Here is a 132,613-nt window from a genome sequence, read left to right on the forward strand (position 1 = left end):
TTGTTACAATTGCATGGAGGTTGGTGAGGGCATCTGGTTCCAGGAGGGCGATGACGCCATCAGTAACTGGAAGAAGATGATTAGACAGTGAAATTATTACTTGAGCCAGAATATTGCCCCCATCTAATTTGCAACGCGCTGGGTTGCATGTACATATTTTATTATTTTGAATAACCAACCTCTGATAAAGGCACTTCTATCCTGGGGGGTGGGGGGATCAGAGGAGCTCCCTCCAGGGATGCCCTCAGCCACAGGACGCATACTCTGTTGGCTGAGGGCCATCTCCTCAGCCTCTGTGAGGGCTGCAGGTGGTGGACCCCCTCCAGTCTTCCGGGCCTCTGCTTTTTTTCGATTTGCTAACATGGAGGAAAATGTTACCCTAATATTCAGTAAGCGCTATTTTGAAGACACATATATATGTAAACATACATACATACATACATATAATGCATTTTGCCTAGGAGTAGCCTTCTAATAGATCTAAATCCTATTAAATATTGGCAGTGTTGGGGTGGCTGAGAAATGTACTACTTACATTTACTGCTTAAATATAGACCCATCACATGTTGAATATAGCTGTTAAATTAGGTAGAGCAGGCAAAACAGCACAATTGATTTGATTTCAATTAAACATTAGTTTACCTGTTTGAACTATATTTTTGTACTTCATTTTCATTTGCTGCCAAGTCCTCTTGGGGCAACTCGGGTTGTTCCTGTGTAAATTGACACACACACACACAATTTACATATTGAATAAGTGGAAGATATTAAACTTTCCTCTTATTTTATTTTACTCACGCATTGACTTGTTCGGCTATTTCCTGCCAAGCTCTCTCTCGCGCTCTCGCTGCCGCGGCGGTATTACTTTTTTTGGTGAAAATGGGTACCTGCTCGGCATATGCGTGCATTAATATTTCCAATTCCGTGGGTGAAAAGTAACTGGATCTACGTTTTTGGTCCATGTTTGATCATGTTATCAGAGATCCATTGATGATGGCTCTTTATAGTCAACAGGCACGCCCCCAACCCAGCGTGAACACACTCAGAGTTGATTAAGCCAACGCTGATCACCGGTTCTGAAACCGAAAACCCAGAGTTGCTTTTCAACCCTGAACTCTGAGTCAACCAACTCAGAGCGCAGGATTAAACTCAGAGTATGTTAAACCAGCTACCTGAAACAGGCCTCTGGTTGAAACCCACCTCTTGCAATGGAAGGTTGCTATTGGCTGATCTGGAGGCAGGTGACGTATATGGAGTCAGCGCTCATCACCAAACAACCCCCTCCTCCTCGGCCCCCATCATAAAATTAATGTGGCACGACTCTTTAGGCGTGTATTTTGTTCTTACGCTTGATAAGAGATCAGTATATTGATCATCTCCCAGATGTTTTTTGTCCAAGTCTTCAATGTCGATGGACCAAATGATCAGGAACTTGTAGCACCAAAGCATCATGCAATCCAGAGCTGGTCCTCCCTGGCAGCAGGTGCCAATTCAAAAATTGATGTCAATGGTTAATCACAATGAATTAAGAAAACAATTTAAAAATGTTTGTTGTTGTTCGCAGAGATATCACCTAACTCTTTAATTCCCTTAAGCTTTACCTATATTGGCGCTCATTGTTTTGGTTTACTGTTTTTATTCAGTCAGTGCTCTCATAGTGTCACCTTTGGCTACAACAGGCAGCGGTTTTGCTCTAAAAACCCCATTGTACAGTACCTGCTCAGCACCAAACTGCAAAAAGCCAGTTAGCTGTAGACTAACTGGTGAACATAGTGGACATTTAGCAAGAGTAATACAGATATTTCCCTCAGGAGTAGGTGGAGACCAAAAACAGAGCTAAAAGAGATGAAAGTTTGGATTGTGATGCAACAAGTGGACAGAAAGATGACTACAAATTAATGATAATGTTGATATTGTTACGCCCCTGGTCTAGGGGAAACCAGAGACAAGCAGGCCAGTGTCGCAAGGTATTTTTTTTTAGGGGTAGCTTTTTATTTAAACTTCAGAGGTAGAGAAGGCCAACACAACAAACAAAAACAATCTATTTCCCTACCTTCCTTCTACAAACCAAAAATGTTAACAAAAAGACAAAAGCTTACCTAACTCCTAAACCAGAAACACAGGAGAAAAAAAGGTTAAAGAAAATGCATCCTCCCTCCTACAGGGCTACCACACACAGTTTTTCTATTTTCATACATACGCAACACAACACTAATTCAGCCTGACACTGGTCCCAGTTGGATCTGGGAGAATTGGTGGAGAGAGGAAGACTGCAGTCAGTTAGTGGTTCAAGTAGGCTCCTCTCTTCACTCTGGCCAATCCTGGAGCAGCAATCAGGTGGCTCACGCCAATCAGCAGGTCCAACCTGCTAGCAATCAGGCACCCACACACACACACTCACTCAAGAAGACTGCTCAAACTCTAGGAGGAGGAACAGAACAGTAACATATATACACAGCCAGGGTCGTAACAATATGTATCCACTGTATATGGAAATGTTTGCTGCGATATTTGCCATTTCAACTTAAAAGCTGATATGTCAAAGTTGTGTTAAGAGCTTGTTTCACCTGCTCCAAAATGGAGAATTGCAGGTTTAAATATATTATTAGTCAATGGTTGCCCAGATTAACTCAATCCAGATACCAGACACTGAAGTGGTGCATAAAGCACATACTTGAAATTGCCTTTGTCCAAATCAGACCTTGAATAGTTAGGTGTTCTGCCATTTTTAAATTCAGGAATTCCCTGAGTTTTTATCAAACTTAGTCCTAAAGACCGATAAAATTATTATTGTTGGTGACTTTAATATTCATGTTGATAATAATAAAGATTGCCTTAGCGTAGCATTTATTTCAATACTAGACTCTATTGGTTTCAGTCAGTGTGTGCACAAACCTACTCATTGTGGTAACCACACACTTGACCTTGTATTATCGTACGGTGTCGCAATTGAAAATTTAACAGTACTTCCGCGCAATCCAGTTCTATCAGACCATAATTTAATAACCTTTGATTTTTCAATAACTGAATATATGCCACTAATAAAAAATTCATTTTCTAGATGTCTACCTGATAGTGCTGTAGCTAAATTTAAGGAAATAATCCCAATTACATTTAAACCCGTATTAGCAGTAGATATAAACAACAAATTCTTTAAAACCCTGAGCTCCATTGAGATCGACCACCTCGTCGATAGCTCTGCAGACTCATTACGATTAACATTAGACTCAATAGCGCCTCTAAAAAAGAAAAATGTCAAACATAGTAAATTAGCTCCGTGGTATAATTCCCAGACAAATGAGTTAAAACAATTATCAAGAAAACTAGAAAGGAAGTGGCGCTCCAGCAACAATGTTGAAAACCTCATAGACTGGAAGAATAGTGTTAAAGAATATAAAAAGGCTCTCCACAAAGTAAGAGCCGCCTACTATTCAAAACTAATAGAAGAGAATAAAAATAACCCTAGGTTTCTCTTCTGCACTGTAGCCAGGCTGACAGAGAGTCACACCTCCACCGAACCCAGTATTCCTCCATCCCTAAATAGCAATATCTTTATGACCTTTTTTAATGATAAAATTCAAACTATTAGAAATAAAATCAACCATCTCCTGCCCTCAATTGGCACTAATACCCTCCCAACAACAGAGATCTCAGAAACGGCTGAGAATCCTACCCATTACTTAGACAGCTTCTCTCTGATCACCCGTGATCAGTTTACCAAATTAATCTCAGGTTCTAAACCAACAACCTGTATCTTAGATCCCATTCCTACCAACTTACTTAAAGACATTCTGCCCCTAATTGATAGTTCGTTACTTAACATTATCAATCTGTCATTATCATCAGGTTATGTACCACAGTCTTTTAAAATAGCTGTCATCAAACCCCTACTCAAAAAACCCACCCTAGACCCAGAGGTTTTAGCCAATTACAGACCAATATCTAACCTCTCCTTCATTTCTAAAATCTTAGAAAAAGTGGTAGCCAATCAGCTGTGTGAGTTTCTCCAGGAAAATAATATATATGAAGACTTTCAATCGGGGTTTAGAGCCAATCACAGTACAGAGACAGCCTTGGCAAAAGTCACTAATGACCTTTTAATAGCCTCAGATCAGGGACTTGTGTCTGTCCTCGTTCTGTTAGATCTCAGTGCAGCATTCGACACAATTGACCATCAAATTTTATTACAAAGACTAAAACAGTTAATTAACATTAATGGAACCGCCCTTAACTGGTTTAAATCGTATTTTTCTGATCGCTCCCAATTTGTGCAAATTAATGATGAGTCATCTGTGCGCACCAGAGTTAATCATGGTGTTCCACAGGGCTCTGTGCTCGGCCCAATTTTATTCTCATTATATATGCTTCCACTAGGAAACATTATCAGGACACACTCGGTAAAGTTCCACTGCTATGCGGATGACACCCAGTTATATTTGTCAATAAAACCTGAACAAAGTAATCAATTAACTAAACTTCGAACATGTCTCAAGGACATAAAAACCTGGATGACCCGCAATTTTCTCTTATTAAACTCAGACAAAACAGAGGTTATAATACTTGGCCCCAAACACCTTAGAGATGCATTATCTAATGATATAGCTGCGCTAGACGACATTGCCCTTGCTTCCAATGAAACAGTCAGGAACTTGGGAGTGATCTTCGATCCTGATTTATCCTTTAATAGTCACTTAAAACAAATTTCTAGGACCGCTTTTTTCCACTTGCGTAATATTTCAAAAATTAGACATGTCCTTTCACAAAAAGATGCAGAAAAACTAGTCCACGCCTTTGTTACATCGAGACTGGACTATTGTAATTCATTATTATCAGGCTCCAGCAGGAAGTCGTTAAAGACTCTACAGCTTGTCCAAAATGCTGCAGCACGTGTCCTGACGAGAACAAAGAGAAGAGAGCACATTTCTCCAATATTAGCATCGCTACACTGGCTTCCAGTTAAATCTAGAATAGAATTTAAAATTCTCCTCCTCACCTTCAAGGCCCTTAATAATATAGCGCCTTTATACCTTAAAGAGCTGTTAATACCTTATAAACCCACTAGAGCACTCCGCTCCCAGAATTCAAGCCTACTTGTCGTCCCTAAATTCTCTAAAAGTAGAGTAGGAGCCAGAGCTTTTAGCCATCAAGCCCCTCAGCTGTGGAATAATCTACCACTTTCAGTTCGGGAGGCAGTCACCATCTGTTCGTTTAAAAGTAGGCTCAAAACCTTCCTTTTTAATAAAGCTTATAGTTAGAGCTAATTAGTGCGCCAGAACGTTACTTGTTCTATTTTATGACACATGACACACGGAGCTTCTCTTTCCAGCTTCTCCTTCCTCTTCTCCATCCCTATCCCCCTTCCCCGGAATCCCTTTGCTTTATCACCCGCAGATCCAGGGCCTCTGTGGCCGCACCATGGATTACGGTTTGTGGATCGCGCACCGGGGGTCGCGGTGTTGGATCCAGTGTGGCGGATTCTGAGTCATGTGGGCTGATCGTGGTGCTGGTGGCGGACCCTGTGTCGCGTTGGCATTGGGCACGGGCGGTGGACCAGGACCGCAGTGGTGGCTTGTGATGGGTCCTCCTGGTGGGCGGCGATGGACGGTGACTGAGGACTGAAGTGGCGTCTGGTCTGGATGGTGGATCGTGGTCTAGATGGTTGCTGAGCATGGACTGTGCTTCATCAATGCTGCTAGAGACTTTGATTATTGATGATGTTCTCCTGCACGTGGCATCTATTGCACTTCTGTCCATCCTGGGAGAGGGATCCCTCACATGTGGCTCTCTCTGAGGTTTCTACATATTTTTACCCTGTTAAAAGGGTTTTTTGTAGTTTTTCCTTACTCTTGCTGAGGGTTAAGGACAGAGGATGTCACACCCTGTTAAAGCCCTATGAGATGAATTGTAATTTGTGAATATGGGCTATACAAATAAAATTTGATTTGATTTGATTTGATGTGTGCTGTTCACAAAGAATCACTTTTGGATGCCCTCCACCAATCCTTAAACAAGATGAGAATTATGCACTACATTACATTTCCTGATAAAAGGCAAGATTTCATATCTTGCATAATACAATATTTAAAGTACAATTTATGTGAAACTCTAGAACCTTTCACATTATTCTCAATGGATTTTTTTTGTTGTATCCTACACATACCAGAATGTCAGAAATCACATGCGGAGAGCTCTTGTATCTTTATCAGCTTCACCTAAAAAGATTACATTAATTTGCTTAGGTGGGGATGGTTTTTTGGGGCATTGCAATTGCATTAGGCCCCTCTCCAACAGGAGACTGTGGTTACTGCACCAGCAATTGCCTGGATAACGTCATCAAGACTAAAGAGTCGGGAAAGGAAAGGAAAAGAGTTGTCACGCGTTACACTCATTCAGTCCTCAAATCAATGACGAGTGAAAGATGCTATGACCCACACTTGGGTAAAGACAGTAGGGCTGGGTATGATGCAGGCGATTACTTTTAGGTCCAAAATTAATGTGAATATTGATTTGATGAGATATGGTCAAGGTGGCTAGTGATCAAATTTAATTTGGATGTAGTTCTAGATAATATACAGTCAATATAGATTATGGAAATGGTTACAACTGTTCAGTCCATCAAATTTGCCAAAAATATTCCACTCCAGTTTGTAAATTACTTCATTATTTTGCATTATTTTACGCTTTACAGCACAGGTTGAATAACTTGAATAAAAACGCAAAACATATATAGGTAGATGATAAACTGGGAGCATTTCTCAATTTTCAGTTGATTTATAGACATCTTCCACCCTGGAAAGCATTTCCTCCAGACTGTCAAGTAAAACATGAATGAAAAGTATTACAAATGACCATTATGTACATTTAGTACGAAGAGTCTCCATTAAAGCCTTTATGTTGCCGTAGAAGGGAACAATTTGTTTCGGTGACCCGTTGTTCTGTGTCCTTTTTTTTTTTGTCGTCTCTTTTCCAAGTGTTTTTTCTTTATTCACTTCCTGTCTGTGATTGTCTGCACCAGTCCTCATGTGTTCCACCTGTGTCCAATTACCCCTGCCTTCCTTGTGTGTGTATATAAGTCTCTGTGCTTCTTTGTCCTTGTTGGTTCGTTGTCTAAATGCTGTCTAAAGATTGTGATCTCCTGATCTCCAGTTCTCTGCTTCTCCTTGTTTGCTTCTAGTGTTTTCCCTGTGTGCCTTTTTTAGTTGTTTCAATCAAATTGGCCTAAGAATAATCTTCCTGATTTCACAACGTCTATATTTGTCTCAGGCGCTGACGGCCTATCGTGTCGTGGAAATGTCAAGGACAGAGTGCTACAATTATCTTCCTGTAAGATTAATTCACATCTGCACATGGGCCCTTGCTGATGAAGCCGCTCACAGACAAACGGACGTATTCAGACTTTTTTATTTTTTGTATATTCTTTATTTTTAAAACTTGTTTTCAAAAAACATACATCAGCCCAAGGGCAGTTTTCATCGGCTGTCAACCTTTTTTTAAAAATTGGGTAGCTTTGTACATTTTGGGAGAGGTAGAGTGTGTACATGTAGACAATAATCCCAGATCAATAATGAAGAAAAACAACTTAAATAAAACTTGTTAGGGGGTGACTTGGGGGAGAGGTAGATGAGGCTTGCTAAATCAAGGCAACATTACAGGGTCATTCATTAACTAACTCCACAAAGTCTGGCCTTAAGGGTTTTACATATCTCACCCATTTGTTCCATAATCGAATAAACACAGTTTTTTCAGAAGACAAAGGGAAAAAGTAATCCTTTCCATAACATGAATGTAATTTACTATATCTATCCACTCCTGAATCGTTGGGGGCTCAGGAAGCAGCCAGCGCCTTGTGAGCACTTTTTTACAAGCTGTTAGTCAATTGGCTTGAACCCAGGGTCATAACTGCACCACTGAATTATTTGTAGTTTATGATCTAATTTATATTCTCCTTTTAATTGTATTCCAGATTTTGTTACTGGAATTTGAGCCGTGGAGTTTTTCCAAATTTGTATGTGCCAATACTGCAATATATTGGGGTATCTCTCATGATGGAGAGTTCCATGTCTTTCCATCTGGAACAAAAATGTGGGGTACATATGTTAATCAGGAGTTTAGTCTGGGTAGCATAGAAATAATACTTAAAATTAGGTCAATTATTTGGCTGAGACTGAGGAAAGAAATAGAGATCCATCTTTGTATCTCCTCTTTAATTTGACCTCGGAGGTGGGCATAATTTATCACTGCCAGTGTTGATTTATTTTTCGATTGGTCTATTCCTTAATATTTCAATGAACTCTGGTCCCAGTTAAAATGAAGTTTATCTCAAATTTTTGGGTAGGCGTAGAGTTAAAAGTCAATCTGTGTTTTTTGCAGATTTAGTTTATATCCTGCATATCTACCAAATGTTTCTAGCAGGTTCATTAATTCTGAAAGCTTGAGGGGGTACTTGAATAGATCAGGATATCATCGGCGTACAATGCTACCTTGTGGTCTTCTCCATTTATGCAGATGCCTTTTCCATCTTTCTTATCCACTTCACGAGATGTTCTATATAAAGTGTGAAAAGTAATGGGGAAATTGGGCAACCCTGTAATATTCCGCGCCCTTATATGATGGTATCTGAGCGATACCCGTTTATTTTTATACAGGCTGATGGTTTAGCATATAGCGTACGAATGCCCTTGATAAAACTGTTATGCATGCCAAAGAGTCAAAGGCATCCAAACTGATTAGGTAGGCTTCAAGATTGTTCTGTTGGATATGATTTTATATGTGCAACGATCGCCTGATGTTATCATAGGTTTGTCTTTGTGAGATGAATGCAGTTTGGTCATTATGTACAAGTTGAGGAAGGATGTTTTCCAGTCTTTTAGCAAGTATGGTTGTGTATAATTTGTAGTCCACGTTCAACCCTGAGATTGGTCTGTAAGATCCACATTCCAGTTTGTCCTTTCCTTCTTTGTGGATAATGGAGATCACTGCCTCGCTCCAAGATGGAGGCATTTTGGCGTCCATTAAGGTTGTGTTGCAGGCCCTAAGAAGGCTTGGCAGTTACTCATCGAAATGTCTTATACCACTCTGAAGGAAGGCCATCTGGACCGGGTGATTTATTAGCTTTAAGCTTAGGGATAGCGCTGTTCAGTTCTCTCTTAAATACTGCTGTGGTCAATATTAGATTTTTGTTCTTCTGATGGAACAGGCAGATTGAGGAATTCACAAATGTGTTGCTTGCTCTCTAGATGTGGTTGCGTATATAGAGATTTATAGTATTTTTTTAAACATTCTGTATTTCACCTTGTTTATAGTGTATAGATTTAGTAACCGGGTTCCTTTTTATATTGTATATAGTTTTGTCTGCTGGCTGTTTTTGCAGTTTTCTTGCCAGAAATTTGCTGATTTTGGGCCTGACTCACAATATTTCTGATTCGTAAATATCTTTCCTATTAGTGTACTATATTTATTTTGTTTCTTAATTTTTTAGCAGCAAAATAGTTTTTTGCTCTCTTATGCTCTGTCTCAAGATCGTTTAATTAGGGCCCGAGTACTGACAGTGGGAGGCCCTATTGAAATTGTAATGATTATTATTAATCAGGCAAATTAATTGGCTTTTTGAGGGCTTTAACATGCTCAAATTCTTACCGAAATTAGCAGAAAGTTAGAAGTAGTGAACATTTACGTATTCTGGAGGAATTTTCAATGGGCGTCACAAAATGTTTCTGGTGCCCCCGAGACCCCCGGAACAAAAATCAATGTATCATAAGCAGACAAACATAAAAGTCTCTAGGTGCAATTGGAAATACGCAGCAGGAAGACTGTCATTTTGGCCATATTCCACATTTTTACTTTGATATACTTATACCAGGGCTTTAATCAGACCAACTTCAAATTGAGATTAGTGTCATCACAACAAGATGGAGATAAAAAGTTATTAAAAGATCGATTTTTCGTCACACGGTGTGACCGTGGCGTCAAAGTTTGATTACACGCCATTAAAACATGATATTCTGGACCATGATCTTTAGATGCTGAGCCGTAAACAAACAACTCCACTCCTGCAGTGTCAGTGTTTAAAGATCAAAGGAATCTGTATGTCTTGCAAAGGTGACGTCTCTCTCTCTCTCAGAATTGGACATTTCCTCAAACCGTGTAAACATTGAAGTCCGGCGAAGGCTCATCCTTCGCCAAAGGAGACGATGTTGTCATAAATCCTCTGTGCATTGTCCTATCACCACCAAACTCGTGTCTCATGATCAGATTTCAAGCCTGAACAACTCTGTGTCAATATTTCCTCAGTCATTTTTTTTTTTTTTTTTCAGGCAAAACGATGCAACACTTAAAAATGCATGTGCCCGGGCCCGCTCAGTGCTGCTTTGCAGTCCTAAACATGTTAGATCTTTAAGGTTTATTAATCTTAATAGTTTTTGTTTCTTTTCATGGGCACATTAAGATATAATGTCTACTCATGATGGGCTAATTTACTGCAAACTTTGGTAAGAATTTGAGCATGTCTAGGCCGTGAAAAAGACCAAAGGGAAATAAAAATCCTTCGAATTCTTACAATTTCAATAGGGCCTCCCACCGTACGGTGCTCGGGCCATAATAAATAAAAACACACATACAAAAAAAGAGAGGCTGAAGACATGTACAAGTGCACAGTCACACCTCAGGTTCCTCTGTGGGATCAACATTGATGCCCTCCTCTAGAATGGAAACCGCAGTGCTGACCTTTGGGGATGGTCTAAGTACTTTTAGGTCATGGAGCTGCTTCAGAGATTCTCTCCACTTTGCCAACTTTAAACCGTTGGCCCGCTCGCAACGGCTCATCCTACTGCGGGTGCCAACCATGTGCTTGTCCAGCCGGGACGGCAAATAGTGGCACCCACTGACCGGGCACAGGCATTTTCTGATATTTACCCGGCCTGAAGCCAGGTTCAACAGTATTTTTCTTTCGGACAAATTGTTTATCTGATGGGTTGAATGGAGCTGTTTGAAGGCCTTCTTGCAAAGTGGACAGATATGCATAACCCGACTGAGAGCGGGGGGGGGGGGCAACTCCTGCTCAGGGCTGGAAGCCAAGTCGTCGTCTGCTTCTACAGCTTCCATCACCTAAGTGAGTTAGAAAAGGGCCCATTCAACCACTGTTACAGAATCATACACAAACATGCAGACAAGCTATTTCTTCGAGAACCCCAGATAAACTAGTCTGATTTCACACACTCCCAATGCTGGAGTGGCTTTTGTCAAATGTTGATCATTTTATTTTAACACCTCGGTTATAATAAAAAAATCACTTCCTGCGTCCGTCACCTGATGTTGATTCTTGCGTTTTAATAGCTCATTACGGTAAATGCTATCAATTGCACATCACACTGAACATTTTATGACATTGTCTCCTTTGGCAAAGGATGAACCTTCGCCGTACCTCCAATGTTTACACGGTTTAAGGAAATGTCCCAATTCTGAGAGAGAGAGAAAGAGACATCAAAGATTCCTGTGATCCATGACCACTGACACTACTGGAGTGGAGTTGTTTGACGGTTCAACATCAAAGGATCATGGTCCATGTGTGTCCGAGATACAGAACATCATGCCCATTCCTTAAAACCCTCTGAATGTCTGCAGGGTCTACGCTCACTAATCATGCACTACGGTCCATCCCATCATGTTAGACCCCATAGTGAAAACTTTTATCTAAAACGAATTTAGTTGTAAAACTAGGCTTAGCTCCTTAGGCACGTGGTGCTATCGCTAAACTACACTAATAGATCTGTTCAGGTCAAAAACACGCTTTTCTCTCTTTAGATTGTATAAATCTTTCATCTTTGCATCTAAGACATCAAAGGACTATTATCATTGACACTCTGACATTAAAGCAAACAGACAACAAAGAATTATTTGATAATGAATCCTTTGAAGTGTTCAGCCAGAAGCAGTTTGATGAGACATGGTTGCAGTCACTTATGAGGAGGAATACTTCCAAGTTTAAGATGTTCCAAAAACACAGTAGGTGCTCTGGCCCTAATAATCATGTCAATTTCAGTTTCAATAGGGCTCGGGCCCTACTAAGAAAAATCCTTGCAATTTCAATTGGGCCTCCCACCGTTCGGTGCTCGGGCCCTTATAATCCTCACAATTTCAATAGGGCCTCCCACCGTTCGGTACTCAAGCCCTAATAAATTCAAAATGTATGCAAAAGAGAGAGAGACAGACCAAAAAAACCCCAGAAAAAGACATGTACAAGTGCACAGACAGAGTCTCACCTCAGGTTCCTCTGTGTGATCAACACTGATGTCCTCCTCAAGAATGGAAATCGCAGTGCTGACCTCTGGAAATGGTTTAAAACCTTGAGGTCACGCAGGAGCTTTATTGCTTCACTCCACTTAACCACCTAAACTGCTGTTCCTCTCTTTATGGCTAGTCTACAAAAAAAAAAAAAGTATTTAAGACCTTTTTTAATATCACTTTAATTTGAATTCAATACCAAACTCTTCAGGATTGGGGGAGGAGTAGGACCCAGATGCAGAGTTTGAAACAAAAGAATTTTAGTTAAACAAGTTTCTTAACAGACAAAAACAAAACAAACACTAACAGGTAAAACTGGAGAAATACTAAAAAGGGAAAACTGGAGAAACACCAAACGGAGAGACAAAAACACAAGGAAGAAAACACAGGGGGTACAGGGGTACAGAGGTGCAGAGGCTCAGGAGACACAGGATATCAGGACAGGAGCGCATGACAGGACATAAACAACATGGAACAACAAAGACAAACGATCCGACAAGGACAAAGGAAAGCACAGAGGCTTATATACACACACAGGGAAGGCAGGGAGAATTCACCGAGACGGGACTTTCACAGATTTTCCCTTTTAATTTTCTCAGTTATTCTACAGTAAAAGTACACACAAATTTGTATGAGCATATTCAGAGACACCATGAACAGGAATCCATTCGAAGCAACTTATAAACTCTCAAGGAATATTTTTAACCATCTTCCAAATATGGTAACATTATGAATACATTCATCCTTTTTTACAGATTTTCCCTTTAATTTTCTCAGTTATTCTACAGTAAAAATACACAAAAATGTATATCAGCATAGTCAGAGACACCATGAACAGCAATCCACTCGAAGTCACTTATAACTTCTCAAGGAATATTTTTAATCAGCATCTACATATGGCTACATTAGGAATACATTAGTCCTTTTTTACAGACTTGTCCTTGAATTTGAGGTAAAAATACTTAATTTACATGAACAGATATGCCATCTGTTAAAAATTAAAATAATCAAATGAGATATCAGCTCCTAAAATAGAGTTTTGTTTTCGTTCTTTTTAGTCGCTCTGACTATCTATACCGCTTTATCGTATGAGGCATTAGTAGACGCGCAACAAAAACCTGAGTGATGGCTGGCTTTCGCCATGACGGCTCACTTTACTGCAGTCTGAGGCTCTGGAGGACAGCACCGTGGCCGATCAGGGGTCGGATTTGTAACCGTTGCGTAAGCACAAAACGGGGCCTGAAACGTGCGTACGCCACTTCTCACCATAAATTGGGATTTATTAAAACGAACTTGACAGGAAAATGTGCGTATTTGCCAGGGGTCGGATTTATAAACGTTGCGTGCGCAAACGTTGGGATTTAGAAAAACAAACTTGACGGGAGAATTTGAGTATTTCCACGCAAACTCTGACCCATGCGTACAAAAGTTTTGGAGACAGGAAAGTGGCGACACAGACGAGATGGTGATCTGAGCCAGATTATCGCTCCAATTCATAATTTACTTTAAAACCAACAGGTCGGTTTTGCTCACGCGACATATCTGTTCCACACAAGCCTTTTCATAAAAAAACATATGAAACAACTGACAGCAAATTATGTTCAGATTAGATTTAACCGCAGAGGTACGGCACTGAGTAATTAACAGGTTTTAATAATATCTAGACTGTACGTGTATCAATAATTCACTGCAGTGAACGTGACTGAGCCATCAGGCACACAGAGCGACCAAGCGCACAGGAGATCACTTACAAGAAATGAAGAAACTTTCCAAATAATACCCCAGAGTGAAGGCAAGGATCCACTGATGTGAGGGAATCGGTCCGATGCTCTAAATTGATAAATACTGCCGTGACACCGGTGCGGGGTTCTGCACGATATGTGCATGCGAATGGAAGGACAAGGAGGAAGCGAGGGTTCAGCAATTTCTGATCTCACACATTTTGTTATCCACAGCAGCAGCGACAGAGTATCAGTGTATTTTCTTTTTAAGTGACATCACTGCTGTCCCATAAAGTCGTGCTCCACCTCCACCTCACTAACAAACACCTCGATGTCAGTGTCAGAAAGTGTCACTTCCTCTTCACATCGCTTGATGCCGTGCCTCCGTCAGGACTCACGGTGGAAACCCATTGGTCAGCTTCATAATTTAATATTCGTGACGTGCTTTTCATTGACCATTTATAGTTGAAATTGGGCATTTGGAGGGTGGATTTGGAGTTCAGGTTTGCGTGCGCACGGTTTTATATATCGGAATTAGTTTTGGCGTACGCCATTTCCGGCTTTTGTGCGCATGCACACTTTTAGTAAGAATCCTACGCACTCTTTTATAAATTCGACCCCAGGGACAGAGTACAGAGACGCACACCACAACGCTGGACGTGGGGCATTCAGGAACGCTGGATTGCGAACAGCGTGTCACGTCTTGTAGCCAGCAGGTGGCGCTGTAATGATGATTCAATATTGATATGGATCTGATCAGGGCAGGACTGTGTGTGTGAATGAGTTGTGAGGCTGAAAAAAAAATGCACAGGAGTAACATAAATCCCTCTTTTTTGGCGAATCACCAAAATGTCACGCCACGGTCACACCGTGTGATGAAGTCACATATACCGAGGTAATATATATCTCCATCTTGTTGAGATGACAGTCACAGAAGTTGAATTTGATCCAATGAAAGCCCTCAGGTTCCTCTGTTGGATCAACACTGATGTCCTCCTTGAGAATGGAAACAGCAGTGCTGACCTCTGGCCCTTATAATCCTTAAAATTTCAATAGGGCCTCCCGACGTTCGGTGCTCGAGCCCTAATACATTTAAAACCCCTCATACAAAAAAGAAAGAGAGACAGACAGAAAGACAAACAGGAAAAAGACATGTGCACAGACAAAGTCTCACCTCAGGTTCCTCTGTTGGATCAACACTGATGTCCTCCTCCGGAATGGAAACAGTGCTGACCTCTGGAGAAGGTTTTAGAACCTCAAGGTCACGCAGGAGCTTTATTTATATTTTACTCCACTTGACCACCTTTAAACTGCTGGCCCTCTCTTTATGGCTCATCCCATCGTGGGTGCCAACCATGTGCTTATCCAGCCGGGACATAGTGGCACCCACTGACCGGGCACGGGCATTTTCTGATATTTACCCTGCCCGAAGCCAGGTTCAGCAGTATTTTTCTTTCCGACAAATTTTGTATCTGATTGGCTGAATGGAGATGTTTTCTGAGCTGTTTGAAGGCCTTCTTGCAAAGTGGGCAGATATGGCAGCTGCCATACCAGGCGGTGATGCAGCCAGTCAGGATGCTCTCTATGGTGCACCTGTAGAAGTTGCAGAGAAACCTGAAGTCCATGTGGAGCTTCCGCAGCCTGCAGAGGAAGAAGTGCCGCTGTCTGGCCGTCTTTGTGATGGAGTCTGTGTGAATGGTCCAGGTCAGGTCATCAGAAATGTGGACCCCGAGGAACTTGAAACTGCTGACTTGCTCCACCGTGGTCCCGTTGATGGAGAGGGGGGTGTGTTCTTCTCCTCGTCTCTTCCTGTAGTCCATGATCAGCTCCTTCGTTTTGCTGATGTTGAGATGGAGGTTGTTGTCCTGGCACCAAGATGTCAGGGCTCTGACCTCCTCTCTGTAGGCCTTCTCATCGTCGCCGGTGATCAGGGCTATGACAGTGGTGTCATCAGCAAACTTTACGATGGTGTTGGAGCTGTGGGTGGCCACGCAGTCATGCGTGAACAGGGAGCACAGAAGAGGACTAAGCATGACAGTTTCATGACTGAGCATGCAGCCCTGGGGGGCACCGGTGTTGAGTCAGGGTGGAGGATGTGGTGCTGCCGATCTGCACTGCCTGTGGTCTGCCCGTCAGAAAGTCCAGTATCCACTCACGGAGGGAGATGTTGAGCCCAAGGTCTCTGAGCTTGGTGACGAGCTTCAGGGGCACGATGGTGTTGAAAGCTGAACTGTAGTCGAACAGCATTCTCACATATGTCTCCCTCTGGTCCACGTGGGAGAGGGCAGTGTGGAGGGTGAGGGAGATGGCATCTGCAGTCTACCTATTTGACCTGTAGGCAAACTGAAGAGGGTCCAGAGAGTCAGGGGGGGAGGAGGTGATGAATGGTTGGACCAGCCGCTCAAAGCTCTTCATGATGATGGAAGTGAGTGCCACTGGGCGGTAGTCGTTTAGGCAGAGGATTTTAGTTTTTTTGGGAACAGGGACAATGATGGTCTTCTTGAAGCATGCAGGGACTACAGACTGGAGCAGTGACAGATTGAAGATGTCTGTGAACACATCTGCCAGCAGATCTGCACACACCTTGAGAGCTCCAGGTGCCTTGCGTGTGTTGATCCGGTGCCTTGCGTGTGTTGATCCGGTTGAGAGATCCGGTTGAGAGATTTCACCACGTCTGCCCTGGATATGACGGGGGGCAGCGGTCCTCCTGGGCCTCTTCGATCTCTGCAGCCAGGGAGTTACTCTCAAAGCGTGCATAAAAAGTGTTCTGATCCTCTCGGAGAGATGCAGACACTACATCAGCACTGCTGGTCATGGCTTTGTAGTCTGTGATGGTTCTCAGTCCGGCCCACATGTTCCTAGTATTGGAGCCCTTGTAATGGGACTTCACTTTGTCCCAGGTAGAGCAGGTTGTCCATAGGCTATGATCAGTCTCTGTGCTGAACTGTCCTTTGAGGTTTGTGAAACAGAACACGCTACGCTCCAAGTACACTATTCTTTATGAAATGCTTGCGATGCACTGCCAAATGTCTTAGCTCAATGGGGAACAGAAATCTAGCGTCATACTGTGTGAGATCACCTTATGTTGCCTTCCACATTTACATGGGTAGTTTCATCATTAAAGAACTAAACTTGTCATACATCTTACAAAAGTTCAACTCTGGTGATCCTGGCCTTTCCCAGCACTTTACAATCAGAGTGAGTCTGTTCCTCAGTATGAATGCTGCAAGCTATGGATCAGAGAGATGGAGCAGATGAGCTCACCTGTTCTTGCCACATCACCTTAGTAAGTTACCAGCTGATGAGTGACTATAATACATGACTTGAGAAATAATCAGTGTGGCTGTGCAGTTAGGGAACTGCCCCTGCAACAGGCTTGGCTCAGGTTTAAAGGGATAGTTCACGGACTCCACTGTTAAGTGCTTTGAGTGGTCATGAGGACTAGAAACCCTCATCTACAGGATCCTTGCAAGCGAAAACGTGTTACAGTTAGGTGAGAAATAATGTTAACTCTGGCTTTACACCCAGAGCATTTTTTTACACAAAATAAATGTCACAGCTAGTTTCATTCGAAACCTACTAAGATCCTGACAGTTGGGATGCTTTCACTCTTCAGTTCAGCTCAGAACATCAGAGAAATACAAATTGAAGCTTCTGAAGTATTTTATTTGAGAAATGATCAACACACTGCTCAATATTTCCATGATTATAATGGAACATTTCAGTGAGAATGAGCTCATCACACACTGTTAGGGCCAGATTTTGATCATTTGTTTAGAGTAAATTATTTTTAAATTTCCATTTTGTTTATCATTATCTACTGTGAGTAATCAGATGATTCACCAGTTGTGGAAGGGGCAAGAATGAGTCAGTTTTTTTTATCTCAGCAACCAAGTAGGAAATGTTGAGTCTCACGTCAGACTTGTCTTAAGTATAAAGTAAAAATCAATCTGCCAAATGAAGGCAACTGAATAAATGACTGCAGAGCTGTGATTTTTACTGTAATTTGAGACAGGAAGTGGAGCCCTGGCAATGGGGCTGTTTGAAAGAAGATAAAACAGGCTTCAACAGACTAACAGGTCTCTCTGCTAAGTTAGCAGAAAGGGTTGGAGATCACTTCATACTCTGATCAAAAACGTTGTTTCATCAACAGAATTCTCACACACCATTGTGTTCATTTCACTTGTTCAGTATAACTTGTTTGTTGCAGGACTTCATTCATGGTTTTGATTTTGGCACTACAGCACCAGACCCTTTACCACAGCTGCTACCCATGGCACACAGAACCTCAACATTTAATAAAACAAGTTATATTCTAGCTTAACTATTAATGCTCTAACAGAGATTCAAATCACATTTCACCGTGCAGGCATGATTCTTACCATTACTTTTGTCCAGCGACAAATGATTCAACAATAGACTGAGACACATGCTGCTCTGAGACTTCCTTCACAAATTCACTACTCAAAAAACATACCTACAGCTCCTCTGTAGGGATGGAGGGTTTAGATGACAAGCCTGTGGAAACTCTAGAACAGTGGTTCTCAACCTTTTTTCAGTGACGTACCCCCTTCGAAGAAAAAATTCTGCCGAGTACCCCCTAACCAGCGCAAAGCATTTTTGGTTGAAAGAAAGATGTCATGTGATTTATTAAGCCTTGTAACAAGACACATTCAAATTTAAAACTCCATCAATGTCCATAACATTGCTCATTTGTAGTGGTCTCTCTTGAACTATTTCGAAATAAAAAGATATAAAAATAACTAAAGACTTTAATTATGATCTCAATATAAATAAAGATTTGTGCACCTCAAAATAATTATCAACTTAAAGTGACCTCTTTTGGGATCATAATAAAGATATGTTCTCAAACTGAACTCATGAACTTAATTATAGCTAAACACTTCTTCACAAAAAATAAAATCATTAACTTAGTTTTAAATAAAAGATTAGCTCAAAACATATTTTTTTAATATTTATCATCTTAAAATATCTTCTTTAAAGATCGAAAAGAATACTGACAGGTAGCTTGTTTCCGTTTGCTTTGGGGAGGCTTTTCGCATCGTGTCTTGAGATGACCTGAATTCAGAAAGTTTCCTCTTAAAAAACTCAGGTGGCTTACCAACATGAATTTCATGTTTTGTCTGGAGATACCGCTGAAGATGTGGTGGCTTAATGCCGCTGTTGGCTAATCTCTCCCCACAGAAAAAAACAAAGTGTAAATAACCCAATCTATGTTATTGTTAATATTATTGAAGTGTCTTTCTGTTATTTTATTGTGAAATATTTGCTCGCTTTAAGGTCATACAATTTCGTTTCCGCTTTTGTATTACATGCTTTTATTTTGAAAGGGTACCGGTAGAGATGCGGACTTCTTGTTATGAATCATTAACTTCACAACGGAAAACTTTTACGTTTTAGCGCCCCTCCGAAGAGGCACTAGCTCTCACGGTGTTGTTTAGGGAAGGCTCTCTGCTCTGGTTTCGCCTTCTTTGGTACTTGTCCCTCCGTGTTTCAGCAGCATTGCTGCTGCACTTCAACTCGACTCCATTGTTGAAGTTTTCAAGGCAGGTGATTACTGATGACAGGCGATGACAGGTGGCGTCTGCCAGGTTGGGTCAAACCATTGGTATGGGGGAGACTCTGTTTTTTTTTAGGATAATTAAAAAACAGAGTCTCAGAGCCTACTGAATATACAATTTAGTTCATGAACTTACACTTATATTTTATTGAATATTTGTTAAATAACAATTTTTCAAAGATTTTTGAATGGATGCTAATTTTAAATATATTAAAAAAAAATCTCAAGTACCCCCTGGAGTACGCGTACCCCCATTTGAGAATCACTGCTCTAGAAAACCAAGCTGCACGTCACAACTGGTCACCCACCTGCTGTCACTTCTGATTCAGGGTCTTCTGGTTTCAACACGTACCTTCAAGTTTTTCAGATGTATATAGAATTTAGGCTCAGTAATTTGGGTGATAATGATGTTATTACATAAGAGCATTGTCTTGTTAAAAATATAACAACGCTTCAAAGAAAAAGCCTCTTGACACTTCAGAAAGACAATCAGATATATTCAGAAATAGTGTGGTTAAGAGGAATTTGAACATAAAGGTAACAATTGCAGAAACACTTGCCTGTTAGTCAAGAAACATTTTATTGTAATTACAGCAGCATTTGCCTGTGACATCTGAATCTATAAATATAAATCAATATGAGCTAATATTGATACAAATGTTCTACAAAAGTAATGGTCAGTTTATAATAGTGTTAAAATGAAAACAATCACCCACCAGTGAAGACTGGGATTTAAACAGTTTTAATAGCAGCCCAAAGTCCCTGAACTTAAGTTCAGCTGCCCTGAAGCTTCTTCATAATAAAGCTGCTGGGTGGTGCATCTGTGAATATTGTCCCAACAAAAACGTGTGTCCCCCACAGAGTGTGTCTGATCATTCTGCAGCAGCCCAGGTCCTCGATTTGGAAACCCAGGTGACGGTACCGGTCATCGGTCTCAAACAGTGTGCTATTGGTGTACGAGCCAAAGAACTGGAGAAGAACACACACATTTCTCATGTAGTTATCTAATTGCAATGGTTTAAGACACAATGAAAGTTAAATCTCATCTACAGATTTATAGCATCTCACTCCACGTCATCAGCAGCTTTAAACGTTGTCAGTGTAACACAAACAATACCTGAGTGTCTGTGCTAAACTAAGCTACTGAACTAAAATAAGCTGAAATGAATTAAATGTAAGTGTCTAATCCTAGGTGACAGAAACTATTTCAGCATGAATTGAAACACAATCAAATCTGAACAGTGTGAAACTAGCAGAATGAGATTTAAATGAGGAATTTTATGTAAATGTTTTATGTAAGAAGTTTACCTGACCAGAGATTTGTTGTCAATGCAAAGAACATGACACATTTTTATATATGAAACATTTCGTCTGTACTAAGATATTATTGCCAATAATGGTAGCTATCGAAGGTTTCATGAAAGGGTCACGAACAGCTGAGGTTAAGCTGATATTTCCTGATTGATTGCTGTGGAAGCCCACACTGGCTTTACTGTACTGACACATCTATAAATAACAACAAGCCTCCACCTAGCTCAGACTAGCATTGATCATCTTGTATCTACCATCTCATTTCTGTTCTACTTGCACAAATATGATCCTGCGAGAGCAGAGCTGTAACAGGCTCAAACGCAACCTTCCCTTCCTGGTCTCAACAGCTCAACACTCATTTGCTTGATTGTATATTTGACATCCAGAATGAATATTCTACAAATATGGCGACGCCTGCGAGCTAGTTCTGGCGGGCAACTCGAGCTGCGCTGCGCCAATCATGTGACATACATCATGTGACATACCTCAATCTCCACAACCATCTATAATACACACCCACCTTATCAGGTGGTCTATTTAACCAGAGAGACATTTCCCATCAACCCCTCTTGCTCGCACTGCTGCTGCAGTATTGCTACCTGTTGCTTCAGTCCCTCCACCACCCCAGCATCCACCTGTAGGCTCCAACGGGGGGGTTACAAGTATTTGCTCATCACTCCCATCATTCCTGTGTAATCATATGCGGGAGTGATTGAGTTGGAGCCTAGACGCCAAACACTAAATCTGTTGTAATAAATATATTACATGATCGAACGTGAGTTGTCTGACAGAATTAAGAAAAGGAAAAACTCCCATTTTAAATACATACAGCGCATTTGTTACTAGTGATACATTTATGATTGTGGGTTTCTCTGTCATTATGTTAGGTCTCCACTTTGTTATATACAGCGCCTAAAGATAATGAATGTCGTGACATGGCACAAAACAAATACAATTTAATTGAATAATTATCAGACCTAAAAAATTCTAAACAATTACAAACATTAATTATGTAATATTGAATATCCTTAAATACTGTGCATCTGAAACATGATTTGTGCACCCATAGCATAGACTGTATGAGCCAGAGTAGGACTGCTGCCTCGTGCGGATGGTTTCCACTCAGATAGTTTCATGCAATTGTATGAAGTACATGTGGCTAATTAAATGCCATATGTCATCGAGTGTCGGGGCGCAGCGTTTCTGCTGACACACCAGTCAGGTCAAGGTCAGTTTCCAAATGAAACAACTGACAGTGTTTCCATTAGTCAAAATCTAAAAACAGTCTATTTATTACTGGTCCTCAACTCTGTTAACAACCTAAGTGTTATATGACATGTTTTCCTCATGTTACATGCAGCCGCGGGTCAGCTTGTGACTAACTGTTACAATGGAAACGTGGCTCTTAGCATTGTGTTAATCTGGGATGTAGGTAAGCAAAATTGCATATATTCATGTTTTTTGGTGGTTTATGTAACCTTTACATTTTATTTGAATAGGGATGTGCAATCCTTCATCACCGATTAAATATTTGGATGCGTGAAGTGGTGATTGTTGGCGTGTGGAGAGAGATAAACCCGACGAGCTGAGACTACTCCCATTACTCTCAAGCTCACATTGCATACTCGCGCATCAATTACTTTTTTTCCGTCCCATCTATATGTCAATCTATCTGAATAATAATAAGAAATCTACTCTATGGAGACTAAACTCAAGTATTCTGAACAACCCAATTATTAAAGCTAAACTGAAAAGTGAAATTGAATATTTGGAAAATAATGATAATGAGGAAGTGACCCCACCCATTCTCTGGGATGCATTAAAAGCAGTGTTGAGGGGCAAAATAATAGCCATTTCCTCATATGAGAAGAAAATTAGAGAGCAAAAATTTAAAATTAGAAGAGGACTTGAAAAGTTTACAGAAAGAACATGCAAAGTCTCTCAAAGATGACAACAAATGTAAGATTATAAAATTAAAAAAAGAAATAGATAAAATAAATACTCACGAAATTAAAAAAAAGCTCCTTTTTACAAAGCAACAATACTATGAGACAGGTGGGAAATCACTGAAGCTTTTGGTGTGCATATGACTTTACACCGAATAAAATAAATGGCAGATTTAAGACATGGATCAAAAAAGGTTTAAATTCCAATTATTCATTTGTCCACAAGGGGGTATTTCAGAATTTTGAAACCCTACAGAAGGATCACGGTCTGGGGAAAGATGATTTTTTTAGGTACCTGCAAGTGAGACATTGCTTTAACAAAAATATTAAAGAGGCGTTAGGAAAAGATGAGCCAGGGTTCATGGAGGTATTTTTAGCATTGACTATATCTAGAACATGCAATAAAATGATCTCAAAATTATATAACGCCATAAAATTATCCAAACAAGAGGAAATGGGAAAAGGACATAGGGGTAAAGATCTCACAGGAGAGCTGGGAGAAAATATGTCAACTACAATGGCTCTCGACCGGGTCAAATACATGGCGGGAATTCTGCTGGAAAAATATAAAAAGATTTTTTATCACACCCATACAAAAACGATACCAGGACAGCGGAGACGCCTGTTGGAGGCTCTGTGGATCTATTGGAGCCAACCACTTCCATATTTTCTGGCCCTGCCAAGCAATGAGGTCTTACTGGGAAGAGATCCATAAACATATTAACAATGTATTTAATGTGAACATCCCATTAAAATGTGAAACTTTGTTTTTGGGCAATATATTGTTTAGACGTGGAACATAAAAGACATAAAACTGCTCGCTATACTGTTGGCAGCTAGTAAGAAATGTGTCACGAGGAAATGGTTAAAAGTGTACCCTCCCACCATTGATGAATGGATTGAAATTGTGTATGAGATTTATGTTATGGAAAAGATCTCTTTTTCCCTCAAGGTCGAGAAAGACAGTTTTTTATAAGACCTGGACCAAATGGACTGACTATTTTAGAACCAGTTAGATCTGATTTTATTTGAATATACTTGTGTACTTGTGTCCTTTTTTTTGATGTGATGTGCGCTCCCCGGTTGTGTTCTCTTTACCTCTGTTATTGTTCCTACATGGAGTAATTTAGGTCCATAAACCAAAACCCCAGAAAACACAATCACCCAAACGTACTACATCCATCCTTTCTTATGTCCTTGACAGACTAATGTATTTAATGTACGTGATGGAAATGTGCCTTTCTAAATAAAGAGAATTAAAAAAAAAAAGGAAAAGTATGTTAATGTTGGAAAGCAGCGATAGCAGCACATGGTCTTTCATATTCACTCTTGAGCTGTTCAGACAGTTGTGGATGTGAGTGTTTCACTTGAGTGACAGTTATAATCTTACCGCCAGGCCTGAGGAAGGGTCGATAAAGTCTGCCCAGAATCCTTCTTTTAGCAGCGCACAGCAGATCTCCTGGGCTCCATCCACGAACTGCTCAGAAGATGACATTTGTTATCAATGTGCGATAAATGCATATAATAAACAAAATTATTTTTTTAGCATTTTATGCACTTCTGACATAAAGGGAACATAATTGACCCTCTGTGTTCGACTGCATACGTCTCACTACCTGACATTCCACACAAATATTATGATGTGAACTCTCTCATTACTCTAACTTAAAATTATTCTGTACTGGAAAATTAACTCACATTTATTACAGAATCAGCCTTCCTCACTGAAAAGCCCATTTCTTGCTTTCCTCAGTCTTGCCCTAAATACTATAACACAATTCACTCTGCCGATGTTTAGATTCTTTTCCATAATCAGTCATAATGGGTGGCGTCTGATTGGTCCCAGATTTATTCTGAAGCATGACATGGAGCAGTGACACATGACCAGAACCATAAAGATCTGGCCCCCCACTTCTGAGCAGGAGAATCAGAATGAATCCATAAACATTTATTTCATGGAATGGGAAAGGACTTGACATTTCTTTTACAATTACAATTTAGTTAGCAGATTGTGCAATTCATTTCAGATTGACAATTTTCAGACCTATCATGAAATCAGTTTTTCTAAAATATTGTACATGGACAGCACAAGTACATTAAAGTTCTCCTAACTAGTTTTAGTGACAATGCAGGGATTTACTGCACAGTGCGAGCAGGGTCTGGGTCTTGTTGAAATCCATCAAAACAGGAGGTCTAATTCCTTCACACAAAAAATGTATATCATTTTGTGTGTCCCACAAAATAAACAGGCAGTTTTATAATGATTCTTCTCTTAAACTTTAGCGTGTTTGTCAATGACTATATATGCAGTTCTGAGAGAGAGTGAAGAGAATGTTCCAGTCACTTTAACCATGATATCTGGGTTGTGCACTTCTTGTGTTGTTTGTGACAGCTGAAGTTTATGTGCACCAAATGTTGCACTTTTTTCTGTTTTAATCATGCCTTTGGTGATTCTGGCTTTATCAGATTACAGATAGTAATTCCTTCAGTACTGTACAGATACTCAAAACAATTGATTAGTGTTGGTGGTTATTGTTGAAGTGCAAATTACATGGTAAAAGGAAACTGAACTTTTAATGTGCATCTGCCCTGATCCTGAAACTCTGACTGTAATAATTTTGAAGTGGAGGGCCGCTGATTTAGAAAAAACGAGTTGACAGAGTTTTCTTTGCCGTGGCTGCCTTGTGTCCCTGTTTGGTTCTCTTAAACAACGCTTTAATTGATCAATTGGGCTTCCTCCTTTTTACTATGTGCCTTGCATGAAGGCAGCAGCTGATAGAGCGATTATGTTTTTTGCTTTTTAAAATGAATAGGCTGCTGCCTACCCATAGTCTCCACCAGTAAAAAAAGGCCCTTCAGATCCCCAGAAAGCAGCTCACCTTGCTAAGCATCTTCTCTCTCTCCTCCTCAACATCAGCACACCATGATGTCATATCATTCTTGGTCTTCTGGGTAACTGTCACCACCATCATACCAGAGGATGGAGCCTCAGGAAACATGGACTGGAAATCTGTTCATCACATTATTAGAAGAAACACAAATCCCACAAAGCCACTGCTTCTCATCAGCTAAAAGAGCTAAACTCTGTTGTTGCTCTGGTTGTATATGCCAGTCCAAATAAAGAAGTTAGATTTTGTGGATGATGGTTGGAGGAGTGCAGTGTCAATGTTGTACCTTTCTGTAGTAGCTCAGGACAGGACTGTATAGCACACTCCACACTGGAATTATCAAAGTACTGTTCAGCTCTACTGACACTCTGAGAAGAGGCTGGGACGTCTTTGTCCTAACACACACACAAACGTTACAAAGTGAGTACACAGTGAGTCTTCCCTTACTTCATTATTTTCTGACACTAGCTGTCACTGTCCTCAGCACTACGCACTGGAACACAGTGGTGATTTGTTGTAAATGTTTTCCTTTCAATTGTACTTTGATTTGCTGTTCAATCAGGTTCACTAGTGAGTTACATGTAACTGCCTGTGGTCAGAAAAAGTACCCATGTTCAAATTTTAACACTTACAAAGTCTACAATGACCTGGGCCAGTATGAACTCATGTCTCTCACTACTGGACAGGGATGACAGCACATCAGGGACCATCTTGTGTGACAGACTCTCCTTCTGCTTTGCTATTCCTTCCATGTGGCATTCAAAGCCTACATTACCAGGCAGCTGGAAGCGCTGGTCCTGGGGCCCAAAAGGACCCATGCTCTCATCAGGCCACACTGTCCGCAGTCCTGAACCAGTGAGGGGACAACAGGGCCAATATATGATTAAATTAAATAATCTGTGTTTTTGCTTGAAATTAATCTGAATTTATGTCTATACAGCATGATACCATGTATAATATATATATATAAAAATGTCATCTCCTTCTAATGAGTTTTGAAATATAACACAAAAACATGTAGAACTTACCCATATCAGATGGAGTGATGGCTACGTGTGGTTCATCAGAGCCTGAGGAACCCGCAGCAGAGAAGGCTCTGGCTCCTGCCACACGATGCACCAGCACGTGAAGTCCTGGGAGGTAACTGACCAGCCTGGCACTACGGCACAGCACCTGGACACAAGCACAACACATCATATTAATAGTAGATCTCTCTCTCTCTCTCTCTCTCTCTCTCTCTCTCTCTCTCTCTCTCTCTCTCTCTCTCTCTCTCTCTCTCTCTCTCTCTCTCTCTCTCTCTCTCTCTCTCTCTCTCTCTCTCTCTCTCTCTCTCTCTCTCTCTCTCTCTCTCTCTCTCTCTCTCTCTCTCTCTCTCTCTCTCTCTCTCTCTCTCTCTCTCTCTCTCTCTCTCTCTCTCTCTCTCTCTCTCTCTCTCTCTCTCTCTCTTTACACTGGCCATCCTGTTGTGTCTCTGTCCAACTGCAGGGTCCAGTTATGTTCCTGTAGGAGCGGAAAACGAACAGTCAGGAGGTTTTTCAAAGCATCGCTGAAAGTTTGTGTAACAGTGAGATCTGATTCATCTGGAATCTGAGCAGAGTCTTCAGAGCCTCCATACCGACTGAGCAAATACACGGACGTTGTGTAAGATGCATTGAATAACCGCCGACCTACAGCTCAGTGTAAAGAACATGACTTGTCTTCGTCTGACGGTCATATGTGTCACAGCAGACAGTTTGTCCTACAGAGCAGGAACCTACCGTATGGTGTGCCTCTTTCACTCGTCGTGAGACACAGCTTCAACTACAGATTAACACACTTCACACACTCAGCTGTTTGTATGAAGACAATTCACCTTGAGCCTGAGCATGCGTGTAACGATGGGGGCTCGATTCTTTCCTGGATTCATGGAGGGCAGGTGGCAAAAGGCTTCTAAACGCATTACTGCCCCTGCTGGTGCGGAGCTAATGCCTATGGTAGCTTGCATTCTTGTTGTTGCATTACTGCCATCTTGTGGTGTTAGATGACTCCTACAATGCCCAGTTTATCTTGACTTCTCCAGATGTCTCCTGCCTTCTCCTCTCTCCCCACACTTCAGTATGCACTTTAAACCTACTCCTGTTAGTCCTGCATTTTCATTCCTTTGAGGTATATCTTTCTTTCAATTCACTAGTACACGCAGAAAGGCCTTGTTGGATGTTTCCTTGTGATGTGGAGTGTCCCATTCAGGTTGCTGTGTCCTATTCTGAGTCTAGTTATTTTCTGCTATTGTCTCCTGATCCCAGTGCTGCTGCCACTCTATATTGATATCCTTACATGCAATAACCTTTGCTTCTGATTTTTATTTCTATTTTCTTTTTTAACCGTTGCTGGACTACTTTCTCCAATCTCACAATATCCATAATGCTCATCTATGCAGGAATCCAGATTAATGGGACCATAGATTGTTCAACCCACTCAAAAGCCATCTGAATGGGATACAACTCTCCATATCCTCCATATCATTACCTCCATGCCTTGACTTGCAGAATCTGAAGATCTGCCACAAGTGGTTCTAATATCCACCCAGGAGTTGCAGGCAGTATCACTGTGCAGCAGTACTCTATTCAATACACTCCCAGTTATCCTGAAGCTTCTTCAACAGTGTCCTGCTCTATATGCTGACGACTCAGTGACCAGACACTAAACATCTGACGTCATTTTCAATAATTTCAATGTGCTGAAAAACAACTGACATTCTAGTGTGTTCATTAATAGACCAGTCTGAAGGTGAACATGCTTCAGCAAGGAGCAAGAACTTGCTTATATTTTTTCCTTTATGTTTTTTTTTTTTGCATTTGTGTTGTTTATCCTATTGGTGGAATGCTTGTATGAGCATAGTTTTGAATAGAGCTATATAAGTAATTACCTGTAAACTGCCACTTGTCAGGGTAAAAATATCCTCTGGCTTTGTAGATCAAGATCGATGCATCATTCCCTGGGGAAATCAGAAAAGAAACAAATAAGAAAAAAATCTTTCTATGTTAAAGAAAGTGATTAAAAAATATTGAATCCCCTCGTTTTCCATGCCAGATTTTAATGGTTTCTTTCTTGGCACAGTAAATCTGTTATCTGATGTAAGACATGACATTTGTTGAACGTTCAAAGATTCTATTTCATTGCTACTTGTGACAGGTTGGGAACCCCAAGTTTCTGGTTATATGCGGCACCTTATTTGTTTCGAGATCTTCTTCTCCACTGCAATCCTCTGCACACACTCTAGATGGCGATCCCTCACAGTCTTTCCTCCTTGATTAAATGAAGCTGTGGCTACATTCCTAGACAGGCAGTAGAGTACAGAAATTCTATCAAGATGCACCAAATTTCACATTCTCGAACATATCATCCCTAAATATGTTTAATTTTTTTCCCCACCAAGTTTCAAGAAAATCCATTCTGTAGTTTTTGCATAATTCTGCTTGCAAAAAAACGAAACAAAGAGACAACACAGAGAAAACATAACCTCAGCGGAGGTAATACCTTTTTTTGCTGGATATGATGGGGATCAAGTTTCAATGGGTGGACAAAAAGCTAATGTTATCGATGTAAAAATCAGGCTTAATGATTACACTGCAATGTAGGCTATACATTATCCAAATACAGTATGAAGTGAGAATGTACCAACCCTGTACCACTCTTTTACACACACACACATACAGACACACACACACTGTGTGTTCCTCTTGTATTATCATGATGAATTATAATGATAATGATAATATGATGATGATAATGCAAAACATTATCATCATCATATTATCATTATAATTATAATATGTGGAGGCTTCCCAGGTCGGATTTGATATGTTAGATTAGATTAGATTAGATTTAACTTTATTGTCATTGCACAGTACAAGTACTTATACAACGAAATGCAGTTTAGCGTCTAACCAGAAGTGCAAAAAAAGGAGTTAAAGTGCAGAGTATTGTGCATATTTAAAATGGAATGTAAATAAATAAGATATGTACAGTAGCAAATATATATGGAATAGTACAATATTAACAGGTATTGTATGATATAATAACTATGAGCAGTAATAATGGAAATAGTACAGTGTCACTCCTACCAACACTGATCAGAGAGGACCATCTGTGCTTTAGTCACAATAGGGTATTCTGGGTGCACCAGAGGAGCACTTGAACCATTATCACCTTTTGGTGTAACATTCTACCATTATAGATAGATAGATAGATAGATAGATAGATAGATAGATAGATAGATAGATAGATTACTTTATTACTTTATTACTTTATTCATTACTTATAAATGCAAATGTTGGGTTAGGGTTTTGTTTACTTTATTTGTGTATACTTTTGTGCTGCAAAGCAAGTGAAGTAACACAATCATTCTTACCATCATATATATATATATATATATATATATATATATATATATATATATATATATATATAATTTCAATAATTGTATTCTCAATACAAGGTAATTAAACTGCATTTACACATGGATTAACTTACATTACGACAGAGAGGACCTCTGTAACTCTTTTTTTTTTTTTTGTGGTGGTGGAACATCTGGTTAGAGTTTGAACACAGACATGTTTGGCCATGCTCTCTACCCACAGTGACAACAATGGAGACCACAGAATTCCACTGGACCAAACAATTTAACAGTCCACCACACCCACACTGTCTCTTCAAAATTATCTCACAAATGTAGTTTATTCATTATCAATGCAGTGTCACTGTAACAGCACAATGTTGGAAGCCCATCAAAAGGTGCATGCATCATGGGAACTGGTTGATATTCTTTATTTTCGCTGTTACAGTGGCTTAGTGTGAGATGTTCTGTATTGTTAGTTGACCCACATTTCCTGCTCTCAGTGATTGCAAGTCATTTTAGAGGCTCTGAGTTCAATTAGGACGATGTCCTCTAACTCATTCAGTCAATACAACTCTTCAAGTGTACATGATGGTATATATATATATATATATATATATATATATCACTAGCGGGGATGAGTACAAGCAGCAACAACACAAAGCAGTATAAAGGAGCAGTGGGGGTGGATGGGCTGGCTGTCCCCTCAGGGCCCTTCTCACTGCTCTTTTCTCAGTACTCTGAAATGGAAGACATATCTGCTTTGGGGCTCTTAGCAATAATTCAGACCACTTTTCCAGTGAGTGCTCTCTCTTCTGTATGCTCCTGATAATTTAGCCTGTGACTTATGCTGAAGGTAGTTACATAATTATAAAAACTGACCAATATCCATGAGCATATTGGTCAAACCGATGGTTGATCTAAACAGACGGTCAGGGAGGTCACTAAAATCACTAGCAACTATATACAAGGTAAATGTTCTAACTAATCAATTCTGCTTTATCATGTTTATGTTAACACAGGGTCAATGGTAAATGAATTGTGATAGATTGAGAAAAAAGGTCAGCGCAGGAATATTAGCCCTGGTCATATAGAATGTGGGATATTAGAGCAAATATATACATAGTACAGAATGATACATACATTAAAATCCTACATATTTTGTAGTAAAAAGGAAAAGTGTATACAGTATTGCACATTGGGTAACAGCCGTGGTTCAATAGCAACACACTTGGTTGGCAGAACATAGTGCACACAAGAATGTAATTGAATATGCAACGTAGAACATTACGACATGAGAAGCCAAACCTTTACAATTAACCATATTAAAACACTGTAGTCACATGATGTCAAAGTAATAAATGGTAGAAACCTTATCATCTAAAGCTGGTGTTAATTTAAATAACTAATTAATAATTATTGGATAATAATAAGTTTAGAAACGTAGCAATCTTATGAAACGAACTGATACGTCAAACGAACTGAAAATCTAAACTTCAGAATAAATGTCTATATCCCTACATAAATCAGAAAGATGGTACTTGGTTGTTGTTGTGCGCCGTAAACAGCACAAGATGTGATTGTGATAAAAGAGTCCAATGTGATAACATGGAGTGAATCACTGGCTTGGTGCCCTCACCAATGTCAGTTTTTATTAATTTTCCTCTTTCCAACTCTTTTGCTGCTTCAGTTGTTTGACTGGCCCTGACTGCTGCAGTGGAGGAGTTACACTGGTAGCACGTACAACTACAATCATCATGATTTTGTTTGCTCTCTGATGTGGTACATTTGTTTTTTGTTTTTTTTTTATTTATAACTCTCTCTTTTTTCTCTCAGTCCAAGAATTGATTAACCCGTAGGACCCAGTATGATACCCTTGCACACGTAACAGCAGGCTCTATATAGTAGCAAGCTATGCCCCCCAGATGAATGAAATTTTATAAAAGAGTCCTGTCCAGACCTATAGAGCCAAAATACAAAAATGAATATAGAACTTAGTAAATTACTCAATGACAAATACATAAATAAATACATAAATATCTATACATAAGTAAGAAGAAAGTTGTGTTTATTGGGAGAGGTAAAAGGCTCTTTATGTATTTCTAAATGTATCAATATCCCTTCTTGAATGACAGCACCCTTACCTAAAGCTGTAACCAAAACAGCTTTTGACAGCAGAGCTGGGTAACACTGCCTACACAATTAAACTACTGACACAGAAATACTGAAATAAATCAATATAGAAATCTAGAAAAACTGAAATAAATAAATGTGGAAATGTGAAAAAGAGTAAAACATCTAGAAATAAATGTAAAAATACACAAATAGTCTACTTACATACCAAACAGTATTTTTTTCTTTATTCATGTGGTGAAGTAACAATTTCGGAACTTGGCAGTTTCGGTCCTCCTTACCACCAAACTGCACATCAGATCAGCCATTAGGGATCATCATGAGAGAATACAGGTCAACCCTCCAGCAGAGCAGTGATCGAGTGTTTCAAGGGACGCTCATGAAGCCACAGCACTTCCGCCGTTATGATGTGCTCAGCCACTATCAACCTTTAGAAACACTGCTTTAGTTGACTTAGTCCTGTGATGTTAATTGTGGTCTCCTTGTAATTCACATGGATCGAAACAACACCTTTATCTTAATCTACATCTATCCTTTCCTTTCTATGGAGGTGAGGATTCAAATTCTGCCTGGGGCCCTAAAAAGGTCCCTCCTTGCCAAGTGAGAGAATTCCCGTCATAGGATAACAATCCCTGACGGGATTCCCACGGTGGAGCCCCGCCCTCCCTAGTTGGAAAAGGATCGTGAGTGTCCCGAAACAGAGAGACACCCACACCCAGTCTCGCAGTGGACTGACTTCTTTCCTCGGACATCAACGAGACTTGTCTCTTCTCTCTGCGGTCAGGATGGACTCAGACTCCGCCGTCCAGTGTAAACTCGTGGTTGTGGGAGACAGTCAGTGCGGGAAAAGCGCGCTGTTGAGCGTGTTCGCCAAAGACAGTTTTCCTGAGGTAAGATGAGTCCTGCTCGTGTCCCCATGGTGACGAGCTGCCCCTGACTCTGGCTCTCTGTCTGTCTCTGTCCTCCGCAGTGCTACGTACCCACGGTGTTTGAAAACTACTCGGCCAGCTTTGACCTGGACCTGCAGAGAGTGGAGCTCCGGCTGTGGGACACCTCAGGTGAGCGCTCCCCGACACTGAGCAGCGGTGGACCGCCAGTGAGTCCAGTCCTAACAAGAAGCCCACGCGTAAACTCAAGATCTAGCTGGGTTCTTTAGTGTGTTAAGCTATACCCGTTATACGTTTAATTTACTAATCTACTAAGTAAATAAATACAGCTTATATTTGAATTTGCACATATATATGAATGATATCACTTATTAAGTGTGCTTTCTTCAACATTAACATTACTGTTAGAAGTAATGAAGGGGAAAAATATATTTATTTTGAATCATATGTCAAAACCACCTTGTACAGACTATTTTCTTGCTGTATTACAGTAGAATATACAGAGCGAAGGGACCCGCTGATAAAACTAGGATTAGGAGCCTGATTTTATTTACTATTAAAGCTACAATCATAACAAAGTAGGCGTTTACCGTTAGTTTAATCAATTGCTTTAGTATAAATATATTGAGTTCATTTTTATGGGAATTACTAAAGGACAAATTGACATAGGACATTTATGTTATATTTATGATATAACTTATGTTAATATTAACTGTGTAAAGCAGGCCTAAATCTCATATTGTAAATCTTCTGGTTTAGTTTCACTGTAGGGGAGAGCGGGGTAATGTTTGACATTTTTTACATTTGCTACCCTCTAGGCGGGCTAAAATGATATATCAGTAAAATTTACAAATTTCCCATTAATTCAGGATTTTTTCTAGCAATGGAAATGATCAGAATGTCTTCAGGACAAAGGGCAGTGAAAATATGATTGTTGTAAAAAAAAGCGGTCTTGTGTCCCACTTTACCCCCTTTAAAACTACCATAACAACACATGTTGTAATAGTTATAATCCCCACAGCTAGATTGACAACCACTAATATCGAACTAGTAACAGAATCATGGGGATTGGTCAATTAAGCACATTTATAATTATTATGATTCATGTGATCTCTTGCACACCCTAGCTTACCGGCACATTGTTTCTCTGTCCAATCAGCAGGGACAGGGATATTGTTTTTCTCTGCGTTTTCAAATGCCAGTTCAAGGCACTAAACTGGAGCAAGGCCATGGAACTGGTCAGCTAGCTGTTTCAAGTGTTTGGCAAGCTCCTCATCCATCTCATCTGTGAATATTCTCTTTGCCTCAGCTACTGCACCCCATTCTTATTAATATTTCTATCCCTTCCAGCTTTTCTTAAGGACCTCTATCCTTGCATGACCTCAGCGGCTGCACTCTCCATCTCTGCGAGGGGTGTTTGGCACCAGGTTGTCTTCCTGGTGTATAGTGTCTTGGCATGATGGCTTTTCTACAATGTTTATGACATTAAAAATAAAACATATATATTGTAATATAACACTAAAATATGTTTAAGACTAAACTTAACTTGTGCTTCATGGTGGGGTAAAGTGAGACAGTGTTTCACTTTACCCCACAGCGTTTGTCCCACTTTACCCCACAGCCACCAGAAAAAGAACATCTCTTGGCAATTCAGGCTGATCTTCAGCAAGCATCAATCACATGGTTTTATATGTTGGAAGTTCACCAACTTGTATGATAAGTTTTTCTACCTGATTACATTTTTTTTGACACAACAGTTGATTAAGTTCAAAGCAAGAAAATTTACTTTTACATGCAAAAAACACATTTTTGTGAAAAAACATACTTTCCACAGCCCCAGCACCAACTTCTCCTTCATGGCAAGGGGGGAATGGGAGGGGCTTGAAAACATAATGGTCAAATGACCACAAATGTGTTCCGTTGCCTAGATACACGGGGTGTCTCACATGACCCGATGTCCCACATTACCCCGCTCTCCCCTACAACAGCAGTTTTTATAACACAATCGTTGTCTTCTGATTCCATATCTTTTACTTATCTTGAATTATAGTCTTTATTTAGAGAGCACAATCTGAATACACATTGTTACCTCAACTGCAATAACGTAATAATATCTTAGGTTCTGTCTCAAGAAAAACAAGCAAACACCCAATATAATAGTTTGTTTGAGGTTAAGGTTTTGGATGCTTAACACTGGCTTATTCGAAGAGCTACTGCACACTTACATCTGTTTTTCAACTGTAAATTAATGATATGACTGTGATGAAACACATTAATAGTGGTTTCAAAATCACATTTCTTACAAAGGTTATACAAATTCAGCATTTCATGGGTTGAACATAGCTCATAACACCAGCCAGTATGTTAAACAGACTATGCTGACATAGTCAAGTGTTTGGGTATAATCAAATGTATATTAAAGTTAACGCCCTTTATGAGGTTAGGTGAATTATCTGACTGAGGAAAAAGTGGTTATAGACAAACTGTGGTCTAGTCTTATTCCAGTATCGTAGCATTACCCTTGGCACCTCCCTACAACACAAATGATCTCAGGTTGAAAGGCTGCTGCAGCACACACACCTGGGTAAATGGCATTATTGGTAGGGATGGCATGTGTGTTGCTCTTGATTTGTGTGACATTGTTTTATAATAGCTACACAAATATTCACATTCATTTGATAGCTTTAAAACAGCTAACTTTAGACTTTTAACTAAAGTTACGTTACACCACTCTGCCGCTGTCCTTTCATTAACTTGCATTGTCTGGGCTCAGAGAGCTCCAGCTTCAGGCACAAGTGAAGCTGTCCTCCACCACACTAATGCCCACTTTAGGAGGATGCTGGAGGGGAAAAGTCTGTAAAGTGAGCAACGTTTTTAACAGTTTTCAGAATGCGGTGGGTGGAGTTTGGCTCTGGAATATTCAAATATGACTTGCCCAGGAAATAGTTTTTTCCTCAGAAGCTCAGAGTTTAAAGGAGTATTTCTTTTGTTTAAACAGTGAACTAGTTTAGTATACCAAAGCATTAAAATACATTACAGTACATTAGAGGATTACATTGACATTATTTATAAGATTCAACAATACTTTCCAGACCTAAATAAAGACCTTTTTTTTAATAAAGATGTATCACAAAATGATGCCAGGGTGGCCGATTACCTATTTTAGGGCTGAACCTGGGAGTATGGTTAGGATAAGGACTAAGATTGTGACTGCTGTGGAACTAGACCTGAGTTTCAGTACCAACTGTAAAACAAGAGTTTTTTCAGTAAAACAGCACAGTTAACTCCTCTCATATTTAATCATTAATCTGCTTTATATCAGAATCATCATTCAGAGGATACAAATTAGCAAATGGTGACATGGAGGGCATAAAGAGCATAATGGACATTATACCGAAATCATATCTACATTGATGTTCAGTACTGAACACATTGTTTACTGTTTTTATAGGGACTTAAGGGTGTATGGTTCTGCCTGGTCCCCTCCCAGAAGGTCTAATAGAGGCAATTCCCCCCAGGTTGTGGACTGTTGGACTGAGTTTTCACTCCCTGAAAAGAAAACTACTCATGATAGGATCGAGTAATGTTTAGGATTCCTTGTATCAAAGATACTTTGTAGAAAAGTTCTTCATTTTAATGGCAGCAATGATTCCCTGGCACTGGATAGATGTGAGTGCATGATGAGGGAGGGGCCTGGTGGGAGCATTTAATATGTTGGCTACAGTGAAATCTGACTCTCAGCTTCAATCCAGCACTTTGCCTACATTCCAGACAGACAGCGTCATAGTCTTTCTGTGGAACTCACTTGTGTTGGATAAATTACAGCTTACACCCCTGCTTCTCAACAGGCCGTCCACCCACCCCTCAGTCTCAGATTTCAGATTGTGTTTCCCGCTCCCTGTTTGAAAAGCTGGAGATGACTGAAGGACTGAATCACACTTGTGCAGTGGTTCTCAACCATATGTTAATCGTCTATTCTGAATGTTATTCCAAATGGAATTCAAAGTGCTCTGACTAAAGTTGTCAAAACTATAAGTAATACTTTTATAGTTCGATACAATGTTTTTAAGAGTAAACAACTCTGAAAATAATAACAATAACAAATAGAGAAAATTGTTGATTATTTATAAATTATGAAAAAATAGTACTAGATAAATCAATACTTCAATAATACACATTTGTCAAATAGTAACAGATATTGTACTCCTTAATTTGTAGCTTTGGAAATCTGTATGAAGATTCAGCATCTGCTCTCTCTCAAAAGGTTCCCATGGAAAAACCTTCATACCACAGCTCCTGAAGGATGGCAGAAACATTTTGTTTGCTTAATTCTGTTTGCTTAACATAAGAAACCAGCTCTAAAAGATCTGCAAATCTTTCATAACTGAAAAAATGTGGAGGGTTACATTTCACATTGAGGTAAATTCCAAGAATAAAGAAACTGATTAACAGTCAGGGTGTCTGCAACAGTGTGGGGAAAATGTTTAAGAGAACTTAGGATATTTGTTTGTTGATGCATATCAGACACTGCTGCTCCTGAGGAGATGGCAGTTAGCCAGAGCAGAGGCCAAACAAAGGTTCACTCTGAGTTTATAACTTATACTTACTAATAACATACACACTACTTTTGCATTACTCAGGAATGCATTAACGAACATTGATTGAACAGGCATTCTGCACATATATGAACTGGTAAAAGAACCTGACACAGTGAGAAACTGGAAGACAGAAGCTGACACATGACTAGGGTTGGGTACCGAGAACCGGTTCCAATATGGCACCGGTTCCAATACAACCGGTACCAACCCGGACCGAAATGCAGCGCAGATTTCGGTGCTTCATTTCGGTGCCTGAGCCAATTGAACTGAGGTCCTCGTTCCTCTCGCCTCCTCACACTTCTACTCCTTCCTTCACGGGAAGGGGCGCCTCCCGTCGGGCCCCCGCATGAGTCGGGCGCGCTGTCGGTGGACAAACTCTAGTCTCCGCAACGCGTGCGTCAGGGCTTCCGTGCAGGTGTGGGAGGATCTTCTCGCCAGACCTCTCCCCGGCGCTGGCTGGCCCCCGCCGGGCACATTTCCTCCGTGGCGGTGCGCCGCGACCGGCTCTGGGTCGGCTTGGAAAGACTGGGGGCGGGAGGAACGAAGACCACGCCGAGAAAGGTTTCACAAAAGCGTCTGCATTTTGGGGAGACGAAGACTGGCCGATGCCTTGCCCGCGACAGCCCCAGCCGCGGAGACACGGGGGTCTCCAAGTGATGGAAAAGCCGTCCTCACTCTTCAGTAAGCTCAGGCACCGAAGTCAGAGTCACGAGTGTATTGTATATATTTTTATTTATTTAAGTAAAGTGTAAACTTTAGTTAACAGTTCATATATTATTTATAGTTTTAAGTTAAAAAGGGTTTTGTATTTATTTATATTTATAATCTACTTTAAAAAGTTCATATATTTGGGATAAGAAAAGAAAGCCATTCTTAAATGTCGTCAAGCGACATTTTTAAATATCGGTTCAGGCACCGTTTAGGCACCGGTATCGTTTTAAAAGTATCGGTTAAGCACCGGTATCGGATAAAAACCTAACGATACCCATCCCTACACATGAGCAGAGTCAATGTTCTAAACACAATGAACACAATCAGGTATCAGGTAATTATTACCCTGGGATAATGTAATTTAGCCTTAACTTTAGCTTTTAAACAGATTATCTTTGAAGATTCTCAATCATCCAGGTCATGGTATCTTCAGAAGGGGTACAAGTGTACGTAGGAGTTTAAAGTGTTTGTTACTCATTGAATTTTAAGAGAAACAACATATTCTCCATTTACACACAAAACATTGGAAACTTCACCACAGAGGTCTCATGGATAACTAGTCAACACTAGGGACAATTTAAGTAGATGGACTAATTAAACTGATTACGTACTGCTTCTTTACCTTTTAACATTATTTACAAACTACAACAATAATAAAAACAAATTCTGAGTTTGATGTTTATTTTATTATCTTACTAAACTAGAAACAGTTCTAATCTGTTAAGTTGTAATGCAGAGCTAATCACCGTCACATACTGACAACATTTTAATAACATGATATGAGACATAACAACCTAAGAAACAAATCCTGATGAATAGATTGATTATGGACTATGATGCTGGTTCTTGGTTTAATGCCCTAAAGTTGACATTTTTATTTTTGTATCTACAATGATCTCATACATGTCCTCTGTGAAATGTGACCATAATAAATGTCATGGGAGGAAGGGAGAACTCCAATCCATTGCCCCCTAGTCCTACTGATGGATCAGTTTCTTTGTAAAATGTCATCACCGTGTGTAGAAGATCCCAGCGAGCTTGCTGGGTGGATGATGAGTGTGTCTCGTAGGAGGGCAGCATGTTCAGGCAAAACTCCTTTGGCATTACCTGATGACTTGAGGGACCCCCAGTCACTCAAGAGCACCATTTTGAGAGCAAGCTCCTCTGCAGGCTACTCCTTTTTAGGGGCTCCTGTCTTCTTTAAAATGTTCCTCCTCTGGTCTGCAGCAAATTCAAGACCATTTCACAGTGTTTTTATATACTAATACCATATACTACAGCAGACTGACTGAAGCACTTAAGCCTTGTGCTTTCAGAGATGAAATTAACTTACTACTTTGAATGAGGTTTGTAGGGTCCAAGCCAAAGTGGGCTTGGGGTCATGCATGCAAAGGATACATTCCCTGAATTGAGCTGAATCTCATTATATATACTATTTTTGCTTGGAATTGTTTTTTCTTATTCACAAAACATTCTAAACCAACTTTTTTGAGATCTTCCTAGGGTTGATGTTGTTGATACTGTTCAATTTGCACAAAACTAAATGCAGAATTTATCGACTCACAAACACTATAAGTAACTAAAAATGTAGTCAAAATGGGAAATGCAGTAAACCCTGGTAACAAGATTAGTAACATGTGACTACGTTTGAATACTAATTTACTGAATACAACCTGTGAACTGAATTGAGGAAGCCTCTTGGATGTACCTATGAACAATTTATCCTTGATTGTAGGGCAGCTCTAACATTTCATATCATGACATCATGTAGTTGCCATTCACCACTAGTCCAGCGGTCGGCAACCTGCGACTCCGGAGCCGCATGCGGCTCTTCAGCACCTCTGCAGTGGCTCCCTGTGCATTGCGTGTTGCGCATATTTTTCACGAACGGTGAACTTAACGAATCAGTTCTTTCATATGATGAACGTGAGTGAATTTCACGTTCATGTTAATTTTTTAAATAATCATCGTATCAGGCCATCATGAAATACCAGGAGCGGCTGAATGTGTGTGTGTGTGTGTGTGTGTGTGCGTGTATTTGTGTGTACCCGCTCCGAGATAGCCGACAAACACACAGAGCCTGGGCTCCGCCCCCCACCCTGAGCCCCGCTCACTCGCTCAGAGAGACACATTGAGAGTGACTGACAGGCTGCTTCTAAACAGTGGAAACAGTGAAAACAACGAGTTTCTCTGGTCTCAGCTGATCAGAGATCAGCGCCTAAGTTTCTTGATCAGAGCAGAAGCTGGAGACGGTTTGTACCGATCTGCAGTTTCTGTGTCGGCCTCCAGTCTGATCTGCTCTCACGTTTTGTTTTAATATTTCAGCAACTAAAATATGCCGCTAATCTATAGTTCCGACCCCCAGCCTCGGTAAACTAATCATGGATAAATCCCAGCAAAGAAAAGTCTGGGAGGGAAATAGAGTTTAATTCTGCGTGGACAGATTACTTTGCTTTCACTGCCACCAATTCTGTCTTACATGTATGTTTGATATGTGGCGAGGAATTAGCAAACAATAAGAAATGTAATGTTGTAAGATATTTCCAGAGCTAGCACACAGCATCTGCTGAAAAGTACCAAGCTGGAGATGAGCAAAAAAAGCTGAGTTCTGTTTTTAATTTATTCCAAAGTAGGCCCACACATGTATTTTGTTCTCCAATTCATAAGAGTTTGGTGAGTTTGTAACAGGTAAAAATAGCAGTTAAATGGCAACAGTTTTTTTTTATTGTTGTTCTATTATTTAATAAATGCAACAAACTATAGTTTTTATATATATTTTATAACTATATATATAACTATATAACTTTATAACCTGTGTTATCAAATATGTTGTGCGGCTCCAGACAGATTTAATTTGGGGGAAGAGGGGGCGAAATGGCTCTTTCGATAGTAAAGGTTGCCTACCCCTGCACTAGTCAATAGAAACATAGGGCCATAAAGGAGACATGGTGCAGGGAGTGTGACGATGCACATTTGGTATTTTGGTGACGAGGTATGCCTGGTGCAGCTAAGAGGGGGAAGGTTTGAGATTAACTGGCGGTGACAATTGACTCTTTGAGTCAAGATTTACTGCAAAAGAGTACAAACTATGATTAGCATATGTTTTACCACAGATTCATGTCTCAAATTCCTGTGTGTGATGTGGCTTTTTGGCTTTCATTACACCTGTATGCAATTGTAACCAATTTTAGGAGTGTAAAAGTGAATTACAGTATAATATAAGTTGGACTAACAATAAGACCAGGACCAGAATCAGAAGAGACCAAATTTGAGAGGAGCCACGATACTGAGCAACAACAATGAGGCAGACACAAGAGTAACAATTGAGTAGCCACTCTTATATTTTACAGTGAACAAAGTAATTTGTCTGGTTCGTACAAAATGCAAAATATTATACCAAACAGTAAGAAAAATAAAAAAATAGTGTGCACACTTAAAACAAAAATGTCTGTTGGGGCCCTTAAAATAAAAGGAGTTGTTGAAAGTTCACCTGATTCCAAGGTTCCTTGTAGTGTAATGTGAGTGTATTATTTGTGTGAATGAGTGTGTACGTGAATATCTCCTCGGTGCTAATCTTCAATCAGGGTAGTTGGCTCGCCATCTTTCACAGCAGGAAGTTGTCCTGAACCTCAGACTCTCAGTCCTCTAAAAAACCTGACCTGTAGACAGGGTCACACAATACATTCAACACTATCCATTCTCAGATGCATCATTAGGGATATCAGATGTCAAAAGATGCACACAATTACATCTTATTCTGACAAATCTTCATCTCTATTCAATTCTCAAATCTCTATCTTTGTTGTACAACGTTCAATCTTTAGTGTATCATTCATGAGAACTAAATATTAAAGTGCTCACACATTTACCTGTTCATGTGAACAGTTTAAATAATACTTATGGCAAGTAACCATTAACATACAAAACCATTAATTATAACCATCTGAACCATGTGCAAATAACATAACAGTACACATTTTGAGGTAGACTCAGAGGTATTAAAGAATTGTGCTTAGTTCACTCTTACACTATAGGCCTATTCATGTCCGAGATCTGCACCAAAAACTACCCTCTAATTGCTTTAAACTCAGTTGGAATAACATAAATGTCTTCAATAAATTGCACAATACAAAATAAACTATTGTTTTATATTCATCACATTCACAACATATCAAATTACTTTTTTTTCCCAAATATCACCGCTGCTTTCTTTCAGCACACGGAAAACAACAGGAAAATAGCACCAGAGCAGCTAAAGAGCAAATTTCTCACCGTTGCTCTGTGTATCAAGTTGGAGCATACCGATGCCAAACCTCGTAGCAGCTCTCCGGAGGACAGGCAAGCAGTTAGCCTGCTAAGCACAGAGCTAGCATTAGCATGGACACCGACGGTAAGCGTCAAGCTATCTTTTCATCGGATAATTAACACGTCCTACCGACGTAACTCCTTCATTCAGCCACTTGGCTCCAGACCTCCACTGGGTAAGTGCTCCGACTCTTTTTTTCCTTTTTCACAGGTTTCACTCTGGGTTTTTTTCTGTGGTTTTCCTCTTCTCCTTAACACACAGCTGCCCTCGCTTCCCGGGCCGAGATCCGAAAAAAAACCCGGAAGAACAACGCGACTGCACTTCCTCTCCGAGCCGACAAGCTGAGCGTGGCCTGCGTAGCTTCTGATTGGCTGCTGAGAACTAGGTACCCCACGTGGGACCATGCGAGTTGAGCGGTGCATTCAAAACAAATAAGATAATCAAAGCAAACAGTCTCTCTTCTTTTACGGTATTAAATTAACAGTGTTTCTTACACCTGGTTACACCCTCCCCTCCTGAACTTATGCACGTCCCTGTGCATAGTATACAGTTAAAGGCAAATTATTCGAGGGGTCAGGGCAGGGGGTTGGACAGGGTCTTCTCTCATGACTTCATCCCAAGCTGTGGACAGTCCTTGAAAGAATGATTTCACTGCTGTGATCAAAGGATTTCCTAGCTCTGTATAATCAAGCCGTCGTGGTGGTTGACGATTTCTTTCAGATCTCCTGACAGAATCATTTGTATCTGTGTTCTCCTCTGTATCCATTGGGATTGTTCCATCGTTTCCTTCCTCAAGTTCTGCTCCTTTAAAACCATCCTGAACTGGAAGTTGTTCTCCTTGGACATCTGGATTATCATCCTCAAACAAGTCATTTTGAATCAAGGCTGGTTCATTGGCTTGCTCGGTTGGTGTGACTCTATCGGCGGATAAGTACTCAGTATCACTCTGATGAGAGTTAAACTTGATGGACATCAAAGGACCATCTGAAGTACTATTGGACATATCAGGTAAATTGTCAAAATCGGGCTGGGTGTCAAGATCGGTTGGATTGTCAAATTCAGGTGGATTGTCATCATTTTGAGCATTTACAGGACTCTCGACAGGACGAATGCCTGCAGGTTCAGTATGCCGAGTGTCTTGGACATCGGTCATGGACAGATCCGGGTACACAGGAATCTCACTGACCATGGGGACAGGGGAACTTAACCAAACAGGAATGAGTGCATCATCCTCTTCATCTGAGGAATTTTCTTCCTCTACAGCAGGGTTTGCACGAGTTCCTGGCCTGCATTGTACCGGCTTTTGCACAGGCTCACTATTTTCCTCCGCAGGTAGGTACCCGCACGGCAGCAACAGGTCCCTGTGTAGCGTCCTTAGGGGACCATCCGCGTTTTCAGGTTTAACAGTGTATACAGGGAGAGTGCCTGCTCTTCTCACCACCACATGGACAGTGGGTTCCCATTTGTCTGAGATCTTGTGTTTTCCCCGGATGCGGACATTCCTGACCAATACTCGATCTCCAGGTTCCAGGTCTGAGACGGTAACATGTTTATCAAACCTTGTTTTGTTCTTGAGAGCGATCTTTGCAGCCTTCTCCATGGCTATCTTGTAGCTCTCCTTGAGACGTGCCTTGAGGTTTTGCACATAATCAGAGTGAGATGAATGTTGACCCTCTGGTACTGGCAACTTGAAGGCAAGATCAACTGGCAGGCGAGGTTGGCGCCCGAACATCAGTTCGTACGGGGTGAAGCCAGTCACCTCGTTCCTGGTGCAATTGTAGGCATGAACCAGGGGTCTCACATGATCACGCCAACTGGACTTGTCTTGATTTTGGAGAGTGCCCAACATATCAAGCAGGGTACGATTAAATCGTTCCACGGGGTTGCCCCTAGGATGGTATGGGGTTGTCCTCACCTTGTGGATTCCAGCCACCTGACAGAGTTCCTTGATCGTGCGGGACTCGAAGTCTGGACCCTGGTCACTATGTAACTTCTCCGGGATACCATAGTGTACCATAAAGTTTTCCCACAGACACTTTGCTACTGTGCGGGCCTTTTGATTCGGTGTTGGGATGGCGAAATTTAGTGAAGTGATCTGTAATCACCAGTATATCCTTGGTTCCACTTTTGTCAGCCTCCAGGGACAGGTAGTCCATACAGAGGAGCTCAAGAGGTCGAGTGGTCCTAATGTTGACCAAGGGGGCTGCTCTTTCAGGTCGTGCCTTCCTCCGCACGCACCTTCCACATGTCCTCACTTTCCTTTCCACACTCATGACCATCTTTGGCCAATAGAATCTGGTCCTTACAAGGTCCAGTGTCCAGTCGACTCCCATGTGACCCATATGGTCGTGCAGACTGGTGAGGACTGTGTCGCGGAGCTCAGCTGGAAGAACAAGCTGGTAAGTTGTCTGTGGCCCCACTTTGCGTCGCCTGAACAGGATGTCGTTATGGAGCTCGAGACGATTGAGTTCTCGGAGGAGGAGTGGGAGATCAGGAAGTTGGGTGCGCAAGGTGGGAGGTGGTGTGTCCCCATGTTCGATCTGGGTGATTACATGCTTTATACATTGGTCAGCTCTCTGTTTAGCTGCTATCTCAGCTTCAGTGAGATGGGGGACGGTTGGAAGACCTCCAAACTGTTCTTCTTGTCCATAGCTGTCGGGAACAGCACTAGGGTACATAGCAAGAACCTCCACTAAAGCAACACGATCTGTATCTCCCTCTCTCTCATCATCAGGACTGACACTGTAGGTGAGCTGTCTCTCACAGATTGCTTTCACAACAGACTGATCGACTGCATTGATGTTGTTTGGATCAGAGAGGTGATCTTGTGTGAACTACTGTATACGTTCTCTCTCTTTTTGTGATTTCAGATCGTCTGCTAGTATCCCATGTGGTCTGCGTGATAATCCATCCGCATCTCCGTTCTGCCTTCCTGGACGATAGAGGAGTTTGAAGGAGAATGTGGATAGTGCTGCTAGCCACCTATAGCTGGTCGCGTCAAGTTTGGCCGTTGTCAGGATGTAAGTTAGCGGATTACTATCCGTTACAACGGTGAACTGGTTGCCGTACAGATAGTCGCTGAACTTTTCGGTGACCGACCACTTGAGCGCCAGGAACTCTAGTTTGTGCGCTGGATAGCGGCTCTCGCTTCTTGACAGCCCCCTACTGGCGTGGCCTATGACTCTGAGTTGGCTCTCTTGCTCCTGATATAGCACAGCACCGAGCCCGGTGGTACTGGCGTCGGTGTGCAGTATATAGGGTTTCCGGGGATCAGCGAAGGCTAGTACAGGGGCTGTAGTGAGGCTCTGGATGACTGCCTCAAAGGCTTGCTGGCAAGCTGGCGTCCAGCGCCCCCCGAAGGGCTCTTTTGGGTCATGGTATTGGTTTGTTTTCTGTCTTATGTCTGTTAGTTTCGCTTTTGATTTCTTGTGGAGAGGTGGGTAGCCAGAGGTTAAGCTGTGGAGGGGCTTTACGATGCTGGAGTAACCCTTAACGAACCTCCTGTAGTACCCAGCGAAACAGAGGAAGGATTTCAGCTCCCGTAGAGTCTGGGGGACAGGCCATGTCTTCAGGGCTGAAATCTTCTCAGGATCTGTCTGAACGCCACTTCTGGAGACTATGTGACCCAGATAACGGACTGATGTCTGGAAGAAGACACATTTTTCTGGGGATAACTTCAACCCAAACTCTTTGAGACGAGTTAGCACTCTCATGAGTCTTTCTTCGTGCTCCTCGAGGGTTCTGGAGAAAACTATGACGTCATCAAGGAAGACTACCGCATCTTTCAAATGCATATCCCCCATGCACCGTTCCATTAACCTTTGGAACGTGCTGGGGGCATTCGTCACTCCTTGAGGCATTCTGTTGAATTCCCAGAATCCGAGCGGACACACAAAGGCCGTCTTCGGTTTGTCTGCCTCTTCAACCTCGATCTGGTAGTACCCCGACTTAAGGTCGAGAACTGAGAACCATTGAGAACCATTTAGGGCCGAGAATGTGTCCTCCAGCTTTGGAAGGTTGTATGCCTCCTTTATAGTCTGGAGGTTTAGACGCCTATAATCGATGCACAACCGGACTTGGCCTTTCTTTTTCCGAACTACCACTATGGGCGATGCAAATGGTGACTCTGACTCCCTTATAACTCCCGCATCAAGAAGCTCGTTAATGTGCCTCCGGACAGCTTTAATGTCCTGTGGGTGGATTGGTCGGGCACGTCCACCACTACAGTTTCACCGGCTGAAATGACTTGAGGCGTCTTGCCTTGCATATTTACTACCCCCTGGTGGTCGTTGCTTGCCTGCTTCCGTCTTAACTCAATGACCTTGAAAACTACTTTGTAGCCGTGTGGGAGGGGCTGGCGATTGGTTAAGTCAGTCTCTGAGTAAATGTCAAACAGTACATCTAGAGTGTTAGTACCTATGAGCATGAGGGACTGTGAAGTGTCAGGAACAACTAAGGCAAGTGTATTTACATCTATTGGGACTCCTACAAAGTCTTTTGGAAAGGTTATGGTCATTTCTATATAGCCAAAGTAAGGCACTAGCTGGCCATTTGCACCTTCCACTTCTAAGAGGTCATGAATCGGCTTAATCTTCTGCTCTGAAAGGTGCTGCTTGTAAAATGACTCAGGTACAGTGGTAACTTGTGAGCCTGAATCAAGAAGGCAGTTGACCTCTTCACCTCTCACAGTCACTTGGGCTGTGCTCTTGATGCCAACCATCCGTTTGGGGAGTCTAAACGGTTGGTCCTGCGTTGGGTGATGTAAGCTGGAACATGTTTGAGCTTTAATGTTCTCTGTATGTGTAATGTCTTTGTTGATCTCAGTAGGGGTTTTGTCTTCCTTGTTTACGTCTGAGGGACGTTGTTGACTCTCCTCAGCCCCTGTTTGTCCCACAACAGGAACTGTTAGTCGTTTAAAGGTAAGTTTGAATCATTTTGAGCTTCCCACTGGCGCTGTTTTTTTTCCAACTGCCTCTTCTTTTCTGCCACTAGGTCGGGGTTTGCGGGGTCGGTGCAGCAGGGGGCAATGTGCCCATCTTCGCCGCAGTTAAAACAGTACCAGGGCTTGGGTTTGTATGTCTGTTTCTTTTTGATTTGTCTTTGCATGTCTGTATCATTTGGCTTTGACATCCTGCTCTGTTGCTTCCCTGCAGATCCCTTGCTGCTAGCTCCTTTGGTGTTTTTCTGTGACATGTATGTAGTTAGTTGGCTTTGCAGACTTGCCACTTGCTTTCTCAGATCCTCAATAGCACTGATACTGCTCTCATCTTTCTCCTCTGGTTCACAAACATATGCGCCATGGAACTGCACCTGAGCTCTTTGCTTTGTGATGCCAATATGTTTTTTCATACGACAGGATTTTGCTTGCTGTCGATCTTCTTCGGAGCGAATCATTAGCAAGAGGTCTGAGAATGAGGGTGGGCTGCTCTTCTTTTGCTCCAGTTGCAGGGCGCTGAGCAAGGTGTTATCCCAACACCCCCTGCAGAACTGCTTAGTAAGATGTTTGTCTACTTCTTCATGTGTAACTCCCCCCCTTTTTGTTGCTCTGTTCAAGGCTAACTGGAGCCGATGAAGGTAAGTGGATGATTTCTCACCTGGGTCTTGGAGGGTGTTCAGGAATTGAGCAAAGAGCTCCTCTCCATCTTCCACAGTACCGAAGGCTGAGTCTAGGAGCTGTAGGTAGGCTGCAGGCGGTGACTCAGGCCGTAAGTACATCAGCTGCTGGTGGGAGCAAGCTTTCATGGATTTTTCTGGATATTTGCAGAGGAGACATGCTAGGATCATTCTGGAGCAACTCAATGTCTATGCGCCATGTGTCATAATCAGTTTCATGATTAGGTCTGGGAATCTTGCCAGAGAAGGAGCGGAGTCTCACTTGGGATTGGATGTGTGGGACAACGTCTTGCCTCCGCACAATATGCTCGACCACGACCCTCTGGATGTCCGGTGGGTTCAAGTCACTTACTGATAGGGACGGTGCTCTCTTTCCATTGGTGAGGGGAACATGGTCAGTGGCACCGTTGCTGCTTGGTGTGACATCTGGAAATGAGGTGTAAGACTGTTGCTCTTGATGAGTGGGTGGGGATACGACAGTGGTCTCAACATGTGTGGGGGAGGATTCTTCAGTTGTGGGCTGCATAGTTTCAACATCTTCCCCGATCTGAGACATCATTTCCTTCAACACCACGCAATAGTCTTTGCCACTCATCTTAGCTAGTTGCTTGAGCTCAGCTAAGTATGTCTTGGTAACATTACTTCCAACCTTGGTAGCGTACACGCTACTGAGTGTTTTTACTTCATAGACAACAGTGGGGTCATCTCGTGCTATGCACATGTACGGTAAGTGAGGTTCTAAACCTTCAAAGGCTGAACCGCTAGCATACTCAACGATCAGGTTTTGAAAGAACTCGGACTGTGAATCATCAACCAAAAGGATTCTCTCAATTTTACCAATCACTTGTTCATCTTGTTCAGCTACCTGAGTAATTCCACTGACAGTAACTGCATTTGGAATTTTGACACCAGACTTTTGTATGAAATCCATACTGGTCATTACTTCAATATTGATGCTCAAATCAAATGGCTCCTGGCTAGCTCGCCACTTCTGTAACCAATTTTAGGAGTGTAAAAGTGAATTACAGTATAATATAAGTTGGACTAACAATAAGACCAGGACCAGAATCAGAAGAGACCAAATTCGAGAGGAGCCACGATACTGAGCAACAACAATGAGGCAGACACAAGAGTAACAATTGAGTAGCCACTCTTATATTTTACAGTGAACAAATTAATTTGTCTGGTTCGTACAAAATGCAAAATATTATACCAAACAGTAAGAAAAATAAAAAAATAGTGTGCACACTTAAAACAAAAATGTCTGTTGGGGCCCTTAAAATAAAAGGAGTTGTTGAAAGTTCACCTGATTCCAAGGTTCCTTGTAGTGTAATGTGAGTGTATTATTTGTGTGAATGAGTGTGTACATGAATATCTCCTCGGTGCTAATCTTCAATCAGGGTAGTTGGCTCGCCATCTTTCACAGCAGGAAGTTGTCCTGAACCTCAGACTCTCAGTCCTCTAAAAAAACCTGACCTGTAGACAGGGTCACACAATACATTCAACACTATCCATTCTCAGATGCATCATTAGGGATATCAGATGTCAAAAGATGCACACAATTACATCTTATTCTGACAAATCTTCATCTCTATTCAATTCTCAAATCTCTATCTTTGTTGTGCAACGTTCAGTCTTTAGTGTATCATTCATGAGAACTAAATATTAAAGTGCTCACACATTTACCTGTTCATGTGAACAGTTTAAATAATACTTATGGCAAGTAACCATTAACATACAAAACCATTAATTATAACCATCTGAACCATGTGCAAATAACATAACAGTACACATTTTGAGGTAGACTCAGAGGTATTAAAGAATTGTGCTTAGTTCACTCTTACACTATAGGCCTATTCATGTCCGAGATCTGCACCAAAAACTACCCTCTAATTGCTTTAAACTCAGTTGGAATAACATAAATGTCTTCAATAAATTGCACAATACAAAATAAACTATTGTTTTATATTCATCACATTCACAACATATCAAATTACTCTTTTTTCCCAAATATCACCACTGCTTTCTTTCAGTACACGGAACACAACAGGAAAATAGCACCAGAGCAGCTAAAGAGCAAATTTCTCACCGTTGCTCTGTGTATCAAGGTGGAGCATGCCAATGCCAAACCTCGTAGCAGCTCTCCGGAGGACAGGCAAGCAGTTAGCCTGCTAAGCACAGAGCTAGCATTAGCATGGACACCGACGGTAAGCGTCAAGCTATCTTTTCATCGGATAATTAACACGTCTTACCGACGTAACTCTCCTTCATTCAGCCACTTGGCTCCAGACCTCCACTGGGTAAGTGCTCCGACTCTTTTTTTCCTTTTTCACAGGTTTCACTCTGGGTTTTTTTTCTCTAGTTTTCCTCTTCTCCTTAACACACAGCTGCCCTCGCTTCCCGGGCCGAGATCCGAAAAAAAAACCGGAAGAACAACGCGACTGCACTTCCTCTCCGAGCCGACAAGCTGAGCGTGGCCTGCGTAGCTTCTGATTGGCTGCTGAGAACTAGGTACCCCACGTGGGACCATGCGAGTTGAGCAGTGCATTCAAAACAAATAAGATAATCAAAGCAAACAGTCTCTCTTCTTTTACGGTATTAAATTAAGTGTTTCTTACACCTGGTTACACAATCCCTCTGGGTCTGTACATAAGTGAATAAAACATTGACTCAAGTCCAAGAATGCATATCCATTATTTTGTCAGACAAAAGTTCAGCTCATTTTCTACCGAGTTGTGTTTTACAGAGTGTTTTAAAACTAAGATATTAAAGCTGATTAATTTTTCATCTTTTGTTTATAAGAAGCGAGTTTTAAGAAGGCGGACAGTAGAAACACCAAACTCGGCAGAACTTATGAAGTATTTTATCATTAAAAATACAAAGGTGTGTGTGTGATTGTTTTCAATATTTATGTAATGCTGAAGTCTCTCTTTGTTTGAATGACCAAACAGGCTTCCAGATTTTTTTTAATTAAGATGCATTTATTAGTCCCAAACACATGCACAGACATGCAAAGGCACACTCATGCAGGTAGGGAAATTTAACCTCTGCTTTTGACCCATCTGGTGCAGGACACACAGAGCAATGAGCGACCATGTAAGGCGCTCGGGAGAAGATGTTGGGGGAGTAAGGTGCCTTGCTCAGGGGCAGTAGACAGGGTAGGGAGACTCTTGGATTTTTGGACAGATCAATCCAGGTTCGTCTTTTGTTGTCTCTCCGTGGAGTCGAACCAGAGACGAACCAGAGACCTTCTCTGCCCATAGTCCAAGTTTCTGCCACTAGACCACGCCTCTCCTAAAGGGAGAGGTCCCATCGAGATTGAGTTGTATGCTACATACACCTATCTAATTCCAGCTTCAGGTATCCATTTACCACTTTGCCAAAGGTGGCATTAAGGTTACAGGGCTGTAGATTCATAAATGAAGTAATACACTAGGGTTTTGTTTAAAGGGGAGGGAGGGTGGAGTGTTTAGATCCTCTGTTGGAATGTACGCTGCTGTAATTCTAGCCATGTTTTGGTGCGAAAAACATATTGTTTCACTGTGGAGCAAAGTGTGCTGCTTTCCCCTGCAGGATTGGATGCTGGACTTGATGTCTGACTTTTGCAGCAGAGAGCAGACTGTACTTTGACTGGGCTACTACTTGTACACAGTGGATAGGCCTACACGTTTCACCTACTTCACATTGATCATGTTGGTTTATGTGGCCAATATGGGCAAACATACTTCAGACTCAGCTTTATCCTGTGATAGGTGTTTATTTTTAGTACAGTATCCTCTCATGCTAAATGCTACCATTTTTCATTGTACTTATGGGCCTACAATTCTGAAATAAATCTAAATAATAATGGTATCACTTTAATAAGGATCATCATAATAATAGTAAACATAATAAAATAATAACAATGATAAAGAGATAAATATAAGGAAACAGCCACATTTAGTAAACTAGCTGTAGTGAGCTTTTGAATGAAACTCTGATTCATATATAATACATTTTATCATTGCCTTATATAATGGAAAATTAATGTGTGAATATTTCTGTAATTAAAGGTTCTTCTTACTATGACAACGTGCGTCCCCTATCCTACCCGGATGCTGACGCAGTCCTCATTTGCTTTGACATCAGCAGACCAGAGACATTAGACAACGTGCTTAAGAAGGTGAGTGTAAGGGTGGTCCTCCCTCTTGTAGTTAAATAACTTGCAGACTATTAGGATTTTTCTTTTACATGAGACTTAACAGTTGTGGTCATTGGACATAGAAGTAGTGCTCTTTCACATTGGGGTTTCTTTTAATCAAAATTTTTGTTTTGTGTTTTTTAAATAAATAATAAACTTTGATTTGTACCCTTTTCCCCTTTCCCTTTCCTATTCAGCCAATCAAATTCGATTTTCATGTGTGGGAAATAATAACACTTCAAAAGACTGATCTGCTCACTAATGTTTTCGGGTGCCAGGGGAGCATGTCATCTCTTGATGACTCTTATTTTACTTGATGTTGTGTTTACTAATTATTCACACCAAAGTCAGTTGTCCATCATGGTTACATGATTATCTATCCTCTCCTGGTCTTTGTTCTCTCTGTGTAGTGGAGAGGAGAGATCGAGGAGTTCTGCCCTAACACCAAGATGCTGCTGGTAGGCTGTAAGTCCGACCTCAGAACAGACCTCTTTACCAGGTCTCACAGCAGACACAGTCCAGTATCATATGACCAGGTAGGTAAATATCTTCCACACTTCCACACAGTAGACACACGTGACACAGGTGTACTCAGCATGTGTTTAACCTATTACTTCAAAAGAGTAAACAAGGTGGCTTGTTCACTTAGTATTATTTTTTATATTCATTTAACTTAAAATACTTGTATTTGTGAGGTTAACATAATTTTTTTCTAATTGAGCCAGAGTAATTTCTTTTCATTATCTGTATGAAATATGAGCTGCCATGAAACGCTTGGGGCACAAAAAATGGTGGTTGAGAGAGTTTGGGTAGGTGTAAGTGGAGTGATAAATCCGGTAACTACAAACAGCTGTATTGTGAATGTAGTAAACTTCACTTATGGAAGTGAGGATGAAGGTTGGGATGATGGGGGCATGTAGTGGCAGAAAGTGGCTTTCAAAAGAAAGAAGACAAAAGCCAGTGGTGATCAAGGGACGACTTATGAATCATGCAGCTCGGCTGAATCTGATGAAATGGTCTAAAGAGTCAGGTTTGATCAATACAGACAGTGGAAAATCCGATAGACGAATGGAAAGTCATACTTCTGTTAACTAAGAACTTCCATCTTTTAATGATGGCTAAACAAATTGAAAAGCGTGTTGGAAAAGGGAAGTATGCAAAGTACTTGATTTACAAGTCCATACTTGTACATGGATTGAGCAAAGTACAAAAATATGCTTTATTGAATATGAATAGTATGGCTGTTAAAAATATATAAGTCCCTGTAACTGGCTCCACTCCTAGACATCGGAGGCTGATATCCTGAGTAAGCCTGACGTTGTCATACTTATAATTCTAGTCAGAATATGAGTCTGATACCACTCCATTGGGCTGTGATTATGGGGCGTGTTACAACCGAACCAGAAAAAAAAAAGCCTCTTCGCTCAACTGGATAGACCTTAACCAATCAGAGCAACATAGTATGTGACGTATGTAAAGCGATGCATAGTTGTTGTCAACAGACCTCAACTGCACGCACGTTGGAAAAAGTAAAAGAAAAAGATCAGCTAAAAATTATGTTTGCCTGTGTTGTAAAAATAATTTAAGGATATACAGAGAATTTACCAACTTGATCAGCATTTTTGTGAGAAACAGTAAATGTAACGTTACTGTTGATCATATGTCCATCATCGTATAAAGCCCGCCCTGACAATTTGATTGGTCCGAACAGCTTTTGTTCGGGCATAGTATCTCCCCAACAGAGCAACTCCAGACCGAACTTCCCGACCTCAAATGTTGTGAGCGGGGCTAAGTTTGTCTGGCATCCAGGCTACTGGCGAAGGGGTGTTAAACTAAAGTTGTTCGGTCCGTAAGGATTTGAGAAAAGCAGCACAGCCGGCATCCGGTCGTAGTTCCTGCTCCTATCCTTGTGCCGGGGCTGTACGGCAGGTGTTTTTTTGCACTGGTTCCCAAGCGAGGGAACTGGTGCGTCTATTAACATGGTCCGCTCCTTAAACTGCAGGTATTTTATGCGAGGGGAGTTGCTAACGAACGCTGGTAATGTCCACCTCGTCGTACACACCGAGTTGCATCGCCGTGATGCCCATTTCAGTCGCCTCTTTCACTTGGTCCTCCATGAGTGTGACCAAAGGAGAAACCACAATGACCACTGGGTTTTCATTGTGTCCCATCTTCTTCGTGACCATCAGGGCCAGCTGATAAATTAAACTTTTTCCGAATCCCGTAGGTGAGACGGCAAAAACATATTTTCGATCTAAAATGCCTTGATCACGTTTCTCTGTTCCTCTTTCAAAATGAATGAGCTGTCGATGTCTTCTAAAACAGACTCAATGGCAGCATCTACACATCTCAGCTCTTCAGCAGCAGGCTGTTTGTTGAAAATGAATTCAACCCAAGCGCTCTTTGGTGACGTGGTTGATTACAGGTTAATTGTTAATAAAACATTTAACCTGTTAGTTTAATCTTTAAGTCCATGACGTTATTTAGGCAAGCTTCATTGTGTATTGTTGATCCAAAGTATTTTCTTGATTTGGCACAATTTACAATCATTGTGTTACTCTAAAGTTAATTTAGTTACATTACATGATAATTTCTTTCTTTTAACTAACAACATAATTTCTTATAACAATTGAATTAAAAAAACAATTGAATTCAACATGTCAATTCTATGAGTGGGTAGTAATGTGTCCATCACACATCCATATGTTTTGTTGATGTGGTCAAAAACCCTCTGTTTACTGTTAAAGGAGCTGTGGTACTAGACTGAATTATCCTGAGAGCTGTTTCGATTACTAACATAAGGCACCCAGAATATTGGGAAGACTGAATACAATGTGTCCAGTACAACCTAATCACTGACTGAGCTAGATGATAAAATGCAGCAGTGAGGAATAAAAGTCACGTTTGAAACAGCAAACATAACCTGTAAGTTCATTAGCTGATCAATTGTGTTGATTAATTGTGTCTATGGACAAATCCAGGGCTGCCCGTCTATTCAAGTCATTGAAAGCTTGAACAGCTCTTCTGCCTGACTTCAGTTAGAATAAAACCTCGACCATCCATTTGTTAAATATTTGTGTTAACTCTCATCATCAGTATAAAGACTTAACTAAGTTTTAGGAATGTGGAGCATCATTTCGACACACTCTTAATCCTTTTGGTGTTTCTTGTCCCAGGGCTCCAACACAGCCAAGCAGCTGAGCACCCCCTACCTGGAGTGTTCCTCACTGCAGTCTGACAACAGCGTCAAGGACATCTTCCATGTGGCCACACTGGCATGTGTCAACAAGAACAATAGGAGCATGAAGAGGAGGAAGTCCTCCAGAGCCTCTAAGAGGATGTCTCACAGCGGAGGAGACATGTCCCCTGTTGCATCAACACACTTTCAGCAGACCAAAGCTAAGAGCTGTGCTGTTATGTAAACACAAATACTGATACAGACACTGCCAAAGACAGAGCATGTGGAGGGTCAGTCCTGCATTCTCTGTGATTGATTTCGTGCAATGATGAAAATGCCCAATGCAGACATTATAGAGATAGGACTGGGAAAGTATTGTGTGCTTCAATGTGCCATCACCTGTAACTACAGAGAGCTGCCGTGGAGACAACACTAAGTATCTTACTAAAGTGTGTCCGCTAAAACATCCTCAGTAGGTATAAAGACAGTATTCCCTGAACTAGATTCAGATGATCACACTTCAACACCAGTGAGAGGCAGAGTGGTATGCACTTATTCAGGATCTTCAAATCTTTCAATCTTAGAAAAGGTAAATCATCAGGACATGACAGTCCCCTGCCAAACCCAAACCATCAAAAGCCACCATTTCAAAAATACATTTCATGGAGAGATACCAAATGAATTTGAAGATTTTGCTGTGGAAACTAAAGAACTACCAACTGAAAGACCGACTTGGGGGACAATGAACACTTTGGCTATGTGTGACTCTGTTTTGATGGCTCTCCTCTTAACTTTTTGTTATGGTGTATAACCTGTTCAGCCAGACGAGTTGACATATCCTACTAAGATTTGTCTGAGGGTTGAGAGGCAGGAAGGTGAGGGTAGAATGATACTTTCTTTGATGTTGGGATATATAAGTCTTGCATGTGATGATATAATATGTAATGTTTCTGCTGACTTTTTGTGCACCACTAATCTTTGTTAAAGATAAATTTAGTTTATAAAAGTGTTACTCTTTTTCTCAATGTAATATATCTTGAATAACAATCGAAAGTCAACACTAAAGAAAATGACTTATTCGAACCCTGGATTTACACTGTATTAAAGCAAAATGATTCCATAACCATTGCAAAACCTCAGTGCCCTCAAGTCTTACTGTGTTGCACAGCACTACCAATTCAGCACTTTCAGCGTTTTTATATTTGATCTCCAGCAATTGGGCAATGCTCCAATATTGTTATGGTGACATTTTGTGAAGACATCATCATGATGTCATTTACAACATATGATGAATGATTGGTTCATCTTAATAGGCTGTTGATCGTAACCATAATGTGACTTTTAACAAAAGTGAATGCATTTCTACAGTATATGACATCATTTTCTGACTTCATAGTGACATCATGATTATGTCATTCCTACCATGATCCTGAATTATTTGGCTATTTATGCAAGCTGCAGGTCTTGTCTACAGTCCTATATAATTTATAACCTTGGTCACTACATACAGGTACTAAATGACTCATAAAAAAAATAATTCTGTGATTGATTTAGAAATTTTAATAAGCCCAGTGAAGAAGAGAAGAGCATAGTAACAATTTTAAACCTGTTATCATATATACAGACAGATAACCGGTCGATGTGAAAGCAACACAGATTTATATGAAGGCTAATAGTGCAAGGGCTGAATTTTTTTTACACTTTAGCATGATTATACAGATAGAGGACAAGCAGCCTTCTGTAACTACCAGAACCTCTCATGTGAGGCTGTGTCTTCTGACAGCCCCAACCTTATTAACTGCAAAAGAGCATTTCCCCTTCAAACATTGTATTTGTGAGTAAGCAAACACAAAATTGAATTAATGAAACATGTCATAACACATTTTACATCGTTTAGGAAGTAGACATAATTCCCTACTCTCCTTATTAAATGTGTCAGAATTGTGGGACAAGGTGGAGCATGTCACAGTCAAGTGCTTAGGGAAACTGTTACTCTATTTTAACACAGAGATTCAATTACTTCATTTTTTCATTTTACTCTCAGAATCAACAAATTTTTCCAAATTCTTCTATTTAATTTGGGCATTATAGATTTTCAACGAGCTACTCTTAGATTATAATCATAAACATTTCTGTTTCTAACAACGTTAGGAGACTGGTTTTACATTTTGTAGCTGTCTCTTGGTTTTGCCCCTGCTGGTGAAATATCAGTCTTCTCTCTTCCCAGCATCACCACAGAAAAAGGCCTGAAGAGCCTTCCCCCCAGATACGTACTTGATGCTCTCTATCTCACCCCCACGGTTTTTGGGATTCTGGAAGTGCAACTCTATTACGTCCTGCACGTCCTCCTCGTCCATGATGTCCTTGATGTCCTTGATGTCAGTCAGGAGGATGGTTCGTTTCGGAGAGCCACAGAAGGTCTGTAAGGAATCACAAACATCACTGTTTGTTCCACAGCTTCCTCAGAGTTTTGTTGAGTATTATTACTGAGGTCATGTCAAGATGACAAAAGATGATTGATATTTGATCAATGAGCTCGTCACTTCAGACTAATAACAGTTGCCAGTGGCTAATTTGAATGGGTCTAAGATCAAATGTCACCAACGCTTTGTCAACATGTTGCTTAGGGTTCACACATTTGTAACGTTGCGCGTCTACAATGTGTTGTCATCGTCTTGTTAACATGTAGTATGCATGTTACAAATTGAGTGTTTGGACTGTTTGGCTTTCCGTACAGATTGTTTCTACTCTTAAGTGCTTTTGTGGTTAAATGTAGTTTAGAGACAAGTCAGGGTTTCTGCTGGTGAAATATCGTGTAATATCTGACTCCCCCCCATTGCCACTCAGTGAAAATTGTGGGTTGTGAACTTGGCTTGAAGCACACGGAGCAGGTTAATTTATTAGGTGTTCAAATCTACTTCAGGGGTTTAATTGTGGAAAAGAATGTGACAGGCTCATGATTTAAAAGTTCAAGGGGTTGCAGTTTGTCTCTTAATTAACCATGGGTGTGTTTTGGGTAAAATATACAATAAGCCACTCAGAGTGTCGTTGTACCATCTCTCATTACCTTTAACAGCCAGATAATGAGCTTTGACAGTAAAATACTGCACTTCTGACAGGGTATTTGTTGGCCAATCTATTTCACTGCCTCAAGATATCAACAATCCAACAATGCAAATGACCACACCTAATTTTAGGACCAACATGCTCTTGGCTATTTAAACAACATGGTTACTGGATGGGAACATGTCAACTGTTTTGGTAGGAAACCAGCCAAGGCATCTGTATAGTGCAACAGGGCCAATTATCATATTATTTTAAATTATGTTAAATTTGGAAATGTATTATTCTGTTTATATGGTAAAGGACTAAAGCAGTACGTGCACAGTGTCTGGTTTTTACAATGTGCTGAGGATGTGTTTTTAAAACCTCTTCAAATGAAAGAAGGGGTTTTGTATCTTAAGCTGCTTTCTGACACACACTCGTAATAAGAGCCTCTGTACTTTCTCTGCCTGGCCCTCTGGTATAAAGTCCGCAGACAGGCCGGAGGTACCGATGTGGCAGATGTGAGAAAACATCAGGATATCCTACGCAGGATTTTCCACAAGTAAGTAGGACGTTTTTAACATGCGATAGACCAAGAAGGGTAGATCAGTTCTTCTCTGCAGGAGGAATACAGGCGACAGTAACAAGTCTCACTGATGTTTCTTACCTGGAACTTACGCAGCTGATGTTTGTAAACAGGTCCCACCTGAGCATTCACTTCAGAATTCAGGTCCACTAGGTATCTCCCTCTCAGGGCCAGGAACTCAGCAACTGTACACACACACACACACACACACACACACACACACACACACACACACACACACACACACACACACACACACACACACACACACACACACACACACACACACACACACACACACACACACACACACACACACACACACACACACACACACACACACACACACGCACACACGCACACACACACAGTGTTTACGTATTACATTTTTTTTGATTTTTTAATTCAAAGAAATGAACTTGTCCACTTCGATGCAGAGGGTTTGATGCCCTGCTGGCACTAACAATGTCTCCACTGTGGAGAAAACTCTGACGCTAGGGACAGAGGTGTGCACAATGTAAGTGTAACCCAGTGTGCTCTGATGTAACCAATCAGAGCACACTGGGCTTTTTTTAAAGGCAGGCCAAAAGCTACAACATAGCGTTTCCAACAGGAACATCCACTATATCTCCAGCTCCACCCTTAGTTGCACTGCAGTTTGCATTGTCTTAGAAAGTTTGGATAAGAAAGCTGTACCTCCAGGGTGAAGAAAGGTGATGAGTCCTGTCCCGGTGTTCTTATCGTACTCCACCTCCTCCACCTCTCCTCCTCCTCTGCTGGGCCTAGAGAAACTTATCTCCAGTCGGTCCCTCATTCTCTCCTCTGGCATGGAAGGAGGGATGTTGGAAACCTTGAGGTCCTTTCTAGAGACATCAAGGTGGACCTACATTGATGACAGCACACACATTAAAGGGGAGTTAGCACAAGTACTAGCAGTAGAGTGTTAACAAAACCATATTTACAGTAGGTTATTAAATTACAGGATGACACATAGTTAAATTTGTCTGTAAATCAGTATTGATATTAAGGAGAGGGGTATGACCCTTCATTCTGTTGGTTGAGGACAGAATGGATACAATACAATATGCAACACTGAAATAAATGATCAAAATAGACTAAGATATACAGGGACATACATTACCACTGCTTCAAGACTTACAGTGGCTTTAGAAAGTTTCAGATCCCTTCACAGACTAGACCATTTAATGGAAAAAATCTAAAACTACAATCTCTCAGACACAAAACCAAACCTCTTAAGTAGTCATTACAGCTTCCAGTCTTCTTGGGTATATCTGCAATTTAAGCACAACTGAATTTCGGCCATTTATCTCATTCTTCTGGACAGATCCTCTAATGCTACAATAATACATTCATCCCTCCCTCGGTTCTAAACTTAACTCCTAATATAAGACTGCCCTTTGAAACTATGTCCAACCAATAAAGTTTTCTACAGGTAGATTCCAATCTAATGGTAAATGGTCTGTATTTATATTAAGGGTGCTCTGATTGATCAACTACTGATTAGTATTGGCCATTTTCTCTCTGATCAGTTTGATCTTGATCTTTATAAAAAGCCGAGAGGAGCTAATAAGAGACGGCAAAACATTCAACTCTCAACAGAGATGAGAAGGAATTGAGATGTCTCACTCGTTTTAAATTATAATTTTTTTTCCTGGAGCTGATGCTGGAAGTAGCTGATGAGCGACGCATCTTGTTTCTGTTCTCATCTCTGTTGAGAGTTGCACATGCGCAGTATTGATTAAACATGACAATGGGTGCCTCGTGACCATTGCCGGTCTGGCAGTTTACCAGGTGGCTGATCACCATTTGCTTCTCTGTGATGCCAATGACATGTTTGTGCTCCCATTAAAGCAGCAAATGTCTGTGTTCAGCAGTATCATCAGACTCCCTTTAAAATTGTGCGCTTTGAAGAGCTGTGAGTGAAGATAAACTTTATAAACTTTGAGAAACGCTGTCTATCTATCAATTCTTAATTATTGAGCCTTCTTGTAGTTCAAAACATTTCTTTTTTTCGATTTTTCATCTTTGCGAAAGGTGTGATGTTTGAGTTTATTTGCATATATAGTGGGGGATTCTATCATGAGTAAGGGTGGACCGATAAGGATTTTTGGGTCCAATCACAAATCGTTGGAAGTAGTATTGGCCGATACTGATCACTGAGTCTATAGCTCTGTTTAAAGGGGACATATTATGCTCATTGTACCACAATTGATACGGCTCCTTGGGGTCTTAATGAAATGTCTGTAACATTTTTTGGTCAAATACCACGAGGATCATTTAAAACAGCTCTCCTCATATTGACCCCGGGAAAGAGTTTATTTTAAAGCGAGAGACGGAGGTGGCAACGAGCTGCTTGTGACCGGCACCGGTTCGTGCAGCTCGGGGTGCGTGGAGCAAATCTGTACGGGCCACAAAAGTTATAAGGCGCAGCTCTCCCCCCCCCCCCCTCCTCCTCCGCTTCGCCGCTGGGCATCGCAGGAGAGGCTGTCCGCTGAGCGAGCGCCCAAGCATGGGTACAATGCAGCCGGAGACCGGGGGGGGGGGTCCTAGACTGACTGTGACGTCAATTCTGGTCGTAATCCCATTCGACGCACTCTAGCGTACAGTTTCTGGCATAGAGGAACCACAACACATTTGGCTCAGGGCCAGGATGTGCTGACAGCCTGCTATGAACAAACGAGCGCCGCAAAACTTGTTTACGTCTGCGTGGAGGTGCATATACAGGTGATGAGTTCCAGTAAAGAAGCTATGAACGGACAAGGCTACAATTAAACACAACACTGAAAATTATACAGGGATTATTCACTTAAAATATGTATAAAAAAACAGCCTGGATTTCTTTAGTAAATGGACAAACTGTGCACACGGGGAAACTTTGGCTTGGTTGTTCTCTGTGTAACGTTATGGGTTTTTCGACAGCACCTGAAGGCAGCATCAAACCCACGACTTATTTCCCACCTAGGCACCTGAGTGTGTGTGTGAGAGCACTACGCCCTGACTCCATCTCGTTCCATGAGAGATGAGAGAGGAGAGAAGATATGAGGGAAAAAGGTTTATATCAAAAGATCAATCCTTTTTATGAATCGATACCTGATCATTCAGTTCAAATTTAATCAGGGAATAGCTATCTTAAACTCACCCCTATGTCCAACCAGCAATTCAGAAATCAGTAAATTCTGACAGGGCGTATTAAATAAACGTGATTGGCAGATTAAAATGGCACAGACTAAAGTTTACTCCGAACTTTAACCAAATTCTGTGTAGGATCCAGCCCTGTAGTGTTTATTTGCATATAGAATGGGGAACAGAAAGCAGATCACAAGTGGTCACTTAAATCACCTAAGGCGATGGACCCCCTAATCGGTATCGGCTTACAGTATTTGAAGCAATCGGCCCCAGAAATCCTTTTCTAGTCTTGATCATCACTCAAAGAAATTGAAATTCACTTGTTCACATATACATTCATAAAGTTCATCTATGTGTAACACTTAATCAAACATTATTCACACAATAAAGTCTCAGCCGTCAGGGACAATTTGTGGTTCAGTATTTTGGTCAAGAACACAAATGGAATGGGGGAGATACGGATGGAACCAGTGACTTTATGGGATAATCAGGTCGGGGCGATAAAACGACAGAGATAATTATCGCAATATTACTTTTTATTCAGTAGCATTTAAGACGTGTCGATATAACGTCGATATAACTCATTCCATCTATGTTTTGTTAGACAACACTAACAGGCAATGATAATGTGAATAGCGCCGCGCCGAACCAATCATGTGGTTGGAATAAGGTTACAACCTCATCAAGTTAGGCTGACCCACACAGCACAGAGTGTAGAAGGAGCACATGCTAATGTTTGAGCTCCTGCATAGAAGTGGACGACTCTGCCATCTCTGCTTCAGGATCAGGACAGACGCTCATTAAAGGTCCGGTCTTCCTGTATGTCTCTGTCGGACACTGCTTCCTCCTCTGACCTGCGCAATCACTGATCACTAGTTATTAGGACACGTACAAGAATGACGTTTACTCTGTGTTTGTTTGATTTGCTCTAGAGTTTAGGATACACGTGTAACGTAACGTGACGCACAGAGTCAGAATATCTGTGTTGAACTGACCCTAACAATCGCAGTCATGATGCGACATCATCGATTAAAATTTTAGAATATAAGAGATGGTGAATATCCCATGGGATTACCAGTTTGTGTGTGAAGAGGGACAGAGACGAGGACACACACACAGACTCATACACACATACGGACACACACACTCCGGCAGACAGAAGTTCTTCCCAGAGATTATGACAAGCGATGTGTTTTAACTTCACTGTTGCAGATGAAGCAAAGCCCTGTAATAAGTAATACGTAATTTAATCAAAACAGGATGGATGTGACCAAAGTCTGTGATGCCATGGCAAGGGGTCTGAATACTTTTGTAAATTTGATTTTAGTGTATTATTTAACTAAATTTCTAAAGACACAATTTTATGCATTAAATACAAGTCAGTTGGATTCAGGTTAGTATCTGACAGATTTCACAAAAAAACAAATTTTCTGTAATCAAAACTTTTGCTGTCTTAAAGACTTGGCCAAGTCTTAGCTTTGGGAACTATATCCACATACAGAGTGGGTGTGAGTGTGAGAGTGTGAGTGTGAGTGTGAGTGTGAGTGTGAGTGTGAGTGTGTGTGTCTGTGTTCCTGTGATACTACTTATCACAGGAAGAATGTACCTCAAACTTCACAGCAGGATCCATGGTTATGCGTTTTGGTTTCACATTGAGACTCATGCCCTCCGAGGACACAGTGCACTTGGCAATCTTCAGGATCTGAGAGGCCACTGGAGGAGAGAAAACATAACAGATATACTCATCACAGTATGTGATGTATATGTATGTGATATATGATGTGGTTCAAGTCTGGCTTTGGTCCCACTTTTGTATATTTTCAGCATTGCCAAATGACACTCAGTCTGTCCCAAATGAGATCACTGGCCAAGTTTGTTTGTTCATGGGAAAGCATTTTTATGTTCTGATGCATGTTCACAGCAGCACCCCTTGCTGGTGGAATTATCACACTGAACAGTGACAGGTGATTTGATTTACCTATGTCCAAAGAAATGTTAAATCATTCTAAGTATAAGTTTATGATCAATTAAACATTACACACACACACACACACACACACACACACACACACACACACACACACACACACACACACACACACACACACACACACACACACACACACACACACACACGCACACGCACACGCACTATTCGTCACTAGCTGCTGCACCAGCGCATCAGACCAAACTACTGAACTCCCTCCCGACACAACTCCTACTGTTCTTGTTGTGTGGATCATGAATTTACTTTGTATGCCTGCAGTCCGCGGTTTCACAAGGAGGGACTCACATGACCTTGCTTATACTATATCTTTAAATTAGAAAAAAAGTTTGCTGCTATATTGTTTAAAATCTTGTATACATTAACCGACATTTCTAGTTAAGCCATTATCTTTAACTCAACATTATTTATATATAGCATAACTAGTGACTGATATATTATATCATATATTTTATATATTTTTTTTGTGTATGTTTTTGAATAATTTACACATGATAAGCTTAAATAAGACAGCAATCAAGGGAGGTGACTCATCTTTATACAAGACAAACAGGGGTTAAGCCTGGTGTATACTTGGGCATATTTGACACATGGCCAATACCATAGTTAATGCAAGTAGCCTACACTGTTGTGAGAATTTATACTTGAGTATACAATGGTGTGTCTGTGTCACTCTGAAATAAAATCTGCAAAGACTATTAGGTGCTTGGATTTAGGTGTCACTGTGTGTGACCTTCAAACCATAGAAACGAAAACTAAGAGGATCATGTTGGAGCCAATAAAGGTTCCACAATATTTACTTTTAGGGAAATTACTGCAACACAGGGAAGAATGATTTGAATGACCACTGAAGTGAGTTTTGTGTGCTTGTCTTGCCATCAAGAGACATGGATAACACAATCACAAAAGTTTTAGCAGTCTGTCACCACAATCTGTTTTCTGCTTACAACTCTCGATCCTTATGAAAGAAAGTCAAAGTCAAGCAAATCTTATGCTTAAGTTTGCTTTCAGTATTTTGATTTCAGTCTCACTGTGAACTCATTATCTTCTTCTCTTCAATGTGTATTTGGTAGTATGTGTATGTGACAACCAGTCAGTCAAGAACACCCGGATAGGCTTTTGGTTTAATTATTATCCACATACACAGGTGAAAAGCAAAACAACTCTGTTATATTCTCTCACACTAACAGATCAGGTCATGTGTACCTTTCTCCTCCTCGAAGGTGATAAGTGCATCTCCTCCCTGCAGAAGCAAAGTGGATCTCTGGTTGATGATGAACACTCCTCTGATTGGCTGACTGCCATCATCACTTTCCTCTTTGTCCTGAGCGCTGAACCTTACCTCTGTGTCTGGAATCTGGGCATAGATCTGAATAGCAGTACAGCACAATAATAATGTTTATTTTTTTTTGATATTTCAAAGTATTGGTCTATTATCACGTCATATTTTGGAGTACAATTGTGCAGCAGTCGATTCCAAGCCGGTGGGCTATCCTGAGGACTTTCACCTTGAATTTCTGCTTCAGTTTGGTGGACTCTGCCCTCTTATTCTGCAGTTCAGCCTGACATCCCCTCAATTTATCCAGCAAATCCGATTTGCGTTTAGAAAGTTTCAGGATTTCCTCCTGAATGAAAGAATCAAATACAAATATGTAGAAATTACATCTTTGTTCTTCCACTTCACTTCTCCCAAGCAGCTTGTTCTGTAAATGTTACACACTTGATAATAACTCTACCTTTACTGCACTCATTCTCTGACTGAAGTCCTCCACACACTCAGCTCCCTCTTTGACCAAAGCTGTCATCTCCGACTTGGCAATTTTCTTGGCTTCATCTTCTTCCAGTTTTTCCATTATGAGCCTGGATTTGACATCATCAACTCTCTCCACTTTAGTCTTAAGAGACAAAACAGGAAGAGGGAGAAAAGCTTCACCATTTGGAGGTTTTTAAGAAGACATGGAGAAAGATGGATGATGATGGAGGATTACTCCATTTACAGTGACAAACATAACATTTTGATCAATAATAAGGGGTTGAAATGGCATTTCTGACTTGATCTTACCTTCCATGTCTCCAGCTCTTTCTTGGCCTCCTCGAACTGATTGTCTTCCTTCATAGCACTGTCCATCTGACAGTAAAAACAATCATGTTAGCAACCGTCTAGATACTGAGTATCCTCAAGTACTGGAGCACTCCTAACTTTTCGTTTATCGGCCAGTTCATTCGAGTCATAACCTGGCCGACAAGAACGAGATTCCGTTTAAGTATGTCAAATTAAAAAGTTTTTTGTCAATCTTAAACTAACAGAGGACAGCTCTACCTACCCGTTTTATGAAGATTTTTTTGCTTTGAGTTCCTGTTAAAGTGTCCTGAGGCAGAGAGAAAATGGAGAATAAAGCAGCAGTTCCTCGTAGTGGCTGAGCTCTGAATCAAAAGTGAAACTCAAAGTGGCTCTAAAAAGCCACGCAACAGAATATAGCGCCATCTGGTGTGCAGGACCTTTTTACATACATCACACTGACATTGTTTAAGCCATAAAATATGATAAATGAATGTGATCATTTGCACCAAATAATGAGACAATGGTCGAATCAAAACGTCATTTAACTACACTGAAGAATATGAATGTAGTTATAGCACCTACTTCATGTCAGTTACTCGATAAAAAAAAAAGTTTGAGATCAAAGGCAAACAATAGACAAGCAAATCATAGTACACGACATCCTAATGTGTGAACTGGGTTCGCATTGAGTCATTTATTCAATCGTTCCTAACTATAATACAGAGAGAGTTTGCTTCCACCAGGGGACACCAAGCTCTTTGGGCTGTGAGGGAGATTAGTGACGATTAAACCCCATAGATCATAAATACACAATATTAAGACTAATTGAATAACTGGAGGTTCCACGTTAACAGTTTTGGTTTCTTTTTCATGTGTTTTCAACTGTGGTGACGACGCTGTTTTGACGCTGTTTAGTTGTTATAATACCGCAAGTTGCCACAGTGGATATTAGTGCTGTAGAGCTGAGCGCGGCACCGTATAATACTTGTTCAATGTCTCAGCCTCAGACTGAGCTTCCTGAACCCATGTCACATTTAGGTTAGCTGGCCGACATCGTCACCACAGCAGCGGCAGAAAACACAGATCGGAAACATGCTTTGGTTCGAAGGCTCGATTTCTGCTGCCATTAACTCAGCTAAGCAGCGGGGCTTCGTTTTTGTCGTCGTCATTACTGGTAACGTATGTGTGTGTGTTTGTCAGTTAGCCTGATGCTATCGCTAGCTTGTATAGGTAACAAGTAATAGGGTGCCAGTCAGCTTACCATTAGCAAGTTAGCATGTTCGACCAGCTGTAAAGGATACAAGGAGTGTCGTCACATCGTGACAACGAAAACAAGATGTCAAACGTAGTAAAAAAAAACACGATGCTAGCCTGTGCTGTTGGCTACGGATGGTCTGTGGCATAGTCTGTTGTCTTTATTAACCCTGCCAGATTAACTTCACTCCAAAGAGCACAGGCTACGTCACATCAGCTACAAATATGTTAGTCATAATTGATAGTACCCCCTGGCAGGGTGGATACAGTCGGTTCACACTTGAAGTGATACCATAGCCAGGTAAATGTTATTACTTTGTGCTGGGCCATTATTGCATCATAGGCAGCAGTAGCAGTTCGTCAGCTGTTCCACCATTACGTGACAGGGTGTTTTAATGAATGGGTAGTGTCAACACTGTCACTGTCTTCTCAGGCGAAGATGAACAGTCCGCACTGCTGATGTCCAGCTGGGAGGACCACACAGTCTCAGAGGCAGCACTCAACTGCTGTGTGGCCATTAATGTCGATGCCAAGAGGTATAATGAACTCACTACATGCACAGTGTATCTAATGAAGTTTTGTGTGCAGGGAAAGTCACTGTCAAGATGTTTCCAGCACTCACCACTGCTGTCTTGCAGAAGTAAAGCATGATGTTGATCTTCGTTGTTCTGAATCATTGGTGCCTGAGGAGTTTTTTTCTAGAAAATATTTACTCATTAGATGGTAAACCGAAATTTAATCTTATTTGAATGCCATAATATTTTACCCAATTTCACTGGTCTTTAAAAAAAATTTTTTTATCAGGCACCCTTTTTTCCAATTTAAGTTAACTCACCTCTTTCTTTAATGGCAAATCCAGAAGTATGTTACAAAGCAAATCTTTTTCAGCAACATGTGCAGATTTCTTTTATCCCTAATTGGGAAAAACAAGTATCTAACTGCACGTATCTTGTAACAGTGACCACCTGAGACAAATCCAAACCATCTACCCCTCACTATTAATACATGTTGATTTTGACTACCCTTCACACTTCTTTCTGTTGGACCTGTAGGAAACTGGTATATATATTATGTACTGCATATGCCCAAAGCTTGAATTGAGCTGACCTGTCTTTACAACTAGCTAAAATATCTATGCCCAATATTAGGAAGACCATCTTATACTTCCTTATACTTCTTCTTCTTGATATTATTATTTAAATATTCTGTGATTCTCAGCAAAACAAATAACTTATACATTTTGCTCAAATCCACAACCTATTACCTGCGATCAATCTAATACGTGTTTGATTTCAATAATTTAAAGAATAGACATGCTAATATGTATACTATATACACAATGTTGTCTTTTTTTTTCAACAGTGAAGCATGTATGCAGTTCTCCCAGTTCTGTATCCTTTGGTCGGCCATTCCTCTTGGGTGGAACTTTTGTGGAACTCAACAGAATTTTTTTTGTGTATTTATTGTTTCATCTCTGAGAAAGGATATTTCTTGCATTCCTGTATTCACTAGGACAATATATACTGTTGACACAACCCCACATGACATACTTGTTTTTAATAAGGACCAGAACAGTGCTTCTGGCCTGTGATAGACCATGAAACCGGTTGCCAGCTTCCCAGGCTGGAGGATGCATTAAAAAAAAGATGCGACAATGCAGAAACTTCTATGTTAAAAGTCAGTATTAAAATATTTGTTGGGGGCTTTTTCCTTAAGCTTTCCCCCTGTATGAAGATCCAGTAGTTTGCATTCCCTCTTGCTTCTTTATTGGGGAGAATGGAATTCCTCTGGAGGTCATCGCTGGGAGTTTGTCCGCCGAAGAACTGATGAAAAGAATCAACAGAGTTAATCAGGTATGGGCACAAAAGTTGGATTCTAAGCAGTTATCAGGGATCTCACTACTGTTTTCCATTATTTTTATCTAGCACAAATTTGTGTGTTTGTTGCAATGTGCAATGGAAATGTTTTAGTGAAAAAAGAAAATCTCCTGCAGGTACATTTCTAACATTATTTTGGATACAGACATTTTCCTGTTTTTACACCATAAATGCAGGACCTCATTTAGATGGTAACACATATGTTGAACTGTTGTTAACAACCTCTGTGATCACTTATTTTAAATGTGACAACTGCTGTCATGATTTATTTTCCAGCCAGTAGCTGGAGACCTTGTGTTTCTGGGTTGTCTCATTTGGCACAAACATTCACTTGAACTCAAGGAGTAACTGCTTTGATTCGGTAGCCAAAGGTTAAGGTCTCTGTGGCCTCACAAACTAGGTTCATGTAACATACCAGTGATGACAAACTTGATCTTTTCTTAACATTCCTCTATTGTTTAATTCATTTTTGGTTCAGTGGCCATTGGGCAATCTTACATTTACATCATGATATAATGTCCCAATGTTCCTAATTGCATTTTGCATACACTGTATTAATTTCTAAGGACTTGGACAAGATCCTTCAAAATCTGAGCTACAGAATATACATGATGTTCTTTCGGGTAATGATCTTCCTCCCCGTCATCTAACAGATGCATACTGATCAGATTGGAGGTGCCACAGTGTTTCCAGAGGCAAGTACTCCTGTGGAGACCAGCTCACAGAAAAGCACAGAATCAGCTGTAGCCTCAGCTACCGCAAAGGCCGTCAGGTCAGCAGCAGAAGCCACAGTTCTTGCAGCAGTATCAGGAAGTGCAAAAGGTGAGTGAGCCTGGATCACTCCGATCCTGTTTAGATTTGGTGTAACATCTGCACTGAGATGGAGTCGGCTGTCAGGGCAAGGAAGTCTCAAGCACTGCTTGACCCGTTAATCTAAAAATAGACCTAAATAAAACAATATATAAGTGGAAGTGATATCTCTCCTTAAATCTGATCCCAGACCTGTGCTAACAACATACATTATGTGGCCTATTTGTAGTAATCTTTAATTTACACCCTCTTGTGGCAACAGCAAGTTATTGTCTCCGGAAGCAAGCCTGAAAACCAGCCACTGCATTGGCCCTGACAACTATTACCAATTATCCTTTTACCAATAATAAAGGCCACTCATTTTGTCAAAACCAGATACATCATATTTTTTTAACTCTTGACCAGATTAAAGTAAATATGTGTGTACATTCAGAGTTAGGCCAAAGCAACTATAGGTAGTTCAGTGAAATGAATGAAAAGGTCTGAATCCACTCGTTAGGTAACTGAAGAGCACATCTCATTGTCTGTTTCCTTTCATTTATTTTTTCTTACTTACAAAAACATGTCAGAGAAATTAGTTGTGTTTTTATATCAAATTCATGAAAATTCCAATAAAGTGTAAGCATAACAGAAAGAAGAAAGTAATTATTCACAACTACGTTCATAATGTGACAACAGTATGCACACCAGAAAAGAGGTTTCAGCTCACTGTAATTATAATGTGTATGAACTGCATTCATCCTGCCAAAAGAGGTGTCAATCATCATTATTCACAGTGAAACCTGCTGTTCTGGCAGTGAGAGACAATCTTTTTTAAACTGAAGAAGTGAAAAAGGCACCGTATTCAGTGTTCTCTAAAAAAGTTGGAGGAGCCTGTTAAGTGAGCAATGTACCACAGAGATGTTGGTGCATGGTCCCTGAAGATTATATGAAATTGTGTCTTGTTTTTGGAGACAGGCACAGGCAAGTGAGTTAATTATTAACCTTATGGTTGAGCTCTTTACCACTTTTCAGTGTTTAAAGAGAGAGCAGGCAGTCTTGATGTGTTCAGTGATGTTAATCAAAGATTCAAAAATCAAAGATCTAAGTCTTTTGTCTGAACACAAAACACTTATTTCTCTCAAAGTTTGATCAGGAATTAGTCTAAACTGTATTAGTGAGCACTTCACCTTTGCTAAGAGAATCCATCCACCTGGCAGGTGAGGTATGTCAGGATGCTGATTAAGGAACATGATTCTTGCACAAGTGTGAATTGCTCACAATAAAACGCCACTCTGGGCATGCTAACTGCAGGGATTCCCTCCAGAGAACTGCCCAGAAACTTAATTTTCCTTTCACTATCATAAGCCGGCTCTATCATCGTGTCCGAAAATCTTGCAGTACAATCAACTGGCCTCACACCCACAGACCACGTTTAGTCACGCCAGCCCAGGACCACCACATCCTGCATCTCAACTGAGAGATTGTCTGATATCAGCTACCCAGACAGATGATTAAACAACTGGTTTGGTTTGGACAACTGCAGAATTTCTGCATTAAAGGTCAGAAATTGTCTCAAGAAAGACTGCCTGAGTGTTCGCCGTCATTTATGACTTGATTAGGCAAACGCCCCGTTTCTATGGCATTGTTCACTTCCCAGATTAGGGCTGCACAATATGAGGAAAACATGCAATATGCAATAACATTGTTGAATATCACGATGGCTATATGTCTTGCGAGAAATAATCCCTGGCTATGGACACAGAGATTACGGACAGCTCCTGAGCCTAAGGGAGAAGGCGCACAACCCGACCACAGGGCGAAACACAATTCCTGGAAGCTGAAAACATGCAAATTCTTACATGGCGTGCATAAATGTTACCTATTGAGCATTTTTTTAATGCTTTCGATAGACGTGTACGTCAGCAGGTTCCGATTTTTGCCAATATCCAGCAACTTTGCATAGCCATTGGTGAGGGCTGGACCAAATTTCCCCCGGCCACAATCAATAACCTGATCAACTCTATGCGAACAAGATATGTCGCATTGCGAGAGGCAAATGGTTTTCATACTGGTTTTCTATCAAACTCAGTGAAACTGTTGTTCAGTGCCTAATAAATGTCTTGCTTCAAGATAAACTGCACATTTAAAAATAATTATTCTGTCTGAAATCTTACGTCTTTAACTTCCATTCATGAACAAAATATAGGTTTTGCATTTATGTTTTTGTTGAGTTAAGTAGATGAGAAATGATTGCAAACAGAATTCAAGGGTGAATATGGAAATAATTTTTTGCTTTGTGCTGACAAGGTGTGGAGTTGCCAGTTAACGCAGTGCTTTCCTTTTGTGTTTCTGTTGTGTGTAGCACCTCTATTGAGCTCAGAAGATGCCCCAGTGACTCTTGCAGAAAATGCTTCTTCAGATGATGCTACTCACTGTGCTCAGAGTGAGGAAAACCTGGACTCTAAAGTGCAAAGGTAGAAGATCAAATATTTGTTCTAGACAGAAAATGTGTTCTGTATTGAGGTGTTGACACTGTAGTCTTCATATTTTTAAGCAAAAAATGGCAGCCAAAAGAAAAAAAATACAGCTAACCTTAAGTTATGGCAAAAACATTTTTTTTTTCACTATTATGAGTATACAAGCATTACCGCACATTAGAAATACTTCACAATAATAAAAGGTTTAACTACAGCTAAACACCAGTGTTGACTCGCCTACACTCTGACTTCATGAACAAGATTTAAATTACAGGGTACATAATTCTACCTGTAACAAAGTATAAATGTCTCAAGAGCTTATGACATTGAAAGATTATAGTAGGGCTGCACGATTTAAGAAAACATGCAAATGCTCTAATCTTGTTGAATATTGTGAAGACGATATGACTTGCGATAAATATACAAATTATTAATTATAGAGTGTTGAAGTCTTTCTGCTTTGGTTTCACTGCTAACATAGACACCATATAGTAAGTGGTCTATGCAGACACGAAAAAAAAATGGAATGCATTATTTCCATTCCAACAACATGGTTTTATTGAAGAGAATATTCCACCTGGCTACGAATACAGGGGCCTCAGACAGCTCCACAGCCCTAGGGAGAAGGTGCCACAAAGTCCAGGGCAGACACCCAGGGAGCCATGCACAGATCTACTAAGTCCGCTTACAGTGTATATTTTCAGATCATGATTTTTATCGATTTTTTTGTTTGAGAAAAGCTGTCAGTAATTTTCTGCTCTTCTCTGTGTCTCTATCACTTGCGCTGCACCAACTGCGTCAAGCTAAACTGAGCGTCTCCGTTGTCACCTCAGGCTCTCCATATATTGTCTAAGTTTACAAATGTGGATGTTTTACCCACTCTTAGTTTACATGTGTGTTTGAGGAAATGAGAGAGTGGGACAGCTGATGATTGAGCGTGCTGCTCTGATGAAAGATTTATCTCATTAAGAAAAGTATTGATCATATGTGATGATCAGTGTTGATATTGTGGTGTCATTTCAAACAAATCAACATTTAAACTTTAGAAAGCCAGAGATGTCAGCTCAGCCTGAGAGAGACAAAGATACCTAAGAGAGAGATAAGCTGAGTCTGTGTGTGTGCCTTTACTTTTCCCTCATGTTCTGGGACTATCATAAAATACGGAATTATTTTACAAAATCATCCGCTCATAGTAATTAATTTGACCCGGGTCAAACGTGATCACTAGAAGTTTCCATAGTAGAATTTAGTCGGGAGGAGGCTAAATTTGACTGACTGACACTTGACTGAGCCGTCTTGCAATACTCTGTCCCTCATTATTCTCTTCTTCCGACAATGATTAATTGACGGAATCTCGGAATTGATGGGATCTGAACACTTTAAATTTATAATCTAGGTCAGCAGGGCTCCATCTAATTTGCCAAATATATTGACATGCAGAGTGTGAATACATGGAACATCGAATGTCATTTATCGCACTTCAAAATGCTTTTGGGGATATGTATATCGTGCATGTTGATATCGCGATGACGATACATTACCGATATATAGTGCATCCCTTGTTCAAAGTCCAGGCCATTAACTGCTCTGCTGGTAAATTATGATAAAAAAAAAAGTGAAAGAAAGGCCATGCAGTGCTGTAGTCATATTGTCAAGATAAGTGTGTTTATTGTATCATACATTGTTCTATTCTGTTAGGTTAAACAAAAAACTGGAGGAGAGACAAGAGCAAAAGAAGAAAGGAGAAGAAGAGGTAAAGATAATGTTAAGGAATTTGACGTTGTTTTGCGATGGGCGCTAGCAAGTAAAGCCATCCTGAGCAGACAATCATGACACCAGAGCATCTGAGAAGTGGAAGTATTTAGAGTTTTGTACTGTAGATGGCAAAGTAACAATCAAAGGTGAGGCTTTTTGTCTTTGTACTGGCTTATAACAAATATATGGGCTCACCTGTTAGAAGCGGGAGGGGGTGGGATATATCCGTAGCATTTTATCAAAGTTAATGTGTTTTACTGCAACAACCTAGCAACATTTTGCTGCTGGTTAAGGAGTGAGGTGACACATTTTTAATTGTACAAAACATACATTACATCCTTTTGAGCTCACTTGAAGACGTGCTCCCTCCTCTTTTTCTAAGTAAAACAGTGTTTACCACCAATTAGAATAACGGTGCACACTATGAGGAGAATTGCTCATAGCATCTGTAATTCTGTTATCGCACTTTTCTTACTCAGGCACTGAAAATGCACCGAATGGCTTGTGTTTGATACATTTTACACAAGCAGCTCTTAAACTGACTTTGTGGTGTCTGTTTGGGTACGAACAGGAGGCTGATTGAACACTGAGGTGATTGGTAACCTTCACTTTACTGTATGTCACACTGTCTTATGTAATGAAAAGTGCTGACCTGCTGGAGCAGGTTGGGCAGTAAACCTCAGTTTATACAAGCACAGGCACAGCATTAAATGCTCAGCACTGACCATTAGAGCTTTATTTTATTTGTACCTTATGTTAGTTTGAACTACTGCACATCATTATTGTGGCCAATACAGCCTGTGTGTTTCATTATTCAGGATGAGATCAGAAAGGAAATGGAGCGGCGGAAGATTGGGAAGGACGTGCAGGACTTAAAAAAGAAACAAGAAGACGATAAGACTAAGCGTCTCCTGGATGAGAGGAACCGGGAGAAGGCAGAGGAGAAGGCTGCCAGGGACCGGGTCAAACTTCAAATTGCCATGGTAACCTCTATCTTCTTAAATGTTGAGGAAGTGTGGAAAACGGCTATCTGGCTGCTAAATGATATATAAGAAATTACATTCAAAAAAGTTGATAATGTTGGGTAACAATATTATAGAATCCTCAACATAGCTAGTTCACCAACCCCGGAGAGGTGGGAAGGGGACTAGTTGATTGTTTTTAATTGTTCATGTTTTATAAAAGTTTTTTTTGTTTTCTCATTGGCTCTCATTGTTATTTGCTATTCATACAAACTTCACATTTCCTCCCTGTAAAATTTTAACTGCTAACCTGGAATCCTAGACTGACTTGGTACTGGTTTTGTATCAGTCAGAGCTTTGGAGACCCTTTTAATCGAGCATGTGCCTTATTAGCTATTATAATATAATTTCTTAATCTGCCCTTTCTAAGCTAGTGTTGTCACAAATATATATTGAGGTGTCAGCTCTATAACTGGAATGATACAAAAGTCTGATATCGATGTAAGATTACCAGATTTAACTTGATCTGTTGCTCCTGTCTGTCCTCTCTGTCCTGCAGGACCGAGCTGACAGAGCAGCCCGCTATTCCAAAACCCAGGAAGAGGACAAAGCTGTTAAAGATGCTCTGCTGCAGGCCCGACAGGCAGAACAGGAGGCCAGGAAGGAGACATTGGTCAGGCAGAGGAGGTAAAAAGTCCAGAGACCAAGGAGTTGTCGACCAATGGGTGTAAAATCTTCCTGACTGAACTTACACTGAGCTTCATTTGAATTAATATGGAAAGATTTGAAATATCACCCACCACGTTAACAGAGGGGTTGGTATAATATGTATGATAATGTGATAGCCCATAATATATATATATATATATATATATATATATATGTGGTTTTGTCTTTGGCCACTCACGTGACCCTGTCCCATTGCAATCTGAGCCCTGAAAAGTGTGAAGCAGGTAGCAGCTCGTAGGCTTTCTAAATCAAAATTGAAGTGAATACAATACAAATTTTAACGATATCAAACAATCATCTTGACTAGTCAGCTAAGGTTTTTACCGTCAAACTTTTTTATCCCTTACTTTTGTTGGATGCAGTGTTTGCGAATTGTATTCCCCAAATTTGTTTTGTGTATGTAGTACCATAGCAAGGATACAGTTCCGCCTCCCAGATGGGTCATCTCTCACCAACCAGTTCCCCTCTCAGAGCACACTGCAGGAGGCTCGTCACTTTGCTGTTCAGGTCTGTCTTACCAATCTATTTCTAATAAGTCGTCACTCTTCTTTTTGTATGTTTTTACTGTCTTCATTCACCAGAACCATGAAATGGATTTTAAACACAGAACTAGACATATGGTTTGAACCATTTGGATGATGTTTACCACGCAGTGCTTTGTTTTCTGATTTAAAGCCTACACGTCTATTAAAGGTTGAGTGTGTAAGATTTAGGTGAAAGGGATCTCTTGAGACATTTTATATAATAATCCTAGTGATGTTTTCACGAGTGTTTCATCTAAACTATACAAATTGTTGTTTTATTTACCCTAGAAGTGACTCAAAGAAATGTTTGCGAATGTCTTATTTAATATTAATAAATTATGAGCACATCCTACGTACGTATGTATGTGTACCAAGGTATGTGGCTGTATGTTGGTGGTGTGGGAGTAGGGGGTTCTTCCATTTAGACATGAAAATTAAGCTTTCCAATTACCTACCAGTTTTTAACAATAGACAGGTATTTCAGAATCTTTTGAGTCAAACTTCCAAATGATTCCACGTCAGTCAGCATAATTTCTGAGTAATGAAATTGTAGTGTAGTGTCTGGCCCAAACTGGGTGTACGTGCAGTGCGTGATGGCTAAAATGTTGTTCTGCTACACCTCTTGGACATCTGTTGTTCCCACATGGTTGGTCTCCTACATAGCTGCATATAAAAGTAGGCTTATGTTCTCAAATTACTATACTATGAAGTCAAGCATCTTCTGGCCGTGCAAAAACTGCACAATAAAACCTTGTTCCTTGAATGAATGGATTCAGTCAACAGAAATTAGTGCTTTTTTAAATTATTTTTGTAACAAATTCAAAAGATATTCTAATTTAAACTGTTCATTTTCAATGTCTATTTTGCTGATGGGCGACATTCACTCTTTAAGAGCAGCACGACTTGAGCCTTTGACACACGTTTCACGCAGGCGGTGGGGTCACTCTAAGCTGATAACATGCGGCCACTGAAATGAAAAAAAAGATTACATTACATTTCATTTAGCTGACGCTTTTATTCAAAGCGACTTACATTAAGTGCATAAAACCCAGAGGGTAAAGACCCAGGACAACAAGATTCAAGAAAGTTGAGATGTTCCTTGAAAAAGTCATGCGCCACTCATGCATCCAGTGTGGCCTGGCTGTGAAGTGTGACATGTGTAACCTAGTAAATCTCTTCATGTCTAATCACTTTTAATGTTTTTGTGCTGATCATGTCTCAGGAAGTGGGAAACCGTTACGGCAACTTCTCCCTAGCAACCATGTTCCCTCGGCGGGAGTTCACAACTGAAGACCTGAACAAAACTCTGCTAGAGCTGGAATTGGCTCCAAGTGCTTCCATTGTGCTTCTGCCGGTGAGCAAACCCAGATTGCATGTTTGCTATAACAGAGTTGTGTTCATGGATAAATGCGGCATTGCGTCATCTGCAACAATGAAGTTGAAGGGATATGTAGCAGCCGATTGTCAAACAGATAAACGTATCAAATCAAACTTCGAATTATACTAATCAAAGGGCCACTGTTGCACCATGGGTTGTGGTGTACGCGGATGGGAAAAACATAGTGTCCAAACAGATGTCCAGTTTCTGCGAAAAGCGTGGTTTATTTAACCAAACAGCGAGCAAACAAAGAACAAAGAAAATTCCTGTGCCTCTCCCGCTCCGGTAAAAAACCATTTGCCCACCCAGGTGCATGCTGGTCCCTTACCGACAGCCTACCTATATAACTTCAGGTGCCCCCCTACCGTGCCCAAATGAAACAAAACACAAATAATAAACAAGAAACACCTAAAGTAAACAAATAATAAACTAGAATACTAATAGAAATCTAATCATAATGAAATCAAGCAAATTGACTGAGAATAACCAAAAAACTAAATACTCACTAAACAAAATAATAAACTAAACAGCACTAAGTACTACAACTAAATAAATAGCTCCAACAGGATAGTTCGACGAAAGCCTTACCCTAACCCTAACCCAATACAATTGAACTGAGTGGGGACAATTTCTTCATACGGAAAAAAAAGATCAATAGGAAGAAAAAAAAGCCTCCATACTGCTCCTGTGGTGTCATCCAAGTATCCATGAACCCCAACATTCAAATTGGACTCAAAATGGTGTCATTTACACCATGTTAAATCGGAGTGAGAGAAGGGGCAGGAAAGTGTGTAAGAGACAGGCTCACGTTTGCCTCTTACTGTTCAGTACAGTCAGAGTGCGGTTAGATTAGCGTAGCAAAGGGAAGCAGAGAAAAATAAACTCACTGATGTCCAGAACTGTTAAAGCATTCCATAATCGTTCCTCTTGAGTCAATATTATTTCGTATTCTCTCCAACTCAGCATTCAGGCAGGTCTGCTAACACTTCAGTCCAGTCCTCTGGGGATGGCATTTGGGCAGTTCTTGGAACACTCCTCTATCCTCTACTGGCTGTATGGAGATTCCTCAGCACCTTTCTGTTTACAACTCCCCCCCCTCCTGGGCCGGCATCCCAAGGCTCCACCCAGCCGTCCAGTTCGTATACCAACTCATCATCGGCCTCCGACAAGGCAAAGCGGTAAGGGACAGCTACTGCTCTACCTAAACAACATGCATACTCTTCATCAACCAAGGAAGGCTGAACAAAATTGACAGTTAAGTCCAATAGGCCATTCATCTGCTTACAAAGACTAAACTAAGGTAGAGTTGTATGTGTTAAGAATGTGCACAGCCTGAAAGCTGTATGAATCATAATCAACATTATCTCAAGGCAGAAACTGCAGCTGTTTGGAATGGGCTGTTTACTTGGCCTGTGGGGATGCTGGTTGCAGCTTTCTTTCTGAAAAACTGTTAAAGTGACCTGCAGTGATTGAGTTGCTGCAAGTAAAGTGCTGGACTCAGTATGGTAATACGGTGTGAAACCTGAGCGCTGTTCACTCTCACGTTCATCATATGTACAAAATATGTTCTAATATAATACCAAAATATGAATGGCGTTCATTGAACGGGTTCATGCACAATACTGACCTGGAGCTAGAATGTTTTCACACTTTCGTCAATCATATAAAAAGTCTTTGTATTTCACTGTTGCTCCATTGTGCAACTCTTTGCCCTGCTGGACCAGTAGCTCATGTATCCATAGCTAAATTTAATATATATACTGTTGTGTGCCATTTTTTTGGGATACTATTGAATCAGCTAGGTGACTTTGACTCTTCTGTTACTCATTCTATCATGCGGGCAGTTTCTTTAATTAGAGTTCAGTTCCATCAGCAGATTTTGGGAGATCTGTGTTTTTTATTTGTTATATACTGTACACACATAATGTTCATGTGTTAATTGTCATGCCATTTTCCTTTATCTCCACTCAGAGAAACTCACACTCTGGAGGAGCGTCCCAAAGACTTCAAGAAAGAGGGTAAAATCTGCAGTCTGAGGACTCAGGAGGACAGTGAGGATGAGAACAACACTTGGAACGGGAACTCTACCCAGCAGATGTAACATGTGAAGTAATTCAGTCTGTTTAGGGTTGCTGCTCCGGCTGATGCTTTGTTTTCTACCCCATTCATGCTTGGTATAAACATCCATCCTGAGTGATCCAGTCACAAGTGGTGAACACCAAGTTCAGGTCTGAACTTGCCCAAATGCGTCCTGAATTCATCCTGAGAGCCGATCACTCAAACCACATTAAGAGGTGGTCTGGGACGCATTCCTCTCGCTCTGTGAACGGATGCCCTCTGGGCCACAAATGAAGGACCACCTACCCAGCTGACATCCTCTGACCTGCTCCAGTTTCAAAGAATCAAATGTATTTTGTTGTTTCTCAGTGCCGATACGTCGATTTGTTAGGGTTAGGGTTACAGTATCAACACATAATAATTGATGCAACTCTTTTGCCTCCCTCTCTAGCTTCTCCCAACAGACAGACACACACTGTGACATCAGACACATATTTAAACTCAGACCGGTTAAAAAATACATAATTTGGCCTTTGAGAAAACATGATTATTAGCATTATAGAGTGGGGAAGTGAGATCTGATGACAAGTGTTCAATGGAGACACATTCAGGAACCGTTTAATTCCAGGTGTAAACACAGGTACTTAATGCTGTCCTCTTGAGATTATCAGGACTGATGTTAATACCAGGTCTGAACAGGGCCTTTGTTATACTGTGTCCCAAACCTATGCCCTCCTTTTTCTCCTAACCTTTGCTCAGAATACAGCAGCTTCACAGAGTGCTTTAAGCTACACAAGTATCATCTTGGGGTTTTTGATCTCAGTAGTTAATTGTCAGATAGATGATAATTAAGTTAATTATTAACAACAATTATCAGGCACCACACTGATTTAAAAACCATCAGACCCGAGGATGCATTGTTATGGAGTCAATGGAATTTAGAAATGTCTAACTTTGAAATGTGATTGGGACTTATTCCATCAAGCAGCAAAATGAAGACACTTTTGTCTAAGTCTAGGATGTATAAAACATTTCATAAAACAGCTTGCAAACTGCTGCTAGAGGACTGTGCATCTACAAAGGTGGCCCGTAAACACAAACACACATGTTTGTACTACTATCTTGGTAAATAAACTAATTTGCATAATGCAGTCCCTAGCTCCTTACCCTAAACATCCAAACTAAATGCTTAACCTAATCTAAACCTAATTCTAACTCTTACCTTAAACCAAGTCTTAGCCCCCGAACAGTCCATTAAAGGGGGGGTTAACAAAGTTTTAAAAAATTTCCCCCCAACGTAGGCTGTAGGCTCAAACTTTTCTTCACAAAGAAGGCTGTACAACAGCACGCACACCTAGGCATCATGTGTTTCTACGAGCTGATAATGGGTAACTACTGATGTTTCTGCATTACAATATGAAAATTAAAGTAGTCTAGTTTTCAAATTTTTGTATTTGTTCTTTGTTGACCTGATCCCAATTCTTCATATGTGGGTGAACCTATCTAGGCCCGCAGTTTGACATTTGACTTGAATAATTGTTCTTTTATCTTGAAATAAGGCAACATGATTATTGTCTGATCAGTTGACATGGTCATATTACCTCAGCCTGTTACAAACTATTATAAATTAAACACATCTGACCCCAATAATAACTTGGTGGCAGTACAATGAACACATTACAACAGTACATAAAATTATTCTTTATTTCATGAATAATAAATTTAGACGAAAAGTCCTTAAGTATTATGTGTTCTGGTGGGAAGTGGTAACTCTTTTGGTCACAGACCATGCAGCAAGTATCTTTTTTCCATAGTTTTCAAAACTCCATTTGGATTGGTCTTTATCTAATCTGCAAAGCTTTATTCGCAAAGGGATAGTTTTAACTCATATCTACTGACCACTATGTCGATGGAAGGAGGGGCAGGTGAAGTGTTTGAGTCCACAAAACACTTCTGGACTTTCAGGGGTAAGCAGTGTTGCAGCCAAATCCAAAATCCAATCCTCCATGTTGCTCCTGTGGTGTCATCCAAGGGTCCTTAAGCACCCACATTCAAATTCGACTAGAAAAAAGGTTATTTACACAGTTTTTAGCCTAAATTTCCTCTGATATCTTCTGGAGCAGGGGTTTTCAACTGGTTTTGTCCCAGGGACCACCATTCTGCCTAGAAAGTAATCCACGGCCCACTGATTTGCCTACGCGCGCGTGTGCCTGTGTGTGTGTGTGGACAGAAGGAAGTTTTAACATTTGGTTTTCCATGTTGGTTTTGACTAAAAGAAACCTCAAAACAAATCCAGAAAAATCTGTGTAAAAAACAGCAAAAACGTTTGATTTCCAGGGCTTAAGAATTAAAAACAAAATTAAAATGCAGTTTCTAGTTGTAGTGCTTGTCAGAACCATATGTACATCAATATATAACGTTCATGACTTAAATGTACAGACATGTAGCTGACATGTTGCGAGAACGTGAAAGTAACAGTGATCAATAACAATCAACATAAACTGGGGCTACAACTGAAGAGGGAAGATGACAAAGCAATGCAGAATATGTCACAAATGATAATCATACAATATTACACGAATAATTGAGGCCTACTTAAGTTTAACCTCATGATCACCAGCAGCAAATCCCACCTACTGCTAGTGTTGGGAGAGAGGGTGGTGGGTGAGTAGTACTTCTGTGTGTGTGTGTGTGTGGAGAGAGGGGAGACCAATCAGTGTGATATCTGGGCATGGTGAAGTCCACACAGCATGTCTATTCGTGGCGAAATGGTAGACAGCAACAGTCTCATGTCATCCTCTGGTTTAAGCCTTGCCCGGTACTTATTCTTCAAGTACGCCAGTGTAGAAAAAACGCTCTCACACAGGTAGGTTGTTGGAAAGGGCAAAAGATACCTCATTGCTTTTGCAGCAAGCTGTGGAAATTCTGTCTTGCAACTTATCCAGAACTTAACAAGGGACTGTGTGTCACACTTTGAGTCTCAGAGCTCTCCTAAGAAATTGTTTCTCAACCAGCAAACATGGTTAAGTTGACTGTTATTGCAATTCATTGTTTTGGCTATTATGCCAATTTATTTGTCTTATTACAAAGTATTTGTTTTCGCTCTTTTGTTTTATTTAATAATTTCATTATTAATTCTGCCCTTTTGGCCTTCTTTTTGGGAAAATAAAAATTCCCTATATACAAACTACATCTCTGCTCAACCGCTCTTCTACATCTACCTTTACCACTCATGCACAGGGGAAAACTACTGTCAGTTTCTAGACCCCAAGCCGGTTTCAAGGTTCCCCTCAACACCTTTATATTATTTTAGACATATTTTTCTTATTTTAGATTTTTGGGTTAGGGTTAATATGGTGAGACTCAGACTCAAAACCCTATTGACAGTATCAGATAAGATAGTTCCAGCATCTGAGGGTGAATGAGCTCGATGTGTCTCAACTAAAGAATTGGGATGACAGCCAGGTCTCTGCCCCCCCAGGGGGTAATCATAGACATGGATATCAGACAGTGTGTGAGAGGGACATTTGAACAGCAGCTTTTCCATATTCATCTCTCAACTCTTTTAAATGCAGTTTGCAACTCTGGACTAGGAAACAATGGCTGTGTGTACTGATAGCAAATATTGGATTACCAAAATGTGATTTATTAATTTTTTATTGAACTATTAAAAAGAATCTGCCTCTGCCTGCACAAATACAATCCTCAGAAAGTGGATTGTACTATACCTGACAAAGACAGGGTAAAATATAATTATTTTATACAAAGCATTACAACAGTTTTGATATGAATGAAAAAGAGAATTGAAAATTATAATTTCATGTGAAATGGGCAATGAAATTAAGTGTGCAGGTAATGTTAATGGGTAGCTTTTAGTGCAAAAATTGCATTAAAATATTCCTGAGCATGAGCATTACAAAAGAAATTCAACTAACATAAGTCTCACACAATTATAATAGTACAAAGCAATGCTGAGCGTTTTCCTGCTGCAGTAGAAGACCTCATTCTCCAGTGAATGTTGGGTTGGCCACAGTGGTGGTGGCATTCTGGAACAGTGGGTTGTCAGCCTGGTGACAGAGAAAGCCAGGTGGTTTGTTAATTACCATTTCCATATTCAGCTTTTATCATGTCATATTACCACAGACCATGTTGGATCTCCAGAATTGCAAAAACAGTTATTGTGGATTAATACTGTCATATATCGCCCGGGGACACCAGTGCCAGGGAGTGTGACATCTAAAACGGTGGTGTAGTTCAAGTTTAATTTCATTTAAATAAAATCAGGTTAGTAGGCTGTATGTTTATTGGGGTGGGGGTGCATGGTCTTATCAATTGATGTCTTAAAATGTATATCTACTCCATGACTTAGAATGTGAAGTTGACCTTTCAGAGGGCTTTGTAACATATTAGAGATGAATGGATGCTTGTTTGTCAGCATTAAAGTTGATCATCAAACGTCCACAGCCTTACCTGACCCCCGCAGCCTCATTGTGTCAACATAATACAATAACAGTATGTCCTGCTGTACAGCACACCACACTGCTGCTGCACTGCAGGGTTTTGTAGACTTTCTTTCAAACAAAAAATAAGATGTGCCTCTCTGCAAAGTAAATTCACACTAAGTAACAACACCATAAAATCCCTAAATGGTGATTATTTCTAGCTTATCAGTAATAAAGAAGTGCCTCACCTTTGCCCACTGTGACTTTTTCCTTTCATTTTCAAATTTCCTGAACTCCTTCAGGTCCCTCATGTAGAATAATAACTTGATGAGCATCAGCACCAAGATTCCAATAAGAGCCACAGACACTATGGAGCCTCCGATAATAGCTATGACGTTGGGTGGTTTTGGACAGTCTGGAGGAAGAATTGTAAATCATTTAGCTTTTACACATATCCAAAATGTAAGGAGGTGTACATGTATATCTGCTGCCTTTTTCAGACTCTAGATGGCAGTGTTGGTAAGCCTCAGTACACTTGGGTAACGACTGAAATGTCATCAACTATAATTTGAAATTCGGCCATAATTGGAATTTGGTTCAAAAATTAATTTCCTCTTCAGGACAAAATTCAATTACTTCAGATACAAATTATAGTGCCATCATCAAGGCTAAGTCTATATAAGTCTAATACTGCAGTTTATAAAACGTACTCAATGAATTAACTCTAGAGATGAAGTTACTCAATTTCAAAATTATAAAACAAAATTCAGCATTCCATAACATTTACTGCTGATACATACAGCTACTTCATTGCCTCACCCAGACCTCAAGCATTGAGAAAATAAATAAATGAACCTGGGTAAAACACATAATTCAGCATAAATATAAATTGTCCTGAAGACAATTTATAAGCATACAAAAGCCTAAACTGACTTTTTACTCAGTACATGGTTCCTTGATAGAAACCAGTTTTGAACCAAGTTTAATTCAGAGTATAAAGAATTCTAGATTTGTAATGGATTAAAGTCTGAAGTGCAAATACTGGTGTCATCAGCAAAAAGAGGAAAAAGATGATCTCTTGACCCATTTTACACATGGTTTAAACTATCGTCACATGTCTTTGCCAGTTTCTGAAACAATTTGATTTTTCCCATCCAGCACACATGTGGTTAAATGACAAATACATTTGCATCCATCTTTGGGCATATTGGACTTATAGTTAAGTGTGTTCAGGAACATTGATGCTGCAGGAAGTATTTAAATGGTGCAAGATAGTGATATTTAGCAACAGGAATGTGTGCAATGTGGACTTGATACACACAGATGTTTCTTCCTCTACCTGCTAACTCTTCCATTATAATTGCAATGGGTCAGGGTGTGGGGACACCTGCCTTTGAAAGGTGGAGTGATATGTAAGAACCCCATAAGAATTTAACCCTAACTCAAAACAGCATATCCAAATGTAATGACATAACAAACTAGTTTTTAAATAGAATTGCTCTGAAGTTTTTATCTGTTTTTTTAATTAATAGCTTACCTCTCTGTTTCAGAATTTCAGCCCTGTAGTAATCCTCTCCAACCAGCTGGTCCAGCCTATATTTGATCCAGCAGCCTTCAGAGTCCTTCTGCTGGCACGGCTTGCTTGTTATTGTGAACTGCTCTACCATCCCATGAAAAATGCTCTTGCTGCAAGCCACACTACAGTTTTTCTTAAAGAGACCAGAGTCAAAGCCAAGGCATTCAATGCAGTTCCTGAAAAATAAATAGAAACAGTTCATACTTTAAAGTAAGCCTTAATATCTCAACATAGGCTATAAGTAGAGATTCAGTCTTGACAAAATACTGGTAAGTCTTTCTTTTGTAATTCGGTGAACTAAACCTTTATTAAGTATTTTAATATTTAGTTGAGTTTGGAATCCTTACAGTTTGGTCTGGCATGCGTCAGGGCAGCCGAGGCAGTGCTGGCAGTGTGGCCGCTGGTATCCCTCCTTACACTGACAGCGGTTGCACTTGCAAGATCCTCTACCGAAGCACACAGTGTTGTTTAGTGTTCGACAGCCCTCCTCAGACACCATGCACTGACAGGCTGAGCCCTCATAGCCTGTATTACAGTCACATCTTCCGCATTTGCACCTACCATTTCCTGGAAATTGTATTGAATGAAAATGAGAGTTAGAGCATGGAAGTTAATGGTTGGAGGATCTTAAGGAGGAATGCCCTATTGATGCATAAAATGATAGACTGCATGATAGGTCGAGAAAACTGTGAACCATGCAAAGCTTAGTGGACCAGCAGACTAAAATATAGAGGTGAATGTGAGCATAAGGGTTCCTTATCAAAACATTAGTATATACTAATAATAACATCCTGTGGTTCATGGCATTATGGTGAAATGTCACAATGCAATGGCTTACTAGAAGTGGAAATGCAAACAGATTTTCAGCCCAATTTGTCAGTCCCCATCAAGTTTTGCACGGCTCATACCCCTGATCAGCCCTCAGTCAGCAGTCATCAATTGCTATGCGTGAACTCTTCCAAAGTACGATAAGAGAAGCTCTTCAATGTGTTGCAGACTTCGAGCAGATGTCCAACCTGCTGCTAATCTAGTTGGAATCTGCTCCAGCCAACTCCATTCACTCAGAGTGCAAGACGAGGTGAAGAAAGGTGAAGTTACATAAAGTGTTGAGATCCGCCCCTGACACTGACACTGGTAAGAAAGAGCAAGAAAAAAGACAGGAACACTAGGGACAATAATAGAAGAACTGACTAGGAGGGAAGGGAACACACATACATGTAGCCTGTACATATAGATTGACGATGCCGTTGTACAAAGCTGAAATATCCCACATACGGGTGCTGCTATCTTGCGAGAAACAATAAGATACAATACAATACATTAATAATGTCATATCATAATGATGCAATTCTTTACATATGATCATGGATTATTTTTTTAATCTATATAAGCATCATGTTGTTTCTATAGTCCTATAGGATGCATTTCTGACTTATTAGACTTCATGATGTAAATCATATGGTGGGGTCAACTTTCTGAATAATATGAATAATAATGTCATTCATATTATTATAATAAATTAGATTGACTCTTATGTGTACATATCTTTGAAAATGTATTCATTGGATCACATTTGTTTACCTTGACCTTTGACAAATCAACTTCATAACCTAATCATGTAATACTCTCCTGTTCCAACGCACCCACACACACACAAACACACAAACACACACACACAAACACACACACACACACACACACACACACACACACACACACAAACACAATCACCTTCTTCCAGTTAAGGTACTGGATAGGGTAAGGCGTAACAATGCAGAGAGTAACAAAATGACTGAAACCCTACCTCCGCACAGTTTATTCTGGAACTTTTCACAGTGTTCATCATCACACTCGCAGAAGTCCCCATGGTAACGCAGTCCATTCTCTGTGGTGTGGCACTGGCACCTGCCACACACACAGTCTCCACGACCCTCACAGTCTGTTCCATTCTGCCTCTTACAAGATGCCCGTAAGGACAACTCGTCTTTATTGCCAATGGAACAGTTGCAGAACTGACCAACAAAGCCATCATGGCAGCTGTAATTAAAAAAAAGAATGCAGTTAAAACTAAAATCGAATTGAAACATGACAAAGTGAAATATTGAAAACATTAAAAATTGCGCTCATCATCTACACACACAGCTCTGTGAAGTCCTGTGGCTACAATAATAACAGAAAACTAAGTAGTTCACTTCCCAGGCAGTAGATGGTAGCTGTTTACAATGATATCATATAGAATAGTTCTTCCCATTACTGCTATAGGCTTCTCCCATTTGTTGAGGTGCTCTTACACTCATTGGTTGTAAACCTTACCTGCAGATACCACAGTGAACTCCTCCCTTCTCACTGCAGTGTGTGTGGCTTTTGTCAGAAGGGTCCTCACACTTACAATCACAGTTTGTAGATAAGCTCACAGTCAATGTGTCCTTAATGCCCAGTGGTCTGATAGTGAAAGACTTGTTCTCCATACATGAGTGTGCTGTGACAGTGACTTCAAAGGAGATCTGAAGAAAAAGTATTTGTATAGATGGCGAGTAAAGTAGAGGTGTAATAACGTAACAAAAACAAAAATCTATAAAAAAAACACAAATATTCTTCATCTTCACTTGTATTGATATTCAATAGCACTCCTATTTCTATAGTTTCATTTTGATTGTGGTTCTTCCTCTTTGTTTTCTCTCTTCTAAGATTGAATGTTAAATGTGGGAATTGTTGGGTTACTCATGCCCTTTCTATGAAAAGTGAATATAATCGTAATATAATTATATTCTGACATAAAGCTATAGAAATACATTTTTAATTAAATTATATATCAACATTTCATGAAGCTGAGGTTTAACAGTCAGTTGAATAAGCTGATAGCCTCTGTGGGTTTGGGCATTTGATGGACACAGCATGTCTGACCAGACGGAAACAAAAAAGACTCTGAACATAGTGAACAGTTTACATATCCCATCTGATCTGGGGATGCCTTTGTACATGGGTGACTCCACTACAAAGATATAATCCAAAACAGATGGAACAAGAACTTTGTGCACTTGACATATTCAACAGCGAAAAACATGCTGGTATGTATAAACAAAAATAACTGACCTCTTGTCCCACACGCACATTGTCACACACCCCTTTGCTGTCCCCTGCTGGTCCTGCATTTTTGCATATAGGTGTGTAGACAACTCTTACATTGTCTGGGAGATTGTCATGGGTCACAGTTACTTTGGAGGACAACCGCTGTCATAGATCACACATTTAGGAAATTATATTCACCAAAAAGCACAAAATCAGGAGAAGAGATATGGTTGTATACAAAAGGAGAATATTAGCAAAATGTATGAAACAACTTACATTGTAGGCACTTTCAATCAACTGAACAACATTGTTAGAATCTGATGACAGAACTCCCACCTCTGATTTTGGTATCATTTGAGAGAGTTGCTGGGATAAATTAATTAAAAAAACATAAGTTGAAATAAACAATCATCATTTTTTCTGTAGGTAAGTAATAAATGTAACGTCAATTTGACCTACCTTGTACACAACCTCCATATTTTTTGTCACTGCAAATATTGGTTGAATATTGTTTTTTTCCAACTGCATAGCTAATTGTCCAACAGAAGGGTAGTCCTGCATAAAGCAATGGAATCATGCAAACATAATATCCGCGTTACAGCTCTAAAAAAGTGCAAGTGAACAAAATGGAACAGCTGTTTTTCAAGAAAATCGGTTTGGAATTATTGTGATGATGATGATTGAGAATAACACAATATGGATAATTTGTTCACATTTTGCCCACAAATGTTATTATAACATAACGTTTTGACTCCCTGTTGTGATTCAAAACTTACCATCTCACTGCTCTTGGTATAAAGGCTGTTCTCCATGTGGCATTTTTCATCATTGGGTTCCAGAATTCCTGCCAATTTTCCATCACCAGCCATGTGGAATCCATCATCAGTGGTCAGTACAATCAGTCGAGTGCTGCTATTCCTCCATCCAATTTTTTCCTAAACAGCATTATGTGTGAGGGAGCTAGTTAAAGCCGGTGTAAACAGGCTTGTATCATATTGGCTTGGAAAAAAAAAACTTTTCAAAAGAAACTTTATACCTCACTAATCTGCAATGCAAACATGTTTGAGAATAAAGATGATTCCTGCTTTGAGTGTGTTGTTGTCATTTCAATGGAAGGAGGAGATGAGTGATAGGTGTAGAACCCCGGGATCAGTGTTCAGTTTTAATGTTAGGGAAAAAATGTGGTAGTGGTTTGAATAACACAGGACCCGCTTTACATTTTAAGTCAGCATTGATGTTTTCATAGACATCAAACTTTGACCTGTGCAAATGGAACCAAGGAACCCCAAAGACTTTGGCTGCCAGAGCAACTTTGTTTTGTCTTTATGTTAATGTGAAGGGCAGCACTAATGTCAACAAAAAGTATAATTGTTTTGTTAATTTGATTGACAGTTTGTGAACAGATCTTCTAGGAAAAAGGATAGCACTTAATACAAAATTATAAAGTGACTGGGTGGGAGTTGCTTTCAGTGGGCTGTACTCCATGTGTGAAAAAAACCTGCGTGTAAAGCAATGGGGACTCACATAATGAAAAAAAAGTTCCTATGAGGACATGATGTGCTCTCAACTAATCCTTTGTCCACATTAACTGATTATTTTCAATTCTTCTTCACCCTAACCCATTTTTAATGTCTGTTTCCTCTTTGTTTTGTTTAACACAGGCATCACTATTCAACTGACTTTTCATAACGTGTGTTTGTTAACCTGCCAAGGTCACATAAAGTCGAATTAATTGACCCTTATTATTTCAATAGATTTAATCCATTAGGGTTCTTGTTTTCTTATTCAGTTTAGTTCAGATGCATCATCAGTGCTTCATGGACCCATGAGGGAAAATCTAATTATATTTCCAGTAGCCTATATAAATGCCTGTATTTATTCCTGCAGCACTAAATGAACATACTTTTTTAATTTCTCTGGTGTCATAGTGAAGGAAACAACTCTATTATTGGATTTTGATGATTTATCTTTTGACTTCATGCTAAAATAGTCTACTATCACTGGTGCACATTTTGTTCAATGTATACCAGAGTAATATTAGCTTCTTCTCAAATTTAACTGAATGGATATACCTTGAAACTGGAAGATATAATTGTGATATTAGTTCTGACCTATCAATCAAACCAAAAGGTGTGAGTCCATAGAAGAATTATTGTCTTGATTTCTTTTGGGTTATCCAAACCTATTGTTTTCAATGGTGGTTTGTACCTTGTACAGCTGTCACTATCAATTTAAGCTAATACCCCCTGCTAAAAGGCATGACCTTTGTAAAATGAATTATTTCTTCCTGAGTGGACACCAAAAGTGGGTTTTCGAATTATACTCTTTTTTTTTTTTTTTTAAACATACTCACTTATCTTGTATTACTCACAGTATATAGTAATTTTATTGGTTAAGTCCTTACCCCACATACAGCAGCCTGAATCATGGCATCAAGACTTCCTTCAGGAGAATCCAAGTTTCCAGAAATGAACTGCTGTTTCACTTTTGTTCTAAAATCATCCTCCCGTGATGTCATACTGAGCACATGTCTGTAGCCAAAGGCTGCCTGACACTGTTGGTAGTTCTCATCACATGGCCTCTCCAGTTTGTCCTTGTTGGTGTTGGTGTAAGGGAGGACTGTCTTATCAACGAAGGCACCAAACCCTGTAGTTATTGAAATGTGTATTACTTGCTAATAAATTAAGCATTTTTGTTTTTGTGATACACCAAATATTTAGACACTTTAGAATACAGCCTGTAATCATATCATAATCAGCTTCATGAATTTGTCCAAAATTTGCATCATCTAGGTTATCGGTTCCCAAACTGGGGTCGACGTCGCCCCAGGGGTACACAAAGTGATTCAGGGGGGACGCGGGAAATGTGCACAAAGTTTAAATCCTGCATAGGACTGAGCTGCGTGCACCAAGGTTTACAGGAGACAGGTTGATTTAGCGTGGGCGTGCACCAGCTAGCGGTTTAATACGAGCCGATAGATCCGATAGAATACTAGATTCTAGTGCATCAGTCTAGTGCCACCCAGCTGTTCTTATTGTACTGAGGAAATTTTTGAAGGATAATTGTACATGATTGTTATTTATATAGTGCTTCTCTAGTATGGATGATCCCTCAAAGCCCTTTAAAGTTCAGTTTTGCCATTTACCCATTCACACACACATACACTGCATCCATGTGCAGCACTTTCTCTCCTACACATCATTCATATATGGCACAGCGGTCAGGTGCAAACTGGGTTTCAGTATCTTCAGCACTCTGAACCATAGTATTGGTGTATAGTAGTAAAGATAATGACATCGTAGGTTGTGGCTGTATTCCAAAGCAGTACAAAATAAGAAACATTTGGATTCTGTCAATTCATATTATTAAATTAAGACTGCCTCATACCTATTTGAGCATGTGCAGTGATATTCTTCAGAGCTGCAAAAAGTTTTTGTCCAAGTCCTTTGACATTTTCCAAGTCATCTTTCATGGAGAAAGACAGGTCCATCAGGTAGTAGAGATCAACTGGATAACCCTGAACTCTCTTAAAAGAAACATTGAATGTTGCAGGAAGCCCTGTAAACACAAGATATGGATTGAATCAAATCAGTTGGGATGAGCTTATTGTGAAAATTGTGGAAACATGTGCAAAACAATATTTTTCTCTGATCTGTAACCCAACAACTAGATTCCTCTAATTATGTCTGCATTAACTGATTCAACTTACCAGGGCGCAGTTTCAGACTAATCTTCTGTGGGCTGAGCTGAACAGCACCCTGCTCCTTGAATGAACTGGTGAGATTTTCATTCTTGCTGATGAAGACACCGTTCTGGGGGGAGATGATTTCCTCCTTCTTACAGCCTTTTGCTATCAACTGAGCTTGGGTGTCACAGCGTGCTGTTTCCCTCTCACCAGCTTTGGTGAAATTCTGGACAAAGGGAAGTCAAAAAAACATGTCAAGAGACAGAAACGTCTCTTTATTCAAAGAGCATTCATGCTTATCATTATTTATCCCTTGCATCAGTTTAAGTATTAAGTTAGCTTATCCTGAAAATTCTCAAGTAAATGTCATTATTCAAATAATTATAAACCCTGAGCAGTGACAGATGTTACATTACATTTCTTTCTCACCAGCTGTTGGCACCACACACAGTATGGCCCAGATCTGATACAGTCATTGCAGGTGTTGATCACTGACTTCGCGCAAACTTCCTCTTGGTGACACAAACCTGCAAAGAAAACCACAAACTCTATACAACACAGATCCTTAAAACAGCAGTTCAAACAGCACAAATTGCTGAGATAATATGTTATGGACACAAATTACTAAAATTCATTCAAACTCATTCCTGCTTTCAGTGAGATCCTGGCAAACAACGTGCATGCAGCAATCTCAGTCAAAAGAATGTATTGAAATCCCTCAGCAGTAATGAAGAATCCAGTATTCAGAGGTAGATTATTAATAATGTGTATATCTCATAAATCATACTACTGTTGTCATTAATATTGGTGAGTCTATCTATGCTTGGTATAAGGCTGAACCTCATTTTGTTGTATATTGTCCAGTAACCTGTCTTGTCACAGTGTCCTCACTTGGTACTCAAAAAACATATATTTTAATCATCATCATTTATTCTTCGAAATTTTGTTTTAGTATTCCTGCTGGGATGAAAACCTTGTGAAGTCAAAGTGACCAGGTTTGACAATTTTAGGGAACAAGGTCCCATCTGAAACTGAAGGAGACCTGAACAGGGCCTCAACATTCTTTATTATTGAAATTCCCTTTTCCCCTTTTTTTGCTCTTGAATTAATTCCACCACCTAGCTAGTCAGTGACAAACTGGTTGCTGTACATTTTGTACAATCGCTGTGGTATTGAGCATAGTCATTTGATAGATTACAATTGAATAATTGATTCAATTTCAATTTATCATTTGATGAGCTTCAAGATTTCCAAAAAGGTAGCGAAATGTTAAATTTGTTTATCTTACCACTTCCACCCATTAACAGGAGTAGAAGAAACAACAAACAGTGATCCATCTCCTGTTGACAAAAAGAAACACATTTTCTCTCAGAGCGACATTCACTAGGATCATGACAGGACCACGTAATCCTGACTATCATAGTCATTTGAGGTAGAAGTACTTTATCAATGACTTACACCTGCAAACATCAAATATAATGATTCATGGTACAAATTCAGATTTGGCTTTGTTACTTAGTAGATCAGGCCATAGTTAATTCTTCTTGGGTCAAGCAAATGAGTAAAATAATAATCTAAAATATTGCCAAAATTTTTCTTACAGCTAATGCTAAAAATGTATTTCAGCCAGTGGAACACTTACAAGGTGTGACTACAGGTGATGACATGCTGACATTGCATTGGAGGCTAAATTGCAGAGAAATAAAGTGCAACTGTTACGGCTTACCAGCAGAAGGTGCCAGTCACCTAGGTTTGAAGACTCACTCCAGAGTTATTGCGTACTCTTCAATATTAGTATAGCTATTGAATAAACAATATTATTAAGGGATGGTGGACCTTTTTTTATTTATCCAAAAAGCTTTCATTCTGAAATTCAGTATACATTTCTATTAAAGCCAATATTATTGTACACCTTGTTAAAACAAATACACCCTGGACAGGAGGAATAAGTTGATGGCCTCACTTTGTAAAGCCAACATTTTATATGTATGTAGATGTAAAAACGTCTCCTAACTTTCCCCTTTGCTCCTGACAGCAAACATATGTAGAGAGTCATTTGACCGACCCAGCTTATTGACCCAGGTTTGCTCATAGGAATCACTGAGGCACTTCTGACCTGGGCATTGGTAGATTAAACATTGAGGCATTTATACTAAAGCACCAAAAAAAAAAATATGCATAACAGTTCACTAGAAATGAGCAACAACTAGATATCAGAACAAAAAGTGATGGGTTACTTCTGTGTAGATGAATGTTCAGACAAGAATATACTACATTACTAAGTGCGGACATAAGTCTGCAGCATCTTTACCTGGTTGGGAGGTGAAATGATTTAAGTGTTGGTGCCAGAATAATCAGGAGAATAATTTCCCTACATTTAGTAGTTTTATACTGGAAGGCCTTATGTTCAGAGTTGTCCCTATTGTTCTATACTGCGGGTGTTAGTAAATGGGAAGGACAAAAACCTGTCAGTATGATAGACCAGCAAACTACAACTTTGGATAAAAGGTTTCACCAATCTTAATTTCAAGACTGAAGGTGAAAGATACAGATAGATATAGATCACATTTAAATACACAAGCTTGATAATAAAAAATAAAAAACCTTACCCTTGGGGAGTTTGTTAACTTGTGATGAGCAGCTCACAATTGCAATTAAAAACACTTGAAGTTAAAAATATCAAAGGTCCCAAAACAGTGAGTTACATATGAAAATGAAATAATTTGTCACTTTCAATTTATGTGAAGCGTCCACCCCCTGTCAGAGCTCAGGCCACCATACTGAATGTAAATGTAATCCTTCCCTGTACACTTTTGACACCATAAAAGGCAATAGAGAAGAGTGAGAAGTTGGGTCGTTGATGCATTTCCTCTTTCAGACTCAGAGATCGTTTATGTGTGGTTACACGCAAAATAGATTTGGTGTTTCAGTACATACAAAATAACAAAGCTGAAACTTACAATACACATATACATTATCAGATAACAATGGCAGTTTTGTGCAGGAATGCCATCTGTTTCATTATAAAGAGGACTCAATGTCCTGGCTGAGTGTCGGTTGTCATTTTTTTTCACACGCGCTGTGTGTCCGCTACTGACGGAAGAGTTACAGGTTTATCTCCTACATTTCCTTCGAGAACAAGTTGGTTCATGTACTAAACTAAATGCTAGGACTCTACGGTATGAAGATGCGCATCTTTCGGTCTCTCGATAACCTTAAAAAAATTCGGAAACAAATGAGTGGATTCAGAATATGAAACCTCGGAGTGCTTTCACTTTGAAACGGGTTCAGGAAGTGTTGTAAATACGTTTGTGTCATGAACGGATAAACTTTGTGGTTCACAGCAGAATAAACACAGAAAATGATCTTACCTGCGTTTTAATGTAGGTTGTAATGGAATTCATTTCCTTGTTTATGACGTTTTTTTTTATTGCGAAATATTTGCAAGAGCGGAAGATATATCTTGTATATTAAGCCTTTAATGCAAATAGCTAAAAATAATGAATATGACCGTCTTAAATGTTTTTTTTGGAAGATATCACGGTGGTAGATCTCGGCTTATGTTGGAATTAAAAAGTGATCTTGGGCTCGAAAAGGTTTGTGACCACTACTTTAGAGGATCAGATCAGAACCTCCCAAAAGCCCAACTATGACAATTACTTCCATTGTGTGAAATTAGTTGACAGCAAAACACAAACAATCAACAGCAGAATATATATTTTTACAGAAGAGTGGAATGATTTAGCTTTTCCAGATTTTTTCATGTGAAAATGAAGCTTCGGACAAAACATAGAGAGAGTTAATCACTAAATAAATTCATCACAACCATTCAAGCTTCATTTTAATCCAGCAAATATCATTTGATTTGGACAAAACACCTGATAGTGTTGATGCTTTGACTCAGAACAACAAGAGGAGAAATAAAGATTAAAGCCCCTGATGACCTTTATTAGACATATGATTCACACACTGTCCAATATTTTGATGATGATCAAACGTTTCATTCAGACTGAACTCATCACACATTAGTTACTGAACTTCTCTCCTCTTCCTTCAAAAGTAGAAAAATACTCACTAAATAATAAACTTTCCTGTGCTTTTTTAATATATTGCTTTAGGCTGACATTAAAGAAGTTATTTCTTGTGTTTTTTGTCTGATCTAGTCATGTGATCTTACTTCACATTTCACTTTATTACGTATCACTTTCTAAAAGCCAAATAATGAATATGTATTTATTCAGTATCCTTAACATGTTTCGTATAAGAGGCCCCAAGCCAAAACTAAGACAAGCAACTTTGATCCACTTTGTCAGATGGAATGACTGGCTGGTAACCACCATATTGAATTCCATTAAGCAGCAACACATCTCTTACATGTCACACTTATTGTAAGTCAAACTAAACAATATGGTGTAAAACACATGATTATCACCATGCTTGAGCTGAAGCTCTCCATGAGAAAAGAAGATAGAGGTCATCTTTGGGCAAAAGCTTTCAAAATACCAGACTATGGTGGAGGAATGCATGTACAACAGTTGGAGAGTTAAGGTTCACTAAAGATGTGTCTGCAGTTTGTTAAATGAGAGACTTGACCTGACTCACTTTCAGGAGCCTTGTGACTGACTGCTCAGACATGCATATGACATCACTCCTAAAGACTGAAGAGTTTAAGTCGGTCAATTTCATTAAGATCCCACAACATTCAATGGATGTTTAAATCCGGGATTAGGAAAATATCAAAACTGTGATTTAAAAGCAGAAAAAGGAACATATCTGTTGACATGTTTCTGTAGTGAGTGTTTAAAACATGACATTCTGCGTATTATTCAACTGCACAGGACATGCAAAATAGTTAAATAGCTATCACCTTGATTTGCTACAGTCAAATAACTGCATTACATTACTCTGATACAAGAAAAATGTGTTTAATAATGAGATGTTATTAATTTTAATTATGTGCCAAGTGTAACTTAGTTATCCGTCTTCTGATTTGATATACTCAGCTAATTTTAATTTTACCAAATGAAGAATCAGTAGCAGGGTTGTCGAAGAAAAAGAAAAGAAACCTATGTAGAATCTCTCCTGCTTTATCTGAGGCAGAAAGTGCCAGGTGATTCTTTAGGAATGCTAACTGCTGAGGACCACAAAGTAAGGAGGGACCAATTGAGAGAATAGAAACATCTGTAACTGAAATCAAATGTTTAAAAGGGAAAATTCACATAATATAATTTAACAGTTCTGGATTCAAAAACTAAATAGAAAATACAGTTCCTGTTACCAATTCTCGAAAATGTGTCAGTTGTTAGCTCAGTCAACTCCCTTCCAAGAAAAAAGAAGCTTGTCTTCCTCTTTTGTCTAATTATAAACTGTCACAAGCCATTTTTCATAGTGGCCTGACTTACCTAACTTATTCTGACAACATGAAATACAATAATCTCAAAACATTTGAATATAAATTTATTTAGTCCTTTTTGTGGACATTGCCACAAATGGTTAAAAAAGTCAGAAACATAATGTATAATTGCAAAAACTCTTTCTTGTTAAGGCAAACTTACCAGAAAAAGGAAGAGGCAGCTGGACACTGTGGTTAAAAGCTGTTTTCAACACTGTATAGATAGAATTACTCCACCCTCATTACAGGAAGTGTGCAGCGACAAATGTGTCAAAGATAGCAAGATGTCAAGACAGAAGTGCAATTTGCAATAGATGCTGCGTGTTGCAGAGCATGTCAACAAAATGACAATATTCACAACATTCATGAGAAAAGACAAACCTTACATAAATAGAGGTAGACAAGTCTAACAAAGGGGAAAGGAGCAGCAATAACAATCGTAATGATAGAGGTATTGCCAATAATAGTAGTAGGCATATTGTAAATCCAAGCAACTAGTTATAATCATAATCCACAACCAGCTGCCACCACGATCACTATACATAATCACAAGCCATGATGTGGCCGCAGCCACGATCCTGCATCTGCAACAACAGCGGTACAAGGACTCCGGTTAAGAAGTCAATTAGGTAACTTGTATTGATAAGACATTAATGTGATGAAGAGCAAGAAGAGGAAAGAGATGGTGCCATATTAATAAGGGCCTTGTAGGTGAAGAGGAGAATTTTTTTTAATTCTATTCTAAATTTAACAGGAAGCCAGTGTAGTGAAGCTAATACTGGAGAATTGTGATCTCTTTTCTTGGTTCTTGTCAGGACACGTGTTGCAGTAATTTGTCTGCATCTTTTTGAGACAAGATGTGCCTGATTTCTGTAAAATAACGATGAAAAAAGATAGTCCTTGAAATTAGTTTAGAATGTGGATGAAAGCACAAATCTGGCTCAAACATAACTTCTAGTTTCCTGACGATTTTTCTGAAAGCAAGGGCGATACCATCCAGAGTAGCTATATAATTAAATAATGCATCTCCTTGGTGTTTAAGGCTAAGTATTACAACTTTTGTTTAGTCTGAGTTTTATCAGACATTTTCTGAATCATTCAGGTTTTTATATCGTTTAAACATACTTGGAGTATAGCTGGCTGTTGAGTTTCCTCTGGTTTCATAGATAAGTATAACTGGCTAACGTCTGGATAGCGATGACATTTTTCAGTGTTTCCTGATAATACTTTTAAGATTCAAACCAGCTTAGGGCAGTTCCTTAAAAGCCTCTTAACCATGAGGCAAAATGTTGACATACCCTTGTGGCCAAAAAAAGGCCGGGTAGCCATCAGGTCTGACCTAGCAACAGGAGCGGCCCCGACCTGGCAAGGAGATGCTCCAGTAGAGTAGTTCACCTCTGCTACTGCCTCTGCAGAGCCTCCAGCTGCAGGTTACTCTTCACTGCCACCTCCCAGTACATGTCCACATACGCCTCTGCCATTCAAACTCCTCTGCCATTCAAACCAGCTCCGTCTTAAACTGCAGGTCAGTTTCTCTGTGTTGGACCCCACGTACGGTGAAACTGTGGCAAACGATGTTGCTACTGGGGTCTCCCCAACACAGCCAAAGATAACCTACTCAGGTTTCAACATGATCATATTTGAGGACGATAGACATAAATTGGCCATCAGTTTCTGCTGGCTTCTGGCAGCTCAGCTCTGTCCAGTGTCTTTCTCCCTCTTGTCTTTCTCTTTTTCAGGCAGCTTTCTCTGATGCCTTTTGATCCATTGAGTAATTGGTCAGCTAGAGTCAGTTGTGCCACTAACTCTCCCTGGTTCAGCTGCAGGTGCTGTGACGAGCTACCTCCACACTCCATGAATGGCAATCTGGAGTATTTATCCAGAATTACTAGGAGATAATCACCAGATGGGAGGGGTCCACATAAATCCAATGAAATTCCAAGTGAGTCTTGTGTATCGTCTTAATCCAACATGTGTTGATAATGATCATATCCTGTATTAAGGTCTAATTTCGAGAAAACCGCATCAATGAGATTATGCACAATGTCTCCCTCTGCTGGTAAAATGTATCATTCTCTGAGCACAGCAATGTTGGTTATCAACACAGATTCAACTTCTACATTCTCAATGATATCTTGGTCTTCAAGGAGTTGTAGTTCCTGTCCACTTTTTTTCAAAAGTAAAAGGGAATGTGGCGGGTGTAGTTTTATGCCTGGAGTGACACTGATTGATGTGATGTTTGACTTGGGAATTTCAAAGCTTTACAATTTCTTTGCAATGTCTGGATAGTGAAGCATAAACTGGTCAGCTTTGGACAAGGTAGGATGTGTAATTGCTATTAAGACCTCTATTTGTATCAGTCCTAGCTCAGATGCAGTCTTGTGAAGAAGAGACCCATAGTTACACTACATAGAAAACAGGATGAACCATTTGCAGATGTTCACTTTCCCTGGAAGTGGAGTGGTGTATGCATGCCATTTCTTGTTGGATTGTTCATGTTCAAATTTTGACTCAGTCTTTTCACAAGTGTTCCTATCCATCAGATTCACTGTTTCATTTAGGACATCTGAAGGCTTGCCAGCAGTCCATATTTTTGTTAATGGCTGTCTGAAGGTTGTACATATTTCTCTTTCTCACTAGTAACAGATCATAAAAAAGGACTTACATACATCATATGCGCAAAAGCAGCTGAGTGAAATGTATCGTAGGTGTTCTGTAGTGAATACATTTTTTATGGGTAATTTCTTTACCCATGTGTAAAACTAATGAAATATAACGTTTATGGTTGTTCCTAAAGTAAGAAAGGGAAATAAAAATAATGATTGTGGTAATCAAAAACAAGATATTTATTGAACACCTGGAGTATTAAATGATGAAATAAATTTTTATTAATATTTTTAATATTCAACCATATTGTGCATTAGAAGGGGTTGCATACATTTTTTATCAAAGGGTTAAGGAGGACATCTGGTGGATTTCTGATGAACTGCTGAATAGAGACTGTTGAACACCTGTAAGAAAGAGCAGACCAAAGTACTCAAGGCGAACATCCCTGACACAGTTCTCTGGGACCACTCGGCCTGTCCCCAGCTTTCATCATGCTCTATTCCAAACGAATAGTCCTCTGAGGTTGTAGTCCTCGGTTTTAAGAGAGGCTCTATTGAGTCTGTTGCATTTATGAGTCGGAAGCTTTAACCGAGGGAGACCCGCTGTTCTGTGGTGGAGAAAGAATGCATGGGCCCTAGACTCTCTCAGGTATTAAGTCTTGGGAAGACAATCCTTCCTGGAAACGGACCATACAGCCTTAAAGTGTTTAGTTTTTCAATTACAAGGCAAACAGAACTCCACTGCAGACTACCTTGTCCAGAGGAGGATGAGTGTGTGGCGGCCATGTCAGCATCTGCCCACCGATGTTAGTATTTAATTAGATTACATCACATTTAACACAAAACATTAACAAATAAAAAAAAACATGGCCCTTTATAAGACTCTTTATTCTGTTTGACAGTTTGTTTTCTAATTTGGGTGCACACAATTAAGTTAACATTCTGTAACATGGTCTTTGAACTGCTGCTAACACTTACCCTTTTTGTTTGTCTCACTGAGCTCCCCTGGTAAAAGGCCTGAAGACAAAGATGGCCTTTTAAAAGAGGCCATCAGAGACAAGAAGGGGGAGCTTTGATTAAAGATTTGTCAAATGCTTTCTTTATCATTTACTTAACTGTTGATATTATTTTTTATGTATGTTGTCACATCTTTAGTTTGTTAGTTAATCAAAGTGGTTAGTTAGTACAGTCCTTCTTTGTGTTTGTTTAGGACTACTCCATGTCTTTATAAGCTCCCTGTGTTATTTGTGAAGGGGTCAGTTTGAGTCAACCTTATGTTCTTTAATGCTTAATTTACCTCTTTTTGAGTTAGTGCCCTTCATTTTGTAGCTCTTTTCTTGTTTCTTAACTTACACAGAATAAATTTACTTTCATAACTTGCTAGATTGCTTAATATGCCAACTCGAATAACACTATTATTTGCATTACTTCTGTCATTAATACAGTCAGAAATGCTCCCTTCACCTCTGTCAGACATGTTATTTTATGTAAATACTAAACATTGATACACCACTCGATTTATGTATGAAACCATCTTTTCTTAATGACGGTTCAGGGCAGATGATGTCATCTTATTAAGACCTATTAGAAGAATTTTGATTTGTGAATATGGACTATACAAACACAATTTGATTGATTGATTGTACATTTCTGTAAAAGGGTTAACTTGTGTCGGTGGTGACTGCTGGGAGCCAGAGTTCTCATTGTGTAATCCCCTGGTTGAAGTGGTTGGGAGCCCTGTTCTATCTCATCCCCACATATAGTAATCCTGTTAGACCTTCACACAAGGAATTCCATTGAATTACGACACAGCTCAAAACTGAGAGTTGTAATGAGCCACACTGCCTTGTCTCTGGCTGGCAAACTTGACGGAAGGCAAGAGCCTCCATCACGCCACCAGTAATTATCATAGTGCAGTCCGACAATGCACACACGGATACACATATGAACATGCAGTTGTTCAGAGGCCTTTGTAATTTCAACTGGCCTGCACCCCTGTTTCTCTTCTAATCCCTTATCCCAGGAACAGCTGGCTCCAGGACCACACCTTTACCTTCCCTTTCTGCATGAAATCAGACTATAACACTATTCACCTCTACGGCTGCAATAGCTTGATTGTATCACTATTTTACACTAGTGATGTTTGTGTCCACCTGATGAATATAGGTCCAATATTCCCTATTTCTTTTACTCACAGCTTTATCCTGAGGGAAAAATGTGTGTCTTAATTTAATAAATGCTTCTCTATATTCACCAGCGGGGGCATGTAACGGATTTGTGGTCATCAAGGTAACTTGTGTTTTTTCAGTCTTAAGAAGCTTATTCACAATCTCAAGAATGCCTTGAGGGATTTTGCTAAAATTTGGTACCAATATTCACTTGGACTCAAGGATTGAACTGATTAGAAGCTGGTGGTCAAAGGTCAAAGGTCATGGTAACCTCACAAATCATGTTTGCCTTGTGATGGTGATATCTGGAATGCCATCAAGGAACCTTTGACATTTGGCACAAAAATTAGTTAAGTGTTAACTCACTTGATTTTGGTAGCCAAAGGTCAAAGTCATTATAGCCTCACAAAGTATGCCAATGTTTTTCTTGAATGTGATAAGTTATCAGCTTGTAGGAATTCCATCAAATTTTGTACAAACATTAATTTTGACCCAGAAATGTCAAAAGGTCAAGGTCACATGGCCTTGGGTTCTTTCGTATCTGGCACAAACATTCACTTGGACTCAAGGATGACCTGAATAGAATTTGTTGTGACCTCACCTCACATCGCACATGTTTATTTGTGTGCGGTAAATCTAGTTTCTCATACTGTAATGAGAACTTTATTCATGGCTCTGCCTCTGTCACGTGAAGATGCTCACAGCTTGATAAGAAAAACTTGGTTAATTGAGACACTTGATAACTAACTCCGTAGTACAGGTCATTTGGACGGCTGATGAGGTTCAGTGAAGCTGGACAACAAAAATATATCTTGGATATGTTGAATTTGCTTGGAATACAGGTCATCAACATCACAGTGTTCTAAAACTGTGCAAGGGAGAGAAGACCTGAGCAGCCAGTTATCCAAACAAAACATATGAAAGATTGAAAACAAAAGTCAAAAAGCCTGGAGTGAAATGAATCTGAATCTGAATTAAGAAATCTACTAAACAAAATGATCGAGTAAACACAGAATATTTTTTGGGTTCCCAACTTTAATAATTACTGACTTAGTTGAATAGAAAAGTCTCGCTGCTACACAGCTGTAATCTTCACCTCAAAGCTCCTATTGAAAGTGCATGAAGGTACAAGCATCTCAGGCATCAGCGAGCGGGTCACTGTTACATGATCACCATGACAGATCCTTAGGTCATGGAGGGAAGCTAATACCTTTTCTGAAAAAGGATTAGCAATGACTCCTGAAGGTAGAAATCCTGAGAACGCTACAGGTCGTCCAGGAAAGATAAGTCAAAAGATAAAGCGAGAGGCTTTTTTTCTCTGTTATTGAGTTTGTTTCCCGACCACGACATTAACTAAGCAGTGGGGTGGCTGGTCGGAACAACATACTGTGAAAACAAAGGCCTTAAAGGTAAAGTCCACTTAATTTTGTCTAACTGGGTGATAGAATAAAGACAAGAGGCCAGGATATTAACCTCTGATCCAAAGACTCACATAAATCCAGATTAAGTTGTAGCACACCTCCAGCAGAGGATTGAGAAAATTATGTCATTGAGGAGTTTTAGAGTGAAGTGGAATTGAAGAAAAAGATATTTGTTGATGTTCACAGCAGTGAAGCAAATGTACTGAGTGGTGTCATGTTGCTTCTGAGAGGACGGTGCCTGAAATAAAAAAAAGTGGTCAGATTTAAAGGTGAATGCCAAAAGAAAGGTGCTTTTTTGTTTGAAGAATACAAAACAATTTTTTTCAAGTGAATGCAATATGCTTCCGTAGAATACAACATAAAAGGTTTATGGCTTTTTACCAAGGCAAGAGAGACAGCAGACGCTATTGCTTTTTATTTTAAATTTTTTTGCGAAATGGATAAATAAACCACACAAACCTCCTCCCTGGACACTGGACATATTATTCCTAGTATAAGATTCACACCTCAGGTGCTTCATTGGCATTTTGAGTTCTTTTGAGTTTCATTCTTTTGCTTTTTGCAATCAAGATTGAGGACTAATGGCCACTGCATTATCACCTACACATTTTAATTATCCAAAACTGCAGGCAGGTTTCAGGAGTTGGCCGCCACCTCACTCATGTTCCCTGCATGGATTTTACAAAACACATACATAAACACACTGTTGGGACATGGTTTTTGTGCAAACCACAGGCCTCCTTTCAGTCAAACTTGTAACAAACATGCCGCATGTGCTGGAGTGGACTCAATCCCCCAAGATGCCACAGGTTCCATTGATCTTAGAAAGTCAAGGAACTCAGTCTCCCAGAGGATGTAACAGGATGCTGCATGTCCTGGGGTCTGGGCAATGTCACACAAAGGTGTCAAGAACCACCAGGGTCAACTCCTATTGGTCACTCTGGTCCAAGACCTGTGAGGTCACCGGGGCCAATATAAGGAGAGGTCTCCCCAAGATCTTCCTCTTTCTACAATCCTTCGAAGGCCAGCAGGCTGTCCAGCCTCTCTTCTCCTACATCGCCAAGGGGGGGGGGGGGGCTGGCTGATCCAGCTTCCTTCTCTATCCAACCCACAACCGGAGGTCAGAGGTGCACCCTTCTCAAGGTAATCTCCTCGCCCTTCAAGCTCTACAAAACTCCTCGTAGCGACGCAATGTCCTGCAGGAAAACTTCAACCAGCATCTGAGCACACCGCTCGACAGAATCGCGAATGCAGAACTCTACGACCACAAAGCCAGGAGACGTCACAGAACTGCAAACTGAACAGCAACTTCTTTTCCTCTTTCCCCCGGACTGGTAACATAATCTGGGCTTAATAATTATACATGCAAAGCAAGACTGTTTACTCAATTCTGTGTGTTTACAAGTTTGATATATGCTGTATTGTTGTAGGTATAAGTTAAATGAAGGTTAATGGCTGTTAGGCTCGCCACAGGCTTTGTCCCTGCCTATCATTATCTGATTAACATACACACAGACACGCATGGAATTTCACCAAGTTAAACCTTCCCCGTAAAGCAACCTCAGAAGAAGGGGGGGGGGGCTCTTATCTTAGGGACCATTCTTTGAAGCATGCTAATTTACATTCACACACACACTCATACACCTCCTTGTTAGTTAGTTTGATTGTTTAGTAACTTGTGTGCATACTTTATTATGTTCATAATGTTCTCTCATTAATATTGCATAAGTGAAGCTTGCCAACCGTTACACTGTTAAGAACTCCATAACCTTCATTGTTCATTATATAATCTTTAATGGTAAAATATTGAGATTTCTAATTGAGCTAGATCTAAATGAGACTGATCTTAATCAATGAATTGGCTATCTTTTCCCTTCTATGAAGGGTGGTGCCCCGCGAGAAGTTTAACCAATTAAAGTTATGATTTAATATTAATATTTTAAATATTAATGTTTTATATTTTATTTTGATAACCAAATTTATTGAGTGCATAAAGGCACATCATTCTATGGTAACTCTTTTTACGTACTATTGCACAACAACCCACTATACGAAAACCTAAGTTGTACTTAATGATTGTACAACTGAAGTGTATAGAGATAGATACTATTAAAACTATTAATGACTGGGTTCTGCAGCTCTGCTATTTGATGGTATCTGGGTGTAATTTGCATTAAGTTGTTTAATATCTTCCACAAATGAAGGATCTAATGGAACATCCATAATGTGTAATCACTAATGACCTTACTAGTTTAATGTTTTTGTTTATTAGTGAATATGTCATCTGCTTCAACTCATCTCCTGATGTCTGCATGGCTACTTTCACATTACCCAAATTTTTGTGCGCATGGTTCAGAGTTAGTTTGTGCACATTCTTTCATCAAGGTTGTTATGATAGATCCCAATTATTTTATGAGAAATGGTGTACACATCTTTCCGTCCCCATTTTGTGCGTATGGAAATGTTATGAGAGCCCTGGCTGGAGTCAGAACAGAAGGCAGATGTGTTTATTACTCAGAGGTCTGTAGTCACCATGAGCCGGCAGCTGTATTGGCTCCATGCTCAGACTGTAGCAACAGTGGAAATAAAGTGACTGAAGTAAACACAAGGACAAAAAAACAGCATGAACTGCTTAGGACTTTTTCATGATTTTAGTCAAAGTTCACTTTAAAACAATCATCTTTAAGATTAAAGGTTAGGTTTTCCTCCACTACAGTCATATATTTACAAACAAGTGAGCATTTAAAAAACAAATGTAAAAAAATTGTCACAGAACTGTCATGCAATTGAGATTCACTCATGCACTAATATTGCATACTTTTGAACAAAGGTTTGCCACACATGCATTATGAAACAGATTTAAGCTTTAAGTTAAAGCCAGAAACCTGAACAACATTATCTGATACAAAAAGATAAAAGAAAAGCTCAAACTACGCTCACAAAAAAAAATCTTTAAATGTTGACAGAACAAAGATGAGGTTTTAAGAAGAGAATCTGAACATTATCCCTGTGGAATCCTGTTTTGACAAAAGAGAGACACTAAGAGGCTCTTAAACCTTCCACTGGGACACTACACTGGTGATGAATGATATACATATCAGAGGTGATCCAAACACAGAGAAGTGGGGTTACAGCAGATGAAAATAAAGGGTTGGCTGCAGTTGTATGAGTTAAAGATGTATAGCTCTCATTCAGTGTCCTGGGCCTCTTGTGACGAGTAGGTGGTAATGATCCACTTATGCTTCACAGCAAATTGGCAGCTCGGCTCACTGGCCACATTTGCTTTGTTACATCTCCTTCCTGTTGACATGTCTCATTAATACAGGCTCTCATGAGGGTCCTGTAGAGTCTGTTAGAGTATAACGGGAGGTAGCGCCTTCAGCTACTAGATTCCACTACTGTAGAACCAGCTCCCACTGTACGGAATGAATTTTTTTGCTATTGTTGTGCAATAGTAGGAGTAGAATTGACGTTGGCTAATTATTAATAATCATGAAATATGATTATTAAAATAACAATTATTTCTTAAAAATAATCAAAAATGATAAAGCTATTAATTAAGAATAGTAAAACAATTAATTAGAAATTATACGGTTACCCATTAATAATAGTTAAAATAATTAATGAAAACAATAAAATTATCAATTAATAATAATACAATCTGTAATCATTGCTTATTGTCGCGGGGCACCACCCTGGTTACAGGGACCAACAATTCAATCTATAGATATCAGTCTCAATGATATAAGTTATATTAATAATCTCAATATTTAATATTAATAATTATATAATAAACAATGAAGGGTTTTAAGTTCGAGCACAGGCTATAGTAATCCAGCTGTATTCACATACATATGCACAAATAATCACAGAAATACAAATACTTTAATTACAAAAGTATTTATTAAAAAGGGGAAATAAAGTTAATGTTATTTCAATGATTCTTCATTTAACAAACTCCAATATTTCAAAGATGGTAACAACAGCAGCAGCACTTATCACAATTGTCACACATGTGATACGGGGTATCTATGTGTGTGTGGTCATGTGTCTGCCTGTCTGTGTGTGTGTAAGAAAGAGAAAGGGGAGTGGCTATGGCGTAATGACGAGGTCACGTGGTGACGTCGTCTGGCCGAATTCAAGGTGATGTTACATTCACATACTTTCAAGATGGAGGTTGCCTAGTGAAGCCATGTTGCGAAAAGCAAAATGGCTGCCGGTCACTGTACTTAAACAAGGGGATCTTTCAAGACAAAGAGATTTCTTATCTCGTGGTTTTGGCGCCGAATGGCGTCGAGATGTATAAAGGCTCTTTAAATCTAGATTTCTCCATGTAACATGAAATGTATAAATGTAGGTCAGGACGTGTGTAAAAACAGGTTTAGGAGAAAAGAGAGAGAGAGAGATAGAGAGATCAGGAAAGCTCTCAAAACATCGTCAGAGACAAACTTCCAGCGAAGCAGACAGTCCAGTTACGTGAGATTTATCTTTTAAGATGTAAATCTCCGCACAATATCTCTGACGGTAACACGCAAAAAGGAAGCGCCGGCTCTGTACCGCGCGCTTCTCAAAACTCAGTAGACAAAGGAACCGGATGTGACGTCTCGGCCCGCCGTGTAGCACGGTATGTTTGTTTGCGAACTACAAACAAACATACAATCAAACAAATGACACGGTAAGTATTTAAACTAGTCTCTGCCCAGACAATAAAGCCTCTTACTGTGACCTCCGTGGTGTTGCTTGCGCGTGGGGCGCGGATTTCCGGAAGTCCAGTGAATGTCTCGTTAAACCTCAGGATGCGTGCGAACGGGCGGTTTCCTGGAAAACAAATCAGTGAAGACCTGGCCTCTTAAGCGGTGCTCCGGTGGGTCTCATGGTTGCAACAGAGGTCAGCGCTGGGCCGAATAGAGCGAACTTCTCTTTCTCTTGGAACGGAATTCTGCTTCGTCTCTTCTCTGACGGGATTCAGCTTCGTCTCTTCTGCAGGGATGAACAGCGGTTGACGCAGCTGTGGATTTGGAAAGAAAGTCTCTGAGCTCGGCCAGCGAGCGAGTTCCTGTGCACGGCCATTTCAAGTTAAAAACAAAAATAGTCTCTATCAAAGAGAGACTAAAATTAAAAACAAACGTCTGTAATTGCTCCCTAAAAATACCTCCGGATCAACTAACTGGAAAGGTCAGCTCTATCTTCAGGGAATTGGGAATGGGCAGCGATTTTTGATGTCTCAGTGGTTTTATTCTACCTGAGAGGTTCTGCCTCCTTGAGGTGCTGGTCATAGGATGATGCAGGCTTTAAGCCAATTGAGTGTCAGAGTTGGACCTCAGTGGACGGGGCTTGGAACTCAGCGGGGGTCCTGTAGGCTCTTCAGGACATTTTCCAACCGCCAGGGGGAGATTCTCAGGCCTGCTGGAGAATGTTTTCCCTCCAAAAGTTTTACAATCCTTTGTCTTCACCGTCGGCTCCAGTGTCTGGTGCTCAGCCTCTGGATTCTGGCCCAACACTATTGATGGTCTGACTGAACTCTTAACGAATAAAGATAGGATGGGGGGCATGAACAGTTTGGGCCAGATATAATGCCTTCATACAAATGATTAATAATAACCTTTTCCTTCCTGTTGTTAATCATGAATCTTTTAATTGTTCTAAATTCTAACTTTTGATATTAAAGCATAATTCCCTTATTTGCATTCAACATCAGACAGAGTTCAAGGAGCTGTCCCATCTGGGGAAGATCGGACTGACATTGTTGTTTTGTTGTTTTGGTTTCGAGGATCCTAATGTTTACACCAGGTATATTCAACTAGTGGCCTGTTTGAATTTAACTATGGCTTCAAGACTACACTGTTAGAAAAATCCCATCGTTTTTACGGAAAAAAGTTGGCAGCTGGGTTGCCAGAGTAATTCTGTAAAATTTAGAGTAAAAATGTAAACAACTTTACAAGAACAACTTGTAATTTTGACAATTTAATCTGTTTAAATTTTTTTTAATAAAAAAATACATTTTAAACATGTAAATCCTACAGCCCTTTTCTGCTTAATTAGCATTACCATGCTGCTATTTAACAAATTCCTTCCGTAAGATTTACATGCAGTTGTCGCTTATTATACATTGAGCCCCATTCAGTTTCACTGAAAAGAACTTTAAATTCTTCATTATAAGGCTGTCATTTAACTGAATTCCTCTGCAAATTTAACTCAAAATTTTTATATAATGTAATGTATTTTTCAGTATTTTCTTTTAAGACTAAATACTGCAATTAGATTTTCTGTAAAATGTACAAATTACAATTTTATAGCAAAAAATCCTGTTCTACGACTCCCATAAATCCATCTGAAATATAAAATGTAAAAGTATTCTTCACCACCTCTTATGATTATTGCGCTCTGAAAAAAAGAAAGCTTCTATAAGTAATTTACACTGCCTTGTCTTCTTTTAAATGTTTGACCAGAAATGTGAAAGATGTAACCCAGTGTACACAGATTAAGCATATACAAATTATAAAGCAGAGCTAGATATACGTTAAGTGTTGCTGTAATAAAATAAAACAATAACTTGCCTTTCCAAGGATTTATTAATCTCAAAAGTGCAAAAACATGTAATTTCTCCACATACTATACTAACTGAATGAGGAAATATGGAAAGAAAGAAGGGGTTATTGGCTATGAATAAATGTTCTATGTAATAATATCTTCAAAAAAGAAGAAGAAATACAAGTGCAATAAAAATAACTAACTAACTGCATACAAACTGTAAGAATTCCGTCTGAAACTTTAACTCTTCAGCTTGAGGAACTGGGCAGACAGAGTTGAGGTGAAACAAACTCAAACAAACTCAAAGATCACGCCACTCATGATCCGAAAGTTCTTGAATCAAGGTCAGGACTCTGGGGTTGATGTGAAGACGGGACGTGTTTGTCTTCTCCACTTTAGTTCCCTTCTCCGGGTTGATGGAGAAAAAACACCTTGGGAAATAGAAGAAAAACAGAAGACTGTATTAATAATTAATTACATCAAAACACTTCACATCAATCAACATTCTTTATTCAAGTCCTCTAATCTCCAAGTCACTGCAGCAGTAATATAAAGAATAAAGTGAAAGTGTTGGATCCAAAAATACACACCTCTGCAGAAACTCCAGGGTGGATGCCAGGTCTGATGGGTAATGGATGTTGAAACAATAATAGCTCCCAAACATCATGCACAGGGCAGAAACGAAGGAGGGGATGTTGTCGTGTACAATGTTTCGATCCACCCTCAGCATGAACCGTGTTGAGGAAAAACAGGATCGTCCTAACAAACAAAATTTGAGCATATATGCTTTGAAATTATCGATATCAGTTAAATTGCTTAACATGAAAATAGAAAACAGTGCATGTGCAGGTTGGGGGAAATAAATAATTCAATAGGCAGAAAAGAGAGAGAAAGAAAAGGAAGAAAGAATAGATAAATACAAAATTTAAATAAAATAAAAATAGTGAACTTACCACACACAACAATGGTGGGAGTCAGGTGAACTTGGTCCATCTGTACTTCCTCTGCCAGGCATGTGTCATCCACATGGCAGAGCATCGAGTCTTGCTTCTCATCAAAGTAGGAAAGCAGAAGCAGCAGCATCTCTTTGACGTCTTCAGAGCAACCACTCAGCTCTCCCCTCATCACTTTAAACTTGGTAACAGCCTGTAAGAACTTTTGGTTCTTTTTCAAACAAACAGTATTCATGTAGTTCAGGAGCCGTTGCCCCTTCACATCCAAATTCCGCGTGAAAGTTTCTTTGAGCCCAATTCTGGTCAGTTCTTCGAAGTGGACTGCCATGCCGAGTTCGCCGAACCAAAACGGCCACTCTTCCAGGAGGAATTGTATATTTTTCCCCTGGTTGACTTGTTCACGCTGTGTGTAGAAAGTCAACTTCATTAGAAGTTTGACCTCCTCTAAATTAGCATCAGTTTGTTGAGACATGATCTTCAGTTTTTCTTTCTTCTCCTGCTGGCTCTGATGAGTCTCTCCACGGGGGAGGAATTTTAAATTCCAGTTAACGCAACCATAAGTGTCCTGGATTGTTGCTCTCTTTTCTGGAGGGACTTCGTCTGTGTCGGACTCATCAGTGAGCTGCTTTCGCTTTCTCACTTTTGGGATTGTATTTCACTTCACATTCTCGATCCTGTTTTGCAGTTGCTTTACAAGAGAGTGATACCCTGGCCCAATCACCTCTCCTCCGATTATGTCTTGCAGAGATTTGAGATATTTTGCCACCATCTTTTTGGCAACTTGAGTAGTGTTTCTTCTGCTAACGCAAGATCTTTTTCGTGTCATCTCACATACCACAATCCGGATCATCTCCTTCCTCATTTGTGGACTTGGTCGTTTTTCTCTCTCCAATGACTGCATAAGTTCCTCTGGGAACTTATCCCATGGTATCATAAATGTATCCACCCAGTCGATATCGGGGCTTTGGCAGCTGTTGGAAGAGGTTGAGGGTGAACTTCTGGGTGAAAGAGGCTGTAAGGATGCGGGAGGTCCTGGTGAGGTAGCATCAGATGAGCTGCTGGCTTCAGGAGTCTGGCCTTCATAAAAAACACACAGAGTGAATGTTTGTATATTTCTGATTGATCTTTTATGCAGGCGACTTTGGGCACTGGTTGCATCCTGTATTGTACTGCAATACTGGACTTACATCTCAGCTTCCAAGCAGCAAGGAATTTCCGGGCTTGAATTGGCCTCAAGGCCAGGGCCGGCCCTAGCACATTTGGCGCTCTAGGCAAGCTTCACTCCTGGCGCCCCCCCCCCCCCACACACACGAAAACTTATTATAAAATTATTTCTTTCTTCGTCGAAGTTGCTTGGACACACACACTCTAACCATAAGCCTCAATGTGCTAGCATGTTCTGACAACACCAAGGAGGTTCGTACCTCAATTTTTGCCTCATTTTACCCTAATGTTAGATAAAAACTTTTAATGTCAAAGTATTGGTTGGAGATATATGTTATGGGTCCCAAAATTTATACCACAGCAACAAAGTATATCTGTAGAATACAGCATGAATGCAGCAGCAGTAACGACACGGAGCATTCAGTTCCACATCCAGACTGCATCTTATTCAAATTAAACACAATTTCAAGTACAAGCATTTCTTTGAGTGTAACTGCATTTTTAAGTGCATAAAAACATACATTCAATTATTATGGTGTCTCTTTCCTCCAAACATCTTAATATACATCATCACTCATAAAGAAATATAAACATTTACAATATAGACCTATTGAACATTAGCTTATAACTGGTCTTTATAAGGCACAATAACAATACATGAATTACAGAGTCTGTGTGTGTCGGAGCTGAACTACACACTGTAAAGTAAACAATATACTATCGCGACCCGCCTGCAAGACGACGTGCAGGTAAAATAAACACCTATACAGGCGAATGTAGCCCCGCCCACCTAGTGCGCGAGTGTCTCTCCTCACTGCCCAGCGGAGTTTCTAAGTTTTACCAGTCTAACTCTAAGTAGACAATCAAAACAACATCAACACGTCTCAATGACACCCGTGGTGATCAAGCGAGGCTTTAGGAGCTAACGTAGGTGACTCTCACCCACTACTACCCTGTAGAATACAGGATGGAAGCAGCAGCAGGAACGACACGGAGCATTCAGTCTCATCCAGACTGCATCTGACAGTACGGGGTGCAACTGCTCCCGTGCCAAACGTTCCACCTGAGTGCTGCTGTCATTTACTGATTTCTCTAATGAAACTACTTAAATTACTGTCAGAGTAATTAAATACAATATTTTTGGCCATACCACATAGCGAATGGGGCGCCAAAAACTCTGCCTAGCAAAAAAAAAAAAAAAAATTATTTTATTTTATTTTTTGCTCTGCGCAGTTTTTGGCGCCCCCCTCTGAATGGCGCCCTAGGCAACCGCCTATGTCGCCTGTAGGAAAGACCGGCCCTGCTCAAGGCTGTCAGCAAATCGGCTTCCTTGATAAACTGAAAATCATAAGATGTCTCCACCCCGAGCGAATTTAAGGTCTCTTCCAGGATATCTTTCATCATCTCTGGAAGGTCAGGCAAGACCTCAGTGATGGCAGTGCGTAGAAATGTTTGTTCCAAGTGAGTCATTTCTGGAATCAAGTCAGAATGACGATAGTTTTCCAGAGTACAAATGAAAGAAGAGAAAGGTAATTAGCACATTTAGTCATGTAATACTGTACATATACAGATAAGAGGAACCTCCACTTTAAGGATATAATGTGAGTGAGGATTTGCTTTTTATTTTTGTATAAACAGAAGGAAAAACTGCTGTCAATTTCATATTTTTCAAAAAGTATTTTATAATTTTTACTAAACTTACATGTGCATTTTTAGTATGGCTTGACCACCTCAGTGGCCAAGATCGTGTTTATTTCGACAAAACACTGTGTTTCAGTGGAATGACTTGGTGCCCATTAACAATGTATGGAAGTGGAAAAAGACCAAACTGCATGTCCACTACCTAAATATGAAAGAACTCTTAACTTCCTATAATGACAAAATAATTGCAAGAGACAACTATTTCTTGAAACTAATCACTAGTAATTACCATAATAACAAGAAAAGTTTTTATCCTTAAGTGCTTGCTCATTGTGGGAACTGTTGGGTTTCTCTATAAACTTAAGGTCTTGAGCTTATTATGTTATGATTTGGCTCTTAAATTTATTTTTGCCATGGACTTTTGTGTGAAGCATGCTGTTACCTCGTTCAGATAAGTGCTACACAAATAAAGTTATCATTACTATAATTATTATGATTATTATTATGACCCAACTGACGTATTGTTAAATATAGGCCTACTCAATTCTAAACAGACACAACACCTGTTTAAACCCCTCATATTAACATAATTTAGCTGTATTTGTACATATTATTATCTGTTAAGTATGACATATAAATTTGTAAAATTTAATACAGTTTTATTCTGTATAAAACATTTTTTTTAACACTGTCATGTTGTAATTTTAACTGTATTGTATTGCTTTTTCTACTACAGTTTTTCTTTGTTGAAACTACAGTAATCTGTAAATTCTACAAAGAAATGTGATTATTTTAGCATATTTTTACCTTAAAATTAACAGTTATGTTACGTTCAGTATTTAAAAAAATATTCCTGTAAATTAAACCCTGCTTCATTGTTTTTCCATTTACAATATTTTTATGTTACGATTTCACAGCACTTCACTGTTAATTTCACGGACTTTTATTACAGTGTACCTGCAAATCATTGGAGCTTGGTAAGAAAAAATAAAACTAACGGACACGCCTCTATATACTTTGAGACATCTAACCATGAGCCATTGGGTTCCACTGTTGCCTCAACCGAACCTGTATGGTTATGTCCATAGACAATGTTACGTCTTAATGTTACGCACCTGTGTTGGTTGCCGTGACCCACTCCTCACTATGGCTCTGGTCTGGCTGCCCACTGAAATACATGCGCTAGCTAACGCTACCAAGAAGCTGCGAAATGTCTCTTTCAAAGCCGAAGCGTCGTAAAGTAGACGGTGAAAACCGCCAATTCCAGAGTGAATGGACAGAAAAGTATTTATTTACTTTGCCCACTGTAATGTGCAAGAAGCCAATGTGTTTATTGTGCAGCGAATCAATTGCTGTGATGAAAGAATACAATTTGAAGAGGCACTACAAGTCGAGTCATGGCTCATTTTCAAACAGTTTTCCCGAGGGCTCGGATAAACGGAGGTGGAAAGTAAACGAACCCATCTTTTCAACGAGGTCAGTGTTCCCTTAGTCGCTTTTTCATGGAAAAAGAGAGAGCCATGATAGCATCTCTACGCGTAGCCTGGACACTAACCAGGCAGAAGAGGCCCTTTACCGAGTCGGAGACTGTTAAAGACTGCATGCTTGCGGTTATTGATCAGATGATTGTTGACGAAAAAGTGAAGGAAAGCGTCACTTCAGCCATTAAAAAGGTGCCTCTCGGACACATCAACTCTCCGCAGACTGGAGCTACTGGCAATGGATGTTGCAGGGAAGCTTTTGGAAAACCTTTGAAAAGCAGAGTTCATGTCTATCGCTGTGGATGAATCGACTTACTGTAACGACGTGGCCAAGCTGTGCATTTTTGGCTTGTTTATGAGTCAGCCCATTTTTTGTTAAAATGATGGATCCTATTTTACCACATTCATCTGGCTGCTTGTGTTCATGGATATGAACCTGCAAAGCACCTTATTTCTGCTTGGAAATGTTGTTGAAGACTTATTTACTATTATTGTGATGGATACAGTTTCAAGATGTTCGTTCACATTATGCATTTTGGGATATGAACCTGCAGTAACTACCTAATTTCTCCTTGGATTTTTTTTTTTTTTTAATTTATTGTTAATCTGATATCTGAAAACTATTATATTATTTTCATATTATTTTCTACATTTGTGGATATGGACATGTGAAGAAGATGTGGACACGTGATTTAGGACTTTGTTTGAGGTTCTTTATTCACCTGCTGAAACCTGCAGAAACCAACAGATTCACTGTGAAAACCTTTTTCTCCGTTCAACAATCTACGAAATAGAATAAATTTACTTCAAAGGCTGCCAAAATAATTGGCGCGAAAACAAAAAGGCGGCCACATTACTTCTCCGTAAACGTTAAATTACATTAATTTACAGCACAAACATATAAACACTCAAAACAACAGCGCAATGTACTTATATATACAACATGAAATTTACACCGGTCATTTATCAAAGAAAACAATAAAACAGCACAGCGCTTATCCACAGGTGACTTACCCTCAGTGATATGGAGGACCATACATGACATAAGTAAAAATAAATAAATAAATAAATGTATAAATAAATACAGAAATAAATAAATAAATGAATAAATAAAAATGGAAATAAATAAATAAATACAGAAATAAATAAATAAATATGTTAATACCAAAAGAAATGTCAAAAGAAATGTCTTAAATATATTTTAACATTTATTTTTTCCCTGATACATTTCCTTTGCATTTGCAGTGTCCTTATGCTAATGAGAAAGGCGGGCCTAACCGCAGTCTCATGCAGGATTGGTCACAGGAGTGTAATGATCCAGCCCTACTACTTCTGCCTTTCAATGCTGGTGTCCAGTAGCTGTTTGCAGCGTTGAGCCAGTTCACACTTAAAATGAACTAGTTCAAGTTCAGAGGGTTAGTTAAGGTTATTTTTTATTGGGATGATTTAGGTGTCAGTAGTCCTGACTGTGAGCGTCACGTCTCGTGTTGTAATGAGCACAAGGAGCGAGCCGAGAGGAGGAGGAAACAGAAACTCCAGCTCGTTACAAACCACCTGCCGCCTCTGCTGTGATCATGAAGCCGCTGATCTCTGAGCAGATGGGACCAGAGAAGCTCTGTGTTTCCACTGTTTCCACTGTTCCACAGAGTCACTAACTGGCTGTTGCACGGTGAAGAGATCAAGTCTCAGTCACTGCCCGTGTCTCTGAGCGAGTGTGTGACGGAGCGCAGGGGCTGTGTGTGTGTGTGTAGCTCAGTTGACCAATCCTGCTCGAGACTGAGGTTAGGCCCGCCTTTCTCATTAGCATAAGGACACTGAAATGTGGAAATAAATAAATGTGGTCAACTTGTACCCAAGCAACAAGACTTTTGTCAGGGACTGTATCATATTTTAGATTCTTCAAAGTAGCCACCTTTTGCTTTGATGACAGCTTTGCACACTCTTGGCCTTCTTTCATCAGCTTCATGAGGTAGTCACCTGAAATGTTTTTTCCAACAGTCTTGAAGTGTCCCCAGCGGTGCTGAGCACTTGTTGGCTGCTTTGCCTTCACTCTGCAGTCCAACTCATCCCGGACCATCTCCTTCGAGTTTAGGTCGGGTGGTTGTGGAGGCCAGGTCATCTGACGCAGCACTCCATCACTCTGCTTCTTGGATAGCCCTTACATAGCCTGGAGGTGTGTTTGGGATTATTGTCCTGTTGAAATACAAATGCTGGTCCCACTAAGCGCAAACCAGATGGGATGGCATGTCGCTGCTGAATGCTTTGGTAGGCATGCTGGTTAAATATGCAAAAGGCATGAACCCCCATCTACTTTATAATTCTCAGATATCACAGAAGATGGAAAGAAGTGGCATTTCACCAATCAAGATGATTTTAATCTAGCCTGGAAGAACCATTGTATGAGAAGGTGTGTCCAAACTCTTGACTGTGTCATGGCCCCTCCTCACCTGCCTTCTAGTTTCTCTCTTTCTCTCTCTCGACCCCTGCTCCTGTTCAACAAGCCCCCCCAGCCGCCCAATCTGCCTCTGCTGCTGGCTCTGCTGCCCTCGAACCCCGGATTCCCCCACCAGCTAAGTACTCCGGCGATCCCAACACCTGTCACCAGTTTCTCACTCAATGCCAGTTAGCCTTTAATGCACAGCCCATTAGATATGATAGCGATAGTGCTAAAATTTCTTACCTGCTGAATTTACTCGAGGGCCGTCCGCTCAGCTTTTATAATGCCCTCTTCGAACAACAGTCCCAGCTGGCCGCTGTTGGGACATGGTTTTTGTGCAAACCACAGGCCTCCTTTCAGTCAAACTTGTAACAAACATGCCGCATGTGCTGGAGTGGACTCAATCCCCCAAGATGCCACAGGTTCCATTGATCTTAGAAAGTCAAGGAACTCAGTCTCCCAGAGGATGTAACAGGATGCTGCATGTCCTGGGGTCTGGGCAATGTCACACAAAGGTGTCAAGAACCACCAGGGTCAACTCCTATTGGTCACTCTGGTCCAAGACCCGTGAGGTCACCGGGGCCAATATAAGGAGAGATCTCCCCAAGCTCTCACTCTTTCTACAATCCTTCGAAGGCCAGCAGGCTGTCCAGCCTCTCTTCTCCTACATCGCCAAGGGGGGGGGCCTGGCTGATCCAGCTTCCTTCTCTATCCAACCCACAACCGGAGGTCAGAGGTGCAGCTCCCAGCTCACCCCTCTCAAGGAAATCTCCTCGCCCTTCAAGCTCTACAAAACTCCTCGTAGCGACGCGATGTCCTGCAGGAAAACTTCAACCAGCATCTGAGCACACCGCTCGACAGAATCACGAATGCAGAACTCTACGACCACAAAGCCAGGAGACGTCACAAAACTGCAAACTGAACAGCAACTTTCTTTTCCTCTTTCCCTCGGACTGGTAACATAATCTGGGCTTAATAATTATAAATGCTAAGCAAGACTGTTTACTCAATTCGGTGTGTTTACAAGTTTGATATATGCTGTGACGTTGTAGGCATAAGTTAAATGAAGGTTAATAGTTAGGCTCGCCACAGGCTTTGTCCCTGACTATCATTATCTGATTAACATCCACAGACACGCATAGCATCTCACCTAGTATGTAACCTTCCCCCTCAGCCGTAAAGCAACGGACGTAAAGCAACCACAGAAGAAGGGGGGGGGGGCTCTTATCTTAGGGACCATTCTTTAAAGCATGCTAATTTACATTCACACACACACTCACACAACTCCTTGTTAGTCAGTTTTATTGTTCAGTAATTTTTGTTTTTATACTTTATTATGTTCATAATAAATGTTCTTCTTTCACAAATGATCTGTCATTAATATTGCATAAGTGAATTTTGCCAACCGTCACACTGTTAAGAACTCCATAACCTTCATTGTTCATTATATAATCTTTAATGGTAAAATATTGAGATTTCTAATTGAACTAGATCTAAATGTTAATCAATAAATTGGCTATCTTTTTCCTTTTATGAAGGGTGGTGCCCCGTGAGAACTTTAACCAGTTAAAGTTATGATTTAATATTAATATTTTAAATATTAATGTTTTATATTTTATTTTGATAACCAAATTTATTGAGTGCCTAAAGGCCCACCATTCTATGGTAACTCTTTTTAAGCACTATTGCACAACACCGCGTCTGCGAGGCCTTCGCTACGGAGCTCAAGCGGATGTTCGATCACCCTATACGGGGTTAGCAAGCCGGGCAGCGGCTTTCGAAGATCCGTCAGCGAAGACTGATCGTCCGGGAGTTTGTGATTCACTTCAAAAGTTTGGCGGTGGAGTCGGGCTGGAACAATGCCGCGCTGATCAAGGCGTTCCAGAATGGTTTAAACCAGGATATTGGGAGGGAGATTGCACTCCGCGGGGTGTCATTAAGACGTTGAATGAGGCAATTCAACTCGCCATTAAGACCGGCGATCAACTCCACCTGTGGCGTGCTGACTCCGCTTGTTCCCTAGAGGACTGTCGCCCCGAACAGCTGACTTCCCCCGGGCCCCGCCGAGAAATGCCGGAGATTCTCGAACCACAGCCCATGCAATTAGACGGCCTCCATCTGTCTTCCGGGGAAAAGATCGCAGAATGAAGACCCAGTCCTGTCTGCACTGTGGCCGAGCTGGTCATTTTCTTGCCAATTGCCCCGTCCGTCCGGTAAAAGGTCCGGCTCGGCAGTAGGGGGAGAGATACTGTCGAGCCGTGTGGTGAGTCCCTCTCCTCTGGACCGTCCGCAGCTTGATGCCTCCCTCTTGTGTCAAGGGAGGTCATTCCCTTTCATGGCTCTAATTGATTCAGGGGCTGATGAGAGCTTTATTGATAGTAGGGTTTGTCAGCAGTTGGGCATCGAAACAGAGCTCCTCGATGTTCCACTGGATACTAAGGCCCTAAATGGTATTCTACTGGCCAGGGTTGACCGAAGAACCGTCCCCATAACCGTACGTCTATCTGGGAATCACCAGAATAAGATCCATTTTCACGTCATCGACTGTCTGCATGTTCCCCTACTCCTGGGATTTCCCTAGCTGAAACTCCACAACCCACATTTTGATTGGACTACAGGGGAGATCCGTTCCTGGAGTTCATATTGCCATTCTCACTGTCTCCGTTCTGCCCTAAACCCCACATCTGAGCCGTCGTCTGTAGCAGAGCCCCCGGATCTGTCCTTGGTTCCCCAAGTTTACCACGACCTTGCCCCAGTCTTCAGCAAAGAGCAGGCTCTCACTCTTCCTCCTCATCGGCCGTATGACTGTGCCATTGAGCTTCTGCCTGGGGCCCCTCATCCCAGCAGCCGACTGTACAACCTCAGTTGTCCAGAGCAGCTGGCCATGGAGAAATACATTCAGGAGTCCCTGATGGCTGGGATCATCTGTCCGTCATCCTCTCCAGTGGGTGCTGGCTTTTTCTTCGTCGGAAAGAAGGACGGCACCTTGAGGCCTTGTATAGACTATAATATAGTCTATAATATATAATATAGACTTGTAAGTATCCTCTGCCTCTAATCGACTCTGCCTTTGTTCCCTTTCAGGGAGCTTCCATCTTCACCACCCTGGACCTACGCAACGCCTACAATCTGGTGCGCATCAGGAAAGGCGATGAATGGAAGACTGCTTTCAACACACCGCGTTATGCCTTTCGGCCTCTCCAATGCCCCAGCAGTCTTCCAAGCCCTGGTTAATGATGTGCTCTGGGACATGCTAGTTCGTTTTGTGTTTGTGAATCTGGATGATATTCTTATCTACTCCCGCTCTCTTCAGGAACATCAAGATCATGTTCGCACAGTGCTGCAGCGACTCCTGGAAAACAAACTATTTGTCAAGACCGAGAAATGTGAGTTTCATGCCACCACTACTTCCTTTCTCGGTTTGATCATCTCTCAGGGGGATCTCTGGATGGATCCTGCAAAGGTCTCTGCTGTTGCGGACTGGCCCACTCCCACCAATCGCAAACAGCTGCAGCGATTCAATGGCTTTGCAAACTTTTACAGAAGGTTTGTGAAGAACTACAGCACAATAACAGCTCCTCTGACGGCGCTCACCTCCTCCTCAGTCCCGTTTCGTTGGACTGCTAAGGCAGAGGCGGCCTTCTCCGAACTCAAGCGCCTGTTCGTCTCCTCTCCCATCCTTATCTATCCTGACCAGTCACGGCAGTTCGTTGTGGAGGTGGATGTGTCTGAGACTGGGGTAGTTGGCATACTCTCTCAACGCTCTCCCAGTGATAACAAGATGCATCCCTGTGCTTTCTACTCTCACAAGCTTGAGCCCCCGGAGAGGAATTATGATGTAGGCAATCGGGAGCTACTTACTGTGGCATTGGCGTTGGAGGAGTGGCGACACTGGCTCGAGGGTGCAGATCAGCCCTTCATTGTGTGGACCGACCACAGGAACCTGTCCTATATTCAGACTGCCAAGCGTCTGAACTCTCGCCAGGCAAGGTGGGCCCTGTTCTTAGGAAGGTTCAATTTCACCCTTACTTTCCGTCCAGGTTCAAGGAACGTGAAACCGGATGCCCTGTCTCGCCAGTTTACGGTGGAGCAGGGTCCCGCTGAACCAGAGACCATCATCCCTCCGTATTGCATCGTTGCTGTCCTCACCTGGGAGATCGAAGCCAAGGTCCGTGTCTTGCAGTGGGCACACTCCTCTGGCCCAGGGGCGGTTCTAGCCAATTGGAGGCCACGGGCAAAGAACAATTTTGAGGCCCCCCCCCCCAAAAAAAAAAAAAAAACACCAACCAAAGCACCAATCCACTCCAACCACACTGAGCCATGTTATGTGAAACTGACATTTATTGTGAATAGAAACAACTAAACAATAATTTACTTCATAATGATTCACTTTACAGCAAAAGGGCTGGTTCTTAACAACTATTTTGACTGTGTGTGAGTGAGTGAGTGAGTGAGTGAGTGAGTGAGTGAGTGAGAGAGAGAGACATGTGAGTGAGTGAGTTAGTGTTTGTGTCACTCTAACCCAGGGGTAGTCAACCTTTACTATCAAAAGAGCCATTTTCCCCCCTCTTCCCCCCAATTCTCTGGAGTCTGGAGCCGCAAAACAAATTTGATAACACAGGTTATAAAGTGATATATATAGTTATACAATATATATAAAAACTATAGTTTGTTGCATTTATTAAATTATAGACATTTAACTGCTATTTTTGTTACAAAAAGGAAAACACCAAACTCTTATGAATTGGAGAACAAAATACATGTGTGGTCCTACTTTGAGATAAATGAAAAGCAGAAATATGTTTTTATTTCTCATCTCCAGCTGGGTACTTTTCAGCAGATGCTGTGTGCTTGCTCTGGAAATATCTTTCAACATTACTATTTCTAATTGTTTGCTAATTCCTCGCCACATATCAAGCATACATGTAAACCTGCATCGTTGGCAGTGAAAGCAAATTAATCTGTCCACGCAGAATTAAACTTTATTTTCCTCCCAGACTTTTCTTTTTGGGGTTTTATCCCTGGTTAGCTTACCGAGGCGGGGGACGTAATAAGATGTGATACATATTTTAGTTGACGAAATATTAAAGGGGACATATTATGAAAATTCCACTTTTGTAGTGCTTCTACACATTAGTTTGGGTATCTGGCATGTCTACCGTCCCAAAAACTCTGGAAAAAAATCACTCCCGCGATTTGTTGTGGTTCCTCTATTTCAGAAACTATGTGCTAAAGTGCGTCCAATGGAATTTCACCCGAAACTCCAGCTTCAGAAGACACAAGATTGAGATGGATTGAGTTCATATATGATGGCAACGTTCCTGCCACCACTTTGAATCGGACTGTTTTATCAACCTGGGCCAATATAACAACGGATTCTCGAAAAGGTTGTTATTGAAAGAGGGGTCGGTGCCATCTTTCCATCGCAATACTGAAGACGAGGGAAATGTAAGTATTTTTTTTAAATAATTCTGGTATTTGCTTCTTTTAGACATTTTGTGTGGAGGCTAGTGCCGTTAGCATGTTGCGCTGTGTGTGAGGGGGTGGGGGGCTAGTATGTAGTGGTGGGGCATAGGTAGAGACTTTACAGGAGTTATCATGTTCGACTATTAATAACGTTATTGAACAATTAACGAGGACGGCTGGCGAGTCTTAGCGAGAAGACGGCGTCGGAGTCCACGGTGAACGGTGTTCGCACGGCAGGTTCATGAGTGTTGTGCTCTCCACGCGCTTTCCCCCCCTCCGCTCGCGTGTGCCTAGTAGCTGCTGTAGCTGGAAGTTAGCTAAGGGCGCAGGCCGTGAGTAGCTGCTATGGGGCGCCGGCCGTGAGTAGCTGCCACGGGGCGCCGGCCGTGAGTAGCTGCCACGGGGGTCCCATGAGGTCCCAACACCGACCCTGGTATTTCTTGATGCCCTGATACGATGATGATTTGGAGCACTGTACAGGGAGCCACTGCAGAGGGGTTGAAGAGCCCCATGCAGCTCCGGAGCCGCAGGTTGCCGACCCCTGCACTAACCAAACTATTTACTATCATTTCACTGTGTGGGGAATTGGCAACTGCAGGCGCTCCTGCTTGATGCTGTGTGAGAAGGGGGAAGGGGAGGGGGCATGGGGGACAGTTCACCTCTGGGTCTCCCAAATGCAGTGATTCTCAAACTGTGTCGCCCGGCCACGGGTGGGGCACGCGACCGCGAGGGGTAATGTGAGGCGGAACTAATGTTTTGAGTCAAAACCTTTGACGGCCGCATCTCTTTAACGGTGGAACTGTAAAATAATCGTTCTTTCACCGTAGCCAGGGGTCGGCAACCCGCTGCGCTACAGCGGCTCCCTGTACGGTGTTGTGCGGGGGCCTGTGTGTGTGTGCTGTCCGTGGACGGCACACACAGCTCCACCCCCTGCCCCGCTCACTCTCTCAGAGACACACAGTGAGATCACAGCTCGTTCCTGTGGAGCAGCCGGTCAGGGACAAACAAGAAACGTTGTTCAAAAACCAAGTTGTAAAGAAAGTAAAATGAAGCCTGTCTTGCTCTTGGGTTCACAGTGAATGAAGGAGGACACGAGGAGTGATTTATTTGAATTATAAAAAAAAAAAAAAAATTAAATACGACGAGGCCCCCTGCTGGCCGAGGCCCTGGGAAACTGCCCGACTTGTCCAATGGGACGCGCCGCCCCTGCTCCCGCCTTACCTGTCACCCGGGGATCCACCGAACCATCTCATTCCTCAAGCGACGGTGGTCCTCACTTTAATTGATAATTTTTCCAAGGCTGCTCATTTCATTGCCCTGGCCAAACTACCCTCTGCTCGGGAGACGGCTGACCTATTGGTGCAAAATGTCTTCCTCACCCATGGCCTGCTATCAGACATTGTCTCTCATAGAGGGCCGCAATTTACGTCACAGGTCTGGAGGGCTTTCTGCACGGCCTTGGGAGCGACCGCCAGCCTGACTTCTGGTTATCATCCACAATCCAAAGGCCAGACCGAGCGGGCCAATCAGGAGATGGAGGCGGCACTCCGCTGCGTCTCCCCTGCGGAGCCATCGTCCTGGAGTGCTCGGCTGCCATGGGTGGAGTACGCCCACAACACACTCCCTAACGCCTCCTCCGGTATGTCGCCTTTCCTCTGTTCTCTGGGCTTTGAACCCCTTCTGTTTCCCGATCAGGAGGCCGAGATCACTGTCCCTTCGGTCCAGGACAATATGCGTCGCTGTCGTAGCACTTGGAGGCGTGCTCGTGCTGCCCTGCTCCGTGCCTCCTCCAGGACTGAGGCCCAGGCCAACCGCCGCCGTACCCCGGCAACCGCTTATGCCCCGGGGCACAAAGTATGGCTCCTCTCCAGGGATCTTCCTCTCCAAGTGGACTCTAGGAAGCTTGCCCCCCGGTATGTTGGTCCATTTGAGGTTGAGGCTGTCCGGCTGAAGCTCCCTGCCTCCTTTCATATGATTCACCCCACTTTTCATGTGTCCCAGCTAAAACTGGTTCAGTTGAGTCCCCTCTCTCCTCCTGATGGTGGACGGCGGTCCCGTTTACACAGTGCGGCGCATCCTTGATATGCGGCGCATGGGGCGTGGCTTCCACTACTTGGTGGACTGGGAGGGTTATGGTCCGGAGGAACACTGTTGGGTGCCCTGGCGGGACATCTTTGACCCCTCCCTCATCACCGACTTTCGTCGGGATCACCCCGACCGGTTCCTAGGAGCGCCAGGTGGCGCCCGTAGAGGGGGGGTACTGACATGGCCCCTGCCTCACCTGCCTTCTAGTTTCTCTCTTTCTCTCTCTCTCTTTCTCTCTCTCTCTCGCTTGTGTGCAGGTGGCGTCACTAATTGCTGATGAGGGCCTGGTGTGCTGGAGTTGGGGCCTTGGTTGACCAGCTGCCCTTAAAAGCTGCACTCCTGCTTTCAGTCGGTGCCGGACTATAGACTAAACTTTAGATCAGCAGCTGGACTACTGCCCCGAATCCAGCCCCTGCCTGCCTGTCTAATTACCTGCCTGCCTGTCTGCCATCGTGCCTGCCTGCCTGTCTACTACCAACCTGCCTGTCTGCATTATTGGAGATCCAATAAATCACATTAGACTTGACTTCTGCCTCAGCCTCTGTCTCTGCCTCTGTGTCCGAAGCCTGGCCGTTACAGACTGCTACTGTACCATGTAGCTGACCTCCTCTGACTTACTACCTTCTTTTTCAGAGGGGCGACAGCATCAAGGGTTGTTGGCAATGATACTGCCTCTGACGTCACTGGCTGAGCAGGAAGTGGGTTTCGAAATCCCTCCAGTTACCCAATGAAACTTTACTTCAAGTTGTCGGGTCGTACAGTCAATATAGAAGGGTTGTACATTTTACTTGGCGTGAATGATACAAATTACTTTCAAAATGATGAATCATAATAACTAAGTAACTTCAAGTAGCAGATTAAATAACACACAGCATTTTGAAGTAAAAGCACTTCAATCAGGAGAGACTTGATTTCCAATTTAACAGATTTTATTTATTATCTTTTACACTCACAGAAATGTGAATGTTAAACAGTCTTTGGCATTTTAGACCCCTGTGGGATGTCATCAGGATTTAGAAGGGGGTGTAGCAGAGCATCGAACAGGAATACCCCCCGGGGTCTAGACACTGGTGGTGGTTTATCGTCTAATGTCTGTTTGGAAGGCAAACAGACCTATTGAACTTGCTAGTGTGGCTTCCTCTGCCCTCAACCCTCACAAGGGTAAGGAAAAACTACAAAAACCTTGACAGGGAAAAAGTAGAAACCTCAGGAAGAGACGCATGCAAGGGATCCCTCTTCCAGGATGGACAGAAGTGCAATGAATGCCACTAGTACTAGGACTGGAGTGGCGTCTGGTCTGGATGGTGGATCGTGGTCTAGATGGTTGCTGAGCATGGACTGTGCTTGCAGCAGGACTGCTTGGCATGTCATGTTGGGGTTGTCCTTCGGGATGTCTACCCTCATCAATGCTGCTAGAGACTTTGATTATTGATGATGTTCTCCTGCACGTGGCATCTATTGCACTACTGTCCGTACTGGGAGAGGGATCCCTCACATGTGGCTCTCTCTGAGGTTTCTACATATTTTTACCCTGTTAAAAGGGTTTTTTGTAGTTTTTCCTTACTCTTGCTGAGGATTAAGGACAGAGGATGTCACACCCTGTTAAAGCCCTATGAGATGAATTGTAATTTGTGAATATGGGCTATACAAATAAAATTTGATTGATTGATTGATAGTAATCATATATTGATAGGCAGTTTTGAATATTCTTTGTCCACGATCAGCTGCCACCATTATTGGGCGCTGCTATGATCCTCGATCCGTTGGCGTAATCCGCGATCCGTTGAGGTCGAGATCCGGATGAGGTGAATGTCCTTCGAGCCGGGAGGAGAAAGGGACTTTTAAAGTTTGACAGCTGCTAAAGGACTGGCTGACAGAGACCGCGGCCGACCTGATTGGATGATTAGGTACACCTCCAATCAGCTGATCACTAGGCAGGTTAAGTCCTCCATAGGGCGTTCCTATGTTTATGAACGCCCCTGATCAGCTGATCGTCTGCAGGTTAAGTCTACCTGACTGAACTTACGCTAGCTTCATTTCAATCAGAAGACTTGATTTCCAATTTAACAGATTTTATTGATTTTTCTTTTTACACGCACAGAAATGTGAATGTTAAACAGTCTTTGGCATTTTAGACCCCTGTGAGATGTCATCAGAATTTAGAAGGGAGTGTAGCAGAGCATCGAACAGGAATACCCCCAAAAAAGAAATAAGACGAAGAAGGGAACAGGAGAGTGAGATAATGATGCTTCTTGCCTTGTGTTGTGGCATCCTAAGCAAATAAACATGCTTTGGAAAACAGACAATCATTATAACATTTATCAGAAAGAAATATAGAGATGACCCGGGATCTAAAATGTAGAGTTAAAGTGCCAGAATGGATAATAAAGTGCAAACGGAATTAACATTGGTGTAGCAACCGCAAAGAATTTATATTGCATGGCAGACTTATGTAAAGGTCGCTGGACCAAGTTAAGCCATGGTGAGAGCAGGGCCGATATGTAGAACTAAGCAAAAGGTCAGTGGAGACCGAACTTAAGTAGAAGGTCAATTCACCGAAATGAAATTAAGGTCCGAGAACCAAATAATATAAAATGAAAACAGAAATGCAAACATAACAGAAATTAAGTCACAGGACAAAAAGAAATTTAAATTGGTGTAGCAACCACAAAATAAATTAAATTGCATGGCAAGCTTAAATAAAGGTCGCCGGACCAAGTTAAGCCATGGTGAGAGCAGGGCCTAGATGTGGAACTTAGTAAAAGGTCACAGGGACCGAACTTAAACAAAAGGTCAATTGACCGAAATGAAATTAAGGTCCGAGAACCAAATAATATAAAATGACAAAGGAAATGAGAACGATAACAGAAATTAAGTTGCAAGACAAACAGAAATTAAAATTGGTGTAGCAACCACAAAATAAATTAAATTGCATGGCAAACTTAAATAAAGGTCGCCGGACCAAGTTAAGCCATGGTGAGAGCAGGGCCTAGATGTGGAACTTAGTAAAAGGTCACGGGGACCGAACTTAAACGAAAGGTCAATTGACAAAAATGAAATTAAGGTCAGAAAACCAAATAATATAAAATGACAACGGAAATGAGAACGATAAAAGAAATTAAGTCGCAAGACAAACAGAAATTAAAATTGGTGTAGCAACCACAAAATAAATTAAATTGCATGGCAAACTTACCTAAAGGTCGCCGGACCAAGTTAAGCCATGGTGAGAGCAGGGCCTGGACGTAGAACTTAATAAAAGGTCGGCAGGGACCAAACTTAAATAAAGGTCATATGGGATGCGCCTGACTCTAGGGAACTACCGGGGAATCACCCAGCAGCTGAACTGCAGGACCTCTCAGGTACATGCGTCTGACAATTCAAAATTAAGTCAGCTGTTGCACTTGCACCTTGGTCCAGTCAAGCCGTGCCTACTATCTCGCCACTGGAGACCATTTGTATATGATGCGCAAGTGAACGCGTCCATAATTATTTATTTTATGTAAACGATGATGTTTTAAATTTTTGTATTATTATTATTTATCTATATATATATATATATTTATTTTTGAAATCATAGTAGCAGACCATAAAGTGAAATACAAGGTACGCAAATGTGTTGTGTGTGTTGTTGGGTTTCTCTGGCCACGGCTGCTCGGCTCAGAGCAGAAACTGCACTTGGTTTGTGCCGAGAAGGAGTTTATATGTCCTCTTCCACTCTGCTCTCACTTGAACTAATAACCACTCATCACTAGTTACCAGGACCTGATCAGAAGGTGAAGTAACTTATGTTATTTTAACTCGTTCAAGAGTTTAAGCGTGGAAACCAACAGCCCATAGCTGCCCCTGATATTGTTAAGATGAAGGCAGCAGACTTAAGAGATATGAGATGCAGGTGATGGTGGACATTGAGGGAAGACGAGGCTTCAACACAAACAGGACACCTCGTCTGATCTGCCTGATCTGTATTGTTCATAGACATGAAACCATTTTGCAGTAGTCTAGGTCCTGGGGAAGATTTGTATGCGCTTCATTTAGCGGAGAATATCTCAACTGTTATAACTCCATTGAACAACGTGGGATGTGTGCCAAAATCTCTATCTGGGACGAAAGTCCTTAAAATTACCACAACAGGTGACACTATTATCACACTACCGGTGAAATGGACTTTTCCCCCTTTATATACTTTGTCTAAAAAATTATATTAAAATATGCAAATTAGGCGATATCTCATTATATATGCGTATATAAACCCTTGAAGCTACAGATTTTCTGAGTCGATCACAATGTTCACAATTACCATGATTATAAGGTCATAGAAGAGTGTAAGCATTCTGATTTGATATAAATAAAAAGGCTAAAAAAACAACTAAAACCTATTACATACAACTAGCAATATACAGGAATTGCCATTTATTTATTAACCTAAACTTTAAAAGCTTACATTTCATCACGTCATCGCCTCCAACTTTTTTTCGTTATCATATGAGTTGTAATTTTGTGTTTAAATAATTATGATGAATTGTTTCAATTTGATATTTAATGTGGTGTTTATTGTAGCCATAGGATTGTAGCTAGCTAACTACAGTTTGTTACTTAGCTAGCTGCTAGTGTTTTTGTTTTGTTTTTTTGCAAAAGTTTACTTTGCCAGACCAATGGCAAAGAAGCCAATGGCTTTAATTTGGCTTCCAAAGCAGACATCAAAGATGAGACAATCAAAGCACTCATGTTTATTGAGTATGGGTGTCACCGGGGGTTCACAGTTGAGGAGCTACCCCAGCATGAGATCAGGAACTCTGCACTCTTCTTGGTTGACAAAGACGGTTACTTGAGGAAGAGTGCCAAATCCCAATTTGGGACTGAGCTGTTGAAGTTGTGTCCACAAATAGATATAAAAGGTCCAGATACCCCCGACAAACTCACGCCATCATTATCGACTTCATGGCGTTGGTGAGAAAGGTCTCCTTAAAGAAACTTGATCCACCCATCAAGACGTTCCACGACTTTGCGCTTGCTTTGACATTTATGGTCACCAAAGCTGGAGGCAACTGTGATGAGATCCATATGGTTTTCAACACTTACCGAGAGGACAGCATCAAACATGGAGAGAGGGAAAGAAGAGGAAAATCTAAAAACATGGTTGTCCCTGATGTTAATTTGTTTATTTGTTTCTTTAGAAGGCTCCCCATTAGCTCTACCCTAAGACAGAGCTACTTTTAGTGGGGTCCACATTTAAAACATATATACAGATATCAAACATTTGAAACATTCGTTACATTACAAATATCAAAAGCTAAAATACATAAAAATAATGATCATACAAATTTACATTACAGATATCAAAATGTATTTAGTGGTTATGCAATTTTACCTTTGTCATGATATAAAACACTGATATATCCATTCCATAGAAGCAAAAACTGCAAACCATGTAAGAGAATACTACACATTTATGTACAGTACATCACCGTCAAAGTATGCTGTACCCTAGTGTTTCATTATTTGCTTTTTGAACATACATTTAAGTTTCACGTTTATAATTTCTGTTGGTAGTCATGGGACTTCATGACTCTGTATCCCACAGTGCGTTTAAGAAAATTTGTATTAGTTCTGGGGAGTGAAAACCTTCTATTGCTCATCTATTGGCATAGTTATGTGAGGCTCCATTTTTATTTAGTTGCCTATACTGATCTGCTGGTGTTTTTAGAAAAGAAGTGCAGCAGCCATCCTGTCTTCAACGTTTAGCCAGTGGAGACTGGCATGCATACTCTGTGTTGGGCCACAGTCCAGAGGCTGAGCACCAGACACTGGAGCCGACGGTGAGGACAAAGGGTTGTAAAACTTTTGGAGGGAAAACATTCTCCAGCAGGCCTGAGAGTCTCCCCCTGGTGGTTGGAAAATGTCCTGAAGCGCCTTCAGGACCCCCGCTGAGTTCCAAGCCCCGCCCACTGAGGTCCAACTCTGACACTCAATTGGCTTAAAGCCAGCATCATCCTATGACCAGCACCTCAAGGAGGCAGAACCTTTCAGGTAGAATAAAACCACTGAGACATCAAAAATCGCGGCCCATTCCCAATTCCCTGAAGATAGAGCTGACCTTTCCAGTTAGTTGATCCGGAGGTATTTTTAGGGAGCAATTAC

General features: G+C 40.7%; 5 protein-coding genes across 8 annotated transcripts; 2 read left to right on the forward strand and 3 right to left on the reverse strand.

Annotated features, from left to right (window-relative positions):
- Positions 1-20,142: 20,142 nt before the first annotated feature.
- On the reverse strand, positions 20,143-27,655 carry mmadhcb (metabolism of cobalamin associated Db). Of its 3 annotated transcripts, none has more exons than XM_062402624.1 (8): positions 27,579-27,655; positions 27,177-27,226; positions 26,755-26,899; positions 26,359-26,573; positions 26,013-26,121; positions 25,718-25,848; positions 24,229-24,315; positions 20,143-20,550 (listed from the first exon to the last, which is right to left on the reverse strand). In XM_062402624.1, exons 2-8 carry the CDS (start codon positions 27,183-27,185, stop codon positions 20,356-20,358), a joined length of 891 nt encoding a protein of 296 aa, XP_062258608.1. In that variant the 5' UTR covers positions 27,186-27,226; positions 27,579-27,655; the 3' UTR covers positions 20,143-20,355. The 3 variants fall into 3 exon arrangements, with proteins under 3 accessions (XP_062258608.1, XP_062258607.1, XP_062258606.1); XM_062402623.1 differs by having other exon boundaries at positions 27,484-27,621; XM_062402622.1 differs by lacking the exon at positions 27,177-27,226 and having other exon boundaries at positions 27,579-27,637.
- Positions 27,656-32,932: 5,277 nt separating this feature from the next.
- LOC133967593 (rho-related GTP-binding protein RhoE-like) lies at positions 32,933-56,807 on the forward strand. Its single transcript, XM_062403146.1, has 5 exons — positions 32,933-33,124; positions 33,205-33,292; positions 52,402-52,511; positions 52,940-53,065; positions 55,706-56,807. Exons 1-5 carry the CDS (start codon positions 33,020-33,022, stop codon positions 55,949-55,951), a joined length of 675 nt encoding a protein of 224 aa, XP_062259130.1. The 5' UTR covers positions 32,933-33,019; the 3' UTR covers positions 55,952-56,807.
- A 445-nt stretch (positions 56,808-57,252) lies between these two features.
- nmi (N-myc (and STAT) interactor) lies at positions 57,253-67,937 on the reverse strand. The gene is made up of 10 exons (XM_062402436.1): positions 67,814-67,937; positions 66,815-66,859; positions 66,553-66,618; positions 66,227-66,385; positions 65,999-66,115; positions 65,697-65,859; positions 64,092-64,198; positions 60,035-60,221; positions 59,420-59,523; positions 57,253-58,127 (listed from the first exon to the last, which is right to left on the reverse strand). The coding sequence occupies exons 1-10, from the start codon at positions 67,814-67,816 to the stop codon at positions 57,915-57,917; spliced, it is 1,164 nt and encodes a 387-aa protein (XP_062258420.1). The 5' UTR covers positions 67,817-67,937; the 3' UTR covers positions 57,253-57,914.
- Positions 67,502-85,052, forward strand: ubxn4 (UBX domain protein 4). Its single transcript, XM_062402435.1, has 13 exons — positions 67,502-67,726; positions 68,240-68,342; positions 69,169-69,197; positions 69,541-69,659; positions 70,337-70,505; positions 72,838-72,949; positions 74,651-74,705; positions 75,526-75,690; positions 76,229-76,356; positions 76,803-76,905; positions 78,145-78,276; positions 79,264-79,478; positions 80,272-85,052. Exons 1-13 carry the CDS (start codon positions 67,645-67,647, stop codon positions 80,399-80,401), a joined length of 1,542 nt encoding a protein of 513 aa, XP_062258419.1. The 5' UTR covers positions 67,502-67,644; the 3' UTR covers positions 80,402-85,052.
- Positions 84,000-98,761, reverse strand: itgb2 (integrin, beta 2). 2 transcript variants are annotated; one of them, XM_062402434.1, is made up of 16 exons: positions 98,686-98,761; positions 94,419-94,470; positions 93,560-93,657; positions 93,155-93,356; positions 92,833-93,003; positions 91,850-92,091; positions 90,222-90,380; positions 89,905-90,000; positions 89,722-89,811; positions 89,470-89,607; positions 88,690-88,880; positions 88,181-88,413; positions 86,724-86,943; positions 86,338-86,552; positions 85,049-85,215; positions 84,000-84,425 (listed from the first exon to the last, which is right to left on the reverse strand). In XM_062402434.1, the coding sequence occupies exons 2-16, from the start codon at positions 94,465-94,467 to the stop codon at positions 84,360-84,362; spliced, it is 2,337 nt and encodes a 778-aa protein (XP_062258418.1). In that variant the 5' UTR covers positions 94,468-94,470; positions 98,686-98,761; the 3' UTR covers positions 84,000-84,359. The 2 variants fall into 2 exon arrangements, with proteins under 2 accessions (XP_062258418.1, XP_062258417.1); XM_062402433.1 differs by lacking the exon at positions 98,686-98,761 and adding an exon at positions 95,740-95,893.
- Between the last annotated feature and the right edge of the window lie 33,852 nt (positions 98,762-132,613).

This window comes from Platichthys flesus, chromosome 13 (assembly GCF_949316205.1).
Source record: "Platichthys flesus chromosome 13, fPlaFle2.1, whole genome shotgun sequence".
NCBI lineage: Eukaryota > Metazoa > Chordata > Actinopteri > Pleuronectiformes > Pleuronectidae > Platichthys > Platichthys flesus.

Excerpts from the sequence above, each read along its gene's own strand:
- ubxn4 (XM_062402435.1), top strand. The coding sequence starts at position 67,645 with ATGCTTTGGTTCGAAGGCTCGATTTCTGCTGCCATTAACTCAGCTAAG. Across the intron at positions 70,506-72,837 it reads AGTATCAGGAAGTGCAAAAG|CACCTCTATTGAGCTCAGAA; the intron begins GTGAGTGAGCCT and ends TGTTGTGTGTAG. Across the intron at positions 76,906-78,144 it reads CTCGTCACTTTGCTGTTCAG|GAAGTGGGAAACCGTTACGG; the intron begins GTCTGTCTTACC and ends ATCATGTCTCAG.
- itgb2 (XM_062402434.1), bottom strand. The coding sequence starts at position 94,467 with ATGGATCACTGTTTGTTGTTTCTTCTACTCCTGTTAATGGGTGGAAGT. Across the intron at positions 90,381-91,849 it reads TTCAGGCTGCTGTATGTGGG|GAAAAAATTGGATGGAGGAA; the intron begins GTAAGGACTTAA and ends AATGCTGTTTAG. Across the intron at positions 88,414-88,689 it reads GTTCACTGTGGTATCTGCAG|CTGCCATGATGGCTTTGTTG; the intron begins GTAAGGTTTACA and ends TTTTAATTACAG.
- mmadhcb (XM_062402622.1), bottom strand. The coding sequence starts at position 27,632 with ATGAATCCAGGAAAGAATCGAGCCCCCATCGTTACACGCATGCTCAGG. Across the intron at positions 26,574-26,754 it reads CATCACTCCATCTGATATGG|GACTGCGGACAGTGTGGCCT; the intron begins GTAAGTTCTACA and ends TCACTGGTTCAG. Across the intron at positions 26,122-26,358 it reads CCCAGGTCATTGTAGACTTT|GACAAAGACGTCCCAGCCTC; the intron begins GTAAGTGTTAAA and ends TGTGTGTGTTAG.
- nmi (XM_062402436.1), bottom strand. Across the intron at positions 65,860-65,998 it reads AACTGAAGCAGAAATTCAAG|ATCTATGCCCAGATTCCAGA; the intron begins GTGAAAGTCCTC and ends ACTGCTATTCAG. Across the intron at positions 60,222-64,091 it reads ATCCTGCTGTGAAGTTTGAG|GTCCACCTTGATGTCTCTAG; the intron begins GTACATTCTTCC and ends TCATCAATGTAG.
- LOC133967593 (XM_062403146.1), top strand. The coding sequence starts at position 33,020 with ATGGACTCAGACTCCGCCGTCCAGTGTAAACTCGTGGTTGTGGGAGAC. Across the intron at positions 33,293-52,401 it reads CCGGCTGTGGGACACCTCAG|GTTCTTCTTACTATGACAAC; the intron begins GTGAGCGCTCCC and ends CTGTAATTAAAG. Across the intron at positions 52,512-52,939 it reads TAGACAACGTGCTTAAGAAG|TGGAGAGGAGAGATCGAGGA; the intron begins GTGAGTGTAAGG and ends CTCTCTGTGTAG.